Raw genomic sequence first — 144,179 nt, 5'->3', positions numbered from 1 at the left:
TTCAACATTCACCCAAATTATTTCTCTGTCAGTAGTATGTTATTTTTGTCTGGCTTCTTTCAAGATTTTTTATTTCCTGCAGTTTCCAGCAGTTTTATTACAATGTTTGTGGCTATATATTTCTTTGGCTTTATCTTGTTTGGGTTTTACTGAGCTTATTTGCATCTGTATAGATATGTCTTTTGGCAAATTTCTAAAGTTCTTAGCTGTTACTATTTCAGTTATTTTTCTAGCTCTGCCATTTTTCTCCTCTCTTTCTGGAAGTCTGGTAGAATAACTGTTGGACTTTTTTTTATTGTTCCACAGGTCCCTTGGGCTCCTTTAATTTTATTTTCCTCACTGTTTTTCAGACTAATTCCTACTGATCAATCTTTATGTCCACTGACTCTCACCTCTGTCATCTCCATTCTGCTTTCAGGTTTATCCGGTGGGTTTTTAGTTTCTCTTCTTTTTATTTCCAGTTCTAACATTTCCATTTTGTTATTCATTATATTTTCCATTTCCTTACTGAAACTTTCTTTTTTTCCATTTGTTCCAAGGTTGTTGTGCAATTATTTGTTAGAGCATTTTTATAATACCTGCTTTAGTGTCGTGTGTTGATTGTCTCTTATTTCAGAGTTGAGATTTTCCTTGTTCTTCATATGCCACGGAATTCTAGATTGAATCTTAAATACAGTTTGAATATTATGCTATGAGACTCTGGCTCTTGTTGAAATCCTATGAAGAATGTTGATATCCTTGTATTAGTATACAACTGACTCAATAGCTTCAGAACGTAAGCTCCAATCAAACTTTTGTGGGCTGTGGTTAGAATTTCAATTTTCAGACTTTGCAATGGTGTTCAGATCTGTCGCATGTGTTTGCCACCCAGTGGCCACTCTCAGACCTAGATGATGGTAAATCCATTCTACAAATATGCTGATTAGGACCAGATCAACGTAAGAACAGCTCAGGGCTGAGCCCAGGATTTTGTTAACAATTTTATGGGGTCACTTTCCCATATTCCTCCCTCTCCATGATTTCCTGTGTACTATTCAGTTCCCTGGCTTTCCTCTTTTTGGTTCTTGAGCCAGAAAGCTAGAGCTTTACTTAGCCCTCTCTGCCATGTATTTTATAGCTGTGCCCATTTCTGAGGCCAACTGGCAGGACCACCAGAGGATGAAAAATGGTGAACTCCTTGTCAGCTCAGTGCTTCATATTTTGTTCTTCCCCAATTGTCCTGCCACTGTCTGCTCTTTAGAGTCCTCTGATAGCTTCTGCTCCATGCTTTCTGGCTAGGTTTTACAGTTTCACTCAGTGCGTAAGACCAGGAGGAATGTGCTTACTCCATCTTACTCCCAGGCAGTTTGTTCCACTCTATTCATGAATTACTTTGCCTGTTATTTTCCTTTCTTTTAATGCCTTTGTTGGGTTTTATATCAGGATTATGCTTCCCATAAAATAAGTTGAGGAGTGTATCCTCTTTTTTAAAATTCTCTGGAAGAATTTACGAAGGCTAGAATTCTGACTAATGAAGCCAAATGATGTTTTTTTGTGAGGAGGTTTTTAATTCATTAAATCGTTTTTATTAGTTGTAGGACTGTTTATTTCTCTTTGTGTCATTTTTAACTTGTACTTTTCTTGGAATTTCTCTATTTCAATTAAAGTTTCAGAGTTATTACCATAATTGTTTGTATATCTCCTTATGATCTTTATAATTCCTTTAGAATCTTTAGTGAGCACATTTTTATTCCTGATTTTGAATTTTTAAGAAACTTTTATTGGGGCTGGCCTGGTGGCACAGTGGCTAAGTTTGCACGTTCTGCTTTGGCTGCCTGGGGTTCACCGGTTCAGATCCCAGATGCGGACCTATGCACCACTTCTCAAGCCATGCTGTGGTAGGCATCCCACATGTAAAGTAGAGGAAGATGGGCATGGGTGTTAGCTCAGGGCCAGTCTTCCTCAGCAAAGAAAAATAAAAAGGATTGTTAGCTCAGGGCTAATCTTCCTCAACAAAAAAAAGAGAAACTTTTATTAGTCTCACATAAGTGTAAGTCTTTATGACTTTTGATAGGCAGTGGCTTCTTAGCTATTACTCCAAAAGCATAAATAACCATCATCAAAATTAAAAACTTTTGTGCCTTAGAAGACACTCTCAAGAAAGTGAAAAGACACAAGTTGAGAATATTTGGAAAGCACATTAGAATATGAAAGAACTCTTACAACTCAGCATTAAAAGGCAAAAACCCCAATTAAAAGATGAGCAAGGGATCTCAGTAGACATTTTTTCAAAGAAGATACACACATGGGCAACAAGCACGTGAAAAGATGCTCAATGTCATTAGTCATCAGTGAAATGCAAATCAAAACCATAATGATATGCCACTTCATACCCACTAGAATGACTATAATAAAAAAGACGGATAATAAGAAGTGTTAGTGAGGATGTGGAACAATCGGAACCCTCCATTAATGTAGGTGGGAATATAACATTGTGCACCCAGTTTGGAAAACAGTCTGGCAGTTTCTCAAATGATTAAACAGAGAGTTAGTGTATCACCCAGTAATATATATACTGGGTATATATACCCATTAATTTCATTCCTAGGTATATATACTCGAGAAACGAAAACATATGTGTACACAAAAGCTTGTACATGAGTCTTGATAGCAGTCTTATTTGTAGTAGTCAAGAGGTGGAAACAACCCAAATGTCCGTCAACTGATAAATGGCTAAATAAAAGTGGTATATCCATACAATGGAATATTATTCAGCTATAAAAAGGAATGAAGTACGCATATATGCTACAACATGGATGAACCTTGAAAATATTATGCTAAGTGAAAGAAGTCAGAAAGGACCACATGTTGTATTATTCCATTTTTATGATATGTCCATAATAGGCAAATCTATAGAGACAAAACTTAGGAAATTAGTGGTTGCCTCTAGCTGAGGAAGTTGAGGACTGAGGAGTGATGACTAAAGGTGCAAAATTTCTTTTGGGGGATAATGATGAAAATGTTCTAAAACTGGTAGTGGAGATGGATGCACAACTCTGTGAATATACTAAAAGCCGTTGAACTGTACATTTTAAGTGGGTAAATTGTGTGGTATCTGAATTGTATCTCAGTGAAGTTGAAGATACCATGCCTGTGTCTTGGTCGTTCTTTCTTTCTTGGATTACTCACTCTGGAGGATACCAACTTGTGTGTCTTGAGCAACTTTTGGAGAGGCCCATGTAGCAAGGAACTGAGGTCCCCTGCCAGCAGCCATGTGAGTGACCTTGAAAGTAGATTACTCTGCCCCATCAAGCTTTCAGTGGTTGCGGCCCCTGCCAATAGCGTGACTGCAGCCTCATGGGAGATCCTGGGTCAGAACCAGCCAGTGAAGCCCTCCCAGATTCCTGACCCTCAGAAACTGTGTGAAATAATCAATGTTTGTTATTTATAGGTGCTATATTCTACGATAGTTTATTATACAGTGATAGAAAATACAAGCCCATCTATCTCTTTAAGACAAGAATTTCTAATAAAATTGGACTTTTTTGTATTTAATAATTATTTATGAAATTTTCTGGTATATTTTGTTGCTTTTATAAATGCATACTGCTAATAATGATAATGATGTCAGTTCAAAACAGAATTTTAACATTCAGAGTCTTATGGTCATCGGCTGCTTTTCCCGTTGTGGCTATTTCTCTTTATAGTTTTCCAAACTATAAATATTATCTGTGACTCTCTTCTGTCTCTGCCTTCCTACTTACCACGTAGTGTGTAGCCCTGGTGGTCTAGTGGTTAAGATTCTTTGCACTCACCACCACGGCTTGGGTTTGTTTCCTGCCAGAGAACCTCACCACCTGTCTGTTGGTTGTCATACTGTGGCGGCTGCTTGTTGCTGTGATGCTGAAAGCTGTGCCGCTGGGATTTCAAATACCAGCAGGGTCACCCATGGTGGACAGGTTTCAGTGGAGCTTGCAGATGAAGACAGACTAGGAAGAAGGACCTGGTCACTCACTGTCGAAAAAATTGGCCATGAAAACCCTGTGTCTGGCAATGGAGCATTGTCTGATATAGCGCCCAAAGGTGAGAGGATGGTGCAAGACCCTGGCAGGGTTTTGCTCTGCTGTCCACAGGATCACTAGGAGTCGGAATATATGCCGTGGTACTGACAACAGAAAAAACAATTCTCTGTGTCTTATTGTGGTGAGTATTTGTGTGTCTCGTCTCAAAAAAAATCAACAAACCCTACCAAAATTATGATAATAAACATGACTACTTCTGGAGAAGGAACCAGGATTATGAAGGGTGAGGTTTTATCATTCTGTGTAAGATTTTAATTTTTAATCAATAGATTGTACTTATATTTATGTAATTAATTTTATAAAAAGGTGAGAGAAATCTGGGCCAGATATCTTCCATTTACCTCTCCATATCTATCCATCATCCCTTCTCACCTGGCTCTCTTTCTCCAGGGAAAGAGCTCCCCAGGTCTCCTGGCTTCTTTTTGGATTCAGCCTTAAGAGGATATTGAAGGGAAGAAGGAGAAGGAGGTCAAAACATTTATCCCCTCCCCTCTGAGAGGATACTGTCCTAGATTACCTGACTTCTAGTAATCTTTGTCTCCTGTCTTTTTTTGGTGCCAGAGTGGTGATTGTTCTCCTTTTGCTACGCCTGGTTCCTGTTCCATCCTTTGTATTTTTTTGTAGGCCTCACCTTCCAACTGAGTAATTATTCCTTTTATAAATAAAACCCCTTCAAATTATTCTGATTTGAGTTTGTCATCTCTTTACTGTTGGGACCTTAACTGAAGGATTCTCGATTCTTATTAGTCTCTCTACTATAATCCCAGAGGTAGTGGTAGTACTATTTTGGTTTATGTTTCCTTCCAGACATTTTCTATACATAGCGTGACTCTCAAGTAAATATCTATGTTTAACACACAAGGGATCATACTGTACTTCTTATTCTATAAATCTTTTTATATTGTATTCTATTGTGACCATCTTTCTACATCAGTGTAATCTACCTCATTCTTAATAACTGTGCAATATCCCATTGTATTTGATATGGACATACCACAGTTAAGCCAGTTTCTTACATATTTGACATTTTTAGTCATATATTGGATTTCCATTAATACTTAGATCTGTTTCTGCACTCCATCCTGTTCTGGTGATCTGTCTTTGTCCTGGCACCACTTTTACAGTTTTCCTTATTGTAGTTTTATACAGATAAATGCTTGGTAGAGCAAATCCTTGTAGTTATTCTTATTTTGAAAAAGACTTTTGGCTTTTCCTCACATACCTTTTTTCCCCATTCCAGATATATTTTTAAAATGTTTTGTCAGGATTACCACAGAAATCCCATTGATACATTGATTGGAAAAGCATTAAGTTTATTAAATTGGAAATAATTGATCTCTTCACACTATTGAGTCTTTTCATCTATTAACAAGATTTGTTTCCACTTAACTCTGTCTTTATAAGTATGTGCCTTTTTTAATAAGTATATGCACATTTGTCAATTCCATAGTATTTTACATTCTTTTTGCTTTTGGCATCATTCTTTGAGTTTTGCTGATGTTAGGAAAAGCTGTTGATTTTGTGTATGTATTTAAAAACCTCCCTATTTCCTGAGCTATTTTAGTTATTTTAATAATTTTTCATAAATTTTTATTGGGTGTTCTATTGGCAAATGTTGCTAATTTAGACTCCTGTTCAGTATTTTTCTTCTGTGATTTTTCTTTCTTATTTCATTGGCTATGGTATAACATACAGAAAAAAGTCACATACATGACTTTAGTGTAATGAGGCTATGAGTATGTAATGAGTGCAGGTGCACTTCACTATCTGTTGTGGGGTTGGCTGTAGGTCTGAAACCTAACAAGCTAAAGAAGTATTTTTATTTTTATTTATTTATTTATTTTGAAGATTGGCACCTGAGCTAACAACTGTTGCCAATCTTTTTTTTTTTTTTTCTGCTTTTTTCTCCCTAAATCCCCCCAGTACATAGTTGTATATTTTAGTTGTGGGCCCTTCTAGTTGTGGCATGTGGGACGCCACCTCAGCATGGCCTGAATGAGTGGTGCCATGTCGGCACCCAGGATCCGAACCAGCGAAACCCTGGGCTGCCAAAGTGGAGTGCGTGAGCTTAACCACTTGGGCACCGGGCCAGCCCCAAGAAGTATTTTTATTTATTAAGCACTTTTCTCAGGATAAGTTTGTCAAATACCTTTCAACTCAGTTATCTACCCTTAGAGATTTTTTCTTTTGACCTATTTATGTGCTGAATTATATTAATCAATTTTCAGTATGAGATTATTCTTAAATTTTTGGAGTAAATCTCATAGTACTGGATTGACTTGTTAGTGTTTAGGGCTTTGGTAAATATTCACAAAAGGGAAGCCTGTAATTTTGCCTCCTTGTGCCATTCTTGATGTCAAGATTTTGATAACATGGAAAACTACTCATTTTGGGAGGAGGGGCAGTAACTGTTTGTATTTGTTGCTTAGTTTATTCCCATCACTTTTCTTTGTATGTGTGGGAGAGTGAGTAGTCAATTTTGGTGAATTAGATTTCATTTTAGAAAACTAAATCCTTTTCCTGCATTACAAAAAGTATGAGTGAGTTCATTGTGTTCTTTTAATTTTTAAAATTTCCTCTGTAAATTTGGTTTTAACAGCTTTTAAAATCTTAAGCTGTATTTTGTACTGTTTTGATTAGATTAAAATCTGTCTTCTGTTTCCTCATCTGTAAAATAGATGTAATGACAATGAGATAATGTATGTGCCTACTACATAGTAAGCCGTCAAGTGATGGTTGCTGTCTTTTTTTAAATGATTATCTTTTATTCTTGGATTTATTATTTCTATATTTTTGCACCCTGATTCAGGGATTTCTAGTCTCACTTTTATTAAATTCTTTCTGTATGCCTTAAAAGTTTTTTTTTAAGTATATGTTTATTGTCTTCTGCTTACAAAAATACACATTACTGAAAATTCAAACTTTACAGAAATATGTATCAGAGAAAATAAGAGTCCCTTTATTTGAATTCTTCAGAGATCAGTGAGAACAGGTTGGTGTGTATACTCGTGTATGTGTGTGTTTTACTATGCACATACGTGTATGTGCATAAATTTATAAAAAGTGGGACCATACTATGCATATTGTTTTGAAACTTTTTTTTCAATTTTATATCTTGGATTTCTTTCTAAGTCAGTAGTTATTGATCTAGTTATTCTTTTTAGAAACTTTTATTTGAAGGCTGGCCCCATGGCCGAGTGGTTAAGTTTGCGTGTTCTGCTCTGGTGGCCGGGGGTTTCGTTGGTTTGGATCCCAGGCACGGACATGGCACTGCTCATCAGGCAGTGCTGAGGTGGCATCCCACATGCCACAACTAGAGGCACTCACAACTAGAATATACAACTATATACTGGGGGACTTTTGGGAGAAGAAGAAAAAAAGAAGAAGATTGGCAACAGTTTTTAGCTCAGGTGCCAATCTTTAAAAAAACTTTTATTTGACATATGAGATACGTATAGAAACATGCACATCTTGTAAGTTTTAGCTCAGTGAATCATCACATTGTGAACACACTTGTGTAACCAACAGATCAAGAAATATAATATTACAGGTACCCCAGAAGCCTCCCATTATGTCCCCTACCTCATTCTTTTCTTAAATTTAACAGCTTTATTGAGATGTAACTCACATATCATACAGTTCACCCTTACAAAGTGTAGAATTCAATGGTTTTTCGTATTTTGGTATATTCACATTGTGCAAACATCACCACTATCTAATTCCAGAATATTTTCATCACCCCCAAAAGAAACCTTATACCGCCTTGGCAGTCACTCTCCATTTCCTGCCACTCTGACCCTAGGTGACAACTATCTACTTTCTATCTCTGTAGATTTGCCTATTTTGGACCTTTTTATGTAAGTGGAATCATACAATATACAGTCTTTTATGACTCGCTTCTTTCACTTAGCGTAATGTTTTCAGCTTCATCCATATTTTAACATATATCAGTACTTCATTCCTTTTTGTGGCCAAATAATATTCATTGCATGGATATACTGCACTTTATTTATCCATCTGTCAATTAATGGACCTGTGGGTTGCATCCACTTTTGGACTATTCTGAATAATTCTGCTATGAACATTTGTGTAGTCAATTTTGCATGGACATATGTTTATATGTCTCTTACATACGTGTGCACTTGCGCGCGCACACACACACACTCTTAGGAGTGGGAATTACTGGGTCAAGTTGTAACTCTAGGGTTAACCTTTTGAGGAACTGCCAAACTATTTTCCAAGGTGGTTGCGTCGTTTCACTTTACGTTTCCTCCAGCAGTGTATGAGAGTCCTAATTTCTTCACATTCTCATCTACACTTGTTATTATCGGTCTTTTTTATTATAGCCATCCTACTGAGGGTGCATTGGTAGTTCATTGTGGTTTTGATTGGCATTTCCCAAATGGCTAATAATAGTGAGCATCTTTTCATGTGTTACTGGTCCATGTAGATTTTAAAAAGGCATTGCATCCTGTTTTTTCATTTGTGGCACTTACCACAATTTACAATTACTCATTCATGGGTTTATGTATGTAGCCCTGGCACTTGTCCCTCTAGGTCTGGCAGAGTTTGGTCTTGATTGTAACTGATCATGAGGAAAGTGAATTCAGAAGAGGCTGCAAATACTTTTTCTCTTGGGGAAATTCCCAGAAGCCCACTCTCCTTTGATTTTCCTTCTCCCTTCCCTTTCTATTCTGATAACCTTCCTTCTGCCCAAGACTGGGAGGCTCTTTGACAGTTTGTGTTCAAGCCTGGGTTAACTTGTCCCTGGCTCCTTCCAGTAAGGTGGTTTTGGATCATCATATTCTTCCAAAGCGTTTACAGGACACACCAGACCTCTGTCTTACTTGTCTGTCTCTCCTCATGTAACTTTGATATGTTATCCTAACTAACATACCTCCTTCTGGAGTTTGGCATTGGGAAGAAAGGAGAGAATAAAGGGCACTAGGGTCCCCTGTTCTGCCCCCTCTTTAACTCTCTTCCCTATTAGATTGCAAGCAGCATGAGGAGATAGTCTGTCTCCTGTGTTCACCATCAGGATGTACCTGGTGGATATATGGTGCCTGGTGCTTTGTGGCTGCTTACTACTTATTCGTGGAATGGAATTGGAGCAAAATTAGGTAGCTCATCTTCTGAGAATTTCATCTAAGTGATAGGGAGGGGGGAGGTTGATGAAATATCTCTTCCTCTAAGCAGCACTTGCCTCCAGTATCCAGAATATGTGTGTGTCGTGTTGTCATCCCCCCCGCCCCCCAGTGTCTCCTCTGGGCAGAGCTAGACAGGACCAGAGTTTGGTCTCAGAACCAGTTTCCCATTCCCAACCTTCAGGTGGCCCTTTGTTTCTTTATATGTGCCCATATCACTGATGAAGCCAGCTGCTGCTTCCAGTCCAGTAAGTGTTCTGGGCCAGGGAAAATGCCTGTTTCCTACCTCTGTGTTTTCATTTACTCCACTCTGAATCAACCCTGTTCTTGGCAGGGTGGAGGTAGGGGGCAGGCACTTGAACATACACACTCTTTGTCGTTACTCCATTTACTCCAATATGTGTGTATATATATTCACTTGACTAAACCAATATAGAGGGGCCGGCCCGGTGGCACAGTGGTTGGGTGCGCACGTTCTGCTTTGGTGGCCTGGGGTCCGCCAGTTCGGATCCCAGGTGTGGACATGGTACCGCTCATCAGGCCATGCTGTGGCAGGCGTCCCATATATAAAGTGGAGGAATTTGGGCACGGATGTTGGCTCAGGGCTAGTCTTCCTCAGCAAAAAGAGGGGGATTGGCAGATGTTAGCTCAGGGCTGATCTTCCTCAAAAAAAAAAAAAAAAAAACCCAATATAGATAAAAGTTCTTTTTATTCCTGCCTCTGAATTTCCTGTTTGGTTGTTTATATTTTGGATTAGGTTAATTTCTTCCTTCTTGTGGTCACTTTTGTTAGAGAAGTAAACCATCAGTTTTGCAAACTAAGAACGGTTTATTTTTTCTTTATTGAGTTATTAATAGTTTACAACATTGTGAAATTTTAGTTGTATGTTATTACTTGTCCGTCACCATATAGGTGCTCCCCTTCACCCCCTGTGCTGTCCCCAAGCCCTCTTCCCCTGTTAACCACTGAACTGTTCTCTTTGTTTATGTGTTAATCTTCCACATATGAGTGAAATCATACCGTGTTTCTTTCTCTGTCTGGCTTATTTCACTTAACATAATACCCTCAAGGTCCATCCGTGTTGTTGTGAATGGGATTATTTTGTCTTTTTTATGGCTGAGTAGTATTCCATTTGTGTGTGTGTGTTTGTGTGTATATATACACCACATCTTCTTTATTCAATCGTTGGTTGGTGGGCAGTTGGGTTGCTTCCGTGTCTTGGCTGTTATGAATAGTGCTGCAGCGAACATAGGGGTGCATAAATCACTTTGAATTATTGATTTCAAGTTCTTTGGATAGATACCCAGTAGTGGGATAGCTGGGTCATATGGTATTTCTATTTTTAGTTTTTTGAGAAATCTCCATACTGTTTTCCATTGTGTATGCACCTGTTTGCATTCCCACCAGCAGTGTATGAGGGTTCCCTCTTCTCCATATCCTCTCCAATATTTGCTATTTTTTGTCTTAGTGATTATGGCCATTTTAACGGGTATAAGGTGGTATCTTAGTGTAGTTTTGACTTGCATTTTCCTGATGATCAGTGATGTTGAACATTTTTTCATGTGCCTATTTGCCATCTGTATATCTTCTTTGCAAAAATGTCTGTTCATATTCTCTGCCCATTTTTTGATCTGCTTGTTTGTTTTTTGTTGTTCAGTTATGTGAGTTCTTTATATATTATGGAGATTAACCCCTTGTTGGATATATGATTTGCAAATATTTTCTCCTAGTTGGTGTGTTGTCTTTTTGTTTGTTTGTTTTTTTAAAGATTTTATTTTTTTCCTTTTTCTCCCCAATGCCCCCTGGTACATAGTTGTATATTTTTAGTTGTGGGTCCTTCTAGTTGTGGCATGTGGGACGGTGCCTCAGTGTGGCTTGATGAGCGGTGCCATGTCTGTGCCCAGGATTCGAACCAACGAAACATTGGGCCGCCTGCAGTGGAGCGCACAGGCTTAACCACTCGGCCACAGGGCCGGCTCCCGTCTTTTTATTTCGATCCTGGTTTCCTTTGCCTTGCAGAAGCTCTTTCGTCTGATGAAGTCCAACTTGTTTATTTTTTCTTTTATTTCCCTTGTCCGAGAAGACATGGTATTCAATAAGATCCTTTTAAGATGGATTTCAAAGAGTGCGCTACCTATATTTTCTTCTAGAAGTTTTATGGTTTCAGGTCTTACCTTCAAGTCTTTGATCCACTTTGAGTTAATTTTTGTGTATGGCGTAAGATAGTGGTCTACTTTCCTTCTTTTGCATGTGACTGCCCAGTTTTCCCAACACCATTTATTGTAAAGACTATCTTTTCTCCATTGTATGTTCTTAGCTCCTCTGTCAAAGAGTAGCTGTCCATAGATGTGTAGTTTTATTTCTGGGCTTTCAGTTCTGTTCTGTTGATCTGTGTGCCTGTTTCTGTACCAGTACCATGCTGTTTTGATCACTATGGCTTTGTAGTACATTTTGGAGTCAGGGATTGTGATACCTCCAGCTTTGTTCTTTTTTCTCAGGAGTGCTTTAGCTATTTGGGGTCTTTTGTTGCCCCCTGTGATTTTTAGGATTCTTTGTTCTATGTTCTATTTCCATGAAGAAACTTATTGGGATTCTGATTGGGATTGCATTGAATCTGTAGTATGAACATTTTAACTATGTTTATTCTTCTGATCCATGTGCATGGAATGTCTTTTATTTTCTTTATGTCATCATTAACTTCTTTCAAGTATGAGTCTTTCATCTCCTTGGTTAAATTTATTCCTAGATATTTTATTCTTTTTGTTGCAATTATAAATGGGATTGTATTGTTAAGTTCTCTTTCTGTTAGTTCATTATTGGAGTATGGAAATGCAACTGATTTTTGTAAGTTGATTTTGTACCCTGTAACTTTCCTGTAGTTGTTGGTTATTTCTAATGGTTTTCCAATGGATTCTTTAGGGTTTTCTATATATAAGATCATGTCATCTGCAAAAGCAAGAGTTTCACTTATTCATTTCCTATTTGGATTCCGTTTATTCCTTTTTCTTGCCTAATTGCTCTAGCCAAAACCTCCAGTACAATGTTATGAGATTGGTGAGAATGGGCACCCTTGTCTTGTTCCTGTTCTCAGAGGGATGGCTTTCAATTTTTCCCCATTGAGTATGATATTAGCTGTGGGTTTGTCATATATGGCCTTAATTACGTTGAGATAATTTCCTTCTATCCCCATTATTTAAGACTGTTTATCATAAATGGCTGTTGTATCTTGTCACATGCTTTCTCTGCATCTATTGAGATGATCATGTAATTTTTCTTCCTCAATTTGTTTATGTGCTGTATCACATTGATTGATTTGCAGATGTTGAGTCATCTCTCTGTCCCTGATATAAATCCCACTTGATCATGGTGTATGATCTTTTTGATGTATTGCTAAATGTTGGCCTTGTAGAATGTGTTAGGAAGTGTTCTGTTTTCCCTAATTTTTTGGAATAGTTTCAGAAGGATAGGTATTACATCCGCTTTGAATGTTTGGTAGAATTCACCAGGGAAGCTGTCTGGTCCTGTTCTTTTGTTTTGGGGATATTTTTGATTACGCTTTCAATCTCTTTACTTGTCATTGGTCTATTCAGATTATTTATTTCTTCTTGATTCAGTTTGGGAGGTTGTAAGATTCTAGGAATTTATCCATTTCTTTTAGATTGTCCAGTTTGTTGGCATGTAGCTTTTCATAGTATTCTCTTATACTTATTTGTATTTCTGTGGTATCAGTTGTAATTTCTCCTCTTTCGTTTCTAATTTTATTTATCTGAGCTTTCTCTCTTTTTTTCTTTGTAAGTCTGGCTAGGAGTTTGTCAGTTTTATTTGTCTTCTCAAAGAACCAGCTCTTTGTCTCATTGATCCTTTCTACTGCCTTTTTTGTTTCAATAGCATTTATTTCTGCTCTGATTTTTATTATTTCCCTCCTTCTGCTGACTTTGGGCTTTGTTTGTTCTTTTTTTAATTCACTTTGGTGTAGATTGAGGTTGCTTATTTGAGATTTTTTTCTTGTTTGTTAAGGTGAGCCTGTATTGTGATGAATTTCCCCTCTTAGGACCACTTTTGCTGTATCCCATATGAGTTGGTGTGGGATGTTTCCATTTTCATTTGTCTCCAGATATTTTTTGATTTCTCCTTTAATTTCTTCAACGATCCATTACTTGTTCAGTAGCATGTTATTTAGCCTCCATGTCTTTGTCTCTTTCTCCGCTTTTTTCTTGTAGTTAATTTCTAGGTTCATAGCATTGGGGTCAGAAAAGATGCCTGTTATTGTTTAAATCTTCTTAAATTTATTGAGGCTTGCCCTGTTTCTCAACATATGGTCTATCCTTGAGAATGTTCCATGCACTCTTGAGAAGAATGTGTATTCTGCTGTTTTTGGATGGAGTGTTCTATGTATGTCTATCAAGTCCTACTGGTCTAACTTTTCATTTAGTTCTGTTTCCTTTTTGACTTTTTGTCTGGGTGAGCTGTCCATTGATGTGAATGGAGTGTTGAAGTCCCCTACTGTTATTGTGTTATTGTTAATATCTCCTTTTAGGTTTGGTAATAGTTGCTTTCTGTACTTTGGTGCTCCTGTGTTGGGTGCATATATGTTTCTAAGTGTTACGTCTTCTTGGTGGAGTGTCCCTTTAATCATTATATATTGCCCCTCTTTGTCTCTCTTTACCTATTTTATCTTGAAATCTACTTTTTCTGATATAAGTATGGCAACACCTGCTTTCTTTTGTTTGCCATTAGCTTGGAGTATCATCTTCCATCCCTTCACCCTGAGCCTGTATTTGTCATTGGAGCTGAGATGTGTTTCCTGGAGGCAGCATATTGTTGGATCTTGTTCTTTAATCCGTCTCACCACTCTGTGTCTGAGAACGATCTATTTTCAATACTCTCCACCTCTTTGTTTGCTAGACACCTATATGGAGTTGTGAAGAAGGTGTGTGGGTAAACTGCCTGTGCTCATATTAAATAATTCTGCTGTGCCTATAAATGGGAGAACTGAAATTTCTATCATATTCATTGGTCATTATTGGTTTTTATCTTCAACATCATCTTGTAGACAGTTGATCATGATCTTAAGAAACCACAAGAAAAATATGTTTTTAGTAACATTTGTGATCTCTAAGTGGAACACTGATTTTGGCTCTCAGTACAGTTTTCAGATACTGAGTCAAGGTTTTGGTAAATGGATTTAATTCTCTGCCTTTTAAGTTAAAAAAAGTGTTTTTTTGCATTGTTAAAAATCTTTCCCCTAAAGTGTTCGATTACAATACCCTAAAAATACATAGGTGTAAAACAGAGCATTTGTGCAGATGTTACCAATCACCGTGGAGAATCTTGTGATCACAGATTTCCTTACTAAATTATCCTTTCTCCATTTTCTTTTGGAAGAATGCTAAAATCAGTTAAAACTCATTCTTAGCGTTGTACATGGCAGTAGAAGATGAATATGAAAATAAAAATTTCTAAAATCTACAAACCTCCAAAGTGAACAAATGATAGTGTTTCGTCTTGGGGGAAGGAAAGAAGGATTTCTGCACAAGCAACATACGGTTTTTAGAGTTGTCTTATGTGGTCTGTACATGATGGAGTATGGAGTATGTTCCCTCCTCCCCCCCTGCTTCCAGGGTGTTAAATATAGAAGAACTTTTCAGTCTCAGAAGACACAGTAAGGGGATTTGTGATCAAAGCTTATAAAACCATGATAATGGACTTATTCTCAAAATACTAAATACTCACAGTACCAAAATGAGGGCAATACCCCTCCCTGCTGTTTGACAGAGAGGTTTTCTTTTTGGACAAATAAAAGGAGTTAATACCTTAACACAGGTTAGTAAATTTAACCTTAAGAGATAGTAGTACTAATTGAGATAAAGTAATTTCAGGGAGAGTTTTCACTAATTCATGGATGCTGGAAAGCCCTTTCCCTCAGGGACTACTCTATCATGTCTCCACCCATTCCCCCATCTTTTCAGTGTGTCGCCATGGAGAGCAATCTTGCTTTTTGTAAAACATCTTGATGTTCCATGGTTAAGAGACCAAATGTGGTGATATGTTGTTCAGAAGATATAGAGGACTTAGTATATATAAAGAACTTATCCCCCAGTCTTTGTGGCCAGGGATCTTCTGGTCTCAAGATTACCACCATGTTGAGGTTCTGCATTCCTGGAGAGTTGGTGTGTGTGAAGAGAGCAAAACCATGACCTTTGTTGTTGACCATTAACTGCCTTGCCTCCACAGCCTGAAAACTTAGTTTTACTGAAAGCAGTGATTCTGATCTGATACGGCTATGAGCGTCTCTCCTAAAACATGCATGTATGCTCACAGATGCAGAATTTTGTGTAAAGCTTTAGGGAATTCACAGACCTCCTGAAGTCTATTGATAATAGGGCCTGTGGACTTCAATTTGAGAACCTGTGTCTTAAAGATTAACATCAACAAGGCTTATAGAATATATCATAGGGGCTACTTTTATTCCAAACAAAGACTTCTAAACTATTTAAATGAATATTAATGTCTGTGCCCATTTGCAGACTTTCAAAGTCTCAAGGTGTGAGCAGAACTCTGTTGAAAGAATAGATGTAATGTCATTCTCTTATAACTCAGTAGAAAAGAGTTAAAAATTAATAGATCAATTTGTTAATTAAATGATTTAAATTCAGTCAGAGAGGGTCTTTCTAAAGCCATTAAACTGTTACCCATATGCAGTATGTGTGGTTCTGCAGGATAGTTTTATCTTAAGTTTGGTTTAAATGCGATTGATTCCTGTGAGTTCAGTGCCTCCATATTCTGGGGGAAGGCAAGCACCTATGATAAAGCTGGTCCTACATTAACACAAGTTCATCTAGCAGAAATCAGATTTTAGGATTTTGTTGTCTTATTCCTGGAAGGACCAGCGTCCATGAATTTAAAGAATTTGGGTAAAATTTGGCTCCCTTAATGGTTTTATCAGCTTGTAACTTAGTGTGTGATCATCTTGCGGCATGTGAGTGTTGATGTAAATAATGGAAAAAGCACTTGGACTAGAAAACAGCAATTCTGACTTTTAATATCTTTTCTGCCACTGAATGAACCCTATGACGTTGGTTGGGTCACTTAATCTTCCTGGGCTTTACTTGTCTATGAAACAGATGTTGAACGCTTATCACTGAGGTTCTCATATAATTCTAAAACACATCCACCATTAAATAGGTCAGCACAGTAGTCAGTACAACCCAGTCTGTTAGTCTACCTGGCAGAGTGTAGGATGTAGCAATGTTGGAACCAAGGAAGTGGGGCATTTGAGCTAGCCTGAAACAGAGGAGTAGTGGGTATCCCTTAGGTTCAGTGAGTCCAGTGGGCTGAGAGCTGAGTTGCAGAAAGAGAGCAGGAGAAACTCTCAGCTCAGGAGGGGAGTTTTACTGGCATGGCAGAGCCTAGGATGGCTAACTGAAGAGAAAGACCAAGAGCCTGGCATTCAAGAAGCAAATGTCTAGTTCTTTGATTCTGCAGCAGCGAGCATCAGAGTCTGATAATTGATGTTAATGATGTATGTATCATGAAGAGTTTTAAATAACCTTGGATTTAATGTTTTATAAAGCAGAGGAATGCATATTATATTTTGAAATAATATCAGTAAAGATGGTTGGAATAAAATTATTTGTTGGATCAGCTGTTACCGAGAAAATTCATTCAGGTGGAGCTTCTACTCTCTACTGAAGCTAGAAAAATAAAAAATTACTGGGCTAACTTTTCTATGATCTGGTCAATGGCATTTTATGAAAGAAGAAAATAATTAAGGAAATGAGTGCCGTTTTAAACTGAGTTATTTGCGTCTTGGCTTCCTTCCGCTGGAGAGAGTTGAGAGTGGCTTCCTCTGTACAGTTGTGCTTACTGTCAAACAAAACCTTAATTGAGATGAAGTACAGTACTGCATTTGAGTTACTCTATGAATTTATTTCTGCATAAATATTTATTTCTGGGAGTTTAATACTGATAAATTTGATTTTTCACATTTGTAACTGAGGTTTAGTTGGATACAACAAAGTTTTTGTCAACTAGCATAAATATGTAACCTTGGAAATCTGCTATCTAGTTACAGGATTTAAAATTAAGGTGTAATTGATACTTTTATTAGGCATAAAATATTTTCTCATGTTTTAAAAAATACCTGGAGAAATACAGTATTTGTGCAATATAGATGTAGGAAATGTAACAGCTGTATTTTGTTTTCTAGGGTTTAAAAATGAATGAAATCTATTATGTTTATAATATTGTAGGCACACTTTTAATATTTGTTAAGGAAAGTTTCAAACACATACAGACATAGACTAGTATAATGAAGCCCTGTGTTCCCATCTCCCACGTTCAACAGTTATCAGACTATGACAGTTTTATTTCAACTACACTTCCATTTCCCCATTCCTACCTTGGATTATTTTGAAACAGTTCCCATCTTTGGCGGCCATTACACTCTTTTGCCACCTGGTGGCAGCATACCATAGTTTGAAAGTTATTAAGTCCTTTGAGAATGTAATTGTAAAAAATAAAGGACAGGGGGAATGGAGAGTTACTCCTTAATGATTTCAAGGTTTCTGTTTGGGGTAGTGAAAAGTTTTGGGAATAGATAGTGGTGAGGGTTTCACAACATTGTGACTGTCATGCCACTGAATCATACACTTAAAAATGGTTAAGATGGTAAATTTTATGTCATGTGTATTTTATCGCAACAAAAAATACAAAAAAAACCCAGGACAACCTCATTATAGTATATGATAGCATATAAATACATGAGGAGATTCAGTGGTATCGTTCTTGTGAAAAGAAATAATATGTGTTTGTCATACTATCTTTATTGGAGGGAAAAGCCCTAGACCAGCCTTTAAATCTTTGAGCTCCCCAAATTACTTTGAACTGCAAAATAATGATAAATGAAACATTAAATTGGAACTCCTTGGATATAGTGAGGGGTCTGGAAAGCTTCCATCTAGTTGACCAACCTTCACTGCTTTCACCCATTGTAAACTGTGGCAGATTTTCTGAGCAGTTCCTTCATAAACCAAAAAGCCATTATTCGTCGTAGTTCATCATCTTCTTTTTTTTTTTTTAACTTTTTATTAAGATTATGATAGTTTACAACCTTGTGAAATTTCAGTTGTACATTCTTGTTTGTCAGTCGTGTTGTAGGTGCACCATTTCACCCTTTGTGCCCACCCCCGAACCCCTCTTTCCCCTGGTAGCCACTAATCTGTTCTCTTTATCTACATGTTTAACTTCCTCCTATGAGTGGAGTCATACAGAGATTGTCTTTCTCTATCTGGCTTATTTCACTTAACATAATACCCTCAAGGTCCATCCACGTTGTTGTGAATGGGACGATTTTGTCTTTTTAATGGCTGAGTAGTATTCCATTGTATATATATACCATATCTTCTTTATCCAGTCATCCGTTGATGGGCACTTAGGTTGCTTCCATGTCTTGGCTATTGTAAATAATGCTGCAATGAACATAGGGGTGCATGGGTCTTTTGAATTGCTAATTTCAAGTTCTTTGGATAGATACCCAGTAGTGGGATGGCTGGGTCATATGGTATTTCCATTTTGAATTTTTTGAGAAATCTCTGTTCTGTTTTCCATAGTGGCTGCACCAGTTTGCATTCCCACCAGCAGTGGATGAGGGTTCCTTTTTCTCCACAACCTCTCCAACATTTGTTACTTTTTGTTTTGATTATTTTTGCCATTCTAATGGGTGCTAGGTGATATCTTAGTGTAGTTTTGATTTGCATTTCCCTGATGATCAGTGATGATGAGCATCTTTTCATGTACCTATTGGCCATCCATATATTTTCTTTGGAGAAATGTCTGTTCATGTCCCCTGCCCATTTTTTGATCAGGTTGTTTGATTTTTTTGTTGTTGAGTTGTGTGAGTTCTTTCTTTATTATAGAGATTAACCCTTTGTCAGATATGTGACTTGCAAATATTTTTTCCCAACTGGTGGATTGTTATTTGTGTCAATCCTGTTTTCCCTTGCCTTGAAGAAGCTCTTTAGTCTGATGAAATCCCATTTGTTTATTCTTTCTATTGTTTCCCTTGTCTCAGAAGACATGGTGTCCGAAAAGATCCCTTTAATACTGACGTCAAAGAGTGTACTGCCTACGTTTTCTTATAGTTTCAGGTCTTACCTTTAGGTCTTTGATCCACTTTGAGTTTATTTTTGTGAATGGTGAAAAAGAATGGTCAATTTTCATTCCTTTACACGTGGCTTTCCAGTTTTCCCAGCACCATTTGTTGAAGAGACTTTCTTTTCTCCATTGTAGGCTCTCAGCTCCTGTGTCGAAGATTAGCTGTCCATAGATGTGTGGTTTTATTTCTGGGCTTTCAATTCTGTTCCATTGATCTATGCACCTGTTTTTGTACCAGTACCATGCTGTTTTGATTACTGTAGCTTTGTAGTATGTTTTGAAGTCAGGGATTGTGATGCCTCCCGCTTTGTTCTTTTTTCTCGGGATTGCTTTAGCAATTCAGGGTCTTTGGTCGCCCCATATGAATTTTAGGATTCTTTGTTCTATTTTTGTAAAGAATGTCATTGGAATTCTGATTGGGATAGGATTGAATCTGTAGATTGCTTTAGGTAGTATGGACATTTTAACTATGTTTATTCTTCCAATCCATGTGCATGGAATGTCTTTCCATCTCTTTATGTCGTTATCCATTTCTTTCAGGAAAGTCTTGTAGTGTTCGTTGTATAGGTCTTCCACTTCCTTGGTTACATTCACCCCAAGGTATTTTATTCTTATTATTGCGATTGTGAATGATACTGTGTTCTTGAGTTCTTTTTCTTTTAGTTTGTTATTAGAGTATACAAATGCTACTGATTTATGTAAGTTGATTTTATACCCCGGAACTTTGCTGTAGTTGTTGATTATTTCTAAAAGTTTTCCAATGGATTCTTTGGGGTTGCTATATATAGGATCATGTCGTCTGCAAACAGCGAGAGTTTCACTTCTTCCCTCCCTATTTGGATTCCTTTTATTCTTTTCTCTTGCCTAATTGCTCTGGCCAAAACCTCCAGTACTATGTTGAATAAGAGTGGTGATAGTGGGCATCCTTGTCTTGTTCCTGTTCTCAGAGGGATGGTGCTCAGTTTTTCCCCATTGAGTATGATGTTGGCTGTGGGTTTGTCATATTTGGCCTTTATTATGTTGAGGTAATTTCCTTCTATCCCCATTTTGTTAAGAGTTTTTATCATAAATGGCTATTGGATCTTGTCAAATGCTTTTTCTGCATCTATTGAGATGATCTTGTGGTTTTTATTCCTCAATTTGTTCATGTGGTGTATCACATTGATTGATTTGCGGATGTTGAAGCATCCCTGTGTCCCTGGTATGGATCCCACTTGATCGTAATCTATGATCCTTTTGATGTATTGCTGAATTTGGGTTGCCAAAATTTTGCTGAGAATTTTTGTATCTATGTTCATCAATGATGTTGGCCTGTAGTTTCCCCTTTTTGTGCTGTCCTCGTCAGGATTTGGTATCAGAGTGATGTTGGCCTCGTAGAATGTGTTAGGAAGTGTTTCATTCTCCCTAATTTTTTATAATAGCTTGAAAAAGTGTAGGTATTAAATCCTCTCTGAAATTTTGGTAGAATTCCCCAGGAAAGCTGTCTGGTCCTGGGGTTTTATTCTTTGGGATGCTTTTGATTGTGATGTCAATCTCTTTCCTTATGATTGGTCTGTTCAAATTGTCTGTTTCTTCTTGACTCAGCTTTGGGAGGTTGCAAGAGTCTAAGAATTTATCCATTTCCTCTAGGTTATCCATTGTGTTGGCATATAGTTTTTTGTAGTATTCTCTTATAATCCGTTGTATTTCTGTGGAGTCTCTTCTTGCTCCTCTTTCATTCTGATTTTGTTTATTTGAGCTTTCTCTCTTTTTTTCTTTGTAAGTCTGGCTAGGGGCTTGCCAATTTTGTTTATCTTCTCAAAGAACCAGCTCTTTGTTTCATAGATCCTTTCTACTGCCTTTTTTGTTTCAGTAGCATTTATTTCTGCTCTGATTTTTATTATTCCTCTCCTTCTGCTGACTTTGGGCTTTGTTTGTTCTTTCTCTAATTCAGTTAGGTGTAATTTGAGATTGCTTATTTGGGATTTTTCTTGTTTGTTAAGATGGTATGGCATGTTATCATTTTCATCTGTCTCATTTTTTTGATTTCTTCTTTAATTTCTTCAATGATCCACTGCTTGTTCAATAGGATATTGTTTAGTCTCCACGTCTTTGTCCCTTTCTCAGCTTTTTTCTTGGAATTAATTTCTAGCTTTACAGCATTATGATCAGAGAAGATGCTTGTTATTATTTCAATTTTTTAAAATTTATACAGGCTTGCCTTGTTTCCCAACAGGTTGTCTGTCCTTGAGAATGTTCCGTGTGCACTTGAGAAGAATTTATATTCTGCTGTTTTTGGATGGAGTGTTCTATATATGTTTATTAAGTCCAACTGGTCTAGCTTTTCGCTTAATTCTATTGTTTCCTTGTGGATTTTCTGTCTGTATGATCTATCCATTGATGTGAGTCGGGTGTTGAGGTCCCCTACTAGTATTGTTATTTTTGATATCTTCTTCTAGGTTTCTTAATAGTTGTTTATGAACTTTGGGTGCTCCTGTGTTGGATGCATAGATGTTTATAAGTTTTATTTCTTCTTGATGAAGTGTCCCTTTGATCATTATATGTTGGCCCTCTGTGTCTCTCTTTACCTGCCTTATCTTGAGATCTGCTTTGTCTGATGTAACTATTGCAACACCTGCTTTCTTTTGTTTGCCATTAGCTTGGAGTATGGTCTTCCACCCCTTCACTCTGAGCCTGTATTTGTCCTTGGAGCTGAGATGTGTTTCCTGAAGGCAACAACTTGTTGGATCTTGTTCTTTAATCCATCTTGCCACTGTGTCTTTTTATTGGAGAGTTCAGTCCGTTTACATTGAGGGTGAGTATTGATGCATGAGGTCTTAATGCTGTCATTCTGTTGCTTGTTTTCCGGTTTTCCTGTGTTTCCTTTGTTTCTTGTCCTGTGTGCTTTGGTCTACCCATTGAATTCTGCAGTCTCTGTGCTGTTTCTTAGTTTTTTCCTTATTTATTGTTTGTGTCTCTGTTGTGCTTGTAAGTTTAGTCACTACCCTGAAGTTTGTATTCAGAATCTTGTGCATAACATAGTCCATTTTCTGGTGGTCTCTTACTTCCTTAGTCTAGACTGTTTCAGTACCTCTCCTCCTCTCCTCCTAAATCTCCTCTCCTCCTAAATTATTATTTTCCTCTCTTATTCGAACTTGTCTTGTGAGTTTGTGGTTAGAGTGATAAGATTGTCTTTGCTTTGGTGATTTTCTTCCCTTCATCCTAATGCTATAGGTGAGTATTTGCTATCCTATTCAGATTCTATCTCTTTGTCTCCCTACTCTGTGTTTTGTGACCTCTTACTCCTTTCTTTTTTCTTTTTTCAGGTGTGAGAGCCTTCTTGAGGATTTCTTGTAGTGGATGTCTTGTGACTACAAAGTCCCTTAGCTTTTGTTTGTCTGGAAAAGATTTAATTTCTCCCTCATATCTGAAGGATATTTTTACTGGATAGAGTATTCTTGGCTGAAGATTTTTATGCTTTAAAGTTTTGAATATGTCATTCGTTTGTCTCCTAGCTTGTAAGGTTTCTGTAGAGAAACCCGCTGAAAGACTGGTGGGGGTTCCTTTGTAGGTTATTTCCTTCTGTCTTGCTGCCCTGAGTATTCTTTCTTTGTCACTCACTTTTGCCATTTTTACTGCTCTATTTCTTGCAGTAGGTCTTTTTACATTGACAAATCTGGGAGATTTGAAATCTGCCTCCACACACATTTCTCTCTCAATCCCTAGATTTGGGAATTTGTCTTCCATTATTTCGTTGAGCACACTTTCTGCTCCTTTTTCCTTTTCCATGCCCTCAGGAATTGTGATGATTCTTAAGTTGCATTTTCTCATTGAGTCAGCTATTTCTCTGAGATTTTCTTCAGTTTTTTAGATTATTAGTTCTCTTTCTTCCTCTGTCTGGAGCCATTCAGCCTGTCTATCTTCGATTATGGTAATTTGCTCCTCTGTGGTGTCTACCCCGGCATTCAGGGATTCCGCATTCTATTTTATCTATTCCATTGTATTTTTCATCTCTAGTATTTCTAATTGATTCTTCTTTGTAATTTCAATCTCTTTTGTGAAGTAACTCTAGAACTCGACTTGTTTCTCTATATTTCCCTTTACCTCATTGAATATGTTGATGATAGCTATTTTGAACTCATCTTCACTTAGTTTACCCATTTCCAAGCTCTCAGGACCTACTTCTGTTATTTTATTGTTTTCCTTTTGGACTGGAGCTTGTATAAATTGCTGGATGGTAGAGGAGTGGTTTTTGCTCATGATGCTGTTATTTGGTTGCAGTTACAGGCTGTTACCACTAGATGGGGGTCGAGAGCTGTGCGTTCTGAGCCCTCTGCCTTCCAGCCGTGATGGGGGCGTGCAGCGTAGGTTGGAGGAGGAGGGGCACTTTCACTCACACTGACCTGGATTGAATCAGCTCTCGCTTTCTCATCTCCTGGGGCCCTGGCTTGCTGGGGATCCCCCACATGAAAGCTTTCTCCTGTTAGAGGGTTTCCATTGCACCGGAGGTGGGAGTCCTGGATGATCCCCGGATGTGCGGCCCCTCCCCCACTCCTTTCCTCAACCAGGCAGCGACCTCAGTCTCTAGGGAGAGAGCGAAGTTCTCTCCTAGGCGGTTCCACCTCCTCCAAGAGCGGCTCCAGTTTCTCCGCCTCCGTCATTTGGCTGCTGTGGGTCTCTGACGATTTGTGTTATTAGGATTTTATTTTGCTTGGAAAGCAGCTGCTGTTTTTGGTTGTAATTTCATGGGGAGAGAGTCCTGGGTGAGCTTACACCGCCATGTTGCTGACGTCACCCCCGAAAGTTACCTGTTTGGGGGGTTTTTTGATAATTTTTGTTATCTCTATTTGTGGTTATTGCTTTCCCGGTTAAATAAGTCCCTTTAGCATTTCTTGCAGACCTGGTTTCTTGGTGATAAACTCCTTTAATTTTTGCTTGTCTGGGAAGCTCTTTATCTCTCCTTCCATTCTGAATGACAACCTTGATGGATAGAGTTTTCTTGGCTGTAAGTTTTTTCCTTTTAGCACTTTAAATATATTGTGCCATTCTCTTCTTGCCTGTAGGGTCTCGACTGAGAAGTCCACTGAAAGCCTGATGGGCTTCCCTTTATATGTCACTTGTGGCCTTTCTCTTGCTGCTTTTAGGATTCTCTCTTTGTCTTTAATTTTGGACATTTTGATTATAATATGTCTTGGTGTGAGCCTCTTTGGGCTTATCTTGTTTGGAGCTCTCTGTGCTTCCTGAACTTGGATGTCTGTTTCCTTCCTCAGGTTAGGAAAATTTTCCTCTATTATTTATAGAAATAAATTTTCTGCCCCTTTGTCTCTCCTCCTTCTGGGACCTGTATAATCCAAATGTTAGCATGCTTGATATTGTCCCAGAGTTGCCTTACACTGTTCTCATTCTGTCTAATTCTTTTTTCTCTTCTCTGTTCTGCTTGGGTGATTTCCTCTAGTCTTTTGTCTAGCTTGCTGATCCGTTCTTCTGCCTCCTCTACTGTGCTATTGAGTTCCTCTAGTGAATTTCTCATTTCGAGTATTGTATTCTTCATTTCTGATTGGCTTTTTTTTTAATATCTTCCAGTTCTTTGCTGATGTGCTCACTGTGTTCATCCATTCTTCTCTGCATATCTGTGAGCATCCTCATGATATTTTGTTTGAACTCTTTGTCGAGTAGGTCGCTAGTTTCTGTTTCACATAGTCGTTTTTCTGAGGTTTTGTGCTGTTCCCTTGCTTGGAAAGTATTCCTTTGCCTCCTCATTACACCTCTTTCTCTGCGCTGTTTTCTTTGTAGTAGGTGAGTCGACTAAGTCTCCTGATCTTGGGGAAGTGGCCTTATGTATGAGATGACTTATGAGGCCCAGCAGTGTGCTTCTGTCGCATCACCAGTCCATAAGAACCAGCAGTGACCCCTTTGTGGGCTACTTGTGTCCTTCTCCTGTGGCAGGGTTGCTCCCATTGCAGATACCCAGGGAGTCTGATCTTTCCTTCCCTGGCCAGCTGTTTGTAAATCTGGTTTGGGGAGCCTCAGCACTGTTGGCTACAAAGTCTATCAGCACTCTCTTATTGCAGTTTTCCTCTTAATTGGGTTGGCACCCAGTGTAGCTGGTTGCTAGGCTCAGGGGTGTACAGTTGTGATAGGCCTGAGGCCAACAAGGCTGTTTTCAGTTCTCTTAGGAGTGCAGCTGAGTGAGGCTAGCCCTAGGCACAGGGGGACTCAATTGTTTCAGGCTTTGGAAGGTGGGGCTGGTCCTTTTTATGGGTATTTGTGAAGCACAGGTCTTCTGCAGCTGATGAGCCTCACCCCCCCACAGGACCACACACACCATCAACACAGGTCTGGTCCATGTACACTTCCCAACCCCCTGGAGCATACCCCGACGCCACACTGCAGAGGCCCCCACCTCTCCACCAAGGCCCCCACAGTTCACCTGGTCCTCACACAGGCCCTACCCCACAGAGGCAGACACCCTTGCCTGCCTGTAGAGGATCAAGGCACCCAGTCAATGCAGGCTGAAAAGTAGCCTGAGGGCTTGCTGTTAGGTAGGGCCAGTCCCTTGGGTGGGCTGCCTGCCCTGGCTGAACTGGATTAAATCTGTGCTCTAGTGGGCATGGCAGACCCCTGGGCTAACAGCCCAAGGGATGAACCTCAATGGCCCCCACTGGTATCCGTATCAGCATGCCTGAACCAGCTCAGAACAATGGCCCCCACCAATGTCTGAGTCTCCAGAGAGGTCCTTCCTCTCACCAAGATGGCCCCAGAGCCCACCAGGTGAGTCTTGTTTCACCAAAGGACTGTAAGCCTTCTCTCTGGTGATTTTAAGTTGCTGCAATGAGTGAGTTTGTGCGTGGGCCCTTTAAGACCTGGATCTTTTCGGCTTTTGGCCGATAGCTTTTCTGGGGGTGTCCCCACAGCAGTCAATAGCCAGCAAAGCCAGACAGTAAGACCCCCGTCTCAGTTGGGCTGAGTCCAAAGGATGCTTATAGCAGTATCAGCCCCGCTCAGGACCTCACTCCTCCAGGGAGGGCTCGTACCTTAGGGTGGCTCCCGCCTGGCCAGCTGAGAAGCTCTGCTGCTCCCAAAGGTGGCTTTTTGCCTCTCCAGCAGTAATTACTGCCTCTTCTGCCTTCGTCAGGACTGTCCCTTGTCATGGGGTTTCTTCTTATTCAGTTTTCAGCTTTCAATACAGGGTAATTCTTCCAAAAATTGTTCATGGGAGGAGACAAGTTCAATGTCTGCTCACACCGCCATGTTGATGAGCTCTTCTCTTCCCTAGCTTTTGTTTGTTTGGGAAAGATTTAATTTCTCCCTCATATCTGAAGGATATTTTTGCTGGATAGAATATTCTTGGCTGAAGATTTTTATCTTTTAAAGTTTTGAATATGTCATTCGTTTGTCTCCTAGCTTGTAAGGTTTCTGCAGAGAAACCCACTGAAAGACTGGTGGGGGTTCCTTTGTAGGTTATTTTCTTCTGCCTGGCTGCCGTGAGTATTCTTTCTTTGTCATTCATTTTTGCCAGTTTTACTACTATATGCCTTGCAGTAGATCTTTTTACATTGACAAATCTAGGAGATCTGAAACCTTCCTCCACACACATTTCCCTCTCATTCTGTAGATTTGGGAAGTTCTCTGCTATTATTTCTTTGAATATGCTTTCTGTTCCATTTTCCTTCCTTTATCTTCTGGGATACCTATAATTCTTATCTTGCATTTCCTCATTGAGTCGGATATTTCTCAGAGACTTTGTTCATTGCTTTTTAGTCTCAGTTCTCTCTCCTCCTCTGTCTGGAGCAATTCAACATGTCTATCTTCAGTTATGCTGATTCGCTCCTCTGTGATGTCCACACGAACATTCAGGGAATCCATATTTCGTTTTATCTCTTCCTTTGTGTCTTTCATCTCTGGTATTTCTGATTGATTCTTCTTTATAGTTTCAATCTCTTTTGTGACGTAGCTCCTGAACTCGTTGAATTTTTTCTCTATATTCTCTTCTACCTCATTGAGTTTTTTGACAATAGCTATTCTGAATTCATTGTCATTTAGTTTACTTATTTCTGAGTCCTCAGGACATAATTCTGGGTATTTATTGTTTTCCCTCTGGTCTGGAGATTTGATGAATTGCCTGATGCTGGAAGGACGGGTTTTTCCTATTGTGATATTATTCAGTTGCACTTACAGCCTATTGCCACTGAATGGGTGTCAAGATCTGCATATTCTGAGCCCTCTGCCTTCAGCCAAGATGGAGGCACAGCTTGGGTTGTGGCAGGGTGCTTTCTCCTGCATGCAGTCACGGGTTTCCCAATCAGCTTTCCCTCTCTGGTCTCCTGGGGTCTTAGCTCGATGAGGTCACCCCGTGAGAAAGCTTCACCTACTAGAGGGCTTCCCTCTAGCCTGCAGAGGTGCTAGGGAGTCCTGGGTGATCCTGCGGATGTGCAACCCCTCCCCATCTCCTTCCCTCTCAGAGCCTCCTGTGGCAGTGATCCCAGTCTTTAGGGGAGGGAGCAAAGATCTCTTTTACCCGGTTCCAGCTCCTCCGAGGGGGGCTCCAGCCTCTTTGTCCTCCATCGTTTTGCTGCTGTGGGTTTCTGAGGATTCCTGTGCTATTAGGATATTTTCTGTTGGAATATGGTTGCTCCTTTTTGTTGTATATTGGAGGGGAGAGAGTCCTGGGCAACCTCACTCTGCCATGATGCTGACGTCACTCCCTCGTCATATTTTTAATAATGATTTAGGAGCGTGCTGCTCCTATCCCTCCCTTCTCATCTTCTTTTTAAAGATAGGAACGTTGAGTTCCAGAGAGACTGGCTTGAACAGTGTGTACAGGTCGTCAGTCAGTGGCGGGGCTGGGCTCTTTGTGCCACCACCACTTGATAGCAAAGGTCTGTCAGGAAGAAGATGGCTCTCTTTGTTTGTCTAGGAGCAGGACAAGACTCATATTGAGTCTGCTTTTTCCCTGTTTCTCATGTTTTCTTTTTCCCCCTTGATAATTGTGAGGTTCAGTTAGCACAACCAGCCTTTGGTAACCAGAAAATTAAATCAACTAGAGTATGCAATTCTTCTGAGAAGTCTGCCTAGGAAGGTTTTGCTATATTTGACCATTTCAATTTCCATTTGCACTTGCATGATATTTTGATATAGTTTATCACAATGGACACAAATCTAGTAGCTGCAGTGTGGGGGTTTGGGGTAGTAGATTGCTGGCCTCGGCCTGAAGACCTGTTCTGCCCTTGCTCTGCCATGAACTTTCTGTACACCCTGGGGTAAGTCACCTCCCCTCTGTGGACCACAGATTGATGCTCAGTGGAAGCTGGTAGAGGTAGATTTGATGAACTTGAACGGTTCCTTTCAGCACTTCCATCAGCGAGTAGGCTTCAAGATTGCAGTGAAGAATCACCCTCTTTCATGCTTTCAGTTAAAAAGAATTCACAGGGTAGAAGGTGCTCCTCGGGTTGTCCATGATGATAGTTATGGACATCGTGAAAACAAACCCAATTATGAAGTTCATGAGTGAATTTTTATTTGTCTCTTAACACAGTTAAATAAATTTCTTGAGTGTTGGTATCTCAAGCTTCCTCTTGGCCTGATAGTCCTAAGGTCACTGAGTTTGAAAAGAAAATAGAGACAAAGCAAATGGTGGTTGGCAAGACTATTTACTTTCTGTGTTGACATTTTTGTTACTTGTTCAATAGTTATTTTGAATACTAAGTATGCTAACAGGGCTCAAGAATTCAGGGTTTGTAAAGAACTTGTATTTTCTTTGCTTCTTTGCAGGTTTATTCTTTTCCTTAGTTGTCTTTTTAACAGGTTGTTTGTTACACAACATTTAGTAGCATCACTTTACCAGATGCCCACACAGATAAGGCTTGAGGTGTGGGGCTGTTTACTGCTCATTTGGAATCCTTCAGAGATAGCAGAATTTTAGGTAGAAATTTGTCTCTTGATTCATAATGAGTGTAATGTCTTTCTATTCAGGAGTATTTATTTAGCACCTGCTGTGTGCCCGGTGCTGTGCTGGGATCAGGATATCAAAACATGTCAGGTGTGGCTTCTGCTCTCAAGCAGCTCTTGGTCTAAAAGGAAAAGCAGGGCATTGAGATGTGCTGTGACATGCTCTGCAGAAGTCTGTGGCAGCTCAGAGGAGCAATCTCTCAATCTCAAGAACTTCATCAGTCTAACTTGATGTGTTTTTAAACTTAATAAACAGTCATTTTAATTTTAATACGAAGAAGTAAACAGTTGTTTCTGAACCATTTCCTTATTCTACATTTTTTTTTCAAGGAGTACCAGGGGAGATTAGTGTACATTGCTGTCTTCAGTTCATATTGTCCTCAACTCTTAGAGATTGTCAGGAAAATCCTCACTGTATATGAGCCTTTTATATTAACTCCTTGCCCTTAAACTCCAGGAACAGAAAATAACCCTCCATGTGATAAAAATCAGTGTAACGTTGCCAGAGTCTACACTTGAAGGGCCAGATGTCCTGCCTAGAGGCTATTAGCATAGTTAGGACTTTGGTGGGCTAAACCACATAAAAACTCCCTGACATGAACAGAGGTCCACATACACATGCACATGCACACGGACCACACAGAACACACAGCTTGGTGGGCTTTCCTGTGCAAAAGCCAAAACTTTGGGGGAAGGGGAAGAAGAAGACAAGGACTACATGAGAGAGAATGAGTGTGGGAGGAGGAGAAAATTCAAGTCATAAACCTTGCACTATGTGGGACTGGCTCTCATGCTCCACCTCAAGGTGAAGTGTTTCAAGCCTGAGTGAGAATTGAAAGGGAGAAGAATGTCAATACATCTCCTAGGCTGTCATTTCAGGTGACATGTTGAAGCTGTGATTTGTTTTTGTAAAGGAAAGTGTTCACTGCTGGTGTGTTTGTTGTTTTGTGACATTCCTTGAGATCAGCTGACACTGAAGTACTAAATTGAAAATATGGATTAAGGACTTGTAGCCTTGCTTTCAGTGAGCCATGTGCCTCGTTGCTTAAGGAGAGTCTTTCACCAACTGGTTCTCTCTTCCGACCCTCCCCAGGTCTTTGACTTCCCTGTCTTAGCATGGACTATCTGGTTATACTGCCACTCATTCCAGCTCTGTAATTTACTTGTAAGCATCTCTATACCTCGTGTTGTAGGTTCCATTACTTTGATACACATGGTAACTAGTTATTCAATCTTAAATTGTGTACAAGATCTGCCAAAGGATTTTTTCAAAATTTGTAAAACTGTTAATATGAAAAAGAGTGGAACAAATGATAATTAAGTCCATTTAATTATGCAATTAACAACCATTATTAAAAAGAAAAAATTACTTGAAATCATATTGTCTCAAAATGGGGGACACATGGCCATGAAATCTACTTCATGCGTCCATTATCTGTTTCCCTAACCATGTTCAGTTTCTCTACTACGTTCAAATTTTCTTAGAAAGCGTTTCATGGTTAACTTTTTCCCACTTGGGTTTTTTCTGTTCTTTGCTTATAATACTTGATGTTTCTTATTGATCACTTGTCCTTAAGTTGTCCTACGTCACATCGTTTGTGTGTACCCTCTCATTCTAGGGTGGGCATCATGCCATAATTTGCAGTCCCATGGTAACCAAGAGTGAGGTGGTCCACTCTTGTGGGTGCTGAACCCTATGGGGCACCATGTGTTCTGGGTCAGCCAGTGTAGCCATGGAGATTTGAGCCTTTGTGGTCTATCTAGAATTTGCAGGGGTCTGGGGGATAATGGATTAAGCAGAGTATATCTGTGAAGAGAAAGGAGAATGGTTCTTAAAGCTGCAGAATGAAATTATGCTAAGTTCTGAGGTTAATAAAGAGTGCTAACAGCATTGGGGGTGGGGAGCATTCCTTTGTTTATTCAGATTTTACTCTTTAACTTTGTTTTCTTAAAAGCTAAACTCTAGTTATAGTACTTGTAAAGCCAGGGTCTGTTTGATTTTAACCAGGGATATCTAGATAAATTTGTTAGTTTATGAAGATTTTCTGAACTACAGGTTCCCCAAGTTCACAAAAATGGCAGTTTCCTTAAAGTATTTTGCTTCAGAGTAGCTGCGTGCTTTACTGCCCCTTCTAGGCCTTTATTCCACCTGTGCGTTTCTAGTGAATCAAATTCTTTGGATACTTTTCAGTCTTGATTTTTGTTGAGCTTCCTGTTCATCACTGTTCTTGAAATCCTTCTCCCTTGGCCTGATCATTCACTGCCCCTTTAATACTCCTTTTCAGGTGCTCTGGTTGCTTTGCTCTGTTCATGTCTCAAATCAGGAATGGCATACTGGCAATCTATGTGTCAAATCTGGTTTGCTGAGATGTTTTATTTGACCCTCAAATTGTTTTGAAAGTTTATAGTAGTTGCCAATAATAAATATAATGTTTTATCTTAAGAATCTGAATGTATGGCTTTTTGAGGGGAAAATGACCTGGCTGCACTGGGTGTCCTTGCCCTGTGGCAGTGAGCCTCCGATCCACTCTTCTTGCTCCACTTGGCTCAGTGCCATCCACTGGGCATCACTCATTTGTGAATCAGCCATCTCTGTATGTTGACATTTGCAACTCCTGTCTTCCATGTGCTATTCGCCAAGTTCATATCTGGGATCTCTTCTTTTCTCTCCACATACTTTTCCTGAGCACCTCTGCCCCCAGCAGTCATGGAAGCCAGATGGATAAGTCTCTGCCACTTTAAGTAATTTTTTTTCACTTCAGTTGTTATGCCTACCTTTCAACGTTTGAGTTCATTTCTTCTTTGCATTTTAATCATGTTCTTTTTGTTGCTTTCTGGTCTATAAGATGTGATAGTTTGAAATAACTTTCCAGCAATGTATGTTAATTAAGACTTTTTATCTGCTTCTAGTGATTCCTAATTGCCATTTGAGTCTTCTGTGTCTGAAATGATGTAAAGGTTGAATTGCTTTGCTTTTACTCTTTAATGTAAGTCTGTAGCAGCATTGGCACTTTTCTCTGGCAACTTCCTACCTTTGCTTTAATACCTTTGTGTAAAAACCTGTCTTTGAGGTTTACACCATATACTGGCCCTTTACGCCTGTTTGTTTGTGGTCAGCTACTGAAACTTCCTACATAGATGGCTCTCTCATCCTGCTCCCCTCAGTCCAGGAGAGATTCTGTCATCTGGTTCATGGTGTTATCCTCACTCTCAGTCTTGCCACCACTATGCCTGTGGACAGTCTGTCTAATATGCCGCCCTCTAGGAGCTTGAAACCAACTTGTAGATAACACAGTAAGTAAAAACAGTAAAAGACTTAAATAAAAATAACATTTTAAGGCATCTGTGGAAGAAGTGGCATAGGCCTATGTTTGATAAATTGCTAATCAAATTATATAAGCAGTTATTTGAAGGATGAGAGCCTCTTTTAGCCTGGATTGATGTTTCTATGTGGAGGGACATCACGCTGTGTAGTGACAAGTGACAAGGGCTCTCCTTATCCCAGGGGAGGAGCAACTTATCTTATTGGAGAATTTGGGCAAGGAAGTAGTCAGGGCCTAGCTCTCAGTCCCTTTCCTCTTCCTGGGGAACCAGTGTTCCCCTGAGCTGCAAGTTTTCAGAAACAGACCACTGTGTGGAGAGACCTGTAGTTTTCCAAGTGTTGTTGATTAGTGGATGAATTGGCTCAATTCTGGAGTGCAGTTTCAGGAAACCCATTGTTGCTATGTCTTTATGTTACATTTAAACCATGGGCTTTATCTATAATAAAGCTAGCAGTTGGATCTCCACCTTTTTTACTTTTTTGTATTATTTCTCAGTTATTCCAGAAGTGGGTGGATAGGAGGGAGAGATTTTAATGATCTGCTAAACCCCAGTAGTAATCATTGCAAAGAGGTTCACAGGGGAGATGATCCTGTCTAGCTTTTTGAGGTTTGAGTTGGGTTTGAGAGATGGCAGAATTCAGGTAGGATTTTAAAGGTATATTGCCTTGAGATAATTTAGGCCGATAAAGTTGTTCAAAGAACAGAAGTTGATAGCTGACTTAAGCAGAAGTCTTAGTAAGATGTTGATAGTGATGAGACTAGGAAGATTAGCCAGGGCTGATTGTGTAGGACTTTGAATGCCTGATTGATAAATTTGACTTTATCTTATAAGTAGCAGAAAACAATTGATGGTTCCTATGTAGGGAATGATCATGTTAAAGTGATGTATTAGGAAAGAGTTTATGAGTTGATGTTTTAATATCATATAATACCTAAAAGAATATGTTACCGTCAGTGTCTAAGAACAGGTTACCATTCAGTGGTAACGGCTAATAGTCTGCAATCTGTTTGCTGTACGTCATTTTGCAAGTACAAATGATTTACTATACTAGGAAAAGTCTTTTTTGAAGGTAGCCATTCCTTAAATAGCTGTGATTTCTTTCAGCAGAAGACTGTTTCTCAGGCTAGTTTAGGTGGGCTTGAAGTCATGCTTAAGTGTTGGTATTAACTTCCCCAAACAAGCCTTTTTGAAGGAGGTATACAAGTTTATTGAAGAGTGTGTTATGTTAGACATTTTGTGAAATGAGATGAGAAGAATAGTTTTGGAATCCATCCTAGTTGATGTAATTCAATAGTAAGAAAGATTTGCAGAGTAATTTAGTAATCCTGAACAGGTAAAAAGCCTGCAAAATGAAATTACATGAATTATCTCTTTACTTAGCAGCTGCCATTCATGGAGAGATTGGCAGTATTGCACGTAGAGGACTGAGGTCACAGCAGGTGCCTGTCAGCATGTGCAGGGACCATTTTGTAACAGGTCAGTACAAAAAGCAGGACAGTACAAAATAGGGAAGGGTGCTCTTTTTTCCACTGAGCTTTTTCTTCCTCATCATTTCTTCTACCACCTTCTCCCCTACCCACACCAATACCCCATTTCCCAGCCCCTAGCCACTATGGTTAAAGGAGCCATGTCTGGCTTTGCCTCGGCTATATTGGGTTGGCTGGCAGATAGAACCAAAAACGTGTCTGCTTGTGGGGTTTTCAAGACTATCAAACCATGAGCTACTTCAGAAAAAAGTGTTTTGGATGGGAAAGTTAAATTGGTATCTGAGGTTATATAAGTGCTTGGTATGAGTAGTTTTTGTTTTAATTACACAAGTAATACCTTTTTGTTATTTTTAATTATACAAGTAGTGTATGTAATTGTAGAAGGTGCAAACAATACAAAATATATAAAGACACCCGTAGTCCCATTATCCTTTTCAAGGATAATTGCTGTTAACAGTTTGTATGTATTGCCAGATGAACTGGACTTTGTTATATTTATGGTTCTGCAGTTTGCTTTTCTTCACTTAACAATATAACTTGGTAGCCTTTCCGTGTCAGTAACTTTCAAGAGGGCTGTGTAATAAGTAGATCTTAGGAAGGGATAACAATAACTTATTTAACCTCTTTCCTATTGATGGATACTGATAAGATTTTCCCAGTTACTGACTATGTGAGACAAATTTTGGAAGCCTGCATTTATCTGTATTTAACTATTATATACAATACATATTATGAGGCCCAAGCAGCTTGTGTGGGAGAAAGGAGGAAGGCATAATTAAATCTCACTGGGGGTGGGAGTAGAGGGACTGATTGAAGTGTGGACCAGAGAAGGAGGAAATGAATCAGGAAGGCTTCTTCTGCTTTCTTTCCTCCTCTTCCCCTTTTTCCCCTTTTTCTCTTACACTCTTTTATTTCCCTTCTGCCTTCTTTTGTTTCTGCGTTTACTTAGTGCCTGCCATGAGCCAGGAAATGTGCTCCATGCTAGAATATGAAAAGATAAATTGCCTATGGTCTGACTGGAGAGACAGATATAATCAAAAATTTACAGTATGGTAAGTACAATGAAAGACTTCTAGCAAAAAGTTAAGGAGTTAGATAAGTGTTTCACAGGCAGAGCAGCCACCTTAGTTTGAATAGAAGTGTTAATTATAATACCATTTCTTGAGTTGCTGTGTGCTAGGCACTGTGCTGTGAGCATTTTCCTATGTTTAATCTTAATAATAACCCTCGGAACAACTCAGTGAAGTAGATGTAAGTAGATATTATTATTCCCACTTTACAGATAAGGAAGGCATGTAATTTGTTAAATGACTTGCCTAAGATCACATATTCAGTAAATGACTGAACTGTATATCTAGGTCTGACTCCAAGGTTCGTTCTACTCAAGAAACAACCAGGGGAATTCTTGTATACTGCTGGTAGGACTGTAAAATGATACAGCCACTTTGGAAAACACTTTGGCAGTTCCTTAAAGGGTTGAATAAAGATACCATAGGACCAGCAATTTTCAAGAGAAATTAAAACAAACATCCACATAACTTATATGCAAATGCCATAACAATGTTATTCACAATAGTACTAAAGTGGAAACAACCAAAATGTCCATCAATCGATGAATGGATAGGCAAAATGTGGTTATCTATACACTGGAATATTACTTAGTTATAAAAAGATACATGGATGAACCTTGCAAACATAATGCTAGGTGAAAGAAGTCAGTTACAAAGATCACATATTTTATGATTCCATTTATATGAAATGTCTAGAATATGCATATGTATAAATTAGATTGGTGATTGTCAGCGGCTTGTGGAAGGGGAAAATGAGGTAATGGCCTTGGGGTTTCTTTTTAGGGGAATGAAAATGTTCTAAAATTGATTATGATGATGGTTGCACAACCTTGTGGATATACTAAAAAAATTGAATTTTACACTTTAAATGGATGAACTGTATGGTGTAAATTGTATTTTGATAAAGTTGTTTAAAACAAAACAACCCTAGAGTCTGAAATTTAATTTTCTGCTCTGCTTATCTAGAAGTATCAGTCAGATCTTATTGTAACAGTGAAGAAGCAGCTGATCCTCACTTACAGAGTAAGATTGGCTTTTTCCTCACATATTATTTATCAACATTTACCTAACCTTACTAATGTCTTAAAGTGTATTACCTAATAGAGCCAGGAGTTTGTCTTGTAAATTTTAAGTAAGATTTATAAAAACAGTGCAGTCTATTTTGTTGTAAGTTCATTTGGAGAATGCTTAAAACATTGAGAATAGACGAGAAAATAAAGTTGGCTTTTGCCAGTTGGATGATACTTGAATCGTTGGAGCAGAAATGTGGAATCGTTCATTGGTTGTTAAGACTCAGAACCCTTCCAGCACGTTTCTTTGCAGCCATGCCCTAAACTCTGCTAGCCTGGGACCAGTTGCAAAGGCTGCTGCAAGTGATGTGATTAAAACCCAGAGAGATCATGTTCCAGAACTTAGCAACTTCTGGGCCAAGTATTGGAGAAGGCTCAATATGTCTTCATGCCTTGCTATAAAATCAGGCACTTAAAAAAATCTTTCTCAGGCTGGCCCCGTTGCCGAGTGGTTAGGTTCACGCACTCCGTTTGGGCAGCGCAGAGTTTCGCTGGTTTGAATCCTGGGCACGGACATGGCACTGCTCATCAAGCCACCCTGAGGCGGCGTCCCACATGCCACAACTAGAAGGCCACACAACTGAAAATACACTACTATGTCCTGGGGGGCTTTGGAGAGAAAAGGAAAAATAGAATCTTTAAAAAAAAAAATCTTTCTGCTAGGGTGAAAGGAAAAGAGCCCTAAAAGAACAGAAAAGGAGAGCAGAAGCAAAAAATTAGAGTTAAGTGCCCAGTGTCTCTTTTAGACTGTAATTGCAGTGACAGTTGCTTTAAAAGTACAGGCAAGGTTCCTGGGGGTGGGATTGAAAATAAAGAAGTCTACCTGCCACTCTTAGTTAGAATGAACAAAAATGTAGCTGATTAGTTTTCTTTTTTTATATATTATTGATTGAGTTCAAATGCTTTTTAGCTTCTGTATCAATTATTTGAATTGTCATGGCTGGTAGGCTAATTAAGTTTTCAAAAGACTGATTTGGAAGGGTTGTTAATACCTTAGAGAAAAGGACTGTATTTCAGAACAATCACTTAAATACATATAGAATACCCTCTATGTGCAAGGGCCTGTACCTGTCCTAAAGGATCTAAAAGCAGTGTAAGACTTCTAATCTTATACACTTATAATCTTGTACACTTATACAAAATAGAGGAAGTGTAAGCATCTTCTCTAATGAATGATTGAATTCTACTTTGCTAGCCTGTCTTTGGATTATCAAGGAGATCCTGTTTGAGATGTGGCGTCTGTCTTGGCCCACATGTGACCCCAAGTTAACCACTTGGCCTCTTTGGGATGTATGGACAGTAGTTGGTCCAAGCCTTAATCATTAGCTTATGTACTTAATTGGTGTATAAGACTCTCTGGTTAGATCACTGAGGCATGAGATTCAGTCCTTGCCCACGCAGTCCTGTCCTCGAGCCAGCCCAGGTCAGTGATTCTGTGTCTCTACTCCTATTCTCTGTATGTGTTTGAGAGAGGATTGGATGGAGAGAGACATCACCTTTGAGGGGTTTCATGGACAAGCCAGGCAAGGTGCTTATATGTTGATTTCAACTGCCTTCTCCAATCTACTTTTGTCAGAAGCCAGTAGGGGTTTGGAGTGGACCATAATAACAAAATGAATGGAGTCAATATCCCTGCCTACACTTAGGCTAACAGTTGCAACTTAGCAGAGCATCTTACTAGTTGTCACCAAGATCATTTTGTGGATGAGGCCTCAAAGGAGAGAGAAGGTAATGGATAGTTCACCTCAAGAATCCTGCTCATGGTTGTGAGAGTGCTCTCAGAGTCCTCTGTCTTTTTTTCTTGAGGCTAGTTGTCCCATCTGGTCCAGTATTCCTAGGGATACTGGGAGCTAGCCTTGGATGGAGCTAGGCCCTTTTTTTCATGGGCATTGTGGAAAATCAGAAAATAGAGATGAGCAAAAATTTAAAAAATTTCCTTCTATTACCCAGGAATTACCATTGTTAGTATCTTAGTGTTTATTCTTCTGAATGTTTGCTATGCATATCTATGTACACATATATGGGGTTTTGCGGGGGGGGGTTGGTGAGAAAGATTAGCCCTGAGCTAACATCTGTTGCCAATCTTCCTCTTTTTGCTTGAGGAAGAGTGGCCCTGAACTAACATTTGTGCCAGCCTTCCTCTATTTTGTATGTGGGTCACCACCACAGCGTGGCTTGATGAGTGGTGTAGATCCGTGCCTGGGATCTGAACCCATGAACCTGGGCCGCCAAAGCAGAGTGCTGAACTTAACCACTACGCCACCAGGCCGGCCCCAAGATATATGTATTTTTTATCCATCATGAAATCATACTATTTATATTCTCATATACTCTGCATTTTTAAGTTAACATTTCATTTCAGTAAATTTTCATCTCATCTTGATTTTACCATATTCAGATATCTCCAATTCTATCCCAAATATCCTCTTCAACTGGTTTATTTAAACTAATATACAACCTGGTATGCACGTTGTATGTGATTATTTTCCTTAAGTCTCTTTTAGTCCAGTGAAGTTCATGTCTTTTTCCTTTTAAAATAATAACAACGCTGACTTATTGAGAGCCTGAGCCAGCTATTCTGCAGAACAACTTTTGGATGAGCTGATTGCTTCCTTGTGATCTCATTTGTCCCTTTAGCTCCCATATATCCTGTAAACTGGAAATCATATCCAGTAGTTTGATGGATCCAAGTGAAATATTTTTTGATTGAATGCCAAACAGAGCTTATATCTGAATTTCATATAAGAAGTCATATCTGGTTGGCCCACTGTTCAAGATGCTAAGATTCGCCATTGGATTAAGATGAGAGTTGATCTGTTTATTGTGTAGTTAGGTTCTCCCTGCAACTACAAGGAGCCTGTGGAGGGTTACTTTGGCACTTTACAAATCCCCAACAGCTATTCACCTGATGATTTTAACCTAATTGATAATCCTTGCCTGAATCAGCAGTTTTACGTGGTTTGCAAAATGATATTTTCTAATTCTGAAATTCCTTCTACATGTATTAGCTGACTTTTTTCTGTAATGTAGACTTAGGTAGAACGAAAGTTACTTGGTTACTCTCAAAGGTAAGATAAATGTATGATTTTTTGGTTTTAATTACCAATTTTTGAAGTAAGAAGCTGTTTTAATGGATACCTCAATAAGTGATAGTTGAGGTTTTACTCTCCCTCCCCCCTTTTTTTTTTGAGTAGTTTTAGGGACTCACAGATTTTCATTGATATGATTTATTTTGGATAGCTACAGTCTTTGTTGTTGTTTTTAATGCTTAAATTGGTAAAACTTTGGCCAGTGAGAGCTGCTTGTAGCCTTGTAGGCTAGGTCTCAGAAAGCGTGTGATGCTTAGGTTGGTGCTATTGCTCTCCCCATTGTCCAGTTCTGTAGTTCGAAACTTTCGCTTTCTAAACCTTCAAATATTTGTTTCTGAGGTGACAGGCAGCTAGCTATTGAATCTAGGAAATGCTTAAGAGAGCCACTTCATATTTCTAGATTAGCACATTGTTATTACAATGCAAACTCCCATCTCAGATGTGCGTGTTAAGGAATTGAGGAATAATTCTAACAGTGCCCAAAATACAACACTTTTATGACAACTTAAAGAGCTAACCAACTTTAAAGATAGGTGCACACTCTGCCCTAAGTCTGCAGTTTGCTTTCATGCTTTAATGCCTCTTTGTTTTCTATACACAGATTTCACGGGATACGTATATGCTCAACAATATTTTTCTGCTGATGTTTATGTAAGAAGATTGTGTGTTTATGTTTCACAAACTCAGTACACTTTTTCTTTTAAAATACAAAGCAGTGTGCAGAAGAGTCTCAGTTACATTCCAACTATCCTTGGTAGAACACGTCATTTGGAAAATCATGCTGCATGTCAACAAAGGGGACATAGGCCTGGCACTAAGAGGCCATATTACCACATACAAAGAACTGTTAATGGTATTGTTTGGCAGTGTTTTAAGTATATTACACACTAGCATGATAATTTGCTCCATACATGTTTACTGTGTTTTAGTTTCCTTTTAGGGGAGGAAATATGATCAGAAAGGTCTAGGATAGCCAGGTCAGATGAGACCTTGTAGACCAAGATGTAAGGACTTTGGATTTTATTTTGAGTGAGAAAAGAACCAAGGTTTTCAGAGGAGGAGTAGCATGATCCGTCTATGTGTTTAAAAGGGTTATTCGTGTTACTATGTGGAGAATAGACTGGGAGGAAGTAGGGAAAGTTCACAGAGAGAGAATGGAACCAAAGAGACCAGTTAGGAAGCTACTTCCTTAGTCCAGGCTTTGACGTGGGTAGTAGCAGTGGAGATGATGTGAAGTAGTTCTGTTTCAGGCATATTTTCAGAATGGAGCCAATGGAATTTGCTAATTGATCAAAAGAAGTTGCAGATGATGCCAAGGGTCTTGGCCAGAGCATCTGGTGAACAGTTCTGCCATTTACTGAAGTTGGAGGAGGGGTAGGTTTGGAGGGAAAGATCACAAACTTAATTTTGGACATATTATGTTTGAGATGCTAGTTAGATATCTGAGTGATATTGGGTAGGTAGCAGGATACAGAAATGAGGATTTCCTTGGGATGGAAAGTGGGGGAATCAGGGCTTCGAGATAGAAGTTTTGGAGTCATCAGCCACGGGACTGGTTGGGATTACTAAAGGAGAGAACATAGATAGAGGTCTGAGGATTGATCCTTGGGGCCTTCCAACCTTTGGAAATTGGGGAGATGAAATTTCTTCTACATGTTTTAGCTGGCATTCTTCTGTAATGTAGAAGTAGCTAGAACCAGGGCTGTTTGGTTAGGATAAATGCATGACAAATGATAAAGGTAGGATAAATGCATGACAAATGATAAAGGTAGGATAAATGCAGAAAATGGGACTGAGAAGTTGCAGTCAGTGATGAAGGAAGTTTCTCTGAGGCCAACTGAAGAAAAAGGTTTCAAGAAGGACAGTGGGATTCCCTGGATGAAATGCTGCCAGTAGATCAAGAGGGATAAGGATTCAGAGTTGATGACTGGATTTCGCGTTGTAGTGGTCTCTGGGAACAAGACAGACAGCGTCTCTGCTTCACATCGCCACCCTCCCCCGTGGACTAAAGACACCAGCTGAGGTTCTTGGCAGTTGCTCTGAAATGCTCCACCTCCCACCACTGTTCAACCTTGACCCCTTTGTGGCCCCTGCTTCCATACTCTGACTTTAGTCCTCACTTTTCTTCTCTTCTCTCAATTTTACACATTTTTCTGACTCTTTCCAGGCTGTTGTACATCTCTTTTCCCTTACAATGCTTCTGATCTAGTTTGTTCCTCTGGTCTGAGCATCTCGTGCTAGCTAAAGTAGAGTTTGTGATCGTTTTTGGTGTGTGTCGTGGACTCCTTTGATAATCAGATGAAGTTTATAGGCTCCTTTCCAGGAGAATATTTTTAGGTGCATAAAATAAAATATATAAGATTACAAAGGAAACCAGTTATACTGGAATGTAGTTATCAAAATATTAAAAACCAATTTGTGTTAAAAGTATATTTGCATCTTTATTAAGGTGTTAAGTAACATATTTTATCGGTGGGCCTAATAGTTATTGTAAATTCAAAGCAGTGATAAGTGTAAATGATATTTCAGTGTGCCTGCAGCAACTGTATTACATGAAAATATATGTGGGTTTTTATTAGTGACAGAGTCACAGGTACTATCAATATGAATGTGGCTTGTTGCCATATTCATAATAGAATTAATTTTTACATTGCAGTTTCAAGTTAATGAAAATAAGGATAAAATTTTATTCCCATGTAAGTCTTGGGTCTTGGGTTAAGAACCTAGAGTGAGAACGTGTAATGCTGGTGTGAGCAGACCACTGACCAGGTCACCAGGTGGAAGAATAAGCCTTGTCTGCCTGGAAGCATACTGCCACTTTGTCCCCCTGGCACCTACTAGGCAACATTCCCCACACGGCGAGAAGGAGTCAGACATGGACTTTGTGCTTTGAGTAGTAGAGTGCCATGGTAGGTTCTTGAGCAGGAATAATAACTTTATAAAACGTCTTTGAAAAAAATCAGAAAACTCGTGGTGAACACTGTCATTTAATGTATGCTTGGCTTGTGCTCTACCAGATTCTTTCAAGATTCAAAAACTGGTCCCCTTGTTCTAGTATAGAAGGTTTCTTCTTTTGCTGCTGTATACTTCTTTCTCTTATTAGCTTGTCCAAAGCTGCCTTAAGACTTATATTCTACAAGAGTTCGGTTTGAGCAATCTGTCTGCATCCTTTGTTTTATGGAGCAGGAACAGCTGGAGAAGAAAGCTGGTGCTTGTGTGCATTCATTGCCTCTAGGATTCTTCTGCGTTGTTTTCCAGCAAAGGGCCTTGACTTACTGGCAAAAGAATGAGTTCTGATATTCAAGGCAAAAACTCAAAGAAAACCCTGCCCGTTTTTCAATTGGGTTGTGTATTTTCTTACTGCTGAGTTTTGAGTGTTCTTTGGATACTTTTGGATAGCAGTCCTTTATCAGATACCCATTTTGCAAATATTTTCTCCCAGTCTGTTTCTCTGTCTTTTCATTCTCTTAGCAGTGTCTTTCACAGAGCAGAAGTTTTTGATTTTAATGAAGTCCATCTTGTCGATTATTTTTCTTTCGTAGATTATATTTTTGGTGTTGTATCAAAAAACTCATTGTCAAACACAAGGGCACTTAGATTTTCTGCTGTGTTATCATCTAGAATTTTTATAGTTTTGTGTTTTACATTTAGGTCTATGATCTGTTTTGTTAATTTTTGTGAAACATGTAAGGTCAGTGTCTAGGATTTTTTTTTTTGTATGTAGATGTCTGTTCATTTATTCTTAATACTTTCTTTCACAAGAGATTTTTTTTTAAGATTTTATTTTTCCTTTTTTCCCCAAAGCCTCCCCAGTACATAGTTGTATATTTTTAGTTGTGGGTCCTTATAGCTGTGGGATATGGGATGCCACCTCAGCATGGCCTGATGAGTGGTGCCATGTCCGCACCCAGGATCTGAACCAGCGAAACCCTGGGCTGCCGCAGCAGAGTGCAGAAACATGACCACTTGGCCACAGGGCCGGCCCCTCACAAGAGATTTTTAAATGGCTAAATAATGTATCTCAACCTTTATCTTTCCAGCCCTCATGGAGTCTGAGTTTTTGATGCTGGTCTCAAGTGTTGGTCTCCCTCACAGTCATTAGATAGTATTATGTGAACTGTTTCCAGCATAAATTCATCTTTTTAAACTGTGTCCAGTAGAAACATACATGACATGATACGTCCAATACGAGAGTTTTGTCTAAGAATAAAATAATGTCTGTTTTGGTACCTCTTTGAAGATATCTAATGTACACTTACAAGCATCAATTCTTAGGGTTCTTTTCACCAGACTAACTTTACGTGATATTAGATTACTAAGAAGTGAAAGTATAATTTTTACTAACTCCTCCGTGAAACACATCTGTCGTATTTTTGACACGATAGTTTGTGTCATGATTTGATTTGTCATTCTGCTATCCTAGAAGATTTTAATATTTGGGGACATTATTGTATATTCTTTCTTCCAAATCGTGGATTTGGAATGTGTTAAATAATGTTAACTGATATCAGTACCAGAGGGAACTCTGTGGCTTATATTATTCTTATCTGTAATTATACCTTTTTGGCAACTGTACCTCCCCACACCTCATCCTTCCTAGAATTGTCAGCCTGTGGCAAAATTTGTTAAGCTTATTAATAAGTTTATTTGTGAAAAACAGAATAATAAATATTATCAAATACTTTTTCAGCATCTTTTGATGTGATCATACTTTTTAAAATTGTTTCTTACCCTAATACTTTGTTGATAAATTGTCTTTTATTGAATCTGGTAAGGAAGGAAGCTTTCCTTAGGTAAACATGAGTAGATTATGCTGACACACTGTGTTACATATGCTGTTTATACTGTGTATGCTGCAATTTTTTTTTCTTGAGGAAGATTAGCCCTGAGCTAATACTTGCTGCCAATCCTCCTCCTCTTTTTGCTGAGGAAGACTGGCCCTGAGCTAACATCTGTGCCCATCTTCCTCCACTTTATATGTGGGACGCCTGCCACAGCATGGCCTTCTGAGCAGTGCCATGTCTGTACCTGGGATCCGAACCGGCGAACCCCGACCTGCTGAAGCAGAACATGTGCACTTAACCACTGCGCCACCAGTCTGGCCCCTGCAATTTTATTTAGTATTTTTATTCCTGTGTTTGAGTGAGATTAATTTGTTTTCTTATTTTAATCCCGCCCCCTTTTTTTTGGTGAGGAAGATTGGTCCTGAGCTAACATCTGTTGCCAATCTTCTGTTTTTTTCTTGCTAGAGGAAGATTAGTGCAGAGCTAACATCTATGCCAGTCCTCCTCTACTTTGCACGTGGGATGCTGCCACAGCATGGCTTGATGAATGGTGTGTAGGTCCATACCTGAGATCTGAACCCACAAACCCAACCATCATGCAGCTGTGCTGGCCCCCTTGTTTTAATCCTCTCTGTGTTTTACAATCAATGTCATATAACATGATTTGGGAGACGACAGCTTATACTGGGTAGGTTAGGAATAGTCACTTTCACTGTGATTATTGAATCTGTACATTTGAAGAAATTAACTGATAAATCTATCTAGTAAGGAATTTTTTTATCCTCTGTAGTTTTTAAATAACTTTTCTGCTTTTGCCAATTTAATTTTTTCTTTACATGAATTCGTAAGAGTAATATATGGTAAAAATCTACCTTTTAAACAAGTCTAAAAGTTATTTGAGTAAGCATAAAATAGAAATGTTTAGTATTAAGAAAACATGTTAAAGTTTCTTTGACAGCCTTCTGTCTCAACGACAGATGGAATAAATGGACACCTGAATTAATTGCATCATAAATTTTACAAAATATGTTTTTGTTGGTGTAACATCCCCAGGGGTGGCAGTAGGATATCTTCTTAGAGTCAACTAAACATTTACACATTCAGACTGGTGAAACTACTGTAGAGCTCCCTGGGCACTACTCTATTCAGAAGCATATAGGGCAGAAACTGCAGCTGGTCAGGAAGGCAGAGGGAGTCCCTGCAGCAGCCCATTAACGGTTCATGCCTTGTGAACTGCTCTTCTGACAGCTCAGGTTCAAAGGGGTGACATCCACCTTGAATGGTGCAGAGAAGTCCGTAGGCACAGTTTTCAGGATCCTCTGCACAGGACATCCCTGATTATATGTCACCACACTCAGAGAAGCACAAAGATATGGCTTCCTCCCAAGTGTCTATTGTATTTCCAGTCCAGATGCAGTTTATGAATTTGGTAATTTCTATCATAAGCAACGTTGCCAAGAAACGTATGTGGCATGCTGTCTTAATCAGGTTAACAGGTATTACCCCAAGGTCAAATTCTCATACATAAGGAGAAGGGGTTTTGTTCATCTTTGGTCCACAATCACACCTGCTTAATTTTCACTTTATGGCTTCTTGTTTTAGTACCTTCCTTCAGAAGCTTTTTCTTACTCCAAGAGTATTTTAAAAATCTACAGTTTCTTTCTTTCTTTTCTTCTGTTTTTGTTTTTTTTGGTGAGGAAGATTGGTCCTGAGTTAACGTCTGTTGCCAATCTTCCTCTTTTTGCTTGAGGAAGATTGTCGATGAGTTGTCATCTGTGTCAGTCTTCCTCTGTTTTATGTGGGATGCTGCCACAGCATGGCTTGATGAGTGGTGTGTAGGTCCGCACCTGGAATGCAAACCTGCAAACCATGAGCTGCCGAAGTGGAGCACGTGAACTTAACCACTACGCCACCAGGCCGGCCCCGACATTTTCTTTTAAAACTGGTTTTGTTTTTTACATTTAGATAGATCTTAAAGCCACCATTTTCTGTGCAGTGTGAAGTAGGAACCAAAACGTTTTTTTCAAATGGCTACTCAGTTCCAATCATTTATTGGATGATCATTTTATTTTCCTATTGGTTAGAATTGTCACTATTGTCATAGAGCAGTTGTTATTAGGAGACATTTCTTCAAATTAACAGATGGTTGTGTCTATTAAAAATGTGTACTTTTAAAGTAATAACGTATTTATAATCTTATATGATTGTGTATTAGATTGTGTTATTTATATCCTGAGAATTTATAGGGTCAATTTTTTTCTCAAAGAGAGTATGTATAGTCTGACAAGGAGTATACTTTTTTTCCTAAAGAGAACTATGCCTTATTGAAGGTTGTTGTGCTTATTTAGGTGACCCTACTTTGAAAACTAACTAGTCAGTGTAGTAGAAAGTGGTGAATTAGGGGTTTGAATAATGAGGTTCTGCATTTAGACCTACCACTTCACTGACTGCTATTTTGTGTAAATCAGCCTCTCTCTGTTTTTTTTCCTCAGTTAAACTGCACAAATGATAATCCCTATCCTGCCTGCTTCTGGGTATTGTTCAGGATTCAATGGGATAATGGATATAAAAGTACTTTTAATTGGTAAAGCAGTTTAAATGTAAGGAATTATTGCATCTTAACTTTTCCTCCCTTTCTCTTGTAGGTAGTGTTGGTGCTTCTTTTCAGTGCCAGTCCATCCATCACGACCACATTTGTCATGATGACAGTGACAAGGTGAGGTCCGTGTTGATGTCTACCATGGTGAAAATGCATGCTGTCCTTACATTGCTGGATTCACTTGTATAACTCTGGGCATAGGGCCAGGAGAGTGTGACTTGGGGGGCACAGAGTTGAGGTGCAGAAGGCCTTGCTGGTTTGTGTGTCAGATTATTCAATTGCTCCAGAAAAATTGAGGATAATTCCCAGGAGATGGGCTGAACCCTTAATAAACCCTCTATTTTCTTACCCTTATCCTTGTCCCTGTCCCTGTTTTTCCTCTTTTCTTGCACAGCCTGGATGGATTCTCCTAATATACGAACAGGTACTCCCAAAGTTGATTATCATCTCAGCAGTTTGTGTCTGTTTCTGGTTTGAAATATCCCAGACTTTCTGATTTGGTTCATTTTTATAGTTGATTGTGCTAGATTATGGTTTCTTGTCAGACTTACTTTTTTTTTTTAAGGTCTGTTTCCAAAGCCCAATTTAAGTGTTGAGGATTGAGACTGGAACCTGTCAGATTCATGCAAAAGAAACCTGCTTAGGGCCTGTTTTGTTTTGTTTTTGTTTTAAATCAGGTCCAAACTCTTGGTGGTTTTGTTCATTTTGATGTTTTGCTTCCGTTCTTTTTCTCTCTAAAGAAAGCTGGTCTTTGGAGACTTTCCAGCACTCATCAGCACCCTTGATGGCCTGGCTCTTGCGGTAGATACTCATGTGGGCTTGGTGTTTGGAACGTCTGGCTGCTGATGTTGGATGGGCTTAAATTTAGTCTTTTCCATCATCAGTTTCCAGTGGCGTCTTCGCAGGAATGTTTCACTCCCTTGGTAGTTTCCTCAGGCCAACCAATCCGAGTGGTCTTTCTCTCTGCTGTTTTAATCAAGAGCCTCCTCCCTCATCCTGTTGGAGCTAGATCAAGAAGTTGGTTGATCATTGGGATTTTTCAAATGGCTTTCTTTGTTCTGTGTGTTGATCGTTCTGTCTTTGTGAGCTTTGCTTACACAGATTTCAGTCTGTTTACAGAGTGGTATGCTTTTAGCATTCCAGAGTCTTTTTTATTATTACAGTAATCTGGAGGCATGGGTTTAATAGCCTTTAACTTCTTCTGGAGGCAGTCCACTGAAAGAGACTTCTAGACTTTATAGTTGATTCCACAAATTCAGTACACCACAGATTTTAGAAATGAGCATTTGAAAATAAGAGTGATAGTAGAAGGAAAAGGCAAAATCATTTTAGGTCAGTAATATTACAAACAATTGTGTTTCATAATTGTGAAGATGATTTTGGGTCAAATTTTCCTTCTCCTGCTAAATATAACATGCCTCTGTTCATTTGTTCGTTTATGGTGGAGAAGCCAAACTGTGCTGTGTTCTGTCTCCAGGTTTAGACTCTGGAGATCAGATTTCTGTTCATCTCTGCCGGATACTTTCCATCTACTTTTTAAAATGCTTTTCCTCCTAATTTCAGAATCTTTGTATGATTGATTTTGTGCTTTTAGCAGATGAGATTTTTCCTGAAATTATGTGGGCAAGAAAGAGAAGTTTAAGGAATTTTGTCATTTCATCAGCAAATCAAAGAACTGTCAGGAACTGCTCTCCTCTGTCTCCTGCCTAACATGCATATGCTTGTGATTGTTTCCCAGAGGGAAATGGAGACAATGAATTAGGGTTTCTTGACTATGTATTTATAATTTATTCAGCTGATTCAGTCCGCAAGTAATATTTATTGATTGGCAGCTATTTGTCTAGGCACTTGGGGAATACATCAGAATAAAAACAAATAAAGATTGCTGTTTTTTCATGAGTGTACAGCCTAACTGGGGGAGGCAAACAATAAAAATAAATATAATACCTGAATTATGTAGTATGTTACAATAAGTGCAGTGGGTTAAAGAAAATGCAGAGCAGAATAAGTGAGATACAGACTACCAACAGTTGGATGTTACGGATTGAAGGGTCATCAGGCATCATTCTGGGGAGGAGAGTGGTGGATAGCATGCTTAAAAGTCAGAGCTCTATGTTTGCAACAGCTTCTGACTTCTCTCTTTCTGTAACAAATAGGTATTGGTTTTACAAAAGCAAAACCAAAAATGAACCTGCTCCCCTAATACATAGCACTTGGATTTGTGCACAGTGTGCACATACTCTTTCTTTCCCTCTCTCTCTCTGAGAATTGAAGAGATTGTAGAGCACAGATATCCAACCCCCTTTTTGAAATAAACTGGGAAGCTGTTACCCCACCGGGAGAAATGACTTATTCAGGAGTCATCCTGCAGTGCTGGGGCTAGACCAGATCTTCTATCCCCAATACAAGTCATGTAAAATAATTGCTTAGCTATTCTGAACACATTATTAAAACACACGTTGATGCTTTGCTTATTATCCTGACTTTACATCCAGGCATAGTCCATTTCTCAGATTTGGGAACAAAAGATGATTTTTCTTGAAAGTTGCCTCAATTTTAACTAATCCATGTGTGACTGGGGATGGAACCAGGGATCAAGCAAGAGAAAGAGGACCAGTCCCTTTGTTGGGCCCCCTTCTACAGCCTTGGAAGTGGTGACAGGTCCCTAAATTCCATGGCTTTGCCTGTTGTCCCACTCAAGTTTCTCTGCTGATATACATTAGCTTGTAGCCTATAGTGCTGGAAAAAGCTGATTCCAGGCCTGAGGTTTGCCATTAAATATTGTGAGTTGCAAACTCTCATGTTATCAGTTTATATTGGACGCAGCATTTCACACAAGCCCTCCATCAATATTTTTATGTTCATTCACAGTACCATATCTCCTAATTTCCAGGTAGCCAACACTTATGTATTTATTATATATCTGAGTATTTACTACAGTCATGCGCCACACAATGATGTTTCATTCAATGATGGACCGCATATACAACTGTGGTCCCATAAGCTTATAATGGAGGTGGAAAATTCCTGCTGCCTAGTGACGTTGTAGCCATCATAATGTCGTAGCCATCATAATGTTGTAGCCATCTTAATGTCATAGCCATCATAATGTTGTAGCGCAATGCATTGCTCGTGTGTGGTGATGTTGGTGTAAACAAACCTACTGTGCTGTCAGTTATATCAAAGTATAGCACATACAATTATATATAGTACATAATACTTGATAATGATAATGAACAACTATGTTACTGGTTTATGTATTTACTGCACTGTCCATTTTAACGTTATTTTAGAGTGTACTCCTACTTATTAAAAAAAGCTTACTGTAAAACAGTATGCTGTGTTATATCGGCAGCAGCCTCACACATCTCGTATTTACTGTGTCTCTTGATCACATCATTTCTCTTCTGCCTGATTTAATCTTGTGGTATTTTGTTCATCATGGCCCCTAAGTATACAAAATCTACTGTTAAGGTTGCCAATAAAAGGCTACATGGAGTGATTGACCTGGAAATGAAATTAAAAGTGATTAAGGACTGTGAAGGTAGAAAATCAGTGATGGTTATTGCTCACTAGTCAGACATGTCCTATTTCACCATAGCTACGATCTTGAAGAAGAAGAAAGAGACAGACGCTGTTAAAGGATCTGCTTCATTGGAGGCACTGTGACTAACAAAAATTGAAGAAGAGCCTATATCAGACATGTAGAATCTTCTAATGATCAGGATTGAAGACCAGGCACAGAAGCATATCCTTCTCAGCACCATGACAATCATGGCCAAAGCAGAAAGTTTGTTTGCAATGTTGAAAGAAAAGGTTGGACCCGACTATGATGCCAAATTTGCTGCTAGCTCTGGGTGGTTTAAATGACTCAAGAATCATTATTCATTACATAATGTGAAAGTGAGTGATGAGTCTATGAGTATTGATGTGAAGGCAGCTGAAAAATTTTTGGAGATTCTAGATAAGCTGATTGTGGAAGAAAGTACTTGCCAGAGCAAATATTCAGTATGGATGAAACCTCTCTGTTCTGGAAACGGATACCTGAAAGGACTTTATCCATCAGGAGGCCAAGTCAATGTCAGGTTTCAAGGCTGTTAAGGACGGGATAACAGTCTTGCTTGGGGGCAATGTTGCAGGCTACAAATTGAAACCCTTTGTGATCTGGCACAGTGAGAACCCCAAGGCCGTCATGCATATCAGTAAGCACACACTGCCTGTGTACTACAGGAGCAATGAGAAGTCATCGATGCCCCAGCTTCTCTTCCAGGATGCCCTCCTGAATTGCTACACCAGCGAAATGGAGAAGTGCTGTTTGGAGAATAACATGCCTTTCAAGATTTTGCTTATTTTTGATAATGCTCGCAGACATACTCCTTTTATTGATGATCTTCATCCTAATATCAAAGTGGTGTTTCTCCCTCCAAACACTACCTCTTTGATTAAACCAATGGATAAGGGAATTGTAGCAGCTTTTAAGGCCTACTACCCTAGGAGGACCTTTGCCCAGGCTGTTGCTGCAACCGAGAAAGACACTGAGAAGACACTGATGCAATTCTGGAAGGATTATAACACCTATGATTGCATCAAGAACCTTTCTTGGGCTTGGGGTGATGTCACCAAGGAATGTATGAATGACTTCTTGAAGAAGACACTTGAGGTTTGTCCGAGACTTCAGAGGATTTGCCATTGAATTGGCATTTGCTGTTGAGGTGGCTAACAACTTGAAGCTGTGTGTGGATGAGGATGACATTGAGAGGTCCTAGAGGTGGTTCCTGATGAAGTGGCTAATGAGGAGTTACTGGATCAGGAACGCATGGCTGAAGAAGAGGCAGGAGAAAAGGAAACTGCAAGAGAAAAACAAGAACCCCCAAGAAAATTCACACCTGTGAAGGGTTTATCGGAAGCTTTTGCAGACCTCAACAAACTCCTTAAAAAGTTTAAAAACATGGACCCCAACACCGAAAGGTTTTCATTAATAGACAGGAATGTTCATGGTGCATTATCTGCTTACAGGCAAATCTCTGACGAAAAAAAGAAACAAACCAGGGAAACCACTGTGGACATATTTCTGAAAAGAGTGACATCTCCTTCAGAAGAGCTTCAGGCAGGTCCTTTAGGAGGTATTCCAGAAGAAGGCATTGTTATCATAGGAGATGACAACTTCATGCATGTTATTGCCCCTGAAGACCTTCCAGTGGGACAAGACGTAAAGGTGGAAGGCAGTGACATTGATGATCCTGACCCTGTGTAGGCCTAGGCTAATGTGGGTATTTGTGTCTTAGTTTGTAACAAAAAAGTTTTAAAAATTAAAAAAAAAAAAAATTTAATAGTAAAAAGCTTATAGAATAAGAATATAAAGAATACATCATACAGCTGTACAGTGTGTGTTTTGAGGTAAGTGTTATTACAAAAGAGTCAAAAGTTAAAAAACTAAAGTTTATAAAGTAAAAAAGTTACAGTAAGCTGAGATTAATTTATTGTTGAAGAAAGAAATTTTTTTAATAAATTTACTGTAACCTAAGTTTACAATGTTTATAAAATCTATAGCAGTGTACAAGAATGTCCTCAGTCTTCATATTCACTTACCACTCACTCACAAACTTACCCAGAGCAACTTCCAGTCCTGCAGCACCATGCGTGGTAAGTGCCCTACGCAGGTGTACTATTTCTTAGAATCTTTTCTTTTTAATGGCTGTTGTTTTATGCCACTGAGTTTTGAGTTTGAGGGTGGGTTTTTTTTTTTTGAGTTCATAATTCACATTATTGTGAAATTTCAGTTGTACATTATTTCTTGTCTGTCACCACATGAGTGCTCCCCTTCACCCCCGTGCCCACCCCCACCCCCTTTCCCCTGGTAACCACTAAACTGTTTTCTTTGTCCATGTGTTTGTTTATATCCCACATATGAGTAAAATCATCTGGTGTTTGTCTTTCTCAGTCTGCTTATTTTGCTTAGCATAATACCCTCCACATCCATCCATGTTCTTGTAAATGGGATGATATTGTCTTTTTTTCTGGCTGAGTGGTATACCATTGTGTATATTTACCACATCTTCTTTACCCAGTCATTATTGATGGGCACTTGGACTGTTTCCGTGTCTTGGCTATTGTGAATAGTGCTGCAGTGAGCATAGGGGTACATATGTTACTTTGGATTGTTGATTTCAGGTTGTTTGGGTAGATACCCAGTAGTGGGATAGCTGGGTCATATGGTATTTCTATTTTTAGTTTTTTGAGGAATCTCCATACTGTTTTCCATAGTGGTTGCACCAGTTTGCATTCCTACCAGCAGTGTCTGAGGGTTCTCTTTTCTCCACACCTTCTCCAACATTTATTTTTAGTCTTAGTCATTATAGCCATTTTAATAGGTGTAAGGTGGTATCTTAGTGTAGTTTTGATTTGCATTTCCCTGATGATTAGTGATGTTGAACATCTTTTCATGTGCCTGTTGGCCATCTGTATATCTTCTTTGGAAAAATGTCTGTTCATCTCCTGTGCACATTTTTTGTTTGGACTTTTTGTATTTTTGTTGTTCAGTTGTGTGTGTTCCTTATATATTATGGAGATTAATCCCTTGTCAGGTATATGATTTGCAAATATTTTCTCCCAGTTGGTGGGTTGTCTTTGTTTTGATCGTAGTTTGTTTTGCCTTGCAGAAGCTCTTTAGTCTGATGAAGTCCCACTTGTTTATTTTTTCTTTTGTTTCCCTCGTCTGAGAAGACATGATATTCAAAAAGATCCTTTTAAGTTTGATGTCAAAGAGTGTACTACCTATATTATCTTCCAGGAGTTTTAAGGTTTCAGGACTTACCTTCAAGACTTTGATCCATTTTGAGTTTATTTTTGTGTATAGCATGAGATAATGGTCTACTTTCATTCTTTTGCATTTGGGTGTCCAGTTTTCCCAACACCATTTATTAAGGAGACTGTCTTTCCTCCATTGTATGTTCTTTGCACCTTTGTCGAAGATTAGCAGTCCGTAGATGTGCGGTTTTATTTCTCAGCTTTCAGTTCTGTTCCATTGATCTGTGCCTGTTTTTGTACCAGTACCATGCTGTTTTGATCACTATGGCTTTGTAGTACATTTTGGAGTCAGGGATTGTGATGCCTCCAGCTTTGTTCTTTTTCTCAGGAGTGCTTTAGCTATTCAGGGTCTTTAGTTGCCCCATATGACTGTTAGGAGTCTTCTATTTCCGTGAAGAATGGCATTGGGATTCTGATTGGGATTGCATTGAATCTGTAGATTTGGGTAGTATGGACATTTTAAGTATGTTTATTCTTCCAATCCATGTGCATGGAACCTCTCTCCACCTCTTTGTGTCGTCATCTATTTCTTTCAATAATGTCTTATAATTTTCATTGTATAAGTCCTTCACCTCCTTGGTTAAATTTATTCCTAGGTACTTTATTCTTTTTGTTGCGATTGCAAATGGAATTGTATTCTTGAGTTCTCTTTCTGTAAGTTCATTATTGGAGTATAGAAAAGCAACTGATTTTTGTAAGTTGATTCTGTACCCTGCAACTTTACTGTAGTTGTTAATTATTTCTATTAGTTTTCTGATGGATTTTTAGGGGTTTTCTATATATAAGATCATGTCATCTGCAAACAGCGAGAGTTTCACTTCTTCACTCCCTATTTGGATTCCTTCTATTCCTTTCTCTTGCCTAATTGCTCTGGCCCAAACCTCCAGTATATATTGAATAAGAGTGGTGATAGTGGGCATCCTTGTCTTGTTCCTGTTCTCAGGGGGATGGTGCTCAGTTTTTGCCCATTGAGTGTGATGTCGGCTGTGGTTTTGTCATATATGGCCTTTATTATGTTGAAGTAAGTTCCTTCTATCCCCATTTTATTAAGAGTTTTTATCATAAATGGCTGTTGGACTTTTCAAATGCTTTCTCTGCATCTATTGAGATGATCATGTGGTTTTTATTCCTCAATTTGTTCATGTGGTGTATCACATTGATTGATTTGTGGATGTTGAACCATCCCTGTGTCCCTGGTATGAATTCCACTTGATTATGATGTATGATCCTTTTGATGTATTGCTGAATTTGGGTTGCCAAAATTTTCTTGAGGATTTTTGCATCTATGTTCATCAGCGATACTGGCCTGTAGTTTTCCTTTTTTGTATTGTCCTTGTCAGGCTTTGGTATCAGTGTTGGCCTCATAGAATGTGTTAGAAAGTGCTCTATCCTCCCTAATTTTTTTGAATAGCTTGAAAAGGATAGGTCTCAAATCCTCTGAAAGTTTGGTAGAATTCCCCAGGAAAGCCGTCTGGTCCTGGGGTTTTGTTCTTTGGGATGCTTTTGATTAGTGTTTCAATCTCTTTCCTTGTGATTGGTCTGTTCAAATTGTCTGTTTCTTCTTGACTCAGCTTTGGGAGGTTGTAAGAGTCTAAGAATTTATCCATTTCCTCTAGGTTATCCGTTGTGTTGGCATATAGTTTTTCGTAGTATTCTCTTATAATCCGTTGTATTTCTGTGGAGTCTCTTCTTGCTCCTCTTTCATTCTGATTTTGTTTATTTGAGCTTTCTCTCTTTTTTTCTTTGTAAGTCTGGCTAGAGGCTTGTCAATTTTGTTTATCTTCTCAAAGAACCAGCTCTTTGTTTCATAGATCCTTTCTACTGCCTTTTTTGTTTCAGTAGCATTTATTTCTGCTCTGATTTTTATTATTCCTCTCCTTCTGCTGACTTTGGGCTTTGTTTGTTCTTCTTTCTCTAATTCAGTTAGGTGTAATTTGAGATTGCTTATTTGGGATTTTTCTTGTTTGTTAAGATGTGCCTGTATTGTGATGAATTTCCCTCTTAATACAGCTTTTGCTTTATCCCATATGAGTTGGTATGGCATGTTATCATTTTCATTTGTCTCGAGATATTTTTTGATTTCTTCTTTTATTTCTTCAATTATCCATTGCTTGTTCAATAGCATGTTGTTTAGTCTCCACATCTTTGTCCCTTTCTCAGCTTTTTTCTTGTAATTAATTTCTAGCTTTACAGCATTATGATTTGAAAAGATGCTGGTTATTATTTCAATTTTTTAAAATTGATAGAGGCTTGCCTTGTTTCCCAACATGTGGTCTATCCTTGAGAATGCTCTGTGTGCACTTGAGAAGAATGTGTATTCTGCTGTTTTTGGATGGAGTGTTCTATATTTAAGTCCAACTGGTCTAGCTTTTCATTTAATTCCACTGTTTCCTTGTTGATTTTCTGTCTGGATGATCTATCCATTGATGTGAGTGGGGTGTTGACGTCCCCTACTGTTATTGTTTTTCCTTCAAGTTTTTGTTTGCATTCTCTACTTGGTTAAAATAAAACTAAATTGTTCTGATTATCTATGGCTGTGTAGTTAATTACCCTAACACTCAGTGGTACAAAGCATGTCTTTTAGTATGTTTCATGGTTCTAGGGTTTCCTGTGCTCAGCTGGGTGGCTCTTGCCTGCAGTTTCTAATGCAGTGCAGTCAATTAGTGGCTGAGGGTGGAGTCATCTCAATGTCCTCACTTACGTGTCTGATGGTTGATGCTTGCTGTCAGCTGGGACTTCAACGGGGGCCCTCAGCCTGAGCACCTGTATGTAGCATGGGCTTCCTCAGAGCATGGCAGCTTGATTCCAAGAGTGACTGTCCCAAGAGGACTAGGCAGATGCTGTGTGGCCTTTTATGACCTAACTTCAGAAGTTACAAAGCATCACTTGCATCTCAGTCGCAGGCCTGCCCAAATTCAGGAGGAGAGGGAATATTGGTCTCACCACTGGGGAGAAGAGAATGAAGGGTGGGAGGACTTATCATGGCCATCTTGGAAAATAAAATGTGCATACTATATATACATGAAATATCAGTTAAAATGGCTACTTACCACAACTAGAAGGATCCATAACTAAAATATACAACTGTGTACTGGGGAGATTTGGGAAGAAAAAGCAGGAAAAAATGGCTACTTAATGTTCCACCATAAGGATACGTGGTAATTTATTTAACCTGTCTTTAGTTGTAGAGCTTTAGGTCATTTTTAAAAAACTATTGTGCATTTATTCATTCAGCAAATATTTATTAAGTGCTTACTATGTGCAGGGCACTGTTGAGTCACCAGGATACAGTGGTGAAAAGAATGACAAGGGACTTATTTTTTGTGAAAGAGGTAGAAAATGAACTGTATATTTAAACCAGTAAATAATTAGATACTGTAAGTGCTTGCCTAGTAATTGGCAGTTGACTACTCTAGATTAGATGTTAGGGAAGGCCTTTAAGAAGGTGACATTTGAGCTAAGATCTGAATCAGAAGAAACAAATCGTGAAAATCTGGGCTAGGAGGAGAACATTCAGGGACAGGAAACAGTGCAAAGGCCCTACGGCTAGAAAGATGAGGCAAACAGAAGGAAGGCTGATGTGCATAGCAAGGAGGATGAGGGTGGAGGTGGTGTGAGATGAGGCTGAAGAGGCAAGCACAGGCCAGATCATGTAGCTCTTGATAAACCAGGGAAAGAAGTTTAAATTTTATTCTGCCTGTTATGGGAAGCCTCTGGAAAGTTTTAAGCAAAGGAGTGACATGATCTAGTTTATATTTTTAAAACATCCCTTTTGCTGCTGAGATGAGATTTTTTTTTTTAATTGTGGTAAAATACACCTAAACATAAAATTTATCATGTTAACTATTTTTAAGTGTGCCGCTCAGTAGTGTTAAGTATATTGTTGTGTAGCCATCTCCAGAACTCGTTTTTCTTTCAAAACGGAAACACTGTACCTATTAAACACTAACTCCTCATTCTCCTCTCCCTCCAGGCCCTGGCAGTCACCATTCTACTTTCTGTCTCTATGAATTTGAGTGCTCTATGTACCTCATATAAGTGGAGTCATACAATATTTGTCTTTTTGTGACTGGCTTCTTTTACTTAGCGTAATCTTGTCAAGGTTCATCCAGGTTGTAGCATGTGTCAGAATTCCCTTCCTTTTAAAGGCTGAATAATATTCCATTGTGTGTCTATAACAGATTTTGTTTACCCATTCATCCAAGGATGGACACTCGAGTTGCTTCCATGTTTTGACTGTTGTGAATAATGCTGTTAGGAACATGGGTATACAAATATCTCTTTGAGACCTTGCTTTCAATTCTTTTGGGCATGTACCCAGAAATGGATCATTTCTATTTTTAGTGTTTTAGGGAACCACTATACTGTTTTCCAAAGTGGCTGTACCATTTTACATTCCCGCCAACGGTGCATGAAGATTCTAATTTTTCCACATCCTCTCCGACGCTATTTTTTTAATGGTAGGTAGCCTAATACTTATGAAGTAGTATCTCATTGTGCGTTTGACTTGCGTTTCTGTACTGATTAGTGATGTTGAGCATCTTTTCATGTCCTTGTTGGCTATTGTGTATCTCTTTGGAGAAATGTCTATTCAAATCCTTTGCCCATTTTTAAATCAGATTTTGGTTTTTGTTCAGTTACAGGAGTTCTTTATATATTCTGGCTATTAACCCCTTATCAGACATATGATTTGCAAATATTTTCTCCCATTCTGTAGGTTGCCTTTTCACTCAGGTGATTGTGTCCTTTGTACAGAAGTTTTTATTGTGAAGTAATCCAATTTATGTACTTTTTTCTCTTCTTGCCTCTCCTTTTGGTGTCATATCCAAGAAATCATTGCCAAATCCAGTGTCATGAAGCTTTTCATCTATGTTTTTTCCTAAAAGCTGTATGATTTTAGCTCTTACATTTAGAATTTTTACTCATTTTCAGTTAATTTTTATATGTAATGTAAGGTAAGGGTCTGTATTGTTTTGCATATGGATATCCAGTTTTCCCAATACCATCTTGGAAAAGAGTGTTCTTTTCCTATTGAATTGTCTTGGGACCCTTGTCTATCATTTGACCATATATGTACAGGTTTATTTCTGTGCCATCTGTTCTATTCCACTGGGCTATATGTCTGTCTTTATGCCAGTACCACAGTGTTTTGATTACTGTAGCTTTCTAATAAGTTTTGAATGACCTATTTCTTGAGCCTAGATTACCAGAGTAGAATTGAATCAAAGGATATGAACATTTTTCAGCCTTTGTCTCTCTTTATATATTTTTTCACATATTCAGATGCATCAGTTTATGCTTCCATATGAGAATGCCTGTCTCACTTCCTTTTCACATCATTGAATATCAGCCATACTGTCATTTACTTTGTGACTATGATTGATGAGGAATGTGTCTAATTGTTTTAATGTGTATTTCTTTGATTACTACTGAGGTTGTATAGCTTTTCATATATGTTCATTTGTTCATTAGTCATTGTATTGCTTTTTAAAAAACTGTCTTTTGCATATTTTTCTCTTCTTTTGGGATATTCCTATTTTCCTATCACTTTATATGGGAACATTAATCATCTTTTGTATTTCCAAAAAAATTCCCATCTTTTAATTTTTAATGAATTTGTTCCCCCATACAGAGATTTAAAATTATTTTGGGAGCAAATCTATTGGTATAGTTCTTTGAAATATATTTCATAGCTTTGATATTTAGGACATCTGTCTCCATTCAGATTATTTACCTACATTTTCTTAAAGTTTTCTGAATTTTATATTATACTTTCTGAGCTATATGGTATTATGTGACCCAATGTGTCTTTAAATAGATTGTCTCTTTGTCTTATTGTGAAATAGCTGAGGTAATTAGAAATACCATGTAATGATAGTTGTTTTGAGATTATTTGACACTCTTTTGTTGGTCTTTGAAATGTCATTGCCTGCTAAGTTTATTTTGTTTTTATTTGTAAGACACTTGTAACAGGAACAAGCAAGCAGGCGGGGATAAACTTCAGCTCCAGTGGGAGCTGAGATTTTATATTTGCTCTACAAAGAGTTTTCCTGCTTTAAGTGTTTTTATTTAACATTATCATTTCTGTTTGGTGGTGTAAATTGGAATTCTGCCCAGGTAACACACTTCCTTCTTTGACTTAGATAAAGTCTGGAAGGCCTGTTGAGTGTGGCACAGGCAGAAGAGTGCAGGGTTTGTAGAGATGTGCCATGCTATCACAGTGTCTTTGCAAAACTACCCAAGTTAGTCAGGATCCTAAAAGTGTGTCATCAGTGGAAGCAACCATGAGGGCATTGGCAGTTTCAGTGAGCTGGTCACATTTCATAAATGCAAAATGTTAGAATTCTGTAGCAGGGGGCGTCATCCAGTACAAATTGTCCACTGTGCAATCACGTGAGATCCCCACCCGGGATCCCTAGAGAATAGTCTGTTCCTCATCAAACATGGTGGAAGTTATAAGCTGTTCATTTGGTCTGACCAGCTTAGAGAACATTCTCATGTTTCTTGCATCTCAAACATTTTAAGGCCCTCTCACATTCCCATGTCCCTTTTCAGCAACTGCTTTTTCATTGTCCTCCCCAAGATGAAGGAGCTGGTTGTCTCTGATTCTCTGTTTTTTAATCAGTGCTTATACCATCATTTAGTTATCTTCTTGAAGCACTTATGTATGTATAGTTGATGTTCACTGACTTTTTGGGTCATATTTTCCTTTTGTGCCCAATTCTTAATGATTTGAGCCCTTGTTCCTCTTCACTACAGTTGACCAGTTCTAGCTGGCTTTCCTCCCCAGGTGTTTCTGGGACATGCTGGGTGTCTGTTCCCATGGTTGCTTGCCCTCCCAGCTAGCCCTTTGACTAAAGGTTTCCTAAGTGCTGCTGTTCTCACCAGTGTCACTTTGGCTCCAGTTTGGGCCCAGTTCCTAGGCTACTGCATTTAATAAGACCATAGTCAAGGCCCGGGGATTTAATAGGAGGGAGTAATGACACAGAGGACGTAAAGGTGGATATGAAATCTGATGGCTGTCAGAACTCCTGGCCCAAGTTTTGTTTTAGGGCTTCTCTCTCCCTGGTCCTTGGCCTTCTGCTGTAGGTAGAAACAGCCTATCTTCCCTCAGGGATGCCCTTACACACTGCTGTTTCCCTTTTATAGTTGACTCCAGCTACTTTAATTTACTGTTGGATGGAGTAAAAAGTGGTGCCACTTTTGGGAAGGCAATTTAGCAAGATTTCTCAAAATTAAAAAACAAAAAGGCCAAACCCTTTCAAGCCAGGAGTTGCACTGTTAGAAATTTACCTTCATGAGTATATTTTCAAGTGTAGACCAAACTATATATATACACAAGAATATTCATTATATTTTTATAATATCAAAACACTGTAAACAACCTAAATGTAATACATGATTTTAAAAGTTAGAGATGGGTCATCCCTAACAATGAACTAATAGGCTCTGTTGAAAAGAATAACCTAGATCTGTATGTGGTTAACTTTTCTCTTTGCCTGTGGCTATCCAGTGGACTTTGTAAAACTATAGTATTACACTATGATTTGCCCCGAGATTAAGCTGCTGGAGCAGTTTAGAATGAGAGTCATAGCAACTAGAATTGCTCCTAAGATGTGCCCTGTTTGCCAGAGCAGAATGAACAAGGTGCCTTTAAGATCTCTGCTTCAGAGGGATGTGTTCAGGCAGGCCCTGCGGCAGAGTCGGCTCTTTCTTTTTGGCCCTGCTCCAGAGATTGAGCAGGCTGCCATGTGCAGTGCGTGCTTCCTTTGCACCCTTGCCTCTCCATTTCTGGTTTGGTGTTGGTCTCTATTTTTCTGTTTTTGACTCAGCTTACCCTAGGCACCCACGTTTATTCACTCATCCCTCTTGAACTCTTTCCTGGCTGATGGCCTTTCACCTTGGGTCTGCTTTAGTCCCTTCTCACCTTCGCTGCCCTAAGAGCTTTCCCTCTCTCATCCCCACTGCCGTGGTCCACTCTCTGCACCCTCTCACCTGCACTGCGGGAACGGCCATCTGACCACTCTTGCATCCTAAGGCTAGTTCTATTCTAGGAGACTTTCAGTGGACTTGGGGTTTGGGTGCGCCTTTGCTGCCACTTTCTGGTTTTTAGCAACTTATAGCTGCCAGCTGCTGATAATTAACCTTTCCACTCTGACAGGTGGCAACACTTATGGGTGAAAGTGTTTATGCTGATTGTTTTGCATTAGATCAAGTCTTGTCATGCTTGCAGATACTGCATAACCTGAACAGTGCTAGGTCAATACACCTTTCTCCTGTGCAGCTTCATCTTAGGTTCTTCTAGCTGCTTTTGTTGGAAGGAGGGAAACTGTTGGGGAGGAGGGTAGCAGACCTAACTTTAGGGAAATTTTGAAATTTATTTTTTGTCTTGGTGTTCCTCTCTTTCACTACCCACTCTGTTTTTTGCCCCATTTCTCCCTGGGAATTTACCTATTTAGAAAAAACATTGGAATTACCACCAATGATTTACATTACTACCAATGATTTACATATCATTGAACTATTATTGAGCACCTGCCATGTGCTAGACCCCTTGCCAGAATCAGTGAGACTTAGTTTTTGACTTCAAGGAGTTCACTGTCTAACGGGCAACAGAATCAAATAAATACATATTTGCGAGGAAGAATGATTAATGCTATGTTAGAACACAGAGTAGAGGCTACTAACTCAGCAGTAGTGGTTGGGGTTGGAGTGAGGTTACAGTCCAGAGACTTGGCAGGGGGTGTGATGGCAGCACAGCCCTATTCCTGACAATGTTAACAATGGGAAACTGCCTCTTCATTATAGAGGTCACAGCCTTCCAGCAGGAAGGCCATTCTCGACCCAACACCTTCTTTGGCAGGGCCCGAAAGTGTGTGGCATTTTTATTTCCTCTGATATTTTTCCTCCATGTGCGTTGTTCTTTGGCAGCTGGACAAATGCTTCTTTATCTGCAGCTCTTCAGTCATGCCTTTCAACATCTTAAAATAGGAGATGCCCCTGCTTCCTTTTTCTTCATTCTCTACCAGCCAGCATTTTCCCAGTATGGACTTCAGTGATACGCACATGAAAGAGAAATGAGACTTGCCCTTGAGGAGCTCACAGTTTAATGAGGGGAAACAGACATTAAATCAGTACTGTAAGGTATTGTGATAGAAGCATACAGAGGGACAGGAAAGTCTGGGGCCGGCCTGGTGGTGCAGCGGTTAAGTTCACACCTTCCACTTTGGGCGGCCTAGGGTTTGCTGGTTTGAATCCCAGGTGCGGACCTCCACACTGCCTATCAAGCCATGTGTGGTGGCATCCCACATAAAATAGAGGAAGATGGGCACAGATGTTAGCTCAGGGCCAGTCTTCATCAGCAAAAAGAGGGGGATTGATGGCAGATGTTAGTTCAGGGCTAGTCTTCCTCAAAAAAACAGAAAGCCTATAGCCTCATAGTGACCTCTTTTGTATAAAGATCCTTTAGGTAACCATTGTTTAAATAGGTTAAATAGTTTAAATTTTTTAAATAGTTCTTTGATGTCTAGAAATGCAAAATTGAGCACAAAACTAAATTTTATATTTACTATTTGGCAGACTATTAATTATCACTTATGAAAAATTTGGTTATGCAGTGTGCTTGACAGTGTATTTCCAACAGTGGTATCCTTCAAATTAACAATATTTGGAGAAGTTTTCTAGAATCAGATTGTGAGTTTCAGAGTGAGATCTTTCTTGTATATGTCCTAAGGTTACAGATGTTTTTCTTTTGTTAGAAATAAGGAAAAGGCAGAAAATCTGACAAGAAATCTGTAACTCCTAAAGAAATTTAGGGGCCGGCCCGGTGGCACAGCGGTTAAGTTCGCACATTCCGCTTCTCGCTGGGCCGGGATTCGCAGGTTGAGATCCTGGGTGCGGGCATGGCACTGCTTGGCAAAAGCCATGCTGTGGCGGGCATCCCATGTATAAAGTAGAGGAAGATTGGCATGAATGTTAGCTCAGGGCCAGTCTTCTTCAGCAAAAAGAGTAGGATTGGCAGTAGTTAGCTCAGGGCTAATCTTCCTCAAAAAAAAAAAAAAAAAAGGAAAGGAAAGAAAAGAAATTTCAAGTTTGGTTGGTTAACCAGCAAATTGTACCAAACATTTAAAGTAGGCATAACACCAATCTTACAGAAACTCTTCTAGAGAATAGAAAAAGAGAGAACACTCCCTGATTCATTTTCTGAGGCTAGCATAATCTTTGTAACAAAACTTGACAGAAAAGACATTAAAAAACTGGAAAATAACAGCTAATCTCATGCAAGAACAGATACATAAAGATCCTAAACAAAATATTAGCAAACCAAATCCAACAAAATATAAAAAGGGTAATACAGTAAGACATGATTTTATAAGGAATGTCAAGTGAGTTTAATATCTAAAAACCAATCAATGTAATTAAAACATTAATAGGAAAATTATATGATTATCTCATAAATGCAGAAAAATTTGATAAAAATGTCCATTTATGATAAACTTTTAACAAATTAGAAATAAAAATGAACTCCCTTAATTTACTAAAGGGATGTACACAAAACCTACTGCAAACATCATACTTAACTGAAATGTTGAATGTTTTCCAGTTTTGGAGGAAGACAAAATTGCCTGCTCTCCCATATCTACTTATTGCTGTAGTAGAGGTCTAGCCAGTGCACTAAGACAAGACAAAGAAAAGGAAAATGTGTTGGAAAGAAAGAAATTGAATGGTCATTGTTTTCTGCCAACAGGATTGTATGTATAGAAAACTCAAAAGAATGAAGCTAAACCATTAGAATTAATAATTATATATAAAACCTAGAATAAACCTAAGTACAAAAATGTGCAAGACCTCTACAGAAAACTGGAGCATTATTGAAGAAATTGACTCAGGTAAATAGAAAGATGCATCTTGTTCATTGATCGAAGATTCAGTATTGTAAAGATATCAATACCCTCTAATTCATCTCTAGATCCAATGCAGCCCAATAAAAATCTCAGCTGTTATTCCCACGTGTTAGAATGGTAGGACACCATGGTAGACAATCCCAGTGACCGGACACATCTGGTGGAACTTCAGTATTTTCCTATTGGGTAAGCAATGTATTGGTATATTTTTATTTAGAAGCAAGGGGGTTTAAATGACTTGGGTGCCTAAGGAAGTTTTTAGTAGTCATTCACAGTTTTTGCTTCTGTCATGAAAACCAATTTTAAAAGGCAGTCTTGGCACCAGAATTTTCAAAAAGCTCTTGCCACAAGCAACTACTTTTCTTATAAGTGCTGTGCTGTCCCCCAGCCACGTGTGGCCATTTAAACTGATCCTGGTCAATTCATTAGTTGCACTAGCCCCTTTTCAAGTGCTCAATAGCCGCATGTAGCTAGCGGCTCTCTTTGGCATGGTGCACATGTTGAACATCTCCATCGCAGCAGAAAGTTTGATTGGACGCCTCTCCAACAAGGCTTCCCGCCTTTTTGCACAGGCAATAAATTAAAAATAAATATTACGGGGGCTGGGATTGAGCAACTGCTCTGGGATAATTTACCTTCTGCCTCATTAGGCTGTCAAAAGTGGCCCACCTTAAAGCCTATCCCACTCGTTGGGTGTTTCTTAGCAGGGTTCCAGATTTTCTGGTGAAGAAAATCAATTAGAGAAGAAATTGCAGTACAAATTTCAAACTACCCAACTTTAAGGTGTGGGAGCACTGTTTACATCTAGGCAGACTTCTTGGGTTAAGCTTTAAGGGCCTGATTAGCTAATCTTAATTATTTGAGAAGAGTTCTCAAGGAATTTGCCTCACAAAGGATTGGGTGAAGCCCAGGAGGATTCAGGTAAGCGCAAGGGTTAGGAACCCTGGAGGACTAAAACGGACTTTTGCTGCTGAGATTCAGCACTTGAGGAATCTGACTCATGATTGGACAGCTCCCAAACGGTAATTTCCCTCCCCTTTCCCAATTTTTTTTCTCCTTTTCCCCCTCTCACATACCCCATATCCAAGTATAAAGGAAAAGCTGTTTCAGGGTGGTCTGTATTATGTAAGGAAGCTTGTGGTAGCTGACATTCTGCTGGAAGATCTGTAATGCTGGGTGAATCCACAGCAATAGAGGGGGAATTGTGAGGGATTCAGACGTTAGAAATAGATTACATTGGATGCAATGCATCTAAAGGTGTGTTTTGGATTTATGACTGTACCATGATATGAAAAAAGATTAAAAATTTGCATGTAATCATCTCCAAACTGGCTGCTTTGGAAAATTGACAGAGAGGGCTTTGAGGGAACAGTCAGCTAGATAACAGGGCCACATAATGGGGGTGTGGGGCTGGGTGAAGCAATGTGTTCACAGGAGCCTGTTATCTCATTCTAGCTTCTCTTTGTCCAGAAATTGTAAAAGCCTGCGATGTTACTGCTGGAACTTTGATTCAGCAGTTCCTAAGCACCTCCTGTTGGTTTCAGGCTGTAGGTTTGGACTTTGGGATTACAGAGCCAAATACAAGAGTCCCAGTGCTCGGTCTGATATGGGAGACAAATGTACACAAATAATTACCATAGAGTGTTACTCATACGTAGAGGTTCAGGGGGTCCTGGAACATCGTTCAGTCTGATTCCTTAATTTTCTACTGGAGGCCCCTAAGGTACAGAGCGGGAAGGAGACTGGTTTAAATAATGCCAAAAGAACTAGAACTTGAGTTTTTTGTTGATTGGACCACCCTAAAATAGGATCACCATCCTTGAAGACATTATCTAATTCCTATCTGCTTCAAGCCCACTTTTTCCATAATGTCCCTTTGACTGCCCTCCTTTCCTCCGATACCACTCAAGTATCTTTTCCTTATATTTATTGTGCTTTTATGGAAGGTCTTACTTTGTCTTTTGGATCTTGAACGTGATCAGGACAGGCACCGAGCCGGCTTCGGTCTTCGTACCTATCTCGTTTCCCATCCTCAGCACAGTCTGAATAACTGTCAGGTTTAATTAAGCCTTAGAGTCGGACTTGGGTCCAACCTGCTTGCTCCATTGTGAGACACCTTGGACTAATCACCTCCCTCTACATCAATAAGAATTCCTACCCCTCGGGCCACGTGATTACATATTATATTGTGAATTGAGTGAGGTTTCGTTGCTGAGTTTTGGAGGTGGGAGACACGGACCAGCAGCAACAATTTAGGGAGTTGTACGACTTGGGAGCTGCGGCCTTGCCGGGCGGGGGCGGGGCGGGGCGGGGCGGGGCTGCACAGGGCGCCGCGCCACGGCTCTGTTGCCGGAACTAGTCCGAGTCGCGCGCCGCGCGCAGTTCCGCCGCGCCGCCTCCCCGCGGGGAGGAAACAAAGGGGGCTCGGCGCGCGGAGCCCGGTCGAGGGCGGAGTGGCTGGCGGGCTGGCGCGCCGGGCTCGCTAGGTTTGTTCTGGCGAGGGGGCCGGGCGGGGCAGCCCAGAAGCGAGAAGCGGGAGGACAGCGTGCTCGCGCATCCTGCGGCCTAGCGGCGAGGGGCGTCGTCTGCGCGCGCAACGGAGGGCAGTGCGCCGGCGCGGCGTGTCCGGTCTGCGAGCTCCGAGCGGGGTGCAGCGGGGCGGGGCCCGGCCCCTCCTGCGGCGGTGAGGGCAGGTGCGGCGGCCCGGGCGGTTAGGGCTCGGGGGCGGAGAGGATGGAGCCCCCGAGGCGTTAGCTGACTGTCAGCTGTGGGCGTGCAGCCGTTGCTTCCTGGTGCGGCCCGTGTGATGGTGCCGGGAGGAAGGAAGCGCCGTGACAGCGCCTTGGTCGGAGCCCGGGTTCCGTGGGTGAGGAGGCCCGGGGACGACGGATCTGGCGAGCTGGCCGCTGGCTGGGCGAGCGGTCACAATAGGAGGCAGCGGATCGGCGAGGAGCCGCGGGAGCAGCTTCGCAGGGCGGAGCCTCCCCTCGCAGGTACGGGCCACCGCGGCCGTTGGTTCCCGCGCGAGGGCGGGACAGGCCGAGCTGCAGGCCGTTGGGAGCCTGCGGGGCCGCGCCCGGCGCCCGGGCGGAGGTGTGGTTGCCCGGTGCTCGGCGGAGCGCGGCCAGGCTGCCCGGCGCTCTTTGTTCCCGGGGCGGCGGCGTGGAGGTGCGGGCGCAGCGGGCGGGAGTGCCGGCCGCCGCTGCCGCCTGGCAGATGGCCTCGCCCCCTCGCTCCCGCCCCTCTCGCGGAGGCGCAGGTGAAATGATGTCACCCGGGAGAACGCGGAACCCGGTGGGAAGGATCCGCTCTCGCCTTCTTGCTCGCCCGCGGGCTTCTGGACAGGCTGCGTTTTATTCTCGGGATGGAAGTTCTTCCTTTCAGGGCTGAAGAATGAAAGAGGTTGGTTTTGAACCGGTTTTCTCAAATTATTGAGGGCTAAGAGAGTAAAGTTTTTGTTTCCATGTGTAGGGCTTGTTAGGGACCTCGCTTTTTCTTTTTGCTGCAAAAATGATGTATACTCTTATTCAGTATAAGTTGGGTATGGTAATTCTTTCACCATGAATAGAAATGAGTAGTCTGTGGATTGCCATTTTTTCCTTACGTGGCTCAATGTTCGAAAATTTAAGTGTCTGCCACTTATACACAATCAGTTTGTTGCCTCAGAATTGCAAGCCTTTTTGGATCCTGTTTGGCCTTCATTGCAGATACTGTTGTTAACACATTTACCACAAAATTCCTTTAAATAGTCAAGCTGCCCTGGTATCTAGACTTAAACTAAAAAAAATAAAATCCATTCGCACAGTTTTTATGAAATCAAAATAAGAAGGTAGGGGCGATTGGAATCAAAGTAAAATTGTTCCTGTTTTTGGAAAACACAGTCTAAGAAAAGGGGCTTCTGTAGAAGTAACAGTACAAGAGTAAATACAGGTCTCAGATCGGTTGCATCGAAGCTAGGATGTGCTTGCAGCCAAAAGATGAAATCACTAACTGGATTTCTTAAGTGGGAATTGTATCACACTTCCCATTCCCCTTTCTCCAATTCTTACTGGCGTCTAAATTTATTGGCGTAATATATTTCACTTTTTGAAAACCTATTAAATCTTAAATGTATTCATTATGTGGCTTAATTTTTAAGTTGATTTCTGTAATTTTCTGTAAGACATTTCTAAGAGATTTGGGAGCCTTTGGAGACCACAGTTAAGTAAGTTTTGCCACACACTTAGCCATGTGGGCCTCAGGTCCTCATCTGTAAAATGTGACCGTTGGATTTAAATCATCTTTGTGGTCCCTCCATCTCTGATGTTTTCTGTGATTCCAGAAGGTAGTCTGTGTTTCTGGAGTTGTTGAGGTTTATATAACCATCCTGATGGTATAGCCAGACTGAGTTGGCGAGTATTAATCTGAGTAAGTGTTGAGAGTTTTCTCTACTAGAGCAACCTGATTTTTGAGGAAGGGTGCATGGAGGATGGCATAGTTAGACAGAACTGAACCTGTTAGCATCATAATGGAGAGTGTAGCTCGATTGTCTCTCTGCCTGGAGCTTTGGATGAGGCTTTCAATTACATCTCCAGGCTCTATTTGCACTCATTTTTCACTTTTTTTCTGAGGCTGTGGGTAGGAACTATGTGAGAAATCCTTAGATAAAGATCTCTGAAATGATCGATCAGTATGGAAAGATCAGTGGTCAAGATTATGTCTTCTGCACTCTGTTCCCTCTGTTTCTCTTTGTGCTGCCCCAGTTTTGTTTAGGCCACCACCATTTTCTAATTCATTTTGCTAGAAAGGTAGCTCTTGAGCAGTCCGCTGTGAAGTGCCTGGGTCTACTTAGTAGTTTTCTGTTATTTTGCTGTTAACCACATCTGTCAGGCATCCGTTCTCACTTCTCTTCTACTTGGGTTAATTCATCGCTTGCTTTGTTTTTCTCTGGAGAGAACATACTGATTGTAAACACATTTGAACCTTGTAGTTCTAGTCTAGTTCATTCATTCACCAAATGTTAAATTCCTCACGTGGCATTGTCTCTCTAGAGATCAAGCAAATGCTTGAACTCTGTATAGTAAATTAACACGTGAGAACTTTGAGCAAATAAATGAAGAGGGGCCATTTATTTACCCCAACTCTTTGGTCTTTTCATGTTCCCTTTTTAAGGATCTGAAGACCTCACCTTCTCCCCTCCATGTTAGGGGGCCTGTTGTCCTATTTAGTTCCTGTTGAATTGCCCCTCACTGGATTGAATCTCTTGGAGGGCAAGGACTATTTTTCCCCCTTGTATTCACAGCATCTAACGCACGGTAGATGTACAATAAATATTTGAATTATGATTTTTATTTAATAAGAATCATAAAGAGCTTGGTCATACTTCATCTTTTCAAATATGTATGTTTTTATATACATATAAAATTTTTGTATTAATTTGGCCTGGTCATGGTCTAGATAATTTACAAATCCGTGTAATTCCTAGAGAGAAATCTTGAAGAGATGCTTTAGAGCAATCTACTAAGAGGTTACTAGTCTAAGTAAAGTTGTTTTAGACATACTTCCTTGATGGGAGACTAATCTTCATGTGGGCAAATGTGGATTGTAGAAAGGAAGGAAAGGGAAATGTATTAAAAGACTGTATAAGTCTTGTTTTTCCTAACCTTTATGTGCACTCTCTTGATGCGTGTAATGCTTAGAGACTTCTTTAGTCGCATGTGCCTCCCTTCCCACCTCGCTCCCATTAGTTTATGGGGTTATGGGATGAGGAGAGGATGGTGGAGACTTGCAGCTATTTTCACCAACCCTGGTCCTGCTCTGTTCCCAGAAAGGTGTGGGCCCAGTTTGTTGTTTGCCTTAACTCAAGAATGGGAATAGTAGTTTATTTTTAAAAATGATTGTCCCATTGCTAGACGGTAATAATTCTACCCAGGTAGGTAGTACCAATCCTTGAATGCTTTAACAGCTGCATAATATTCCACCAAGCACCTATACTATGATTTTACTTAGCAAATACTTATTTGTTAAACAGACCACTTCTAGTTCCCCTTTAAATTGTTCCTTTTACTGTGCTGTGATGAACATATTTGTGCATATGGCTTTTCCCATATTTTGGAATATGACCTGAGAATTTATCAGATGAATAATTACTGATTCGAACTATTTTAATAAAATCTGCCTGATAACTTTGCAGGAGATTAGCATTTGCCATCATGGGAGCAGTGAGGATATTTGGATTTTTAGATAATTCGTCATTTTTAGGATACTCAGACTTGGACCTAGAGGAGTAGGGCCTTATTTGTGTCAACACTCAGCACCTGACTCCTTACCTTTTGTTCTGTTTTCTCTCCTCTTCTATTACACTTTGATTTGTGTGCTTTTGACCAGTTGGTATGCTGCTAGTAACAGTGAAGAACTTTTTCTTTCTTTTTCTTTCTTTTTTTTTTTTTTTGCTAAGGAGGATTCACCCTGAGCTAACACCTGTTGCAAATCTTTCTCTTTTTCTGTGAGCCACGGTCCACAGCATGGCCACTGGTAGACGGGTTGTGTAGGTGTGCACCTGGGAACTGAACCTGGGCCACTGAAGCTGAGTGCGCCAAGCTTAACCACTATGCCACCAGGGCTGGCCATGAACAGTTTTTTTTTCTGGAGTATATTGTGGCCATTTGAGGGGAAGGCTGTTAATTAGGGTCTTTGAGAATATTATTTTGCAGGAAGTAAATTATTTAATACTGGCCTAGAGGTCATGCACCTGCACATCTCTACCTTGCCTTTATGAGGAGAATGTAAATGAGTGAAGAAGGAAGCCATCATCAGAAACAGTTTTGGGGAAGCAAGTTCTGAGGCACTATCTGGACCTAAGTCCTACATTATTTTCACACAATAACTGATAGTAGTTACTACATCCTCCAAGACAAAGGGTAAATTGTTGGTTATATGATGGTTACCAAGACAGGGAAAGGCCACATTAAACAAAAGATGTCCTAAAATAGTAGTTTGTTGTTGCTTGAAAGGTTAAACTGTTTTCTTTAACTTTTGTCTTGTAAAATGGTACTTTTCTCAGTTATGCTGGGTGAATTGTCATACAGTTATATGTAAATAAACATTAAAAATGAGAAATGTGGGGGGCCTGCCTGGTGGCATAGCGATTAAGTTTGAACACTCTGCTTTGGTGGTCTGGGGTTCGCAGGTTCAGATCCCAGGTGCAGACCTACACACCACTCATCAAGCCATGCTGTGGCACTGTCCCATACACAAAATAGGGGAAGATTGGTACCGACGTTAGCTCAGTGACAGTCTTGCCAAGCAAAAAGAGGACTGGCAACAGAGGTTAGCTCACGGCCAATCTTCCTCACCAAAAACAAAAAAGAAGGAGGAGAAGAAGTGGTGTGGGGAATTGCAGGTTTAATCAGGTTTCAGGGATGTTTCCTTGGTAGAACTTTTTAAATAAAGGTTGCATCCTGAGAGAAGGCTGAAGAATAGTTGCCAAGTTAGAGAAAAAGAATTGCATCAATTTTCAGATATATGTAACCTCAGTAATTTTAACTGAGGGAGAATTAGGGAAGTGGTGGAAAGTTATGTCAGAAACAATTTATAAGCAAACAAATTTATTTTGATTACTTAAAATAGCTTTAAGTTGGCCTTGTGGAATAGTTGTTAGTTACTAATCCAACTAGATTCCAAAGAAGAATGTTACTTTTAAAATTCTTAAACTCACAAAGTGGTTTAGTGGATTGAGTACGAACTTTAGAGCCAGATAGACTTAGCTTAAGATTAAGGCTCTGGTATTTATGAGATGTGTGACTTTAAGCAAGTCAGTTAACCCTGACTTGCAGTGTGTAACGATCAAGAGAGCCCAGTTCAGTTTCTGGCATGAAGTTAGCTGTTACCGGATTGAGGTTTTAAAAACTGCTATATTGCTTAGATAAAAAATGTCTTAATATGTATCTTTCATCAAATTAATACAGTTAAAATTCTTGAAACTTGAGTATGCTACAACAAGAAATTCTTAAGTGTGCTACAAGAATTTTTATTCTGTTATATACATTGTGTTAGTGTTCTGTTGTGTATAACAAATTACCACAAATTTAGGAGCTTAAAAACACAAATCTGTTATCTCATAGTTTCTGTGGATGAAGAGTCCTGATAGGGATAGCTGCAGGGCCAGTTCCTGGGTGGAACTGTGATTTCATCAGAGGCTTGATGTCCTCTTCCAAGCTCACTGGTTGTTGGTGGAATATGGTTCTTGTGATTGTAGGACTGAGGTCCCCCATTCTCTTGCTAACTCAACTGGTGAGCACTCTCAGCTCCTAGAGTGAGTCGTGCTCTTAGGTCTCTGCCATGTGGCCCCCTTCATATGCCTTCTCCCAATATAGCAGCTTAGTCTGCAGGGTTGACAGAAGAGTCTCTTCAGAAAGAGTCAGTTCTTGTAAGAGCTTTCTCTGATTAAGTCAGGCTTACCCAGGATAATCTCCCCTTTGATAATATTAAAATCAACTGACTTGGAATCTTAATTACCGGAAAACCCCTTCACCTCTGTGAAGGGGTTTGCATAACTTAGGTCATATAATTCATGGGAGTGAAATACACCATATTTACGTAAAGTCCTACCCACATCCCATGGAGGTATGGATTATACAGGTGATGTACACCAGAGTTAGGAATCTTGGAGGACACTTTAGAATTCTGCCTGAAACACACACCCACACAATGATTGTGATTTTATCTTATCCAGTGGGGGCATCTGGTTTTGATCAAACCCATCCACCATCTTGTCCCAGATCTGTTCTACAGTATTTGAATATAGCTTTTTCTCCATTGTGTTGTTTTTCCTCCCTTTTTATAGACAGATGAGCTTCTAACCAAAGGGAATTGTTGTGAGTAGGAGAAGAATATGCTTGAAAATTATTAACTTGTGACCACACGGACCAGAGTTTGCCAGTTTTTTATTTATATATGACTGAAATCTTAAGTTTTCAGAGGATCGGATAATTAAGGAGAGGGAACCTGGCCCCCTGATTTCTGTTTTCCCAGCCAGCTACTTGTCCTAGCAGTTCGTAAGGATGCTGCTCTTATAGGCTGCTGTTGGCATGATAGTTGAAGGCAGATGGGCTTATTAAAACACTGTTCAAAGACACTTAGTGTGCAAATCATAACTAAGATTACAGAAAGAATATGAAACCTACATAAAGGAACGGACCATTTTGAGAGAGGAGAGTTGCTTTAAAGTGGTAAGAGAACTCAGCACTTTAGATTGAACTGAGATTGAGCGAGGAGTCAGGAATGCAAAATACACTCCTTCCTGTGAAATCTTTTCTTTCTCTTACCTTCAGATACACTCAAGGCTTCTACTTCTATTCTAATTTTTGCATGTATTATGGCATTGAAAGCATTATCCAATAGTTGGCTGCTTGCATCCGTTTTGTTGTTTCGTTTGTTTTTACTAGAATAGGCTCCTTGAGGATAGGATCTGTGTTTTATCTTCTTTCCTAACATAACTCTTGACTTGTAGGAGGCAGTCAGTAAATACTCCTTGATTCAGCAGTTCGTGCTTTATCATAGTGGTAAAGGATATTAGCATATTCATGTTGGTAGTACGGAGATAATCTTTAGCCGATGTCCCAAACCGTTTATGTAGCAGTATAATGAGTTCTAAAGGCACTGCCCTCAGGTGTTTGCTTTTACTCCTAGGAGGGTCTTTGCAAGTAATTTTACCATGACCAACAGGCACGGTTATCTGTTTACCAGTCTCATAGCAAACATTTATAAAGAAACAAAAATTTATAAAGTGGCTAAAGAAGGTTATTATTGCAGGATTATTAATATAGTTAGCATGCCACTTCATTATCTGTCTCTGCTACCCTCTCCTCTCTGGCTGCTTCCTTACTGACCAGCCATACTGAACATTTTGCAGTTTCCTGACTACACTGCTATCTCTTGCCGGTTACCTCTCTGTAGCACCCCATGTCCCGTGCCCATCATTATCATAGATAGATGATAGGAAGGGTATCATATTGTAGTGATTTGCTTTTGTTTCTTTTCTAAAGCATACACTTCTTGAAGGTAGGAAACCACGCCTATCTTTTTGATTTAGTGCCTGTCACAAAATAGACACTTATATGTAAGTGAATGAATGAGGCAATGAAACTCTAAAGATGAGACAGCCTTAAAGCACGTGGTCTTCAGTGTAGGGACAAGCAGGTGTACAGACCGTAACCCCCAAGGGCAGTTCACACCACAGCACAGTGGAACAAGTGATGCTCATGATGTCCATTATTAAAAATATCACAGATTTAGTATATTTACGTATGAGTTTAAGAGATTAACCCACAATCAAGTGGAACATTCAAAACATGCAGTCCTTTACCTTGGGGCTTATGATCGTGTCCTTTATTCTTAGGAAGGTCGCCAGGTTTGTGTTGAACAGAGCTGAGCTCTCCACAGTCAAACCCTTGTTTATTATACCTAGGATCACTATAGAAGCTTTGCGATGCATGTTCTGAAATCTCTCGTCTTCCTTTGCATGATCATTTAGAAGGTTAAAAGATAGAATGAGAAAAAAATATTAATATTAGTCCAAGCAGACACTAATCTTTCTGTACTCAAGATGTGTGATTTTACCTCAGATTTTCTTAACACGAAGTCTTACCTATCCTTTAGGATTTCATTATTAATAGCAGAAGAAAAGATATCAATAGATGTTACGTGGGAAGCATAGGAAGGACTGCATTTTTGAGCAGTGTTATTTTTCCTTTAAAGAAAGTTTTCGTAAGAGAGATCTGTTGCCAGGGGCAATCTTTGCCCTCCTTATATATTGATGTTTAAGATTGATTTTTATTTTTTTTCCAGTCTCTGCTAACAAAATCATCGGATACCTAGAAAATCCAGACTGTCCTTCATAGGCGTGATTCTCCACATTGGTGTGGCTAGCCATGAACTATCCTTTTCTTCTCCGTCTTTTTCCCAGATATCTCCCGGGGCCAATTCAGCACCTCTTCCTGGCCATCCTAACAAGGTGATTTGTGAAAGGGTGAGACTTCAGAGCCTGTTCCCTCTCCTCCCAAGTGATCAGAACACTACCATTCAAGAGGATGCTCACTTCAAAGCTTTCTTCCAGGTTCTTATATATTTACCCTTTCACTATGTAGGGCTGAAAGTCACAGATACATTCTAGGTGGTTTCTAGGAAGGCTGGAAATGAAACTCTCAATATCTTCTTATTTTCTATTGTATATGTGAAGAAGTATTCTTCCTAGAGGACTTCTTTAATATAACTTTTTCACCCAGATTTTCTGAAGAAGGTTTGTCTTCTCTTGAGCTGCTGTTTATTACTTGACCACTTAATATTCTTGTTTTTTGGTCTGTTGGTCTTAATCACTTGTCCTAATAGGCCAAGTTCTGTAGGAAAGTAGAAGATACTACAAAGTATATGAAATTATGTAGGAAAGGAAAAATGGAAGCATGTAAGGTTTTTTTTTTTTTTCCATCCTGCACCACAGAGGTTACATTTTGTTTCCTTTGGTGAGGAAGATTGGCCCTGGACTAACATTTGTTGCCAGTCTTCCTCTTTTTTTTGGCTTTTTTCAAAGCCCCCCAAGTACATAGTTGTATATTCTAGTTGTAGGTTCTTCTAGTTCTTCTCTGTGGGGTGCCACCTCAGTGTAGTTTGATGCATGGTACTAGGTCCTCACTCAGGATCCGAAGTGGCGAACCCCAGGCCTCTGAAGCAGAGTGCGTGAATTGATCACTCAGCCACAGGGCCAGCCCCGTGTAATATCACTACTTATTTGCTGAGTGCCCAGAGTTTGATAGTAATGCACATTTCAGAGAGAAAACATGGTTACTAGCCTTCTGTGACTTTTGATACCTGTGGGTAAAATGTGATAAAAAATTTTGTTACATATAAAATGAAAACAAATTGAGGTTCAAACCTTCATTAGTTTATTAACAAGATTACTAGAATATGCTCGCACAAATCATTGGCTATAAACTTTCAATCCATTACTCCTAGGGAAGCACATTTTAGTAATGGAAATCAGTATTACTATTACCACAAAGGAACTAAATTACAGAGTTGCTTCTGGATGCTTGAGTTGTCCGCCAAGGCATGTATTTGTACATGTGTGTGTAAACCTGGGGTAATGAGAGTTTCTAGTCAAAGCTAGGACTTTCGGATAGACCCAGCTCATTTTCTGTTTGTGTAGGAGTAATGAGGCCAAGCTTAGGACTAGGTATGAAAGAGAAGTGCTTGTGATAGCTTAAATTGGAGATGTGGAATTTCCAGGATAGCTGTGATCCAGGGCTCTTCAATCTGATATTCCTCCTTGGAATTTGTGCCAGATTCTCTGCTTTGCATGTATTATGTCCTTTTGTTCTTAACCCTTATAAAAATAAACTAATCAAGGTTGGGTTTTCTGGATGAAGAAATGGGCTCAGAAAAGCTCACTGAGATTACATATCTAGTTACTGGCAGAGCAGAGACTCAAATTCATTTTATGTCTACTATATAATACCACCTTTAGATATCAGTGGGTATTTCTGTAAACACAGTGTAGTATATGTTGAGACATACTTGTCTGTATTGAATTGAGCGGCATATTGACCTACTGCTTTTGATAAGCTTTAGTCTGCAATAGCTTGATATTTAGTTGTAAACCAATATAGCTAAGGAAGAGATTGATTTAGTACCTTCACTACTACCACCACTAAATAGTTATTTGACACTCTCCGTGTTCTCCATACTTCCTTTGAGTGTTCAAGCATTAACTCAATATTAACTTTAAACTCAGACAGCTGCCAAATTCAGTAGATTTAAACACGATTTGAAAATAAAACAGGGGCCGGCCCCATGGCTGAGTGGTTAAGTTCGTGCGCTCTGCTTTGGCAGACCAGGGTTCGGATCTTGGGCACGGACGTGGCACTGCTCATTAGGCCATGTTGAGGCGGCATCCCACATGCCACAACTAGAAGGACCCACAACTGAAATATACAACTATGTACTGGGGGGATTTGGGGAGAAAAAAAAAAAGATTGACAACAGTTGTTAGGTCAGGTACCAATCTTAAAAAAAAAAAGGTTAGAGCAAGTTATTGTTAAATTTTTTTTTTAATTTTATTTTTTTCCTTTTTTCTCCCCAAAGCCCCCCAGTACATAGTTGTATATTCTTCGTTGTGGGTCCTTCTAGTTGTGGCATGTGGGATGCTGCCTCAGCGTGGTTTGATGAGCAGTGCCATGTCTGCGCCCAGGATTCGAACCAACGAAACGCTGGGCCACCTGCAGCGGAGCTCGTGAACTTAACCGCTCAGCCACGGGGCCAGCCCCAGTTATTGTTAAATTTTTATTTATAACCCTAATTAAACTTAAATCTTGGGGCCGGCCCTTTTCTTAATCTTGGCTTTCCCCCAGGTTCCTTCCGTCCCAACTTTTTCTACTTTTTCTTCCCTTTGGAATACTCCATTTTAAACAGACTCACTTACCTCTTCCATTTTTTTCCTAAACACCCTCTTTACTTCCTTAGCTGAACCTAATCTCTTTTCAAAGGACATCGTTTGCCCTGCAACCTTTAGGGGTAAAGAAATTATTGATTTTTTTTCCCACTCCAAGCGGGGGATTGGGTATGTGGCTAGTAAGTGGGATAGTCATAGAGAAGAAGGAAAGTGTTGATATTCTCCTAGTCCTTACTGGGTTCAGGATCCTCCTGGATCCTTGTTTCCAGCCATCGATCATCTTTGAACAAAAATTTCATCCAGGTTTTGAGCTCTTTTTGTTATTCATCTCCACTGTTTATCAGTTTTGTCACTGTCCTTCTTTATCAAAGACTTTTGCACTTTGCTCCCCCACTCCCCCCACCACAAGGAAGATTTGCCCTCAGCTAACATCTGTGCCAGTCTTTCTCTTTAGTGTTTGGGCTGCCAGCACAGCATGGCTCCTGACAGCAGTATAAGTCCACACCTGGGAACCGAACCTGGGCTGCCAAAGCATAGCACACTGAACTTAACTGCTAGGCCACCAGGGCTGGCCCTGCCACTTTTTTTTTTACTTACTTGTTTATATTGTATTACTCCTAGTCAAAATGTTTCAAATTTTGCATGCTTTAATTTTTAAAATTATGAAATATTTCTTATATGAAAGTTGTAAAAGTATAAAGCAGACACATGTATAAGAAAAAAAAATACCATCCAACTTAAGAAATCAACCATTACCAATACTTTGGAAGCTTTCATGTAACCTTCATAGTCCCTTACCTGCATCTTGGGAAACTTCTGCTGAAATTTGTTTAGTATCCCTTTGCTTCTCTGGTTTTAGCACATATAGTATCTCTCAATACTATACTAAGTTTCTGTACTTAATATAAAAGGTATCATGCTTTGTGTATTTTTGTCATTTGGGGAGTCATCCATATTGATGCATGTGGCTGTGTAGTTGATTCATTTTCCTGCTTTAAAAGTATTCCATTTATATGAATATACTGTAGTTTATTCCCTCTCTTCTTTATGGACATTTGTGTAGTTTCCCGTTTTTTACTATTGTTACAAGGACTGCTGCCATGAATATTCTTGTGTGTGGTTTCCTTGTGTACATTCAGTTGGTATTTTAATGTTTCTGTAAAAGTGATGCTTTTGTGTATTTATTGCTCAGAATAAATAGAGGTGTAGGCATATTTGCATCTCTATAGTAAAAACAAGCCTATATTTAAAATTAGAATTAAAGTGCCTCCTATAATTGTTACTAAATTTTAGAAAATAAGGTATAATTAGCTTACAGAAAGATTCACCCTTGTAGTGTACAGGTCTGTGAGTTTTAACAAATACATGCAGATGTGGAAGCACCACCACAATCAAGATATAGAACAGTTTCATCACCCCAAAAAACTTCCTCTTATCTCTTTGCTGTCAACTTCTTACAGTTTTAAGATTAGCAATTTCTGTACTATCAATCAATTCAGTGATTGTGATTGAAGATGGTATGCTTTCATAAAATAGTCAGATACATTGTGGGGAACTTGAATTTCATGTCCGGCACAACCCTTGATCTCAGGGGGTGGCTGGTGGGGGAGAGGGGTGTATCCATCTTAATGACAGCTATCTGATAACTTATTTTGTAAATTGACTAAGTTAATTAGGTGGTTGAAATTTTGACAATTTGTACACAGAAAAATATACTAGGTTTCTGAAAGAGAAGACTAATTATTGTAAAAATATCTATTCTCCAACAAATTTATAGACAATAAAAATTTCAGCCAAAATAATCAGAATTTTTTATTCTAGAATTTTTCAGAGTTATCCTTAAATTCCTAAGGAAGATTATCGAAGACAAGATGGGGGAAAAAACTTTCAAAAATTGTTGTAAGAGGAGATATGTCATAATAGCTACTAAATCATGTTATGAAGAAATAGCTCCATGTTCTTAGACACAGTGGATGTTTTTCAGCCTTTATCTTACCTGACCTTCCAGTCAAATCCTTGAAACTCCATTCCACTGGCATCTACCACTACATTCCACTCTCCTTGCATCAACTACTCAGCATAAAATATTAGAGTTTCTCAGGGTTCAGTATTGGGCCTCTTTTTCACTGTATAAACTATTTTGGGAAATTTTGTCCGTGCCTGCAGCTTCATTATTTACCATCTGTCTATATACCAAAAACTCCTAAATTTATATTTCTAGTCTCTGAGCTTCAGCTATCTGCAGAACAACTCCACATGGGTATCTCAGAGAGATCCCTTGATTTCAGGCTGTTCTTACTATCTTTTCTATTTTCATTGGTTTTGTGTTTATGCTTTGTATTTTTGTTGTTGTTGTTGTTTTTTGTTTGTTTGTTTAGAGGAAGATTAGCCCTCAGCTAACTACTGCCAGTCCTCCTCTTTTTGCTGAGGAAGCCTGGCTCTGAGCTAACATCCGTGCCCATCTTCCTCTAGTTTATATGTGGGACGCCTACCACAGCATGGCTGCCAAGCAGTGCCATGTCCGCACCCGGGATCCGAACCAGCGAACCCCGGGCCGCCGAGAAACGGAACGTGCGAACTTAACCGCTGCGCCACCGGGCCGGCCCCTATGCTTTGTATTTTTAATTTGAACCATTGATCTGCATTTACAGCTAAAAATTATTATAGTTACAGGTTCCTAACGCCTAAAACCTAGTGCATTTGAAAACATTACAATTATAGCATCAAGGTAAATCAGTTTTACTGAACCAGTGATGTTTTGTGTGATTAAAAATTTTTTTAAATCTGGGACATAAGGTCACTAATATGTTATTCAAAAATTAGCCATGCAGGCCTTCTTAAAGTCAGAAAGCCAGTGCTGGGCTAGCAGTTATGGCTAATGATATTAACATAATATTTTCACACAATATTGGATCCTCTTCATTATGATGGGGTTACAGAATTATACCACTAGAGTCCCTTTCCAGTCACTTGCTGCACATAAAACTGTTCCTTTCTTTGGCCTTTCATGAAAACAGTACAAACTTAGACCATATCAAAAAGCAAAATTCTGATTTTTTCTTTTTTAATGCATGCGTTTGAAAACAACATTCACAGCCTCTTTTCCCTCCTATATCTGCAAGTAAGATAACTGTAGGAAGATGTACTATTAGTCTGAATATGAGGTTGGATTTTATTCTGAAATCTTTTTTATTTTATTGGGGTCATATTGGCTTACAATATTGTGTAAATTTCAGGTGTACGTGACTGTATTTCAGATTCTGTATAGGCTGCATTGTGTTCACCACCGTTTTTTATCTGTTACTGTACCCCTGTGCCCCTTTACCCCTTTTGCCCACCCCCTTCTCTTCTGGTAATCACCAATCTGTTCTCCTTATCTCTGTGTTTATCTCCCATGCGGTATTTATCTTTCTCCAACTGACTGATTTTGCTCAGCATAATACCCTCGAGGTCCATCCGTGTTGTTGCAAATGGCACAATTTTGTCTTTTTTTAATGACTGAGTTGTATTCCGTTGTATGTATAGACCACATCTTCTTTATCCATTCATCCGTTAATGGGCACTTGGGTTGCTTCCACATCTTTGCTATTGTGAATAATGCTGCGCTGAACATAGGGGTGCATATATCTTTTTGAATTATTGATTTCATGTTCTTTGGATAAAATACCTAGTAGTGGAATAGCTGGATCATAGGGTGTTTCTACTTTTAATTTTTTGGGAAATCTCCATACTATTTGCCATAGTGGCTTCACCAGTTTGCATTCCCACCAGCAGTATATGAGGGTTCCCTTTTCTCCACATCCTCTCCAACGCTTGTTATTTCTTGCCTTGTTAATTATAGCCCTTCTGACGGGTGTGAGGTGATATCTCATTGTGGTTTTGATTTGCATTTCCCTAATAATTAGTGATGTTGAACATCTTTTCGTGTGCCTGTTGGCAATCTGTATATCTTCTTTGGAAAAATGTCTTCATGTCCTCTGCCCGTTTTTTGATTGGGTCTTTAATTTTTTTGGTTGTTGTATGAGTTATTTATATATTTAGGAAATTAACCCCTTGTAGGATATATGATTTGCAAATATTTCCTCCCAGTTGGTGGGTTGCCTTTCCATCTTGTTGATGGTTTCCTTTGCCATGCACAAGCTTTAGTCTGATGTAGTCCCATTTGTTTATTTTTTTTCTTTTGGTTCCCCTGTCTAAGTAGACATGGGATTCGAAAAGATGCTGCTAAGACAAATTTTTTGAGCCAAGGAGTATCAGAGCTCTACATTAGAAAACGAAAGTCCTGTGTGAATGATGTGAAATCAGAATATACGCAGTGTGTGGTTCAAGGGCAGTATATTCATTGCATTGTTTAATAGAAACACATTTTACAGAAGTATGAATTTAGTTTAAACAAATGAAACTTCAAATAAACAAAAGTTGAGTTTGTGGAGAATTAAATAATAGAACATGTAGAAATCGTTTTGTAAACTGTATTGCATGATCCAAATATAAAATTGTTAATTTCCTGCTTTCCTCCTGCTTATATCCATCCTTTGCAAAACAAAAAAGAGTCTGCCATGGAGATTATTCTTTATTAGCAACTTGATTTATATAGAGTGTTTTAGTTTTCCAAGTGCATTCACATCTATTATTTAAAATGAATGGAATTCAGTGAGTGTTTTCTCTCTTGGGGCCATTTAAATTTAACATTTTTTTCCTTAATTGTAGAATGAGAAATTTCATCTTTTGTCAAAGATAGTTAAGACAAGTAGAGAAATCTGGGAGTTTTAAAGGAGAACTGGGAACTCTTAAATCGCGGTGTACTTATTTATTTGTACGTCTGAGATGAAAGGTAGTCCTGAATGATGAGTGGAGAGAGGACCAGCTTATTGGAGATTTACTCCCTACTCTAGTTGCCCCCTTGCTCTTTAGAGAAGGAAAGTCCTTGGAGCTCACTAGTGGTTGCTGGAGTTAGGGACACACTTCAGTCACCCGTTTTTATCTAGAACTTGGAAGCTCTTTCTGCTTTGGGGAACATTTGTCTGCCACAGCATCTCCCGTTATCTCCAAGACTTCCTGATTGACATATATATATTCTTTTTAGATATACGTGTGTATATATATATTTTTTTTCCCATAACATTTAGCATTTAATGACTTCTGGCTTGCTTTTTTGGAATCACAGAATTCATTCTTAGGTCTCCAGGGTTGTTTTCCCTTCTCATAATGATGTTTTGGTTATAAAGATGATTTGCTGTTAATAGAAATGTAGTCCTGTGTTCTTTTTATTAGATGTATAAAAGCTAGCCAGCTAGTTTTTTTCTGTCCTTGCTTCCTTCCTTCATCCCTCTCTTCCCTCCCTTGATTCCTAAATCTGCACCAGTATTCTGTACTGTAATACCTGTACCTATGTTCTGTACCAGTAGAGACAGTACTTGTACCTGATTTGAATTAACATCTTACAGAATTAGGTTGTCAACCCCTGGTACTTTCTAAGTCAGCCCACTGGCAGAGAGTCAACAAGAAGAAGAAACTTCTCCCCCTGAGAATTAAAAATGTAAATTTTTCTGTTGTAGTGAGTTTTCCTAAGAGTTCCTTATCTCTTCGTTCAGTGGTTCTTGAAGTGTAGTCCTAGACCAGCTGCAGCAAGCATCACCTGGGAGCATGTGAGGAACGCACATTCTTCTCCCCGATCCAGAGTTTCCGAATCCAGAGACTGGAGAGTGTGCCCAGCGATCTGCTGTTTCTGATGCATGCAAAAGTTTGAGAACCACTGACTTAGATAACGGGAGAGTCCCTCCAGATTCTGCTTTGCGTTTCCTTTGTCCAGAGTCCTTGTGTAGCGTAGTTCTGGACCAGTTTTTATATAAATTTCTAAGCTTAAAGGTTCATAGACAAAATCTCTGTGGTTAATTAAAAATTTGAACCCTAGACTTGGTGTGAGGAGCTAACCTTGTGGTTTGAATTCTCAGGGGAGAAATCCCTTCTCCAATTCCCAGTCTAGATAGAGTAGACATGTTTCTTTATCGAGTCTCTGTGCCAGTGGGCTGACTTTTTCTAGTCTTCCCTTTTATTGAAAGTACAGTACTTTGGAAATTTTGGCTTTATGCGGGGGCCTCAGTGATAAAGACCTTATCTTCTGTCCCCCTTGAGAGCATCAAAAAAACAAACCTGGTTTTTAGCTTTCCTCTTTGTTTCTGGTCCTTGGGAAATTCCCTATCTGAGTTCAGAAATGCAATTAAAAAGTATTTTCATTGTATTTAAGCCATTATTTCTAGATGTTTATACTAGGATTTTCAGATTTGGTCTTCGATTTTGTCACCACAGAAGTCTTTATAGTTGCTTTATCAAAGTTAACAATATTTATGTTCTTTTCTATAACTACAACAGTGATCTTTCATGCCTTGTCCTAGGTTGATTATAATAATTGAAAACCAGTAAGCATTCTTCATAGTATTAGGAATATCTGTACAGTCATGAAGAACTAAATAGCATGTGTGGCCTGTGGAGGAGGAGATGGAATCTCCTATCTCTTCCACCCAAAGAATGCTTTCGGTGACAAAATGATACGGCTTTGTTTTTGTCTTTGTTTTTCCTAGACTCTCGGATTGCCTTTTGTATTTCTTATGCCAAAAGAGCCATGTGCTTAAATTTTATTAAGACCTTCCAAGTTCTCAATCATACTGTTTTCGAATCCACATTATTTAGGGCATTTTTCTCTGAGTCCTCTGCCTTCTTACTTTAATTTAGAGTGATTACTTTTCAGACCTGCTATAAAAATCGTGGGATTTCTTTTCATTGCACTTCTAGGCTACTTCTACTGTTGACTGGCTTCTGCGTTAAATGTATGTCCTTAAGTAAAAAGAGAGCACGTGAGCACATATGAAATCAGTCAAGTAAAATTTTCTGAAAGTTTGAATCTTTATACATCTCTCAGAGTCTTTGTTTTTGCCCTCACACTAAATTAGTAGTTTGGTTGGAGTGTAGAATTCTAAGTTCAATAGTATTTTTCCTCAGGGCACTTTGAGCATCTTTTGTTTTCTGTGGGAATTCTAATGCTAATCTAATTCTTGTTTCCTGTGTAGGTTATTCCCTCTTCCCTTTTCTGGAAACTGTGAGGTTATTTTTGGAGTTCCTTAGAGTACTAAAATTGATGAGGAATGTGATCAAACCGTGTTGCGTATAGTAAACTAACTTTTCATATTTCCCTGTCTTACAGTATCCGTTGTGGTTTCCTATTACTTTGAGTAAAAATCTAAGACTTGTTACCATAGTAGTAATGAGCAGCTCACTGCCCTTTCACTTCCTCTTCTTTGTCTCCTCTTTTTCACTAATGTGAACCTATCACAGCACAAAGAGAAGACATGGGAAACTTTCTCAGTCACCTTTCCTTATCTCTACTCTTCAAAACAATGCATTTGTTGTAAAATCAGAACAGGGTTAACCCACAATTTGAACATCACTGAAAATATGTAAAGGTTGATAGTCTAAGTGCTTTTTCGGGTCGTTTTTGTCTCCGTTTGGGGCAGTGAATTTTTAGAATTCAACGTTTCTCTACCTCAGCTTGCATTAAGCTTTGCAGTATAGGATATACATGTGAACGCTAGTGATCATGATTGGTTATTAGCATTTTGTGCTTTAAAAAAAAATCACTTTTAGTCAAATCTTTTTTACTGTGATCACATATTTCTAGTTTTTATGTGTACTTCATGTATGAATTTGTCAGATCTTGGTCATTATGCCTTTTTTTTAATCTAAATGTCAATGGTTATTTTTCCATTTTTTAGCTTTTAAGATGATCAGAACATAACTGATTTCCTTATTAAAATCAAGGGGTAAGAACAAATATGCTTTTACTAGCACCATTAAATCTAGAGAGAAAATAACGTTAGTGTAGCGAGGAGCGTTACAAAAACATTTGTATATGGTTCTAAAAACTATTTTATACTTATGACAAGTTTAAACTATAATATTCTTAAACATAGAAGGAGAAAGACATGGTTTTGGGACTACCTCTGCTAAGTAATTTGGAATGATTAGAAGTAACCATTTAGCAATTTGCTTCATTCCTGTCAGTTTAATAAATACTGTTTTATCTGCTTCTCTCTTAAAACCTCATGTTGTAATATGTAGCCCCATATACTCTTTAGCTAATATTCTGCTTTTTTATGCTGGCAGCAAGTACCAATTATTTTGCAATCAGGAGTGCTCTAACACCCAAATACTTAGAACTTGCAAGAGTAGATTGGAGGTGGGAGAGGCTTTCTTAGAAAACACTCGACCCTCATGAGACATTTGGTTAATTTGTAATTTTGACAGTTTTGGTGAGGCTGGACTGGAAAATTGAGTTGTGTGGGGAATCCTGGAAAGTTACTAATTCCATTAAGAGATCCATACCAATTTTATAGCTAGTAAGCAATACTATGATCCTTGAAAACCTTGAGGCTATGCCTCAACATGTAACAAGTATAGGTTTTGAATTACCCACCACTCCCATAATTTACCTGAAACCCCATGTCTTTCCCAAAATGCTGTCACATTCTAGTTAAGAACTGACATTTTAGATAGTTGACTGTTTCTTTATCTGTTTTATATAAATCTTTTTTTTTTTTTTTGAGGAAGATTAGCCCTGAGCTAACTGCTGCAGTCCTCCTCTTTTTGCTGAGGAAGGCTGGCCCTGAGCTAACATCCGTGCCTATCTTCCTCTGCTTTATATGTGGGACACCTACCACAGCATGGCATGCCAAGCAGTGCCATGTCCGCACCCGGGATCTGAACTGGGGAACCCCGGGCCGCTGAAGTGGAATGTGTGCACTTAACCACTGCGCCACTGGGCCGGCTCCTGTTTTATATAAATCTTACTTTACCCCCATAACCCTTATTAAAGAAAATAACTGTAATCGCCTTGAACAATAGGAATAAAGGGGCAGAGGAATGTGATTTAGAATCAAGACAAGGGCCTACTTAAATTATACCTACCCTCCTGGATTGATGGCTCAGGTGAGAATTGATGCCTAAAAGAGTACTCATAAGTGATGAGGGAGCATAGTGGAATTTCTCAATTGGTTTGGCGTTTTAAAGAGATGGGCAAGTACCTTACAATTGCTTATTGCTCCATAGTACGCCATATCATTTGTTACCTGCTGAATTTTATGATTTTTAAGAAACAGATTTCACTTTCCATTTGATATTATTTACTGTGCATCTCCCTTCTCCCTCTCTTTCCCCCAACATCTTTTTCTCTAAAGGTGTTTAATTCAAGTAGATAGTATATTTTTCTCCTCCTTTATACTTTAAGGTAAATATATTTAAACACCTGTGAAAATACAGTCGTGTGTCACTTAACAACGGGGATACATTCTGAGAAATGCATCGTTAGTCGATTTTGTCATTGTGCAAACATAGAGTGCATACTTACACAAACCTAGATGGTATAGCCCACTTATGCTATATGGTACTAGTGTTATGGGACTGCCGTCATTTACGCAGTCTGTCATCAACCAAAATGTCATTATTCAGTGCATGATTGTACAGTAATGCAAAATCCTTAAAAGGTCATATTCAGTTGATTGATTTTGTTGCATTGGCAGAGTGAAGATAGTCCGAGTCCCAAGAGACAGCGCCTCTCTCATTCAGTCTTTGATTATACATCAGCATCACCAGCTCCCTCACCACCAATGCGACCATGGGAGATGACATCAAATAGGCAGCCCCCTTCAGTTCGACCAAGCCAACATCACTTCTCAGGGGAACGATGCAACACACCTGCACGCAACAGAAGGAGGTTAGTTGATTACAATTTATTTCTTAAATTTTTTTCCATTGGTAGACTTGTGAGTTTTTTTAACATCAGAAAGCATTTTTTCTGTAGGCATTTTATAAAGACATCAACACATCTGTATTCATACACTCACACATTGCAAAACAACATTGCAAATTGTTTAGACTCCCACACTAGATCATGAGAATTCATTTAGCTTGTGGTTGACAGATGCAGAAACTGAAAGAGGCTAAAGTGATCGTACCTAAAATCAATATGCCATTATATATGAATTCAGCTACCTTGTGGCTTAAGACTGTGGGCCAGCCTGCCATCCTGATTGTAGAAGAATGCATTTTTGTAGTTCATGACTGTAAGGAAATATGGAGACCCTAGAAATTTGCTGCATCTTCTCCAGTCCGTTCCTATTCCTACTGTATCTTCTAAGGCAATTGAGGGCTTAATTCGGTTTCTTATAAAACTGTGGAGTCTGTGGTATGAAAGAGTGACTGAGCAGTAGTTCCCCTCTCAGTTCTCTTTTCCATGGAAGTTGGCTCCTGCCTTTCTTTCCTTCCCAGAGGAATACATTTCTTCCTGATCTTCTTCCTCTTCCGTTGTTGCCTGAGGTCGTCCATTTCTTCTTCCAGGGAAATCATGCATCCTTGGGCTGAGACAACTGTTTCCATGTCTGGGGTGCTGATAATCTCAGAAATACTGATAATCTTGAGTTAGGAAGGTGTTATGTACTGAATGTTTGTCGCTCCTCAAAATTTGTATGTTAAAGCCCTTAACCCCTACTGTGGCTGTATTTGGAGATGGAGCCTCTAAGAAAGTGATTAAGTTGAATGAAGTCATCAGGGTGGGGCGCTGATCCCATAGAATTAGTGTCCTTATGAGAAGAGGCACCAGAGAGCTCACTCTACTCTCTGTGGCATGTGAGGACACAGGGAGAACGTGGCCATCTGAAAGCCAAGAGAGAGTTCTTGCCAGAAACCAACCATGCTGGCACCTTGATCTTGGACTTTTAGTCTCTAGAACTGTGAGAAAACAAGTTTCTGTGGTTTAAGCCAAGCTGTCTGTGGTATTTTGTTATGGCAGCCCTAGAAAGCTAATACTGCAGGATCTTAAAACCACAGTTCTTTGTTCCAAATGAGACAAAATAAACCTTTTTCTGTTGAGACACTAAGACTTTCATTACCTGGTTCCTTAAGTGAAATGATGTATGTCAACCAGGTAAAATATTTTATAGCTGTTAAGTATAATAACCAACTGTATTTTCTCATGCTATTTCAAGGCTAAGTACCTGCAGTATTTCTTTTTATTGTATGGTGAAATGTATCACACATTCAGAAGAACATGTAAAACAAGTGTATACTTAACACTTGGCTACATGTACCCAAACATTACACACACAAGTGTACCCAACACCCAGATTAAAATTCAACATTGTCAGTACCTCAGAATCCCCCCTTCTTCCTTTCCAGAGATTAAACCCTATCCTGTGACTTGTCATCATTCCCTTATACTTTTTAATGCCTGTAAATGTATTCTAAAAGAGTTTTGGTTTTTGCGTGTTTTATTTTCACTTAAATGTGTTCTTCTTTGACTTTGTGTATTAAACATTCTGTTTTTAATGTGGGTAGCAGTAGTTCATTTATTTTTACTGTGATATCTTTTGTTATATCAATATACCATAGTTTATGTGTCCATCTACTGTTGGATAATGGTTATGCCCAGTTTCTTACTGTTATAAAGAGTGCTACTAGGAGCCTTTATGTACACATCTCCTGGTGTATATAAGTCTAGGAGTACAGTTGCTAGGCCATAGGAAATGCTCTGAACCAGAAAGGGAGTCACCAGAAGTGTCTTTCCAGATGATAATGGTAACTAGCTATGAGTTCTTTTTTTTTTCTTTTTTTTTTTAATAAAGATTTTTTGTTTCCATTTTCTCCCCAAAGCCCCCCGGTACATAGTTGTATATTCTTAGTTGTGGGTCCTTCCAGCTGTGGCATGTGGGATGCCACCCCAGCATGGCCTGATGAGCAGTGCCATGTCCGCGCCCAGAATCCGAACCAGCGAAACCTTGGGCCGCTGAAGCAGAGCTCACAAACTTAACCACTCGGCCAGGGGGCTGGCCCCTAGCTGTGGGTTCTTGAAGAGAAGCATCATGTTCTAGGTTCATGGAAACACAAAGGAGAAATAGGGGGCACTTACTAGAAAACCAGCTACAGGCTTGTTCTGCCCAGCAGTGTGTTATTCCTTTTAGTACTTCATTATAGGCTAGCTATAGCTTAGCTGCTAGTTTTCCTCCCAGAAGTGGGCTATCCAGGCGTATGCAATATTCAGCAACAGTCTAGCATAATTTCAAATGCAAAGATGAGCACACAACCAGAAATTACCAAACATTTGAGGGAAGCCAACAAAGTGGAAGAAGGGCTGACTAAACTCAGTAAACAAAGAACTGGAGGAAACAGTTAATAGAGCCAAGAATTTTAGAATAAGTGTCACATGAGAGAGACGCAAGAAGATATTATATTCATAAAAATCAACTAGAAATCTTAGTTAGTAAAACTTTAAAAACCCAATAAATGGGCAGAAAAAGTGTCTCAGTTTCTGGAAGATCAAGTTGAGGACTTTTCCCAGAATGTAGTATAAAAGGGCAAAATGGAAAGTGTGGGAAAGTTAGTTTAGATGCAGAGACAGAGCCATCAGTTCTAAATATGTCCAATATTTTCAAACAAAGACCATAGAAGGGAAACATTTTTAAAGAAATAATACAAAATCATTTTCCAAAATTGAAGAAAGACCGAATGTTGGACAAGATCTTGGTGAAGTTTCAGAACATATATCAAGGATAAATATTCGTGAATATCCCAAGACAGAAAACTTGGAGTTTTACCAGCTCATATATCATTTAAGTGTAAAGCCAGAATATAAAAGCATTTCAAACATCAGAGACAAAAAAAGTTGACCAGCAAGAGATCCTCTCTGAAGGAATTATTAAATATTATACTCTGTCCAGGAAGCAGAAGAATAAATGCATGAAGTAGGATTCAAAACCATTGGTTTAGCAAAGGAAACAAGAAAGACATGTTCCAGACATATGTCTGAATAAAAGTCTACTGTTTAAAAAAGAGAAAGAAATACAGAAAAGATCTGAACATGAGGTAGAAACAGAGCAGAGAGAAGTAAAAGCGTATTAAGTTTTAATTTTCCCCCCAGGAATGCTGAGTAAATCTAGATGTTTTTAGAAAAATGGAAGTATGTGTTTAAAAATTTAAGGGTAATCACTAGAAGAATAGAACTAGAACATAGAACTTCCACGCAGTGAAACAGGTAAACAACATATCCAGTCACACACTGCATAACAATGTTCAGTCAACCACCAACCACTTATATGATGGTGGTCCCATAAGATTAGTACCATCTAGCCTAGGTGTGTAGTAGGCTGTACCATCTAGGTTTATCTAAGTGCACTCTGATGTTGGCACGATGACAGAATTGTTAAGTGCTGCATTGCCTGTTTAGGAAACTCAGTCCAACAAAAGGCAAGTAAGTGAGACCAGGAGGGGACAGCTTTGTGCTAATTACAAGTGATAAACCTACAACAAAATGACAAAATACATATCTATCACTGGTATAAAGTCAAAGAAATATTTATCTGTCTTTTATCACTGTTTCTTATTTCTAGATTTCCCGATAATTCTGCTTCCTGAATGTTCTGTCACAAAGGCACACATAACAGAGATTCAATAAGAAGCAATACAGGAAAGATAGGGACCAAAATCGTAAAGGGACTTAGATGTCAGCACGAGGACTTGGATCTTAGTTTGTGTTTAGTTCCAAAGTTGTTGAAATTTTGGGGTTTTTTTTCCTCCTTCTCCCCAAAGGCCCCCACTATATAGTTGTATATTCCAGTTGTCCTTCTGGTTCTGCCGTGTGGGACACCGCCTCAGCATGGCTTGATGAGTGCTAGGTCTGCGCCCGGATCCAAACCTGCGAAACCCTGGGCCACCAAAGTGGAGCATGCAAACTTAAGCACTCGGTCATGGGGCTGGCCTCTGTTGAAGTTATTTTTGAGTAAGGAAGTAAGAGCAAGTGGCAATAAGAGAATAAAACAATGTTAAAAGAGGCCCGTAAGGGTTGTGGACAGGTTGAGTATTTTTTTGGGAGGTGAGTGATCTGAACATACATATTCTGTACACATTTTTTCACATGTTAACATCGGATAAAGACTTAAAATTGATGACATATCTTAGTTGAATTGGCAGCTTTTTCTTCTTTTTAGTGATACATAAAACAATCCTTTAAAATATTTGTACACCTATAGATAGAGATATGTGTATGTACATGAGTTAGCATACATAGGTAAATTTTCTTGTTCTGTTCTCTTAGAGTAGAAACAGTGACTACTGTGTAGCAGTGAGCACACCTAGTTTCTAAATACCATTCTGAAATTAAAGGAACCAGGGCTCTTTGGAGAACTGGTTCATTCCATAACTGGTGTAGGCAAAATACAAGATGAGCCTAGAACATATCGTGCCAGAAATTAAGGCAGTGCTCAAAAGGATAGGGACGTAGTGAAAGGGCACAGGGGCCAAAGTGCCAGTGCAAGTGGACGAAGTTGAAATGATTTGAACAACAAAGTAAAATGATTGTGTCGATTATAACCCAAAGAATAAATATCCATGATCCCATTCTGATCATAAATAACTAGATAAATAAATGGAGAGAAGCAACAATTCTTCCTTATAGAATTCCAATTAATACACGTAGAGGAAATGAGGTAAATAGGAAATCAGCATTAGAATACTGTGTAATAGTGATTGCTGAAGATCCATGCATGCTTGCTTAAATTTTTGGTGAAACTTTCAGCAGAAGCAGAATATTTGCATGGTCTCAGAGTATCTCCCCCCAAATGTTTGATAATTACAAAGGGAAGAATGGTCGTTTTGTAGTAGAGGGTCTTAGTAGATGGCAGTTTAGTCAAGTGATCAATGATACATACATATGCACTAGTGATACATATCAATATCATGTGCCCCTTGATCTGATACACTGAAAAGGGCTTATCACCTCTGTGATATTCTTTCCAGTAATGCATTCACTCAGGCAGATTATGAGCAAACATCAGACAAACCCAGGTTGAGGGACCTTCTGTAGGGTAAATGTCTGTATGTCTTCAAAGGTATCAAAGTCATGCAAGACAAGGAAAAAATGAGGAACTATCAGACCGGAGAAGATTAAGGAGACATGACAACTATATGCAGTCATGGGATCCTGCATTGGATTCTGAGACAAGCAGGGGACATTGGTGGAAAAACTGAAGTCTAAGTACATTCTCTTGTTGAATTAATAGTACAATACCAGTTATTTTGATAATTTTTCTATGCTTATGGAAGATAATAGCATGAAGGAAAGCTAGGTGACAGTTGGGCAAAAACTGTACTAAAATTATCTCCGAATGTTTAAAAAGTGAGTTCTAAGGTGTATGGCATCTTAAAATCAATGAGGGGCCGGCCCGGTGGTGCAGCGTTAAGTTCGCACGTTCCGCTTCTCGGCAGCCTGGGGTTTGCTGGTTTGGATCCCAGGTGCGGACATGGCACCGCTTGGCAAAAGCCATGCTGTGGTAGGCGTCCCACGTATAAATTAGAGGAAGATGGGCACGGATGTTAGCTCAGGGCCAGCTTTCCTCAGCAAAAATGGGAGGATTGGCAGTAGTTAGCTCAGGGCAAATCTTCCTCAAAAAAAAAAAAAAACAATGAAATACAACATGTAGATTTTGGAGCAAAGATACAAAAAGAAACATACTAAAAATAAAGATACAGAAGCAATTAATGGGGCAAGATATAATTAATGGTATCAAGAACACTGTTGAGTTAATGTTGCGAAGGAGTGGCCCTGTTTGCTTTAAGATTGGGCAGTTGGGAGTGAGAAGAAACAGATTTAGAGTTGCAGAGTGGGACAATTGAGGGAAAGGTGACCTGACCCCAGGAAAGATTGCTGAGGTGGCTTGTGCAGCTGTGTCTAGAAGGAGGCTGGGGGCTGTTTTCCCTCTTTTGCCCAATGTGGAGTACATTTTGATGAGGACTGCTGCTTTTTCCAATTGTGTTGGTGTGAGCCATTGTAAAAAGCAGTGAAGATTAATTATGGAAATGTAGAGGAAAAAAATGAAAGTCTACTCACAATAACAACTGCTAAAATTTGTTAAACTACGTAGATGACTAGTCCATGGGGAGTAAAAGTGGTTTCTTTCAATAACCAGATTCTAACTCAAAATTCTGTATATTACTGGAATATATATGCTGACATGCAGTCATTTCCATTCTCAGCATTTACTCAGTTCTATTATATTTGCCAGTGTCAACAAATTAAATGTTCTTTAGTTATTTCATGTGTTTTCTCCTCTCATTTTCAAAAATTGCCATTTGGGGCATATGGGAACTATGTCTTTCTGTATGTCTTAGCCAAATAGACAAACATGAAGTACCCATTAGGCATATGTGGAATACTGGCAAGATATATGCAGATTAAAATTTTTTATATGATATTTATAAAGTAGAGCAAAAATAGTAGGTTCAACCATATGAAATTGCTGATATTTGACTATTTTTGGCCTATAAAAAGGACAGTTTCGTACAGTTAAACCAAAAAAAATGACAGTGTTTGGCTATGGATTTCTAAATGCTTTTGGAGCTGAATACCAATTTTGTTTTCTTTTGTTATTTTTATTTATTTATTTTTATCCTTTCTTTTGTGAGGAAGATTGGCCCTGAGCTAACATCTGTTGCCAACCTTCCTCTTTCTTTTCCATCCCCAAAGCCCCAGTACATAGTTGTATGTCCCAGTTGTAAATTATTCTAGTTTTTCTATGTGGGATGCTACCTCAGCATGGCTTGATGAGCAGTGAGTAGGTCCATGCCCAGGATCTGAACCTGTGAATCCCAGGCCACTGAAGTGGGGCCCACGAACTTAACCACTCGGCCATGGGGCTGACCCCATTATTTTTTTTAAAAACCGTATACGTTCTGTTTCAATTTGTAAGTTTTCAGAGCTGATGGGGAACCACAGTAATTATTTAGTACTCAAGCTTACCTTGGCATATCCTACTGATGGATTGCAAAGAAAGACAATACAGAATCTTGATTGGTCATAACAATAAACATTATAACGACCTTTTTGATATTTGCTGTATTACAGTCCTCCTGTCAGGCGCCAGAGAGGAAGAAGGGATCGTCTGTCTCGACATAATTCCATTAGTCAAGATGAAAACTATCACCATCTCCCTTATGCACAGCAGCAAGCAATAGAGGAACCTCGAGCCTTCCACCCTCCAAATGTGTCTCCCCGTCTGTTACACCCTGCTGCTCATCCACCCCAGCAGAATGCAGTAATGGTTGACATACATGATCAGGTAATGTAACAGAGTGTCTAGAAAATGCACTTGCTAAAATTTGGTGGCAGTTTATTGAGGTTGTTTTTTGTTGTAAATTTCTTTAATTTTACCTAAAAGGAAACACTGTTACCTAAAATGAAGCTGTTTCAGATAAGTCCATCTTTCTTCATAAGGATTGAAATTTAAATTCTATACAGCTTTGTTAGGAAGTTGAACTTTAAAAAATTAGGATCAAGGTTATGAAAGCTCAGAATGACTTCATATAATAGTTGGTTTGAAATGATTGATCGAGAATTGGTAGGAGATCAGACAGCTGGTCATGGTTTGAGTACATGTCCCTATTGCCCCTCTTCCTTCTACTTTCTTCTGGAATAATTCAAATGACAAGACAGTTCGGTGCATCTTTGCTCAAAGGTTTCCATAGGTCTCCAAGGAGATGGCAGGTACAAGACTGCATTTCCCTTTGTTCCTGCCAGGAACTGAAGGACTAGCTGAGGAGAGAGCTTGCCAGTGTTCGAGCCTGAAGATGAAGACAAAAACTGTATGATTTTCTGTGGAGTTTCTGAGGTCAAAAAAGACACAAATCTAGATGTATTCTTATAAAGTTGCTGAATTTGAAGGATAAGGAGAAAATCTTGCAAGTTTATAGACATGAGAAATTTCAAAGGAAAGAGACTCAGACTAGCATCCCATTTTTCACCCACTACACTGGATGATAGAAAACAGTGAAAATACCGTCTGATGACAATTTGAAAGAAAATAATGATCTCGCCTAGATACCATTCTTAGGTCAAACATGTTCTACCCTTATGTTCGTGAAACACTTTAAAAAATTGATCAAGTAATAATAAGCTCTAAAAAGAGGTTTTTTCAGACCACATTCTTTGTGGTCATAATATAATAAAGCTATACATCATAAGTAAAAAACATTGATTTAAAAAATGATGATACTGAAATGTTTGAGGTGAGGTTATAATTAAAAGGAAAAATCTTCATATCAAAGTCAGTGGGACACACCTAAAGCTGTTTGAGAAAATTTTATAAACTTTTATTATTTATTTTTAAAATTGAGAATAAATGAACTAATTGCTTTAGTAATTAGAGAAAAAAAATAGCAGAGTAAGCCAAAAGGACTTGAGACGCTTAAGTTACCAGGAGAAACAACTAAAATTAATGATATGGAAATCTATTTTTTTTCCTTAAGGATTGGCACCTGATCTAACAACTGTTGGCAATCTTCCTTTTTATTTTTTCCCCTACTTTTTCTCCCCAAATCCTGCCAGTACATACTTGCATATTTTAGTTGTGGCATATGGGACACTACCTCAGCATTGCCTGATGAGCAGCTCCGTGTCCACACCCAGGATCCAAACTGGTGAAACCCTGGGCCGCCAAAGTAGAGCTCCGGAACTTAACCACTCAGCCATGGGGCCGGCCCCTGGAAATCTATTTTTAAAGAAGGAAGTAACACAAAGAATACCCAATCCTGGTGTTTTGAAAATTGAGAAGAATGGCACACCTCTTGTGAATGTGGCTATGGAGAAAAGAACAAATGTAAAGAAGAGTAGAGATGATAAAAAGACATATATCTATACATATGGGAAATATTCAAAGGATTTTCTTCAGATGTAAAACAAAAATAGCACCTGTTTGATAAGAGGTGTTGGGAGAATTAAGAGTTAGTCCATTTTGAGTACTTATATTGGTACAAGTGGTAAGTGCTCAAGTATTACTTCATTATTAACTATTATAATGAAATTCTGTATATAACCTTGAGAGGATGAAAAGAAAATTTAAGAGGATGTTCCAAAAATTAACCTAGGAATAATAAGAAAATCTGAATTACCATAGAAGTGTGAAAGCTAATTGGGGATTTACCATTTAAAAGGCACAATGATGGCTTCACAGCTTTCTTCCTAACCTTTAAAGAAGGCTCATTTTAATAATAGATAAATGATTCCAGGCTGTTTTTGTTTTTTTCTTTTCTTTCTTGTTTTTTTCTTTTTGAGGAGGATTAGCCCTGAGCTGACATCCACCACCAGTCCTCCTCTTTTGCTGAGGAAGATTGGCCCTGAGCTAACATCCATGCCCATCTTCCTCTATTTTATATGTGGCATGCCTGCCACAGCGTGGCTTGACAAGCAGTATGTAGGTCTGCACCTGGGATCCAAACCGGTGAACCCTGGGCCGCCAAAGCAGAGCATGCAAACTTAACCGCTAGGTCACTGTGCTGGCCCCCAGGCTATTTTTTTTTTTTTTTAAAGGTAAGTTCTCTATTTTATGAAGCCAGCATAGCTTTAATACCAAAAGCAAATAAAGATATAATCCCCAAAAAACTATGGGAAAAAATTCAGATACACAGAATTTCTAAATAGATGTCTAGAAAAAACGGTCTAGCAGTGTATCAAAAGAATAACCATGGCTGAATGGTTAAGTTCACGCACTCCACTTTGGCTGCCCGGGGTATTTTTGGTTCGGATCTCAGGCGATGTTGAGGCGGCGTCCCACACACCGCAGCTAGAAGGACCCACATCTAAAATATACAACTACGTACTGGGGGGATTTGGGGAGAAAAAGCAGGAAAAAAAGAAGATTGGCAATGGTTGTTAGCTCAGGTGCCAGTCTTAAAAAAAGAATATCATATGACCAATTAAGATTTATTTCAAGTAAGAGGATAGTTTAATATGAAAATACTCACATTACCTCAACAAATACAAGGAAAACTGTACTACATCAAAAGATGTTGAAAAAAAGTCAGTTAAAATTTAATAAAATAGAACAAGAAGGAAATTAGTTAAATACAATGAATAAAACAGCAAGTATGCTGATCTGTGAGAGACAAGTGAGCAACCAGAGAGATGCTTGCTCTATCCATTTTTATTTAATCTTATGTTAGAAGTTCTGCCAAATGCAATAAGACAATGTAGTAATGGATATAAAAGAATGAAAGAAATAATTGTATCTTTCTCCCCCTCGTCATATAATTGTAGAGGAAAACACAAGAGATTCTAGTTTAAAAGAATTTGATGTGGTGCCTAAATGCAAATTAAATGTAAAGAAAGCAAACGATAACATGTTGATCAGCTGATGAATAGATACAATATGGTATGTCCATATGATGGAATATTATTCACTCAAAAAGTAGTGAAGTACTGATTCATGCTACATCATGGATTAACCTTTAAAACATGCTAAGTCAAAGAAGCCAGTCACAGAAGGCCACAGATTGTATGATTCCATTTATATGAAATGTCTAGAATAGACAGATTCATAGAAATGGAAAATAGGAATAAAACTGCTTATCATTAGTAGAATGACAGAATAAATTACACCTCCATACCATGGAATGTAACGATTACAAAGAATTAATTAGAATTATGCCAGCAATATGAGCAATATCTGCAACATATTGTTGAACAAGAAAAGCAAAATTGAGGAAAGTGTTATGTCTTATTTTGTGAAGCATGGCAATTAAATGTATGTATATAGATGGAACTGTATGAACACAGAGAAAAGTATGGAGAAATATATACTAGGCCTGAGAGGTAGGTACTAAAGTGAAGGGAAGGGGAAGGTGGTTAGGCATGGAACCAAAGAGAGAAAAGGAAAAGTCAGATCTCATTTATGTAAAATTATGTCTTGGGGGGCTGGCCCCGTGGCCGAGTGGTTAAGTTTGCGCGCTCCGCTGCAGGCGGCCCAGTGTTTCGTTGGTTCGAATCCTGGGCGCGGACATGGCACTGCTCATCAAACCACGTTGAGGCAGCGTCCCACATGCCACAACTGGAAGGACCCACAACGAAGAATATACAGCTGTGTACCGGGAGGCTTTGGGGAGAAAAAGGAAAAAATGAAATCTTTAAAAAAAAAAATTATGTATTGGGTCTGCATATGGAGAAATGAAACAATTACGTAAGTAAATACCAGAACAACCCAAGATGTAGAAAACCTGAACAGACCAATAGCCATGGCAGAAATTGAAGCCATAATAAAAAACTTGTCTTTAGAAATTACATCTGACTTCTTTCTAATCTCTAAGGAAATGAAAATTCCAATTTAAACTATTCCTGATTATAGGAAAAGATACAAAGCTTCCAAGTATACTTTGTGAAGCTTGCGTAACCTTATAATAAAACCTCATAGACAGTATCACGGAAGAAGGCTGTCAGCTAGTTTCCCTTTGGAAGACAGATGCAGGTGTTTTAAATAGTAAACCATAGCTGGTGATACAGTAAGAGAGTCTATTAGAATTATTGGAAGAATGATTATTAGAGTTTATTCTGTCAGTGCAGGTTAAGTAAACATTAGGAAATCTTTCAAGGTAATTGATTTCATCAGTATAAAGGGAAAATGTTTTATTTTGTTAATGGTTGCAGAAACTGTAAATTTAGTCATCATTTCTTTTTTTAATTTTTTTTGTAGTGAAATGTTTGATGTCTTTTTTTATGGAGGTAACATTGGTTTATAACATTATATAAATTTCAGGTGTACATCATGTTTTGATTTCTGTGTAAACTACATGCTGTTCACCACCCAAAGACTAATTACCATCCGTCACCATACACATGTGCCCAGTGACCCCTTTCACCTGTCTCCCTCCCCCCTTCCCCTCTGGTAACCACCAGTCCAATCTTTGTATCTATGTGTGTGTTTGTTGTTGTTTTTATCTTCTGTTTATGAGTGACATCATATGGTATCTGACTTTCTCCCTCTAACTTATTTCACTTAGCATAATGCCCTCAAGTTCCAATCATGTTGTTGCAAATAGCAAGGTTTCATCTTCTTTTACAGCTGAGTAGTAGTATACCATTGTGTATATATAGCACATATTTTTTTTTTCCATTTGTCCCTTTGTGGGCGCTTAGGTTGTTTCCAAGTCTTGGCTATTGTGAATAATGCTGCAGTGAACATAGGGGTGCATGTATCTTTACGCATTCATGTTTTCATTTTCTTTGAATAAATATCAGCAGTGGAATAGCTGGATCATATGGTAGTTCTATTAATTTTTTGAGGAATCTCCATGCTTTGTTCCATAGTGGTTGCGCTCGTTTGCCTTCCCACCAGCGGTGTATAAGAGTTCCCTTTTCTCCATATCCTTTCCAACACACGTTAATTCTTGTCTTGTTAATTATAGCCATTCTGATGGGCGTGGGGTGATATCCCATTGTTGTTTTGATTTGCATTTCCCTGATAATTAGTGATGTTGAACATCTTTTCATGTGCCTGTTAGCCATTTGTATATCTTCTTTGGAAAAATGTCTATTCAGATCTTTTACCCATTTTTTAATTAGGTTGTTAGCTATTTTGTTGTTGAGATGTATCAGTTCTTTATCTATTTTGGATTTTAACCTCTTGTCATATATATGGTTTGCAAATATCTTCTCCCAGTTGTTGGGTTATGTTTTCATTTTATTCATGGTTTCCTTTGCTGTGCAGAAGCTTTTTAGTTTGCTGTAGTCCCATTTGTTTATTTTTTCTTTTGTTTCCCTTACCTGGTCAAACATGGTCTTTGAAAATATGCTGCTAAGACTGATGTCAAAAAGCGTACTGCGTGTGTTTTCTTCTGTGAGTCTTACGGTTTCAGGTCTTACATTCAAGTCTTTAATCCACTTTGAGTTAATTTTTGTGTGTGGCATGAGATAATGGTCTACTTTCATTCTTTTGCATATGGCTGTCGAATTTTCCCAACCACTTATTGAAGAGACTTTCCTTTCTCCATTGTATGTTCTTGGCACCCTTGTCAGAAATGAGCTGTCCATAGATATGTGGATTTATACCTGGCCTCTTGATTCTTTCATTGACCTGTGTGTCTGTTTTTCTACCATTACCATGCTGTTTTGATTACTGTAGCTTTGTAGTATATTTTGAAATCAGGGTGTGTGATACCTCCAGCTTTGTTCTTTTTCCTCAGGATTGCTTTGGCTATTCAGGGTCCTTTGTTCCATATAAATTTTAGGATTCTTTGTTCTATTTCTGTGAAAAATGTCTTTGGAACTTGATAAGGATTGCATTGAATATGCAGATTGCTTTAGGAAGTATGGGTGTTTTAACTATGCTAATTTTTCCAATCCAAGAGCATGGAATGTCTTTCCATTTCTTTGTGTCTTCTTCAGTTTCTTTTTTTTTTTTTAAGATTTTATTTTTTTCCTTTTTCTCCCCATAGTCCCCCAGTACATAGTTGTACATTCTTTTTTTTTTTTTTGAGGAAGATTAGCCCTGAGCTAACTACTGCCAATCCTCCTCTTTTTGCTGAGGAAGACTGGCCCTGAACTAACATCCGTGCCCATCTTCCTCTACTTTATACGTGAGACGCCTACCACAGCATGGCTTTTGCCAAGCGGTGCCATGTTCGCACCCAGGATCCGAACTGGCTAACCCCAGACCACCAAGAAGTGGAATGTGCGCACTTAACCGCTGTGCCGACCCCCATAGTTGTATATTCTTAGTTGTGGGTCCTTCTAGTTGTGGCATATGGAATGCCGCCTCAGCATGGCCTGATGCGCAGTGCCATGTCCACACCCAGGATTCAAACTGGTGAGTCTCCGGGCCACCACAGCAGAGTGCGCGAACTTAACCACTCAGCCACAGGGCTGGCTCCTTCTTCACTTTCTTTCAACAATCTTTTATAGTTTTCAGTGTGTAGGTCTTTTATCTCTTTGGTTAAATTTATTCCTAAATACTTTATTCTTTTTGTCACAATTGTAAATGAGATTGTATTCTTAATTTCTCCCACTTCGTTGTCAGTGTGTAGAAACACAACTGATTTTTCTATGTTGATTTTGTATCCTGCAACTTTATTCACTTATTATTTCTAAAAATTTTTTGGTAAATTCTTTGAGGTTTTCTATATATAAAATCATGTCATCTGCAAATAGTGACAGTTGCACCTCTTCCTTTCCAATTTGGATCCCTTTTATATCTTTTTCTTGCCTGATTGCTCTGGCTAGGACTTCCAGTACTATGTTAAATAAGAGTAGTGAAAGTGGGCATCCTTGTCTAGTTCCTTTTCTTAATGGGACAGCTTTCAGTTTTTCTTCATTGAGAATGATATTAGCTGTAGGTTTGTCATATATGGCCTTTATTATGTTGAGATGCTTTCCTTCTATACCCATTTTATTCAGAGTTTTTATTGTAAATGGATGCTGTATCTTGTCACATGCTTTCTCTGTATCTATTTAAATGATCATGTGGTTTTTATTCTTCATTTTGTTAATGTGGTGTATCACGTTGATTGATTTGTGGATGTTGAACCATCCCCGCATCCCTGGAATGAAACCCACTTGATCATGATGTATGATCTTTTTAATGTATTGTTGTATTCAGTTTGCTAGTATTTTGTTGAGGACTTTTGCATTGATGTCATCAGTGATACTGGCCTGTAATTTTCTTTTTGTGTGTTGTCCTTGTCTGGTTTTGGTATCAGGGTGATGCTGACTTCATAGAATGAGTTAGGAAGCGTCCTCTCCTCTTCACTTCTTTGGAAGCATTTGAGAAGGGTAGGTGTTAAGTCTTCTTTGAATGTTTGGTAAAACTCACCAGGGAAGCCAGCTGGTCCTGGACTTTTGTTTTTTGATTGCTGTTTCAATCTCCTTACTGGTGATTGGTTTATTCAAATTCTCTATTTCTTCTTGATTAAGTTTTGGAAGGTTGTATGATTCTAAGAACTTATCCATTTCTTCTGGATTATACAATTTGTTGTTGTTGTATAGTTTTTCATAGTATTCTCTTATAATCTTTTGCGTTTTTGCATTTTTGTGTGTTTATTTTAGGTTTCTGGTTTGTGATTACCCTCAGGTTCACATATAACCTACATAAATAGCAATCTGTATTAAGTTGATGGTCTTTTCAGTTTGATCTCTTGCTAAAAGCTGTACTCTTTTATTGCCCTCCTCCCACATTTTATGTTTTTGATGTCATATTTAATCTCTTTTTTGTGTGTATGTATCCATTAACCTCTTATCTTGGAAATAGATAATTTTAGTACTTTTGTCTTTTGACCTTCATATTAGCTTTCTAGGTGGTTGATCTGCTAACCTTTACTGTATATTTGTGATTTGATTTGATTTGATTTTTTATTATTTTCTTATTCCTACTTGTGGTCTGTTCTTTCCCACTTAAGTTCCTTTAACTTTTCTCGTAAGGCTGATTTATTCATGATAAACTCCTTTAGTTTTTACTCGTCTGGAAAACTTTTTCTGTCCTTCCATTCTGAATAGCAACCTTGCCAGATAGTGTTCTTGGCCGCCAAGTTTTTGCTTTCAGCACTTTAAATATATCATGCCACTCCCTTCTGGCCTGTAAGGTTTCTGCTGAGAAGTTGGTGATAGCCTTCTGGGGTTTCCTTTGTATGTAACTTGTTGCCTTTCTCTTGGAGCTTTTAGGATTCTCTCTTTCTCTTTAGTTCTTGACATTTTAATTAAGGTGTCTTGGTGTGGGCCTCTTTGGGTTTATCTTGTTTAGTGCTCTCTGTGCTTTCTGTACCTGGATGTCTGTTTCCTTCCTTAGGTTAGGAAAGTTTTCAACTATTATTTCTTTGAATAGATTCTCTGCCCCTTTATCTCTCTCTTCTCCTTCTGGGACACCTATAATATGGATGTTAGTGTGCTTGATGTTGTCTAAGAGGTCCCTTCGACTGTCCTCACTCTTTTTAATTCTTTTATCTGTTTATCTCGGTCAATTTCTTCTAGTCTTTCGTCCAGCTCTGATCCATTCTTCTGTATCATCTCCTCTGCTATTGATTCCTTCTATTGAGTTTTTCATTTCCGTTATTGTATTCTTCATTTCTGATTGTTTCTTTTTTATATTTTCCAGTTCTTTGTTGAAGTTCTCACTGTATTCATCTGTTCTTCTCCCAAAATCGGTGAGCATCTTCATGACTATGAGTTTGCATTCTTTATCAGGTAGATTGTTGATCTCTGTTTTGTTTAGTTCTTTTTCTCAGGATTTGTCCTATTCCCTTATTTGGAACATATTCCTTTGTGTCCTCGTTTTGCCTCTTTCTCTTGTTTATATCTATCTATTAGGTAGATCAGCTACATCTCCTGATCTTGAAGAAGTGGCCTTATGTAAGAGATGCCTTACGAGGCCCCACAGGGTGCTTTCACCTTGTTACTTGTTCCAGATGTTCCAGGAGCGTCCTCTGTGTGGGCTACATGTGTCCTTCTCTTGTGGCAGGGTTGCTCTTGCTGCAGGTGCACAGGGAAGCTGGACTGTCCCCCTGGCTGGCTGGTTGTAATGCTCAGCTGCCTGCAGCTGCTGTGGTCCCTTCAGTCACTTTATCAGGCATGGGGACCCCCAGCACAGTTGGCTGCAAGGTCTGATAACACATTCGTGCTGCAGTTTCTCTGTTAAGTGAGTAGGCCCCCAGCATGGCTGGTTGCTTTGCACAGGGGCTCACAATTGCTGTAGTCCTCCATCCTGCAAGGCTTTTGTCAGCTGTCTCAGTAGTGTAACTGGGTGGGCCCGTGCCCAGGCATGGCAGCACACAGTTGTTCCAGGCGTTGGAAGGTGGGGCAGATCCCTGTATGGCTGTTTGAGAAGCACAAGTCTGCTGCAGCTGACAAGCCCCACCACCTGCAGGCCCACACACCCTGTCCACGTAGTCCTGCCCCGTGCACCTACGCCACCACACTGAAGCGGACCCACCCGCCCTGCTGCAGAGGCCCCACACACTCTGCCAGCGTGGGCCTGACCCTCATGCACACCCTGCCCCGCAAAGGTGGACCAACTTGCCCTCCTGCAGGGATCCCACACATCTGCCTATGCAGGCCCACAAGTTGCCCGAGGGCTTGCTGGTAGGTGGGGCCCGTCCTTAGGGTGGGCTGCTTGCCCTGGCTGAACTGCATGAAATTTGTGCTCTAGTGTACAGGGCACACCCTTGTGCTAACAGATCAGGGGAAGAACTCCAATGGCATCTACCAGCATGTGTGTCAGCGTGCCTGTACTAGGTCACAGTAATGGCTGCCGCCAATGTCTCAGTCTCTGGGGAGGTGGCCTCAGTTGCCTCCTACCTCCCTAAGATACACCCAGAGCCTATCAAGTGAGTCTGTTTTCACCAAAGGACTGTGAACGCTTCTTTCTGGTGATTTGTTTTGCTTTCCAAAATGGGTGAATTTATACGTGGGCCCTTTAAGCACAGACTTTTTCTGTGTTCAGTAGTTTTTCTTGAAGTATTCCCGTAGTTGTTAATAGGCAGGAAAGCCAGATACTATGACACTCATCTTGGTTGTGCTGAGTTTAAGTGCTGCTTATTGTGGCAAAGCTCTGCCGCTCAGATCCCCAGCTTCTCTAGGGAAAGCTTTGTACCTTAACATTGCTCCTGGTCATGAAGCACCACTTCTAGAATATGGCTTTTTTCCTTCCAGAAAGATACTTCTGCCTCTTCCACCTCAGTCAGCACTCTCCCCTTGTCGTGGAGGTTCTTTTAACCAGTTTCCAGTTCTCTCTCGGGTAATTGTTCCAATTGTTGTAAATTTGTTGTGTATGTGAGAGGAGGTGAGTTCAGAGTCCGCCAACTCTGCCATCTTCCTAGCAATCCTAGCCGTCATTTCTAATAAGAGGTCTTAAAAAATATGGAAATGGGACTTTTATTTTCTAGATCTCTAGGCAAGGTAATTGAGAGTATTCCCATTGCTGAAGGAGAACTGAGTATGATAGATAAAATATTAACAATATCCTAGGGGCCAGCCCAGTGGCGCTGTGGTTAAGTGTGCATGTTCCATTTTGGCGGCCAGGGGTTTCACCAGTTGGGATCCTGAGTGCAGACATGGCATCGTTTGGCAAGCATGCTATAGTAGGTGTCCCACATATAAAGTAGAGGAAGATGGGCACGGATGTTAGCTCAGGGCCAGTCTTCCTCAGCAAAAAAGAGGAGGATTGGCAGCAGATGTCAGCTCAGGGCTAATCTTCCCTAAAAAAAAAAAAATCCTAAAATTTAAGATCAAAGGAGCTTAAAGATCAGAACGAATTGCCAGGTCACAATCTAAGGGAGAGTGTGGATGCTAGTTCTGTCCTGAGGGCATTTGTTCATTTGTGCAACTTGAACTTCAATGTTAAGTCTATCAGGAGGCAAAGGGGACAGAAATCAAAGACACTTAAGTTTAAGGAGTCTCCTCCTACATAGGAGAGTCTTCCTGAGGTAAGTTGGCAGCTTAAAGGGCTGTATCCTCAGGATAAGAGTGACCAGAAGGAAATGTAATTTGCATCCAGATTCACATCAGTCTGTGAAATGTTTAAAGTATTTGAGACCACAGAAGTGTAGAAAACATGCAAATTATCTTTGGAGGAAGGAATCTTCATTCTAGTTATCAAAGAATTCCCTCAAATAAGTTTTCAAGGACAGTAAGCAGTAAACAAAGTTAATCAGGTACATGAAGAAAGAAGACTATAAGTGAAAACCAATAGAAGCAGGCCTAGGGTGAGTTCAGATAACCTATTTTAAAGAGTATATTTAATGGTGAAACTTTGAGTGCTTTTCTGCTGATACCTGGAATAAGCCAGGATGATCACTATCACCACTTTTAGTCAGTATTGTTCTGGAGGCTCAGCCAGGACAGAAGGCAGGAAAAAGAAAGGTTATAAGAATAAGAAAAGAGCAAATAACAACCATCAGTATTTGCAGAGGAAATGATTATATGGATAGAAAATCCCAAAGCATCTTAGGTAAAGTATTAGAATTAAGAATTGAGCAGGTTGATAGGTTACAAAAACAAGTATACAACAATCAGTTGTATTTCTTTATACCAGAATCTAAAATAATTTAAAAAGTGCTTTTTAAAAGATATATTTACACTTAACAATCCAGTTTTTTCAACAGGTAAGCTATAGAGATGAGGAGACCTACAAGTGGTAACTATAAATTTAAAGAGATGTTCTAATTAATTGCAATATGTAAACCATTTTTGGATCCTGGTTGAGAAGAAGAAGAAACTGAAAAAATCATTTATGATATTGATGACAATTGGAATTTTGAACAGTGACTTAATATTTTTAAGGAACTTTTTTCTTAAGTATATTGTTACTGCTATCATGGTTATTTTAAGTATTCTTTTTTTTGGAACTATGTGCTTAAATATCTATTAAATGATGGGTTCTTGGGATTTGCTTCAACAAAGTACAGGAAAGGGAGAAGTTGATGGTTGATTGGCTATGGTTTAATGGTTTTGGATTCTAGGTGGTGGATATGAAGATTCATTATACTACTATTGAACATGTTTGAAATTCTTAATAAATATTCAAATTAAAAAGTACCATCGAGTGCCATCCCTGGTTGGCCTAATGGTTAAGTTTGGTGTGCTCCACTTTGGTGGCCCAGGTTCAGTTCCCAGGTGTGGATCTATAGCACTCGTCTGTCAGTGGCCATGCTGTGGTAACAGCTCACATACAAAAAGAGGAAGATTGACAACAGGTTTTAGCTCAGGGTAAATATTCCTCAGCAAATAAATAAATTTAAAAATTCTCAAAAGAAAAAAAGGTACCATTGAAAAATCAAAATAATATGAAGGAAGTTAAGAGTCAGTCTTAACAAAAAATGTTCAAGACCTCTACATAGAAGGTTATAAACCTTTGTTGAGGCAGTTTAAAGAAAATCTATCTAAATACTGAGAGATCTGATTGGAAAGATCCAATTTTGTAAAAACTGTCCATTGTCAAAGCTGACATATAGAATATGTAGAATTAGTATAATCCCAAGTAAATTTTAAGTAAGTTTTTGGTATAACTTGAGAAGCTGATTCTGCAGTTTGTCTGGTGTTTTAAAGGACTTGGAATCATCTAGAGCAGAGGAGGGCAAACTGTTGCTGGCTGTTTTTATGGAGTTTTATTGGAATACAACTATGCCTATTTGTTTATTGTCTATGGCTGCTTTGTGTGGAGACCAGGATGGCCCACAAGCCTAAAACATTTACTTTCTGGCCCTTTATGAAATAGTTGGCCAGCTGACACTCTGGTCTAGAGTCTGTAAGATGAAGTGTGTCCTGGATCGTTTATTTGATCAGCAGCAGCATCACCTAGACGTGTGGGAAATGCACAGTGTCGGACTGTCCACTAGACTTACCGATTGGAAACTCTGGGTCTGGACCACACAGCAGCCTTTCCCCAGGGGGCTCTGATGCATGCTGCAGTTAAGAGAACCGCTGGTCTGTAATCCTGAAGAGCAAGGTGGGCAGAGTAGCTCTTCCAGTTATTAGGACTTAAAAAGCTGTAGTAATGAAGGCGTTTATGCCAGAATAATTAAATAGGCTAATGAAATAGAATATAAAGCTCAGAAATGAACCAACACATTTATGAAATATGACTATGGATGAGTTGGGAAAAGACAAACTCTTAATGATGCTTGGACAATTGGGTATCCAAATGAAAACATGAACCTGGATCCTTTATCTCATACTATTCATGGAATTCAATTTCAGGTGGATTAAAGATATAAATGTTAATGGCAAAACTATAAGCTTTTAACAAAGTAACATAGGAGTAGCTTCGTGACCTTAAATAGGGAAGGCTTTCTTGAATAAGACATAGGAAAAGCACTAACTGTACAGAGAACTGTTGATGAATTAAACTTCATTAAATAAAGAACTTGTGTTCATTGTCAGAAATAGACTTAAACGTATATTGGTCACTTAATTTTTGACAAAGGAATTGAAGGAAAGAAAAGAAGGTCATTTTTAATGATGGTATGGAAATCACTGGATATCCACGTGGATGAGTTTGAACCTCGGCTCCTATTTCATATCATACACAAAAATAAATTTAGGTTCTAGATCTAGATGTGAAAGGTAAAAGAATAATAATAAAGGAGATTGTCTTCATGAGGTAGGCAAACTTTTCTTAAACAGGATATATGAAGTACTAGCCATTGATAGAACAGTGACATTGGATTTCATTAAAATAAAAAATTTCTGCCCATCCAAAGATATTTTAAAAGTGAAGAAGCAAGCCACTGCCCAGAAGAAAATATTCACAATACTATTTCTGAGAAAGGACTAGGATCCAGAACATAAAAAGAAATTCAGTGTACATTTCCATTAAAATCAGATATATATGATAGGTACCTATGATTATCATTTTTGAAGCGTCTTTATCAGTAAAGTGAAAAGGCAAGAAAAGTAAATAATTGTGTTGAATCTTAGCAGATATAGTTGTATACGTAGGAAAGGAAATAGATTTTAGTGTTTAAAAATAGCATAAAGAAATTGGTAAGGTTCATAAATAAAAATTAGTAACTTTTCTCATTATTAGCACTAGCCAATTTATAAAGAAAACTTTTTTCTTTTTGGTGAGGAAGATTTGCCCTGAGCTAACATCTCTGCCAATCTTCCTCTAATTTTGTACGTGGGATGCCTTCACAGCATGGCTGATGAGTGGAATAGGTCTGTGCTTGGGATCCGAACCCTCGAACTCAGGCTGCTGAAGCAGAGTGCATGGAACTTTAACCACTTGCTCATGGAGCTGGCCCCATGAAAGCTAATTTCTTGAAGAACAGTACCACAGTATTGAACATGTGGTGGCATAATATTCCAGTGAAAAGCCTTAAGGTAAAATTATGTCTTTTGTAAAATAACAGAACATTTAATACAATTGAATTAGTATAAATCAAGATACCAGTTCATTTTGAAACTGGATAAAATTGAGTTTATTTGCATAAGAATAAAGGTGTGTAAATGGCCACAAAATAAAATGAAAAGAAAATACGATAACAAGGAGAAATTTGCCTTACTCATCTTAACTTTTCTAGTAAGATTCTATAATTAAAACAGCACAAGTTGGCACAAAATAGATCCAAGTATTTGTGAGAAGTTATTGAATGGAAAAAAGCTGGTGTTTCAGTTTAGAGGAAGAAGGATGGTTTAGTAAATGGAACAGGTATAATTGCAAGAGAATATTAGAGCCCTACTTCACACTATAAACAAAAACAGGTTTTAGTTGGAGTATAAATTAAATGTAAAAAATAAAAGTGTAAGGGGCCGGCCCCATGGCGAAGTGGTTAAGTTCACGCTCTCCGCTTCAGTGGCCCAGGGTTTTGGCAGTTCGGATCCTGGGTGCTGACATGGCACCACTCGTAAGGCCAGGCTGAGGTGGTGTCCCACATAGCAGAACCAGAGTCACTCACAGCTAGAATACACAACTATGTTCTGGGGGGAGTTGGGGACGCTTTGAGGGGGAAAAAAGAAGATTGGCAACAGTTTGTTAGCTCAGATGCCAATCTTTAAATAAATAAATAAAAGTATTAGAAATTTTAGGAGGACATTTGTATAACCTCATCAATAGAGGAAACCCAAAAGCTACATTTTAACTATTAAAAAAATATAAGATCATGAAAGATAAAATTTACTGTTAAAGGGTTTATCAAAAGATAAAACATAGACTGGGAAGATATTTTTGTTAGACATGACAAGCAGTAAGTTCATGTATCTTTTTTTTTTAAGATTTTATTTTTCCTTCTTCTCCCCAAAGCCCCCTAGTACATAGTCGTATATTTTTAGTTGTGGGTCCTTCTAGTCGTGGTATGTGGGGCAACCACTTCAGCATGGCCTAATGAGCAGTGCTAGGTCCGTGCCCAGGATCCAAACGGCAAAACCCCGGACCACCGAAGCATAGCATGTGACACATAGCACTGTGTCACAGGGCCATCCCCCCGTATCTCTAATTAAAAAACAAAACTATAGGGGCCAGCCCAGTGGCGAAGCAGTTAAGTTTGCACATTCCACTTCGACGGCCCGGGGTTCACTGGTTCAGATCCCGGGTGCCGACATGGCACCACTGATCAAGCCATGCTGTGGTAGGCATCCCACATGTAAAGTGGACAGTCTTCCTCAGCAAAAAGAGGAGGATTGGCAGCTGATGTTGGCTCAGGGCTAATCTTCCTCAAAAAAAAGAGGGGAAAAAAAAACTATAAATGAATGTGACAACCTAATAGAAAATGGGCAGTGAGCAAAGGATATAGATTATTTACAGAAAAGGAAATCTAAATGGTTAATAAAAATATTAAAAGATACTTAACCTCTGATCAGAGAAGTGCAAAGTTAAAGCAAGCATGTTGTTACTGTTTCTTTCTTCTTCAGGTAGGTCAGCAGGCTGTACTGCAAGTGTATCCACCTTGATTGGAGGTGCTGGGAAATGGGCCCTGTTGTTGGAGTTGTGACTTAACTCCATCCAGCCTTTTGCAAAAGTTTACAGTACATCCACCCTTTTACCCAGGAATCCCTCTGAAATAAATGAAGCTACTAATACGTAGGGATGTATGTTCAATGAGATTTTTTATGCTTCTGTTTATATTGGCAAAAGAGTGAAAACAACTTGAATCCATTAGTGTATGAATGACAGGGCTGTATTAAGGGATTGTACTTGAAGTATCCAGCTGGTATCAAAAAGAATGAATTGCCTTTAACTCCTTTGAAGAGATATCTACCATATTAATTGAAAAAAGTAAGCTGCAGGATAATGTTATCTCATTTCTGTTAAGAAAACAAAAACAAATGAACATGACAACAATTTGTGGGTAATCATGCTTGTATATGTTTTTGTGCTCCTGGAGAAAGATGTAGAAGGATAGGTTATTGACATTATTTGCCTCAGGGTAGGCAGGATGGGAATAAGGCTGGCCAAGAGAGTGAGAAATTATTTAACTTTTTAAATACTACTTTACATTGTTTCAGTAGTTACAATTAAACAAAAATTTTTTTCCTGTTGGATGTGGTGAGGTATTAGAAGATATAAGGTTTCGTTGTTCAAAGTTTCCTCTTTAGAAAAGCTTTCTGCTCTATAAAGCAAGCTAGAAGAGTTAATGTAGCAATTTATTATTCTTCTGGACTTTTCAAGTCTTTTTGAGGTAAGAGTTTAGTCCCAGTTCTGTGGACATCATATACTACTCTTGAAACAGTCAGCTTTCCTATACAGTGACAATATTATGGTTGAAACTGTTGGAGGAAGTACATTGTGAAAATCTGTGCAGTTGAGAGAGGAATCAATAAATGCCCAGATTTTAATTTTTAATAGTTGATGTTTTACCCAAACAACTGAAGTTCTAAAATTCTGTTTTTCTTTCCTAATAGCTCCATCAGGGCACCGTTCCCGTTTCTTACACAGTAACGACAGTGGCACCACATGGAATTCCACTCTGCACAGGCCAGCATATCCCTGCTTGCAGTACACAGCAGGTCCCAGGATGCTCTGTGGTTTTCAGTGGACAGCACCTCCCCGTCTGTAGTGTGCCTCCTCCAGTAAGTCTGTGCATTCCCTCTTTAGAATGGCTAAGTGTGTTTATAAGCAAACAAAATTGAAGAGACTGCCTTTTGTAGCTTTTCGCTTCCAAGTACAGAAGGCAATTTTACTGCAACAGAAATCTCAGTAGCATCCTTATAGTATCAGTTTAATAAACTTGGCTTTAAAACTTGATGCGTTTTTTTACGTTAATTAAATTATACGTATTTGAATATCCTGAAGGTCAAAACGTGTTTCCTCATATATTGGTACTGTTTATAATTAATCCTTGATAAAGGTTGGCTGTGGGGTCTTGACATAGGATATTGGACTAGTTAGTAGCAAAGTCTTAGAGACTTCGGTGATCAACACTAATAGTCTCAGCACTTATTAGGTTTTAACAGGTACTTTGAATGCTTGGTCTTATTTATTCCTCACTATGGGAGGCCTGTGATGAAAACGGTACCCCCATTTTCTAGATGGTGAAATGAAAATGACTTGCTTAATATCAGAGAGACAATTATTATGAGAGAGCAGGGATTCATACTCGCTTCTTTCTGCCTCCTAACCTTATGCTTTATCCTTTAATTACCAGTCCCCAGTCCAACCTCCTCACTTCACAAATGAGGTCTCGGAAATCCGGATGATTTCAATGATTTGCCTAAGGTCAATAATGTCTTCTAAGTAAGGCACTTCGCCAAATCTAAATATAATCCTAATACCCTTGTCTGAATGTGAGTTTAAAACAAACACGCACATGTAAAGACCAACAACAGATTAACAGATTAATCTCTCCAAGCTTGGTTTCTCAATGATAGATTATAGAACCAGTGTGCTGAATTAGCAGACTAAAAAATTGAGAGACCATAAGGCACCTAGTTGTAAATTGGACTCTTATAAATCTGAAAATCCTAGAAGTAAAAATTTTTCTGCAAGATTGAAAAGGAGAGCTTCTTGGAAAGCAGTAGTGTCTGCTACATCTTAAACCAAGTAGTGACACATTCCTCTTCCATGCAGCACTTTCCCCCATGTCACAGGTGTTAAAGGGCTGAAGTAAAAGCGATGTTTTGACTGATTTGTAAGAACTATATAAAATACAGAATAATTAGTTCCAAGTATCTAACTAATAGATGCAAAAATACCCTAGTATTTCACTGTTAATAGAGATTATTAAAACATTTTGGTGTGATTGGGGCGGGGGGGATATGGCAATGACATTTCAGTCTCACTTATAGTTTTTTAAAAAAATTAATTATAGGGGCCAGCCCCGTGTCCAAGTGGTTAAGTTCACGTGCTCTGCTTTGGCAGCCCAGGATTTCGCCTGATCCTGGGGCACGGACATGGCACCGCTCATCAGGCCATGCTGAGGCAGCATCCCACATGTCACAACTGGAAGGACCCACAACTAAAAATATACAACTATATACCGGGGGGCTTTGAGGAGAAAAAGAAAAAATAAAACCTTAAAAAAAATTAATTATATATTCTGATACTTTTAACAAAAAATAATGGTTTCTCTTTACAGATGCTTCAAGCATGTTCAGTTCAGCACTTACCAGTACCATATGCTGCATTCCCACCCCTTATTTCTAGTGATCCATTTCTCTTACATCCTCCTCACCTTTCTCCCCATCATCCTCCTCATTTGCCACCACCGGGCCAGTTTGTCCCTTTCCAAACACAGCAATCACGATCGGTAGGTATCTCTACTCTTATAGCTTTAATTTTCACAGGCAGATTAATTTAGTAGATGTAAGTTGTTACCATTTAAAAACTATGTCTTAGGCATTCTTCTGGTTCTTAATTAAGGAATCCGCAGACATATTAATTAGCATAGATATTTATCTAGAATTTTCTTGGTTTCTTAAATTTTTCTAGATATTTTACATGTCACTTGTCTAATTTAAATTTGTTCTTTCATATCTGCAGTCCTTCAGAAAGTAAATGAAGAAAAATTTAGTTGTTCAGGTTTTTCTTTTTATGTGTTTCTAAAATGGAAAATTAAAATATAAAATTGTTTATACTTGTTAAGAATAGTATTTATATTTGTTTAGGCAAGTAAAGTAACCCTCTGAGCCTCAATTGTTTTTTCTGAAGACCTGTTTTTCCACTATGTTCTGATGAAACATAGATGAGATAGTCTGTTAATATAGTTAATTCTCTCCTGGGGCTGGAATATTGCTGAGAGATGTATTATTTCAGGGGCTCGAGGAGGAAGTACTGTAAGTGGAAGGAAGGGCACAGGAAGAAGGCCCAGTTGTGTTTTGGACAGGGCCGGTTGAACATCCGAACCCTCAAGCATTAAGGGAGAACAAGGGAGAGAACATGGAGATGGTTAGAGTGGAAGATTTCAGCCCTGGGAAAGGAACTTGACAGTTGGTTCTAGCAGAGCCTAAGCGTTCTTGACCAAGGGTTTATGTACCATGCTCGGTCTCAGGAAGGGGGACTACTCTTCCTGCAGACTATAGAAGCCAATTATAATAGAAGCTTGGCTAATCTGGACAATTAAAACTATTACAAGAAAATCTTATATTAGAATCAGGACAGGATTCATGCCAAGATGTTCCTTTGCTTCCAGTACCTGGGAATTCAAGATTAAAACAAAATTTAGCAGGGCCGGCCCCGTGACCAAGTGGTTAAGTTCGCGCACTCCACTGCAGGCGGCCCAGTGTTTCGTTGGTTCGAATCCTGGGCGCGAACATGGCACTGCTCATCAAACCACGCTGAGGCAGCGTCCCACATGCCACAACTAGAAGGACCCACAACGAAGAATATACAACTATGTACTGGGGGGCTTTGGGGAGAAAAAAGGAAAAAATAAAATCTTTAAAACAAAAACAAAAACAAAACTTAGCCATCACTTATATCTGAATTTGGAATTCTTTAAAATGTCCAATCACATAGCCAAATCAAAAGTTAGATTCACTTGTGTTGTCGTAGTGTCCCCAGTTGCTGTTTCTCTCAAGCATACATAAGCTTCCAAATTAAAGTGTTAGTAATTAGTTATATTTGAATACTTTGTTGCTCTTGTCTAACTGGGGGAGGAAGTCAGACTAACATTTAAATACATGTTCCCACGAGAATCAAATTGAAAACATCAACACAAAAATATGTGCACAAATGTTCATAGTAGCATTACTCCTAATAGCCAAAAAGTGTAAACAATCAGCTTATAAATGGATAAACAAGAATGAAGTATGATACACAACCTACAAGATGGATGAACCTTGAGAACATCATGCCAAGTGAAAGAAGCCAGATACAAGAGCCACAGACTACATGATTCCGTATATACAGAATGTCCAGAATAGGCAAATCTCTATACATGGAATGTAGAGTAGTGCTTGTCCAGGACTTGGGGAGGACTGGGGGAAATGCGTAATGGACTGCTATGGACACGGGTTTGTTTTCTGGAGGGCGAGAGGATAAAAATGTTCTGGAATTAGGGGTAACGATTGCACAACTTCCATAAAGATACTAAAATCCATTGAATTGTACCCCTTGGCAGGGTGAATTTTATAGTATGTGAATCATATCTCAATAAAGCTATTTTTAAATACATGTGCAGTGTGCTTTGCATAGCATTATGTGCTTTTGTACATTGTCTCAGTGTTCACAACACACTTGAAGTAGGCTATGAACATGTCAGTTCTGTAGATGACAATATTGAGGGTCAGATTAAGTAATTTATACAAAAGTCACATGGCTGATTAGTTACAGCACTGAGTCTGTCTAATGCCAAAGCCCATAGCTTTCTACTATAGTATAATACCTGCTATATCTTACCCCATTTAGCCCTGGTTCTGATCTTTATATGCCATGTTTGATTTTATCTGTTAAAGGTTAATTGTCTGAAAATCCTATGAGTAGGTCAGTGTGCCATGACTAAAAAGTAATTTTAACTTTCATATAATTGGCTTACTGCATGACTTTTTGTCTTTCCTTCTCGTTTGAAGAGAAGGTTCAAATGGTAAAAGAAACGTAACCTTTAATGGATAGTGGAGATGTTTAATAATATGTTTCAGAGACTCTCTTACTGAAATTCACTTGAAGGCAGGAAGATTTTACTAGCGTCTCTGTGCCCACGTGGATGAACTTCGAGTGCTGTGAACATCAAGACATGCATGACCTTAAAGATATTTGGGTGGGGGGTTGATTTTTATTATTCTAGAGCACAATCTATCTAAAGTTTGCTTTTCCCCCCTCAGCCTCTGCAAAGGATAGAAAATGAAGTGGAACTCTTAGGAGAACATCTTCCAGTAGGAGGTTTTACTTACCCTCCATCAGCCCACCCCCCAACCTTACCTCCGTCAGCTCCTCTGCAGTTCTTAGCACATGATCCTTTGCATCAGGAGGTGTCCTTTGGAGTTGTAAGCTTTCATTCATTGTTAATCATTTATTACTTGCTTTGATAATGTGTTTGTTTTGAGTTGTGCTTCAGTATAACTATGTTTCAAATTTTAAATGTATTCTTGAAAGCATTTGGTTGAAAAATCGTGTTTAGAAATAACACCTAAGTGTGTTTTAAACTAGTTGTTGGATCTGTGTTAACATTTAAGAAGTAGTTAAATACCACTTGAACAGTAAAGAACTTTCTAGGTTTTTAAAAAAGAAGAGACTCTATTTGACAGACTAAATAGTATTAAAGATAGAATGATCTTAAATTGTTGTAACTTTTTTCTCTTACAGCCTTATCCTCCGTTTGTGCCTCGGAGGCTCACAGGACGTAATAGATATCGATCCCAGCAACCAATGCCACCTCCCCCTTATCATCCCAGCTTACTACCATATGTGTTGTAAGTTCTGTCTTTCTCATTTTAATGAGTTCTGAATTTTGACACCCTTGAGATTCTCTTTCCTTTATGAATATCTTGTATGTGGTATATAATTTAGACTGCGTTACATGGACAGAGAACAGATGAGTGGTTATCAGAGGGAAAGGGGGTTGGAGGGTGGACAGAAGGGGTAAAGGGGCACATATATATGGTGACGGATCAAAACTAGACTGGTGGTGGTGAGCACGATGCAATCTAAACAGAAACTGATAAATAATAACGTACACCTGAAATTTCACAATGTTACAAACCATTATGACCTCAAAAAAATAAAGTGGACTGTGGTAATGTTAAAAAAATATTGTGTGTTAGAAATTGGTGTTTTTATTTAATGTTAAGGAATTAGTGTGAGGTACCATTTAAGGGTGAAAGAGAAGAGCAAGGACAAGGGAAGAAGTGAGAGAGGAAGAAATTCAAGAGCCAGAAAACAGGTTTAATAAATCAAAAGATAGAAAAGTTTAAAATTTTAGCCTCTTTTACAGCTGGCATCACCTGCCACCTTCTTTGATAATCCAGCTTTTGATGCTGCTGCTTCTCTCAAAGGAAAAGAGAAGGAGAAGTTATTTCTGTGCCTTAAAAATATTTGGTTAGGATTAACTTTGTAACAGAAACACCCAAGGGTTAAACATGATAGTTCTTTATTTCTCTTTCATGTAATGAATTCCAGAAGCAGGTAATTTAAGGACGATTTGTTAGCCCCATAACTCCAAGGAATCCTACCATCCTCAAAATTTTATGGCTTCCTCTGTATGATATTAAAATGACTCCTCAGGTTCTGGCCATCACATCTACCTTCCAGCTAGGAAAAATAAAAGATCTCTGCCTGGCTCCCTCCTCTCAAGGATACTTCCTAGAAGTTGTACATATTACTCCTGCCTACATCCCATTGGCCAGAATTTAGTCACATGTCTATAACTACCTCCTAGGTAGGCTAGGCAATGTTGTCTTTATACCAAAGGGTCGTGTGCCTTTATCACACTGTGTTGATAATAGTAGCTTTATTGTAAGTCTTAAAATCAGTATGTCTCCCAACTTTTTTCTTTTTTTTTGTTAGATTGGCACCTGAGCTAACATCTGTTGCCAATCTTTTTTTTCCTTCTTCTCCCCAAAGCCCCCATGTACATAGTTGTATATTCTAGTTGTGGCATGTGGGATGCCGCATGAGCATGGCCTGATGAGTGGCACCATATCTGCGCCCAGGATCCGAACCAGTGAAACCCTGGGCCCCGAAGCAGAGCATGGGAACTTAACCACTTCGCCACAGGGCCGGCACCCCAGCTTTGTTCTTAAAATGATTTTATTTAAAGTCTTTTGTGTGTCCATATACATTTTAAAATCAGCAAATCTGTTTCTACTTAAAAAAAAAGGTTGCCTGCGATTTTGATAAGGATTGCATAAAATCTGTAGATCAATTTTGGAAGAGAATTGACATCTTAACAATATTGAGTCTTTTAGTCTACTGTCATGGTGTATTTCTCTATTTATTCATCTTTTAAAATTTATCCTAGTGGTATTTTTACAGTTTTTATTATACAGGTCTGGCACATGTTTTGTTAAACTCAGCCCTAATATTTCATATTTTTTATACTATTGTAAGCAGTATTTTTTTAATGTCAGTTTCTAGTTTGTTGCTAATGAAGTCAGTTTCTTTAAAGGGTTGCCACTGTTTAAAACTGACCATTCTTTATCTTTGTAGCACTGGCCTTGTTCTTCCCCTGCTGTTCATTGAAGTAATGTACTAATGTATCAATGCTAGTGTTGGTTATTTTCACTGTAGATCAATGCTCCCAGTGCCACCTGCAGTGGGCCCAACTTTCAGCTTTGAATTGGATGTGGAAGATGGAGAAGTAGAAAATTACGAGGTTAGTAGGTGAACTGTGAATTAATTTGGGGCGTATTATGTGCATAAAAACTATTGTTCTACTCAACTCATTTAATTAAACATTTATTAGGTAAATCTTTTGTACATTTCAAGATACAAATATATCAAAAGAGTGTACAGCATCAATAAGGATACTTTTACATGTACCACCCAGCTGTGATAACAAGATGGACTCTGGTGCTTTGTTAGAATTACATACGATTTCTATGAGGGAATGTAAATGAGAAAATGGTGAATTATTGTTGCATGTTCTGAGAAGAATTGGAGGCAGTGCTTGAAGGATGGGAAAGCTGTTTCGTGCATGAGGTTCAGTCAGGGAAGTACTGGACGTTCTTGAGAAATAGCATACAGTTTTATGGCTAAAGTGAAGGGGAGAAAATGGAGATTTGATTGAAAGGCTCAGCTTTTTGTCCTTCAGTACTCTGTTAGAAAATGGATGTAATTTTGAATATTGTGGGAAGAAATGTTTTGGTGCTTAAGGCATCAGATCTCTATATTTAAGAGTCAAAACTCGGGCCGGCCCGTTGGTGCAGCAGTTAAGTTCGCACATTCTGCTTTGGCGGCCGAGGGTTCGCTGGTTCAGATCCCAGGTGCAAACATGGCACCACTTGGCACGCCATGCTGTGGTAGGCATCCCACGTACGAAGTAGAGGAAGATGGGCACAGATGTTAGCTCAGGGCCAGTCTTCCTCAGCAAAAAGAGGAGGATTGGCAGCAGATGTTAGCTCAGGGCTAATCTTCCTCCAAAAAAAAAAAAGAGTCAAAACTCTGCTAGTAACATGAAGGAATAGATGGGAGTGGTTAGGGTTAGTGTCGGGGAAAGCTATTTAATAGGTCAGGCAATAAATTATGAAACGATGCAAGTTCTGAACTATGGGAATTGCAAATAGAAAAGAGTAGATCTTGAAAGACATTTTAACCCTGGAATAACAGCATTTGATCACTGCATGGTTTATGGTAGTGTCAAGTGGGAGTGGGAGGGTTGAAAAAGAAGATGCTCTACAAAAAGTCCTGCAGTAGCCCATGACGGAGGCAGAACCACAGAGGACAGCAGGTTCAGTTGAAGGCATCCTCTGACTTGGATGTTGATGTTACTGTATTATTTGGGGGGAAGACTAGGAGGTGCAATTCATGGGTTGGAAGGCAAATTTGGGTTTGGATCTGTTGAGTGTGAGTGATGTATGACTGTCTTGATACTGCCAGCCATCTTTCTCCTTCAGCCTCCTCAGTCTCTCTTTATCCCCTATGAATACTGGAACGGTTGTTTTAAGTGAATCAAACCTGGGGACAGGGACAACACACACACATATGCAAAATCTTAAAGCACCTTTGTTTTTTGTTGATGTACGTGGAAAAGATCAGGCCAAATGCTATGTTCTTCTGTTAGTTTTGTTCAGAGCAGTAAGAAAAGGAGTTGGTTATCCTTTAGGTATTCTGTACTAAAATTGTCATAAGTCATGTTGCTGTAAAAGACAGCTCTTCATTAAACAGATCATATACATATCCATGGAAAAAAACAGTGATACCATCCCAGTATAAGAAAAATATTTTTAGGGGCTGGCCCCGTGGCTGAGTGGTTAAGTCCGCGTCGCTCATCGGACCATGTTGGGGCAGCATCCCACATGCCACAGCTGGAAGGACCCACAACTAAGAGTATACAACTATGTACCAGGGGGCTTTGGGGCGAAAAAGAAAAATATTTGTATTTTGTGTGGAATACGTTTGATCTTCTGCAGAGCCATACTTTGATCCAATCAAGAAAGTCTTTCTTGCTTTTCTGGTTTCATCCCGTAGTGTACATGCCTACACCACCACAGTATTCACCATTTTGTGAGTCTACCCCATACGTTCTTGCCTGCATGCCTTTTACTCCCCTCAATCCTTCTGCCTAGGAACTTTACCCCCTTCCTTCACATTTTGAAACATAGCCATCTTTCTTTCAAGACTCAGCTAAAAACCCACTACCTCTATGAAAGGCATTTCTAGTCCATTCCCAGATCTAAATGAGCTCCCCCTCCCTTTTGTTCTTAGAGTTCTTATAAAATTGTACATACAAATCATGTCCTGCCTTCAGTCTTCTTGCCTGCTAGATTATGTAAATTTGTTGAGGGCCTGATTATCGTTACATTCTCCATCCGGTATACAATATATATATATACAATAGAGGTATAAAAGATGCATATCAGCTATAACATAAATTTTATCTAAATTCTATATGCTAATTATAATCATCAATTAAACAATTACTGTCTGTTCTAGCATTAAGAAGAACTTAGGGGCATGCATGGTGAAGGGGAAGCAATTTATTTAGATGACTCAGTTCTCCAAATAAAACTATATTGAAAGCAGTGTTGTGATGCCACCATATTAGAACATACAGCTATCACAGCATTAATTATTGAGATTTGGGGACTTTAATTCCATTGCTCTCATTGTCCATCATCGTTTCTCTGTTACCTATTCTCTTAACCCTATGGCAGCTTGAACAAAGGGGGAAAGCAGCACACAAAAGGCTTCTTGATTGTAGGATCCAGCAAGTGAATGAGTAGAGCCGTTGAAGACTGGGAGAAAGGAAAGCCTGGTGTAAAATCAATAAGCATGATAGCAGCAATATATTGAAAAACAACTATGTTAAAATCTGTGAGTTCATAGTGATACTTAAAAAACAGACTCATTGGTCTTACCCTGCCTTTTCTATACAAATTATACTACTGAGTACAGTTTACTGTGGGACAGTTGCTCATACAGAAGTATTTCATCTAATAAACGAAGAATGATAGAATATTACCATTTCGCTATCTTTAATGAATTAATGGATCTAGGCATTATTCCATCAGTGGCTGTTAATGTAACAATTAGACATGAGCTTTATGATGGAAATAGTCAGATCATACAGTTTATTGGAAGTACAAGGGACAAGGAATCTATTAAACCTCACGAGTCAGGGTAGGGTGTTCAGTCAGCATAATTCAGACTGGGGCTTTCTATAGGCCATTGACCTGTTTTCTTCAACAAAAATGAGAGTAAAAAGAGATACTTTAGACATATCAAGCAATGGTAATGTATGGATTTATTTGCATCCTGATTTGGACAAACTGTGTTAAAAAGTGTTTTGAAAATAATTGAAACAATCAGAGACATTTGACATTAAGGAATTATTGTTAATCTTTAGACGTGAGATGTTATGGTTATATTCTTTAAAAAGTCTTTTTTTTTTTATAGCGGTAGTTCTCAACCTGGGCACAGTTTTATCCCTAGTGGATATTTAGCAACATCTGGAGACATTTTTGGTTGTTGCAAACGAGGGGTGCGGGGGGCGGGCAGTATTACTGGCATCCAAACAGTGGAGGCCAAGGACGCTGCTAAACATCCTCCAGTGCACAAGACAGCCCCACGACAAAATTACATCCAGCCCAAAAGGGCAAAAGTACTGAGGTCGACAGACTATTTTAAACATACACATAGAACTATTTACCAATGAAATACCATGTTTTAGTTTTGTTTTAAAATAATCTGGGGTTTAGGAGTGGACAGTAATAGATGAAATAAAATTAGTCATGAAATTATTAAGCCTGAGTAACAGGCATATATGGAAGTTCATTATACTGTTTCTCTACTTTTGTATGTATTTAACATTTTCCATAATAAAGGTAGTTTAAAAAAAATTCCTGGAATAGAAGATGTAAAGAAAGGTTAAAATATGTCTCTTTTGCCCTCCACAGGCCCTTTTAAACCTGGCAGAGCGACTGGGAGAGGCTAAGCCTCGAGGGCTGACGAAAGCAGATATTGAACAGCTTCCTTCTTACCGCTTCAATCCTAACAACCACCAGTCAGAACAGACTTTGTAAGTACATTTTTCTGACATCACTCTGTTAAATTTCCTTTCTACCTTTATGAAATAAAAGCTTAAGAATCAAAGATAACTTGATAAAGATAAGTAATCTCTATTTTATACTCGGGGCCTATGCTGTCCAGTAAAGTAGCCGCTAGTCAGTTGTGGCTGTTTAAATTAAATAGAATGAAAAGTGGAGTTTCTTGGATGCAGTAGCTAGTGACACTGCATTGGAAGACGTAGATGTAGGGCATCGCCGCTGCCTCAGGAAGTGCCGTTGGCTATAAATTTTATGGTTTCTAATTCAAATTCTAGAGAGTTTTATATGAGATCAAAAAGTTTCATATGTGCAAAGTTTGAGGTTTTAACCTAAAGATTCTGTTTATTATTTGATCTTTTCTCTGGCAACTCTACTGAGATGTAGTTCACATTTAAAGTGTACAGTTCAGTGGTCTTCAATATATTCGTAGTTTTGCAACCATGATCTCAAATGTACACCATTTTCATCACCCCCTCCAAAAAAACCCTTACCCTTTAGGAGCCACTGCTGCCCATTTCTCCCCAGCCTTCACCACCCCAGCATGGTCTCCCTCTAATTTACTTTTATCTCTATAGATTTGCCTATTCTGGACATTTCACATAAATGGGATCAGACAATATATGGTCTGGCCTCTTTCACTTAGCATAATGTTTTCAGGGTCCATCATGTTGTAGCAGGTATCAGTACTTCATTCCTTTTTATGGCCAAATAATACTCCACTGTATGGATACACCAGATATTGTTTATCCTTTCCTCAATTGTTTCCTCACTTTGGCTAGTATTGCTGATGCTGCTGTAAACATTGGTGTACGAGTTTTTCTGTGGATATATGTTTTCATTTCTCTTGGGGATCTAGGAGTATTGGGCCATATGATATAACTCTGTGTTTAACCTTTTGAGAACTTCCAGTTTTTCCGGTGGCTATACCATTTTACATTCCCACCAGCACTGTACAAAGTTTATTTCTCCATATCCTCACCAATGCTTGTTATTGTCTGTCTTTTAAATGATCTCTCGCTGAGGTTTTGATTTCCATTTCCCAGATGGCTAATGATGTTGAGCTCTTTTTATGTACTTGTTGACCATTTATATGTCTTCTTTGGATAAATGTCTGTTTACATCCTTTGTCCATTTTTTAATTGTATTGTGTTTTTATTGAGTTGTAGAAATTATTTATATATTATACGTATAAGTCCCTTATGAAATAAATGATTTTCAAAAATGTCTCCCATTCTGTGAGTTGTCTTTTTACTTTCTTGATGGTGTTTTTTGAAGCACAATTTTTTTTTTAATTTTGATGTTCAATTTATTTACATTTTTTTGTTGTTTCTTGTGCTTTTGGCATCATCTCTAAGAAACCATTACCTATTTCAAGGTCACAAAGTTTACTTCTATGTTTTCTTCTTAGAGTTTAATCGTTTTTAGGTCTTACATCTAAGCCTTTGGTTAACTTTTGTATATGGTGTGAGGTAAGGGTCCATCTTCATTCTTTTGCATATGGATATCCAGTTCTAGCACTGTTTGTTGAATATTATAGGATCTTCAGTATTGATCTCTCAGCAAATTCAGCAGAGCACTCTTACTAAATGTTTTAACATCATGACTTTTCAAAATATTGGTGGATTATTTTGTCTTAAGATTTAAATGACATCTTGATAAGTGGGATGGTAAGTGGTTTTGTAGGCTTCAATAGTTGTAACAAAATAGAAAACCACTTGGTTCTGTGGTTAAATGATCTTTCTGCTTTTTTTAGGTGTGTAGTGTGCATGTGTGATTTTGAGTCGAGGCAGCTACTTAGAGTTTTACCCTGTAACCACGAGTTCCATGCCAAGTGTGTCGACAAATGGCTCAAGGTAAAGTGATGGCATCTATGAAGAGAATAACAATAAATTTTATTTTTTATTGACCATAGTTTCATGGAGAAAAAGTGCATGGTTTGGTGGAGGGTGGGTAAGGAGACAAAATTGAAACACAGCTTTAGTGTGATTTCTGGAAATGAAGAGAAAAGGCCATTAAAAATTAACTGTCATCAACATGCGAGTGACCGTGCAAAACCTGAAAATGGGTTCTATGTCCTTGATAATCAGTATGTCCTAGCTTTCTCATGGTGTATAGGGACATGGCCTGACCTTGTTAGGCCAGTTTCCTCTAAGAATTTAGAAGGGGACCTCAGTAGAGGTCATTTGTCAAAGATTTACATGAGAAATAAACTTCTCATGCTTTTATTTAATTCTGATCATTTTCTCCTTTGTAGATAGGGAAAAAAAAAGCCCGAAAGATGCAAATTCTAACAGTTGTTATGCCAGGGTGAAATTATTTCAGGGGGTGTCTTCTGTTTTTTATAATAGCAGAATAAAAATGTGTTGCAGTAAAATAAATAGTCAACTATGATTTTTTTAGACTATTCTGATTAGGAGATAACAACACTGGGTTAGATAACTTCAGAGTTTGGTGAGGCAGACAGATGAGTTAAAATAGAATCAGTCCTCTGTGTGAGCACAGATTAAGGGTACCCATTTTAGCCCAAACTGAACCCTGAAGGCAAACAGTCTTAACTTTTTAGAAAAAGAAAGCATTATATATGTACAGCCCTGACACACGAGAACAGAGAATGGTCAGAAAACCACAGGTTCCCTGTTGCTGATAGCTAGAGTGTGAGGGAGAGGGGCAAGAGAAGAGACATTCAGAGGTATAACCAGTGACCAGCTTATTGTGAGGTCTCTGTGAAGTGTGAGGGAGTTTGGACTTCATCCTGAAACCAGTGTGGAAAAATAAGACTGTTTTAGAAAGATCACTGTCCACTCTTTGGAGAATGGAATAGAAGAGATGATTTCTAAGAGATGGGGAGATGGGATAAGGATGTTCTGGACCAGAGAGAATGAATAGTGGCAGTCGGATAAAAGGGGAGGACTGATTTGAGAGCTATTATAATGTAGAAATGAGACTATTTGATGAATAATGATTGTAGAAAGTAAGAGAGCAGGTGATGCCTGCTTCTGACTTTAGCAACTCAGCAAATGGTGGTGCCATTTGTTGAGATGGAGTTTTAAGCCAGTTTTAAAGTTGTCTGAACTGGTGATAGGTAATCTTGTCTGTATGTTGAAACAGACCTATTAAAAAATCATTCATAGGCTATTAAGTCTTTGAGGTTTGTGGAATGTTTTTTAAAAGACAGATTAAATGATTGCTTTTTACCTTCTTAAAGGAACAAACAAGATAACTCTGGAAAGTTAAAATAGTTCCATTGCTTTTACTATTTTCATTGTGTGAGTCACAATTCAGACAAGTGTTCTCTTTTGTGTTTTAGGCAAATCGTACTTGCCCAATTTGCCGAGCTGATGCTTCAGAAGTGCATCGGGATTCAGAATGACCAACCTAAGAGCACAAATTTAGTTTGGGTGTTCCTCATCACCTGTATATATGGACTATCCATTGAACTTAATCTGTGTGGCTTCCAGCCCCCCCTTTACCAAAAGGGTCAACGGACCTTTCTTTGCACTGTGTGACTTAATCAACTATAAAAGCTTACAGTTAGTCTTCACAATTATGGGATTGTTATACTAACCGTGTGATTGGAACTCCAAAGACTTTTTCTTTAGCTTAATTTTGTGTGTGCACTAACATTCCCTGGTTTTGTGTGATCATTCCGAGTGTTGCTGCAAGATTACAGTGGACATGATCTTTTAGCATGTGCTTTTATAAAAAGTGGTAGCTCCAGATGACATAGCAATCTACCTTATATAGAGCCTTCAGAAACTGTGAGTGGAAATGAATGCAGCGTATGACTCTTGGTGATAAATGTATCTGTGTGTGTGAGAGAGTGTGTGCAACTACTTGTGTGAGGGCATGGTAGCTAATGTGTGTATGAGATCCTATATACCAGCATGTACCAAGAATGTGTGTGTAGTTTTAATTATGCTGCATTGTATAATCTGGTGTGTTATTTAAACAGCACTAGTACTGTACACTGGTTTTTTCCTTGTGTTTGCTGTTGCACACTGATTGCTAAGGGTGCATCAATTATAAGCATTGAATACTCCATCCCCTTCCCTCCCAATGAATGGAATGAGAAAAGCCTTCTTCCTTTGCTTCAGGCAGCTGTCACCTTCTCTTCATTGGTGGTCCCAAGAGGGTCACTTAGGAAAAAAAGTGTAACAGAGTCTCACTCCATGAAACTGATTTTTTTATTTTGTTGTGAAAAAGAAATTTTTAAATCTTCAACTTGCTGTTTCCAAAAAGAAGGTGCAATATCATACATCATCAGTTAGCAATATTAGCATTTCAGTCAATGATTTGAATGTTGATACTTTCTTAGTTTTTTCTTTACATTTCCAGTAAGCTTCTTAGAGGAAGTACTCTTGATTTTGTGTGTGTGTTTTTAAATTTGTGTTCTATTCTGAAGATATTTGAGTAATATATTTCTACGAATACCGCTGGTCCCATGAGGTCTCACCCCCTGACTTCCACCAGAACAAACTGTCAACTAACGCAGCTTGGCTTCTGCTCTGTGTCCTTTGTTCCAGCGCCCACAGACAACTAAATCGTTTGAAGAAAACTGTATTTCTCTTCGTGTTAATTCACCTGCCAACCTCTGATTCTGAAAGTTGTCTAGTCCTTCTTTCCTCAGTAAATGTGCTTCTCATCGAAACCCTCGTTTCCAGGATGGATCAAGTGCTGTGACCGCTCAAGTTTCTTAGACCTGATGTGCTTTGATGTTTTATTGCTTTTCTTTTTAATTTTTGTTTGAATGAGATAAAATTTAATATAACAGGTGTCCAGAATACTTGCAGTATAAATGAAGATTTGATTTTTGTATAAAAAATAATGCTGTAAAACAGGAATTGACCTTCATTTAGTTGATCTGAAATAACACATAGCTATGTGGGGGTTTTTTTTGGAGCATAATTCAGATTGTTTAAGGTCATTTTTCCAGCAGTATTTCAATTCCTCTCTCAGTTTTTTGGTGTATTCAACATTCTCTGCCTCTCCTGCAGTTGATGTCGTTGCTCTGTCTGCAGTAGCACAAGCTGCGGAATTCCAGTCAGGACGGTGATAACTTGCTGCAGCCTCACTCAGCTTTCAGTTGGCCTTCTGTCAGCCCTCTGCTCTGACAGTCAGCCACTTGTTACTGCCGTGCTGCTTGCCTGCCCCTGAAGTCTCTGTGAGCTCATCACAGCTTAGAGTTCAGTAGTCAATTCACACAGAAGCACAATCTTGCCCTTCCCAGACACTGTTGGCTCTATTTAGTCATACGAATAGGATTTTGCATACTTTTTGTTTGCCCCTATATTTGTCGGTGCATCAGAAAAATCTAAACAGTGGTGAAATACACATGTTACTTTTAAATCTTTAGGATAGCTCTCACTTGTTCCTGATGAGTAAAAAAAATAATTTTGGTTAAAGACCAAAATTATTGGCATAATAATCAGCTACATTACAAATCACGTATAGTTTAATCTGTATTTTTTTAAATTAAAAAATCATGTTTAAAATGGCAAAAACCCATCTTATACATAGGCTCTTTTATATAGTTGCAAAAAATTTATATCTGTACAGATCTAACATAACACTACTACACTCAGTATTCATTTTATTGAAGCATGCAAGTACAGCACTTTCTCTAATTTATATAGATACCTAATTAGTAAGGCACATTTTACTAATGACTAGGAAGAGTAGCTCTTTCTTCCCTCCCTCTGACATTGAGTTCTAGACATAGTATCCCTTTTCCAGTAAATTTTTGAGAGGCAGTGGGCAGTTTAGGAGGCAGCAGGGTCTATTTTGGTGAAATCTTGAATGAATTGTTGCACTCCTGTGACTGATCTCTTTGGAACGTCTTTTCTTTGCCTGGGGCTCTTAGAGATGTGTGCAGACTTGCTCATTAAGTGGTTAGTACGTATTAGGAGCACACATGCCTGTGTTCTGAACAGCTCAGCCTAACCACAGTGAGCAACTTGTGGCTAGCAGAAGAGAAAGAACATTTGATTCGTGCCCGACTCTTGTCACCTGGGTGATGCACCAGATAGCAGGCAGATGCTGGTTTGTTGCCTTCTTCCTCTTTCCTCCTAGAATAATATCGACTTTACCATCTTAACTCTGCTGTGGGGTTTGTTTAGGGGAGGGGGTTGCATGGATTATTATCTTTGATTTTTCTTTTTTAGCCACTCCCCCCCCCCCCCCAGCAAAAAAAGAACAAAACAAAAAACAAGTCCAGGCCTCCAGGTATCCAGATCTCATTAGAATTTTTCTGTCCTGAATTTTTTTGAGCAAAATCTAGAAAATGTGAAAGCATATTTAGATTTTATATACTCTCTGAAATGTGATTTGTTAAGATTGTTAAATTTGGGCCTCTTACAATATATTGAATGAGATCTATCAACTCACTTATGACAACATTTTTCACAGATATCTTTAGGCCTTCATTAGAAAGCGATTTCCCCCTGTTGGTATATTTGGTTACCTCATTTTGCTGTTTGTTTCAAATTATGAAAGCTCACAGGGGTGTTTTTTGGAATCATTTGCTGAGTCATTTCCTCAAATCATATTCCATTGTATCAGTTAACATATAGTTTTAAATGTACGTATTATAAATATCTGTAACCAAATCATTTGAAGGCTTGATAAATTTTTAACAAAGTTTGTACATTTTTTATGAAAGTTACTAGTAATGCTTTACAAAGTAGTGCAATGAATTTTTATTTTTAATCCCTGTGCCCAATTTTGGAGTTGAGAGGGTTGTTGGTAATAAATGTATGATGTACACTTAAAACATTTTGTTGTGCTTCATATTACTGTGTTAGCCAGGGGCAGGGGCTCTGTGTTCCTGGACGGGGACTTCAGGGGACTCCAGCAGGAAGATAGAGCTGTTAAGCTACCAGCTGCCAGATTTAGTTTTTAGAGTATAGTTCAGATTTTGTTTCTGCATTTACATAAACATCTTAGAAACACAAAAGCAGCTAGCATTATAACGTGGTGCATATTTATAACCTTTAAAAAAGCCAAGAAGACTGCTGAGTGTAGCCACACACATAGCATAAGGTCATCGAACAGTAGAGATACATAAGTAGGTAACTAGGTTTCTTTCTATATATGTTAACGGTAAGATGCAGGAAATAAGATTACAGTAGACAAATTGGGCACATTTGTCCACCTTAGCTACAGCTTACATCCAACTTATTGTCAATATGGAAAGAAGAGCCTCTGCTTGTCGTTTTCCATACATGTTTGTGTAATTGCTTTCCTTTGACTATAAAAGGAAGAAAATAAAAGCAATCTACTTAGATATATACTGACTGTGTTACTTGAGAAGGAAAGTAGAAACAAAATACAAAAAATTGCAGTTGAGTAATAGATCCCAACTCTCTCCCTTCTTTCAAGCAGCAGTCATTCTTTGGCTTAAAGGAAGGTGATGCCCTCGGACTGGCTGCAGTACTTAACTGATAAGCATTCAGAAAAGTGACCAAGTCCTGACGTCCTTGTTGGAAAGAAGGTGGACTGTGAATGTCTCAAGAAGCCTGAAACTTGTGCTGTCTTATGGCAGAGGCATTCGCTGCTCGTGCTCTCACATACCCATGCACCTGGCCATGTCACCCTACTTACAGGAAGGCAGCGAGGCCCATGCGCCTACTTCTGACCAGAGCCCACCAAGCATAGGCCATGTGGGAGCATTTAAAAGCCAGCTCTTTTTCCCTCTGCCATGTTGATAGCACCCCTGGGTTCTGAGTCACTACCTGGAAGAGAGCTGTTCTAGAAAGCCGTTGGACTCTCAGCAGATGTTCTGTGAGTGAAAGAGGTCCTTAAAAAAGATGTGAAATGTAGACTCTGTTAGGACTTTGTCTTTGCCCATTTATTTCTCCCTTTTTACAAGTGTTTTTTTAATCTTATTCTTACTATACTTGATAATACTGAACCTCAGGCATATCAGTTGTGCCAGTTAAACATTACTGGTTACAATTATTAATAGATCACAAGATCTGGTTTGCACTAGAGGATAAGATTCTTATGAATGTTGTGGTCAGATGTCTACCAAGTGTTTCAGGTCTTTTCTGTGCTTCAGGCTTCTAATGAACTGTATAGACAGTGCTGTCCAATAGAAATGTAATAAGCCACATAGATAATTTTTAAAATTTTAGTAGCCACATGAAAAAGTAAAAGCAAAGTTGAAATATTTTTTAATGTCTTCAACCTAACATACTGCAAATATTTCAATGTGATCAGTATGAAAAATTACTAAAGAGATAATTTTCTGTTTTCTCATACCAAGTCTTTGAAATCCAGTGTATAAATTACATTTACAGTACATCTCAATTTGGACTAGCCGCATTTCAAATGCTCAAAAAGCCACAAGTGGATGGTGGCCACCATGTTGGATGGAACAGGGCTAGACTGGGACTATACCAGGTTTTCTGGTTTCCAAAGAATTGAACGTTACTTTTGATACCCCAAAACTTGTTAATTTTACCATTGCATCCCTTAATAAACTATAGTATAATTAGAAATGTTTTACTCTTTGTATAGTTAAATGTAACTTTTGTTGCTGTATTCAGTACATAAATAATAAATGCGTAAAAAGCAGACTTAAGTTGCTGTGAACGTCATATGTAGCTGGCCTAGATGACATTCAAGAGCAAAGTTCCTTGTCAGTAAATTCCCTGACCAGACATTTGCTTAGCACCTTCAGGATCCACAGCTATTTAAAAGATTGGTTTGCCAAGCAGAAAATTGGACATTCTGAAGGACTGAGAGTAGGAACTTTCACCCCACACTGAGATGATGGGGTGGATGCCTATCAAGATGGCTCTACGGGGCACATGCTCTTAACCTTTGCCTCCAAACCAGCAAGTAGGAAATGTAGGAATAAGAAAGAGTAAAGAAGGGGAAAAAAAGTGACAGCCAGGGATACTGTGTCACTTTATAGTCTGAAAATGTGCTACAGAATCAGTATTGGATGTTTTCCCACTATAGAGAGGAAGTGAGTTCAGAAAAAGGAACCCACATTCCCTTCAAACCTCTGGTTCTTGGTTTACTCATGGAAACAAAGTACAGTGGCTGGTGAATGATCTCTTGCCCACATTCAGCACTGCCAGTACCCAGCAATGTGTACACAGTAAACATGTTCACCAGCTGCCTTCTTAACCTCCCTTTCTATGTTAAAATCCCTACCTCACAGCCCCTCCATAACAGCAAACTTAGAGATCTGCAGGATAGCAGCCTCCCTCTTCCCATTACTCCAGTCCCTTCATGTTTGGATAAGAATAATTTGTAAATCATCCACCGTTCTTGGTAGTTATATCTTCTGATAAGAATTCTCCAAGTGTGGGGCTAAGATAACATTTCTGACAGTGCCAACTTAATCCAGTAATGATAGACATTATGCAGTCAGTGCAAGCAGTAGGGTATCCATATGGTCTAGTTGGGTTTTTTCTCCCCTTCTGCTTTTGGGCATATTACTACTGGGCTTCAGTTAAATCAGGGGAAAATAACCTTGGCTCTTTTATCAAAATAAGGCCAGCCTTGCCAAGAAAAATCGTCTCACTGTCTATGGCGATTCAGGCTCGGAACGCCCCAGTTTTGATACCAGTAAGGAGAAAAATAGGTTACATTTGCTCTAATTACAGTATCTGAAAGACACTGACCACCTATCTAATCCAACCTACTAAATTTGAGTTGAGGAAACAAGTCAGAAAGGAAAAAGTGAGTTCAAGGTCAATTAATTTCTGTTCCCCGCAAGATAAAGAGATTCAAGTCCTTTCATAAGGAGTGTTCACAGCCCCAGACTATGCTCGACAAGCTTTCGTTGAACACCTGCTTATGCCAGGCGGCTTCAGAATTGGGAGTTGAAGTGTCCAGTGTATTCGTAAGTAGCGCTGCCATTACAAATTACCACAAATTTGGTGGCTGAGGACAAGTTTGTTCTCTTGCAGTCCTGGAGGCCACAAGTCCAAAGTGCAGGTGCTGGCAGGACAGGTTTCTCGGGCGGCCCCTAGGGAGAATCTGTTCCTTGCCTCTCTTTCCTTGGGGTTCTTTAGCTTACAGACACTGACTCCAGTGTCTCCCTCTGTCTATACATGGATCTTCACATCTGCGTCTGTGTGTGTCTTCAACTGACTGGAAGGCCCCAATGCCTTGATGTAGAGGTCGGCTGTACGGGTACCTCAGGGAAAGCCAGATTTGTCTCATCTCAGTAAATGTTTTGAATCTGTTCCAACAAACGAACTCAAAACTCCAGAATTTATCATAAAGCAAGACCAAAATAATTTTGACCTGGAAAATGTTAAAGGGGTTTGTCCCTTTATCTTCTGCTCAGTCATGCTCTCACAAATTAATTCAGAGTGGCGCAGCTTTCTAGTATAGCCACGAAAATAAGTTAACTATGAAAGTTAACCATGAAATGTACCATCAGGTAAGCAAGCAATTAGCAATGTTTAAAGGGGGAGGAATAGACAGCAACGAGCCTGCAACCTGTGTCCCAGGTGTACAGTGTGATCCATGATTCCTTTGTTGAATTAAAATCTGATGAATCTCGAACACATGGTAAGTAAAAAAAGAAGCCAGACAGAAGGTCACATATTGTACGATTCCATTTATGTGAAATGTCAAAAGGCAAATCCATAGAGATGATAAAGTAGATTAGTGGTTGACGGGCTGAGAGGATTGGAGGGTTGTGGGTGACAGCCTGAGGAGTGTGGAGTTTCTTTTTGGGGTAATGGGAATACTCGAAAATTGGCTAATGGATGCACGCTTCTTTGACTATATTGAAAGCCATTGAATTTAAATAAGTGAATTGTATGTGTATTGTGTGTGTATATCTTAAAGCTGTTTTTAAAAAATGTGACGACTACCCACCAGAATGTTTATAATTTAAAAGGTTAACAATAACCATGTGAGAATATGAAGCAACTGGAATTCTCATACACTGTTAATGAGAATATAAATTAGAATGACCAACTTAGAAAACTGCTTGACGTTATCTACTAAAGGTAAGCATACTTTATATAACCCAGTAATTCCCAGGTGTATACCCAAAAGAAATGCATGCACCAACAAGCATGTGAAGAATGTGTATAGCAGACTATAATAGCCCCAAACGGAAACACTCCAAATGTTTATCAACTATTTAACTGATAAATCAATTACAGTTGAGTTTTACAATAGTATTTTATATAGCAAAGAGAATTAACTACAACTACACAGAGCAACATGGATGAATCCCGACAAATATATTTAATAAGACACAGAGAGCTCATACTGATTATTCCAGTTATAGACAGTTCAAAACCAAGCAAAATGGATCTGTGCTATGAGAAGGCACGATAGTGGTTATCCTTGCCAGGGGCGGTCGTGACTGAACGGAGCAGAGGGCATGAGTGGGGCATCCGGGCTGCCAGTAATTTTCTCTTGATCCATGTGCTTGATTACACAGGTGGTTCAGTTTGAGAAATTCATTTTGTTCTGTGCTTATGATGTATTCAATTTTCTGTATATATATATAATTTTATAAACTTTGTTTTAAAAGACAAATGGTTGGGCCAGCCCTGTGGCCGAGTGGTTGTGTTCATGCGCTCTGCTTCAGTGGCCCAGGGTTTCGCCAGTTCAAATCCTGGGCGTGGACATGGCACCGCTCATCAAGCCATGCTGAGGGGCGTCCCACATGCCACAACTGGAAGGACCCACAACTAAAAATATACAACTGTGTACCAGGGGGTTTTGGGGGGAAAAAAAGGAAAAATAAAATCTTTAAAATAAATAAAAAGACAAATGGTGGGTACCACGCCATGATCCATTTGATGGAAGCACAGCTATACAATGCGCATGGACAAATGAATTTTTATCATTTTAAATGAGCCGTACCAGGTACACTCATACCCCCAATGTCACATTGCCTAAGACTTAAGCTCCCCAAATCAACATTTCGCCCATCCCAAAACACCTGTGATTTGAACTTAATTATTTTTTAAAGATTTTATTTTTCCTTTTTCTCCCCCAAAGCCCCCTGGTACATAGTTGTATATATATATATATATTTTAGCTGTGGGTCCTTCCAGTTGTGGCACGTGGGACGCCGCCTCAGCATGGCTTAATGAGCGGTGCCATGTCCGCGCCCAGGATCCGAACCGGCAAAACCCTGGGCCGCTGAAGCGGAGTGTGTGAACTTAATCACTCGGCCACAGGGCCGGCCCCGAACTTGATTTTTAAGTTAAAAAGTGTTACAGCAGCAATAATATTTCAAGAATATTGCCTGCGTGCTAATAAAAGGTAAGTATTTATGCATAACATCCACACCAGGGGGCACTGTTGTATAAAACCAAATTCCCAATAAAAGCCTTTTAATGTATAGGTCAGGATTGATGTGGTTATAAACGTTCAAAGGGGGCTTTAGTGTTGCTTTTGTTTACAGAAAGCGTGTGTAAGAAATCTGTTTCCCAGAATAGCACAGGATCACTGCAGCTCAGAGACTCATTCCTTCGTAAGCAAGGTTGTGTTTATTCCATACCAAGGAGAGCTTCTAAAAGTTTAAATGGTTTTTGAATGTTTAACTTACAACTGTTTTCTTTTTTTTTTGTAAAGATTTTATTTTTCCTTTTTCTCCCCAAAGCCCCCTGGTACATAGTTGTATATTTTTAGCTGTGGGTCCTTCTAGTTGTGGCATGTGGGACGCCGCCTCAGCATGGTTTGATGAGCAGTGCCATGTCCACGCCCAGGATTTGAACCGGCGAAACCCTGGCCCACTGAAGCAGAGTGAGCGAACTTAACTACTCAGCCACGGGGCCAGCCCCTTCTTTTATTTCTTTAATTGCATTATAAAATGCAACTTTGTTTAGCCTTAAAATCAGGCTACCTCTGTAGATCAAGGCCGATGTCCCTTCCGGGTGCACACACAAGCAGTGAGATTGGGATACTCTACTCACTAAGACCTGCTCTTACCAAGTCACAAGTTTGCCAGGGGCTTCCTAAATGTCAGGTCAAATGAACACTTTCCAGTCTTTGTCTTGCTGGACTTCTCTGCTCATTTCTCCTCATTTCTTGAAGCTGTATGCCTGTGGCTCTCATGATACCCCTCACCCCATCCTCCTTGTTTCTGAGTGTCTTTTCTTTCCTGTCTCTCTGAGTGTCTTCTCCTTGGCCTGCCCCTTTAATGTCCGGGCCCCTAGGACGTGTTCCTCACCATCTGGTTTTCCCATTCTGCATCCTCTCCCTGGAGTGACTGCATACGTTCTTCCTGCTTCAACTGTTTTCTCAGCTCCCATGACTCAGATTCATATCTCCAGTCCCAGTTTCTCCCCAGAGCTTCTATTTCCAGCTTCCTGCTGAACATCTTCTGAACTTCCCCTTCTGAACATCCCATAGGCACTCAAACTCAATATATCCAAACATGAACTCATCAAATATTCCCCAAACTTGTTTCTCCTGTATTCTGTCTTTGCATTGCTGGCCCCACCATCCACCTCGACGCCCCAGCCAGAAACAGAGAAGTCATCTTTGACTCATTGACCTTCTGCCTCCTCTGCATCTAATCAGTCGTCCCTTTGTCTCCCCTTCCTCCACGGCCCGAGTTCAGGTTCCATCATCTGCCTTTTCAAGATCTTGCGTCCAGCTTTGCGCACACACACCCCGCCCCGATCCACAGCCTCTAAAGTGAGTCATTCAAAATAGAAATCTGACTGGCTCCCTTCACCACCCACCCCCTACCCATAGCCCCAAACCCTTAAATGGCTTTGCACTACCTACGGGACGAAGTCCACTCTCACTAGCATGGCCCCTTCTCCATCAGAAGCCCTCCTTGTCTGCTCCTTATGGTTCCAGCCTCGACACCCAAGACCCCTTTGCCTTGCATTTACCTTCTGGCAGCTCACAACCTGCTCACAGTTCCTAGACACACTGTGCTCTTTCTTTCTCTATATAGTTTCTTGTGCAGACCCCTCTGCCTGGAAAGCCTCTTCCTCCCCTCCTCTCTCTTGTGACTCAACTCAGGTATCACCTCTTCCAGGAGCTCTTTCCTGATCTCTGTAAGCTGAGTTAGATACTCCACCCCTCCTCCTGCAACAACCCAGGCTAAGCCACTTCCTTTCCCCGGGGTGCTATTGGCTTGTTCTTATAGGTTTTCCACTAGCCTATGAGCACCTTGAGCTTGCACTGACAAATGTCTTACCTCTAGAGCCTAGCACAGAGTCTGGCACATGGTAGGGGTTCAAGAAATATTTCTTGAGTGAAGGAATGGAGAATGACTCCAGCTTGAATGGTTAGGTGGCTGGTGGGAACAACCACCCAAGGAATGAATCTTGCAGGAGGAGCAGGTTTTGACAAAAGTGAGGATAGAATAGGAGAATGATGTGAGAGATGAGGACCTGGCTTTTAGATACCCTGAGAGATGCACACGCTGGTGCAGATGTCCAATTCTCAATTAGATGACCACATCTGGAGCTCCAGAGAGAAGCCTGGGCCATTGGGTGTTAGGAGCATTTAATGGTGTCAGCTAAGACAAGGCTGACTTCAGGAGGTCTCAGAAGGAAGTCTGCTCAGGGCTGGCGGGGGAGCCAACCCCACCTTCTTCCAGGAACTAGAACATGCTGATCTGGGCCAGGTTCCACATGGCTCTGAATGGTGGAGAGTAAACAGACACTCCTCTGCTGAAGCATGCCCAGTGGCCATGGCTCCCCCAGTTCTGAGCGAGCCACCCTTCCTGGATTTGTGTATCAAAAGAATCAGGTTCGGGTCACCATTAACCCAGGCAGAGTGAGAACCATGCCCCTCGTACACATGCACAAGGAGATAACAATTAGGAACAAGCCTGGGCCTGCGCACAGAACACAAATGCCATCAGCTCCTTGACCACCCAGGTCCAACAGAGCCAATGGTTCAGAGAGGACCTTGCCTGTCCCCCAGGGGCTGGCTCCTTTATGACTCTTCTAGGAGTCCACTACCCATCCCAACCTTGGGCCAAAGGCCATGCTGGAGGAAATGCCCCAGAATTCCATCACACAGCAATGTGGCAGGAAACTCTGAGGTCCCAAGCAACTGTTTTATTAAGGGTTCTCAGACCACTTCTTGAATAGCACAATAAACAGCTGCAGGGGCTGCGTGGACCAAATGCCCACGGAGAGAAAGTAGGCAACCAGCAGAAGTTGTAGGCCCAAAGCTCCTTTCACAGCTGAAAGTACTGACTGAGTGCAGAGGTTTGATCCCTGTTGCTGGTTTACAAAGAAAACACTGCTTCTGGGTTATCCACTCGACTCTTCATGGCCTTCTTAGCTGACACTCACCCAGAATAAAGCCAGGGAGCAGCCATTTTGCATAATGTCACCCCATGTGCTGTGGGTATGGCTTCTCCAGGATTTTGGAACTGAAGGAGACAGAAGAGGACAGTGACTTTAGTGGCCACTTTTTCTGCCTCAAGACCTGGAGAAGCAGAGAAAGTCTGTTTGCAAGAGGAGAGAAGAGTGAAGCAGAAACAGAGAGGAACGGAGATGAAAGAAGGGAATCTTGATGGCTCTTCAGTCCCTGGTTCTTGTCCCACCTACTTCTCAGCTCTCAGGCTCCATGACATACCCTTCTATCCTTATGACAATTTTCCCAAGTGAGTTTTGACTCAGCTAACTCCAATTCATTGAGAGTCCTAATTAATATTGGAATATACCACTAATTAGCTATATGCCCATGAGTAATTTACTTAACCTTTTTGGGCATCATTTCCTCATCAATCAACTGAGAATAGTAAGATTCTTCAAAGGATCGAAGGAACTAAATTAGATAATTTAGTGCGATTGAAAGTGCTAACGATAGTACCACCCATATGGCAGGCTCTTAACCGGTACTTTTCCATTTGCTCCTTCCCTAAGAGACCAAAGGTACCCCCTAAATGTCTAGAGAGAAGATTCTGGAATCATTCACATATTGGTGATGGGTGGCTGAAACCCAAAATTGAATGAAAAATCAATTCTTTGACCCCCTAAAAGAGGACTAGAGCATTCAGGGTCTCAAATGGAAGATATAACATCTTTCTCTGGACTAGGTTCTTGGGTTTGCAGATCTAGACATTTTGTCTGATGAAGATTTTTCTTTGCCTACCACGGATCCATTCCCTCATTCCTTCTTCCTAAAATTCCCTAGCTGCCCTACGCCCATGCTCCACCTGTTGGTGGAAGGGAATTGACTTCAGTCCTAGCTTCAGGGTGGGCCCTGGGGGATTAAAGCCAGAGAGCGCATTCCATTCTCCTGGGCACGGTCAGAGCTTGGAGGAAGCCCTTTGGCCAAAGAAGTGTAATTTAATGTGAATTTCCAGATTCTTCCCTGGAATGTTGGCTCAGAAATGCTCCCCGTCCCCCTGGATGTAAACATGGAACTATGTATCCCTCCTGGCTACTCACAGGCGCGAGAGGAATAAGCCTCACAGAAGAGAGGCCTCAGCTGTTAACACTTTGGCCAGAGGGTTGAGAAAGGTGAAGGTCAAAGGTCAGGCCCTGGCTATTGATCAGGTCATCTTTCCAGAAGTTAACCCTTCCCGTTGTAGTTGTTAGCAACAGTAATGTTGAATTTCTGACCTTGTGTTAAAACCACGTCGGAGTCAACTCTGTTAATAACTGTTGGTTGCAGAAATAGTTGGATATTCTGAAGGCCCAGGACTGCCATGTTCACTTCAGGATAATTTTTTAATAGTGAGAGAGATCAAGAGAAAGACGACCTGTATTCAAGCTGTTTGTTTTCTAAAAGAAACCATTATAAGGCAGCGTATTAGTTTTTGCTGCCTCACAAATTACCCCAAAATGTAGCAGCTTAAAATAATAAACATTTATTATGTCACACAATTTCTGAGGGCTGGGAATCCTGGAGTGGCTTAGCTGGTTCTAGTGGAGATGCGAGCCAGCCGTCAGCTGGGGCTGCAGTCTCTGCAGACTTGATGGGGCTGAAGCCTCTGTAGCCAAGCTACTTCACGTGGTCGTCGGCAGCCTCAGCTCCTCACCTATGGGCCTCTCCAGAGGGCTGCTTAACATGGTCACTGGCTTCACCCAAAGCAAGTGATCCACGAAAGAAACAGAGCCCCCAGCCGTAATAACCTAGTAACCTTATAACCTAACCTTGGAAGTGACATGCCATCTCTTTTGCCATATTCTATTGGTCACACAGACCAACGCTGGCACAATATGAGAAGGGACTATTCAAAGATGTGGATACTGGGAGGCAGGGGTCATTGGAGGCCATCTTGGAGGATGACTACCCCAGCAGTACATTTCAAGATGTCCCTAGAGGCACAGGAGAATGGCTGTGCGTCTTCTAGAGGTCTGGCACCAAATTTGTACACAGCTCACTGCAGAGGAGAAATGTGCTTGATGTCTCCCAACTTATCCCTCTTATATTAAGTACTGAATAATTATGTTGCATCACCTTTTTCTCCAAAACGTCAGGTAAATGTGATGCTCTCATAGCCCCATAGCACACATTGGGTATGTCCAGTGGTAAGCTTCCCCCAGTTTGAGAAGCAGGGCAGGGGGACCCGTCCCAAGACTGGCTGGATGGTCTGAGGAGGCCAAAATGACAAGTGTTTATAGGAATCAGCAGCTAAGGGGCCAGCCCAGTGGGGCAGTGGTTAAGTTCACACACTCCCCTTTGGCGGCCGGGGGGGTTCACCAGTTCCGATCCTGGATGCGGACCTACGCACAGCTTGTCAAGCCACGCTGTGGCTGTGTCCCACATATAAAGCAGAGGGAGATGGGCACGGATGTTAGCTCAGCGCCAGTCTTCCTCAGCAAAAAGAGGAGGATTGGCAGCAGATGTTAGCTCAGGGCTAATCTTCCTCAAAAAAGAAATAAAAATAATAAATAGTAATAAAATAGAGGAAGATGGGCACAGATATTAGCTCAGGGCTAATCTTCCTTAAAAAAAAAAAAAGCAGCAGCTAAATTAAAAGCCTGCCTGCAGCAGCTTGTGAGCACATGGTATGCACACATGCTCACCCATGCACCTGTGCACGCTTGCACACACACACACACACACACTGGAAACAACCCAATGTCCATCAGTGACAGCTGGTTAAGTAAATGGTGCCATGTGTGACCAGACATTGAGATGAGATTCTTTCTGTCTCTGTTTTAACTGAGACCCCAAAGGCTGAGAGTACCCGATAGATGCTTAGAGCCCCTGCATCCCAAGAGAAGGGCTGGACCACATATGCAGAGCGTGCTAAGATATCGTGAAACCAGCTTTGCTGGCATTAATCCTCATGCCATCCAGCCTATAAAAGGACAGAGGGCTGAAGAGCTATTGGAGTGCTGAGGCCTCCACTCCCCACCATGCCCCTCAGGGGAAGGGAACGACCTTCCCCCACATCTAGAGCTTTCTGAGAGGAGGCTGAGGGAATGACTAGAGGACTTCCATGTGCCCCTGGACTGTGGGGGACAGAGAGGACAGCGTCTGACACCTGCCTGAGAAGTGTAGAGGCAGGGAGTGTGGACAGGCTGGCCTGGGCTGCACTGGGAGGAGCTGCCCTCCCGCTGACCAGTGCTGGGTAGCTAACATTCAGACAGAACACCACCTGCATTTGAATGTCTAGCAGGATCGAAACCAGAATATTAACAGTGACTGTCTCTGCAGACGGGAGAAGAATTAGGCGTTGAGAGAGAGGAAAGTAACTCCCTAATGCTTTAGTCCAAATACTTCTATATTGCCCCAAATAAATATGCTCGTATGTTGCCAAAAAAAGAGGAAAATAAAGGAATTAAAAAAGGCATATAATAAACACATAACAATAAATTGTTTGCTCTCATTGTTTCCAGCAATTTCAGGTTTTCATTAAGTTTGAAATTTTTACAATAAGCACATTTTATGTTTAGAAGCAGAAAAATATCCAAAGACAGCATTTAATAAAATAAATAAATAAATAAAATGGAAGCTACCAGAAGGAGCACTTTTGCTTCCCTCTTCCCCTCCTCTTTCATTTAAACACGGAACTCTGACTGGCCAGGCAGGCTGCAGCCCTCCGCCGCAGGAGAGCCCCGTGCACCAGTGGAGCGCTTCTTTCCTCTGGTTGCCCACACCAAGAGGGGCCTTCCAGCCGGGACTGGGAGCAGGTCGGTGCTCAAGACCAGTGACCATTGGACACGCTAGCACCCTGAGAGTTCTGCGTGTCCCTGGCTAGGACTCTGCCACCTGCTCAGACCTCAGTGCTCACTCCACTCTCCCTGTCTGAGCCTGCTTCCTTGCACTCAAGCTCCCTATCCCTTCCCCCTCGTTCCCAGTCCACTGATCTTCCCTGGGGATTAACTTCCCAATGTGGAAACTGAGGTACACTGAGAAAAGGGAGTTACCCAGGTCAAGCTGGGGGTTAAAGGCAGGGCCAGGGTTGAGACCCAGGTTTCCTAGCAGATGGTACTGTGTTCATTCCATGTGGGTGGTGGGGAGCAAGGGGACTTTTTCTTCCTTCACCGTCCTCCAACCAGCAACACATCTATTTGCTCTTCAGCCAGTAAATGGAGTTGGCAGGGGTTTTTTGTGTTTCGTTTTTCTACAGCACGGTATTCTTAGGAGAAATGAAGAGAGGAGTCTACTTACTGTCTTACCTACTTCCATAGATAGCCTCAGCTTCACTCGATGTGGAAACTGGAGGCTCTGTGGCGCTGCAGCTATCTTCCTCCACTGCGCCTCCTCCTTAGTCTACACTTAGCTGGGAGTTCCTGGGGAAACAGTCCTGGGGCAGTAAATCTGATGGTAGAGCTCTACAGCCCAGAGCCCCCAGAGGTCAGAGCTTGAGCCATCCACGCAGGTTCCAGGGCAGCCAGCGGCCAGCAGAACCTCTCCCCTCTGTTCTACTCCCCTTCCTGTTGGCACCTGGCCATGCCCTTCTATCTCCAAGGACGGACTGGGAGTAATGGGTTGCCCCAGAGTCAACGTGTCCTTGACGTGTGGCCAGACACTATAATAGCCTTCTGAGTGAAACAAGGAAACTGCAAAGTTCAAGTGGGCGTTTAGTACCGAGCTTTGGCTCACACGCTCAGTGATCAAGTAGCAGTGGCGTCATCAAAGACCATTAATTTCATCTCCACCTTCCTGAGGAAAAGATGTCCAGGAGTTTTTCAATAGACAGGCAGCTTGCCAGCAGGTGTTAGGAGTGGGCTGGGAGTTTTAAGCAGACAGCTGCCAAGACTGGAAGGAGCCAGCTGACGCTGTGGAGTGAGACATACCTAAGGGGAAGGGTCTCTGAGTCTCTGCTGGTTCAGCTGGAACTTATGTGCTTCTATTCGGCCATCCAGCGTGTTAGCGATGGGGGTGGGGATTGTTACCGTGACCTTCTTTTGCTTTAGGTCGCCTTGGCCTCCACCCATTCTTCGCCCACATCTCCATCCTGTTCTAAGTCGACCCTGGATCAGCTTTCATGGGCAACAGACATGAGCAACAGAGGACTTGGGGTCTTTCGAAAAAGATGTTGAAACGGAACTTAACCTATGTTGTGTTATAGGTTGTCAGAACCTCCCCTTTGCTGGAGGCTGTTCTGGATTCTTAACCTTTCTGTGTGCCATGAATTCACTCCTTTGGCAGCTGGGGAAGCCTATGGACCACTTCTCAGAATGCTGTTTCTGACGCATAAAGCATAAACACAAAACAGTCATGTCAGACTCCCAAGCCACGTCTAGGTGTGTCCAAAATAATGTTTTTCCGACTAGACCTGGGGCTCTTCCAGTCACTGATGTGGATTTCCCCAGAAGAGCAATGCTTGTCCCTGCCTCCTTCTAGCTCTAAAAAGGGTCCATCTGAACCAAGGTCCACCAGTGGGCCTGCAGTCAGGGAACTCTCAAATGCCACCAGCGCACAGCGGGCAGCGGAGCCTCACTGGCCTTGCCTGTCTGTTCTTCAAGGTCTCTGGCCTGTTGCACCCCAGGTGTTTCAAAATGTCATTTGGCAAAGATTTAATAATGCCTTCCCCCATCACAGGGCCTACTAAAGCTGGAGAAAAGGATCCAACCTGAAACGTCTTCCCACCAAGGCCAGACACTTGCTGGTGTTCGTTGTCTCTGTAGCCTGTGAACAGTCATCAGAGATCCTCTTTGACCGGACCCAGGGGACAGAAAGGTCACACTGCCTCCTGCGCACAGAGCTCCGAGGCTGAACAAAGGCTCACCCACAAAAGGCAGATGTCCACTTCCGCTTTCTTCCTTAAAGCCTGTCCATCAGACAGGCCTCTTTCTGGATGGCTCATCTGGGCACACCCTACGCTCTTGTCACCCTGCTCCAGTCCACTGAGGGAATCAAGAGAGCCTCCGGTATTTCATTCATTCATGTACTCACCCTTTCACCAAAAGCTCATTGAATATATGGGTATGCGTGTGATCTGGCACAGTTGTTGGATTAATTTCTTCTTTAAGATGGTTTTTTTTTTTTTTTTGAGGAAGATTAGCCCTGAGCTAACATCTGCCGCCAATCCTCC

General features: G+C 39.6%; 1 protein-coding gene across 11 annotated transcripts; it reads left to right on the top strand.

Annotated features, from left to right (window-relative positions):
• Nucleotides 1-46,756: 46,756 nt before the first annotated feature.
• RNF38 (ring finger protein 38) lies at nt 46,757-129,538 on the top strand. Of its 11 annotated transcripts, none has more exons than XM_046665374.1 (12): nt 66,915-67,414; nt 75,367-75,516; nt 87,417-87,610; nt 94,787-95,000; nt 112,031-112,198; nt 113,704-113,874; nt 116,387-116,548; nt 116,868-116,974; nt 118,791-118,875; nt 122,618-122,739; nt 124,521-124,620; nt 126,075-129,538. In XM_046665374.1, the coding sequence occupies exons 3-12, from the start codon at nt 87,504-87,506 to the stop codon at nt 126,135-126,137; spliced, it is 1,299 nt and encodes a 432-aa protein (XP_046521330.1). In that variant the 5' UTR covers nt 66,915-67,414; nt 75,367-75,516; nt 87,417-87,503; the 3' UTR covers nt 126,138-129,538. The 11 variants fall into 11 exon arrangements, with proteins under 11 accessions (XP_046521337.1, XP_046521374.1, XP_046521364.1 ...); XM_046665365.1 differs by lacking the exon at nt 75,367-75,516 and having other exon boundaries at nt 66,916-67,114; nt 67,201-67,414; XM_046665425.1 differs by having other exon boundaries at nt 67,311-67,414; nt 75,367-75,414.
• Nucleotides 129,539-144,179: the final 14,641 nt, after the last annotated feature.

This window comes from Equus quagga, chromosome 1 (genome assembly GCF_021613505.1).
Source record: "Equus quagga isolate Etosha38 chromosome 1, UCLA_HA_Equagga_1.0, whole genome shotgun sequence".
Taxonomy (NCBI): Eukaryota; Metazoa; Chordata; class Mammalia; order Perissodactyla; family Equidae; genus Equus; species Equus quagga.
The sequence above is the reverse complement of the archived record's forward strand: the minus strand, read 5'-3'. Positions and strand labels throughout refer to the sequence as shown.

Excerpts from the sequence above, each read along its gene's own strand:
- RNF38 (XM_046665341.1), top strand. Across the intron at positions 112,199-113,703 it reads TCTGTAGTGTGCCTCCTCCA|ATGCTTCAAGCATGTTCAGT; the intron begins GTAAGTCTGTGC and ends TTCTCTTTACAG. Across the intron at positions 118,876-122,617 it reads GAGAAGTAGAAAATTACGAG|GCCCTTTTAAACCTGGCAGA; the intron begins GTTAGTAGGTGA and ends TGCCCTCCACAG.